Source organism: Lepus europaeus, chromosome 12 (assembly GCF_033115175.1).
Source record: "Lepus europaeus isolate LE1 chromosome 12, mLepTim1.pri, whole genome shotgun sequence".
Lineage (NCBI taxonomy): Eukaryota > Metazoa > Chordata > Mammalia > Lagomorpha > Leporidae > Lepus > Lepus europaeus.
Genome location: NC_084838.1, coordinates 38,932,887 through 39,060,928, shown reverse-complemented (window position 1 = coordinate 39,060,928; position 128,042 = coordinate 38,932,887). Strand labels below are relative to the sequence as shown.

General features: G+C 48.0%; 3 protein-coding genes, 1 long non-coding RNA gene and 2 pseudogenes across 4 annotated transcripts; 4 read left to right on the top strand and 2 right to left on the bottom strand.

Moving 5' to 3' along the window:
• Positions 1 to 10,512: 10,512 nt before the first annotated feature.
• Positions 10,513 to 122,371, bottom strand: LOC133771721 (olfactory receptor 13C7-like; annotated as a pseudogene).
• Positions 43,427 to 73,042, bottom strand: LOC133771722 (olfactory receptor 13C7-like). The gene is made up of 2 exons (XM_062207966.1): positions 72,906 to 73,042; positions 43,427 to 44,577 (listed from the first exon to the last, which is right to left on the bottom strand). Exons 1-2 carry the CDS (start codon positions 72,920 to 72,922, stop codon positions 43,599 to 43,601), a joined length of 996 nt encoding a protein of 331 aa, XP_062063950.1. The 5' UTR covers positions 72,923 to 73,042; the 3' UTR covers positions 43,427 to 43,598.
• LOC133771854 (protein SPATA31F1-like) lies at positions 50,398 to 72,509 on the top strand. The gene is made up of 4 exons (XM_062208219.1): positions 50,398 to 50,428; positions 67,006 to 67,107; positions 67,602 to 67,662; positions 68,696 to 72,509. Exons 1-4 carry the CDS (start codon positions 50,398 to 50,400, stop codon positions 72,507 to 72,509), a joined length of 4,008 nt encoding a protein of 1,335 aa, XP_062064203.1.
• On the top strand, positions 74,313 to 88,514 carry LOC133770961 (RNA-binding motif protein, X chromosome-like). The gene is made up of 3 exons (XM_062206735.1): positions 74,313 to 74,374; positions 79,763 to 80,514; positions 88,246 to 88,514. The coding sequence occupies exons 1-3, from the start codon at positions 74,313 to 74,315 to the stop codon at positions 88,512 to 88,514; spliced, it is 1,083 nt and encodes a 360-aa protein (XP_062062719.1).
• Positions 96,354 to 97,612, top strand: LOC133770960 (C-C motif chemokine 19-like; annotated as a pseudogene).
• Positions 121,929 to 123,818, top strand: LOC133771725 (uncharacterized). The gene is made up of 3 exons (XR_009867615.1): positions 121,929 to 122,019; positions 122,307 to 122,374; positions 123,600 to 123,818. It is a non-coding gene; the product is annotated as an uncharacterized LOC133771725 (long non-coding RNA).
• Positions 123,819 to 128,042: the final 4,224 nt, after the last annotated feature.

Here is a 128,042-nt window from a genome sequence, read left to right as displayed (position 1 = left end):
TTCCCATCCAGCTCTCTGCTATGGCCTGGGAAAGCAGTAGACGATGGCCCGAGTCCTTGGGCCCCTGCACCACCATGGGAGACCTGGAAGAAACTCCTGGCTCCTGGCTTCAGATCGGCCCAGCTCTGGTCATTGTGGCCATTTGGGGAGTGAACCAGTGGATGGAAGACCTCTCTTTCTCTGTGTTTCTGCCTCTCTGTAACTCTACCTTTCAAATAAATAATAATAAATACATATTTTAAAAAAATGATAAAGAAATGGAAAGATGGCAAACATTAGCTTTGGCTAAGGAATCAGATGGATGGGAGTTTGGATCCAGGTCCTGAGAACCTGCCCTTATCCTGTAAGCACAGACAACTCGGCTCTTTTCAATGCAACTCAGGTTTCTCACCTGCAAAACAACGACGGGAATCCCCGTCTCCCTCCTGGGGTTGGTGAGGAGACCGAGTAGCTACGCCAGGCAGGGGCTGACTGCAGAAGCAGTTCCATGAGAGGAATGTGAAGAGTCCACACCAGGCTCCAGGAACGATGTCCTGCCTTCCCAGTGAGGGCGCAGTTAGGAAGGAGCAAAGTTCCCCTCAGTACAGGAGGCCCTTGGGCACCCTGGCCCCCAGGAAGTGGCTCTTCCAGGGTCCACCCGACGTGTGCCCAGTCTTAACTCCTTCCTGCTTCAGAACTTGATCGCTGATAGCCGAGACCTAAATGACCACTTGATAATAATACTTTATTTTATAGTTACTGGAAATTCACAATATAGGGCTGATCTCTTTTTGTCTTTTTTTAAAAAAAATATTTACTTATTTGAAAGGCAGAGTGACAGGGAGACACAGAGGGAAAGAGATCTTCCCTGTGCTGGTTCACTCCCCAAATGCCTGCAATAGCCGGGGTCAGGCCAGGCAGAAGCCAGGAGCCTGGGACTCCTGCTGGGTCTCCCGTGTGGGTGTCAGGGACTACAGTACTGAGCCACCCATCACCCCTTTTATAAAATGGTGCGGTAGCTGCACATAACCCACGCACAGCCTCTTGTGTCCTTCAGATTATCTCCAGATCACTTCTGGCACTAAAGCATCCTAAAGAGTTGTTAGCCTGCAGGTGTGCAGTCAGAGGCACGCGTTTTCCCAGAATGTTTTCTGTCCGAGGAGGGCTGAGGTGCTGATGTGGAAGCCCCAGACAGGGAGGGTGGACGGCACGTAGAGTGGTGCCCCGGCTGTAAGTCAGACAAAGACAGGCAGGTGTGTTGTGCCGTGCCAGCGCCGCCGCCAGCACAGGGATTCCAGCTGTGTCTGACCCACAGCCAGCTGCTCAGGGAGTGAGGGCTCGGGGCTCACCGGAGCTGTCAGGCCAGGACTGTTCTGGGAAAACTGTCTCACCGCCATGCTTGCTACGTTTCCTGTGGCATTGATGGATTAATTAATCTCTTTTCTTTTTTAAGTTCAAAGATACATCACATTTAAATAGAAGTCTGAATTTGTCATTGAGGAAAGGTGTAAGAGGAGAGATCTCAAGGAATCTTAAATAAAATGTGTGCTAAGTTGTCAAGAATAAGTTTTGAATCCCCTGTATTCAGACTTCATTGCTACTTTCCATTTTTATTTGTGCTGTTCATAATCAATGCAGTAGTTTTTATTTATAAAATTAAATTGATATCGTTCCCACCACTTTTAAATGTAGAGTTCAGTGAGGTGAGACTCTCACGGCGCTGTGCAATAGTTACCTCTGCCCAGGCCAGAATGCTTTTCAGCTTCCCAAACTTAAATTGTGCTCCCAATAAACCAACCCCCAGCCTCCTGCTCTCCCAGCCCTGGCGACTCCACTCTCCTCTCTGTCTCTACAGCTCTGCCCGCTTCAAGCACCTCGTGGGAGTGGAATCATACAGAACTCAGATTTGTTCTTTTGAGACTGGCTTTTTGCACATAGCATAATGTCTCCAAGATTCATCTACATTGTAGGATCAGAATTTTTTCCGTTTTTAAGACTGAATGATACTCCATTGTGTGTGTGTGTGTATAAAATAGTTTTTTTATTCTTATTATAGCAAATTTCAAAGGTACACCCCCTCCTCCCCATAGTATACCATATAATGTGTTGTCGGGTACCCAGTATCCAGCTTTAACAAACTTGCTTCATCTACATGTCCATGCACCATACCCCTTGACTTAGGAAGCTCATCTAGAAATGTCACTTAATTTGTAAACATTTCAATATGTACCTCGTGGCCTGTGCTGTGGCATAGGCTGAGACTCTGCCCACGGCACCAGCATCCCATATGGGTGCTGGTTTGTATCTGGTTGTTCCTCTTCCATGCTTATGGCCTGGAAAGGCAGCAGAAGATGGCCCAAGTGCTTGGGCCCCTGCACTCATGTGGGAAACCCAAAGAAGCTCCTGGTCCCTGGTTTTGTATCAGTCTAACTCTGGCCATTGTGGCCATTTGGAGAGTGAACCAGCAGATGGAAGACCTCTCTCTCTGTTTCTCCCTCTCTTTGTAACTCTGCCTCTCAAATAAATAAATAAATAAATTACATATTTTTAAAAAGTATCTAACAAATAAAGGCTTTTATTAGAAAGCATCACAATACTACTACTAAACCTCCAAGTATTTGACAATGATTCTTTAGTATAATCAAGTATCAAGTCAATCTCCAGATTTCTATAACATTTTTCATGATTGATTTGATTGAATTTTCTTATGTTTATAACTGGCCATTTCATTTGACTCTAACTGGTGCCCAAATGGGATGCCAGCACTGTAGGCAGAGGCTTAACTTTCTATGCCACAGCACCAGCTCCAATAACTGGTCATTTTAAACTTCCAAAGATTTGATGGAGGTAAGGAGGGGTGGCTCTAATCTAAGGTAAATGGGATTTGAAGTCAGTGTCCCTGAAACTTCGTGACTTCAAAGCATCTTTTCCTTGCTTATCCATTCTGGAAAGTGGGCTTACACAGAAAACCAACAAATGTGGTGAAACCATTGTTCTTTTGCGGTTGACAGCTTTCAAAATGCTAAGTTTTGACTTCTTACACCCTTCCCCAGGAAAATTCAGTAGCTCCTAGTTTTGAGATGCATAAGAGATTGAGGTTTTTTTTTTTTTTTTTTTTTGACAGGCAGAGTGGACAGTGAGAGAAACAGAGAGAAAGGTCTTCCTTTGCCATTGGTTCACCCTCCAATGGCCACCGCGGCTGGCGCACTGCGGCCGGCGCACCGCGCTGATCCGAAGGCAGGAGCCAGGTGCTTCTCCTGGTCTCCCATGGGGTGCAGGGCCCAAGCACTTGGGCCATCCCCCACTGCCTTCCTGGGCCATAGCAGAGAGCTGGCCTGGAAGAGGGGCAACCGGGACAGAATCCGGCGCCCCGAACCAGGACTAGAACCTGGTGTGCTGGCGCCGCAGGTGGAGGATTAGCCTATTGAGCCACGGTGCCAGCGGAGATTGAGTCTTAAATGTAGCTGGAGGGAACTGCAACTCGAAAATGAAAAGGTTTCTGAATGAAAAAGGAAACGAATGAGAGCCACTGGAAGAGACTGTAAGGTGGAGCCAAAGTTACAGATAAAATAAAGATTAGCCAGGGAACTCCTGTGACAAAAGTCTGAGAGTCACACACGAAAGGGACGACACAAGAAGGGAATACAGGGCAGGATTTTTTTTTTTTTTTTTTTTATCAAGAATCTAAGACAAACTTTCCTCTCCTGCTTTTATTACTGTTTTGTATTTGGTTTGGGTTGCCAGATAAAACACAGTATGACCAGCGGAAGTGGAATTTCAAAGTATAAGAAGGGGCGGGCACTGTGGCCCAGTGGGTTCAGCTGTCACTTGGGATGCCCACAGGCCGTATCAGAGTGCCTGGTTCCATACCCAGCTACTCCATGCCTCCAGTCTAAATTCCCACCAATGTTCTGGGAACCAACTCATGATGCTCCCTGCCATCCACATGGGAGACTGGATGGAGCTCCTGGCTCCTGGCTTTAGCCTGGCTCAGCCCTTGCTATTGTGGACATTTTGAGAGTAAGCCAGAGGATGGAAGATCTCTCTCTCTCTCATTCTCTCTCTCTTTCTTATCTAATTTGATTGGGCAGTCTATATTCTTATTTGCTGAATTGAACAATCTCAGGGTTTTCTTTTCTTTATTCAGTGCTTCTGTCCTGTCCTGTATGTCTACCTAATGTTATACTATTATATATTAAAAATTGAGTATATAAAGTACTTAGTTTCCTCTACTCTCAGCAATGTCAGATACTACTAGTTTTTTAAGTTTTGCTAATCTGCAGAGGAAAAGGCTTGAGAACTACTCATTTGAAGCACTTCTTTTTTATTTTTATTTATTTATTTTTACTTTATTTGAAAGAAAGAGATCTTCTATCTGCTGGGTCAGATTGAAATCTGTAGCATATAATTCCATTTGGATCTCCCAGGAACTTGAGCCATCACTTGCTGTCTCCCCAGGTGTGCCTTAGCGGGGAGCTGCATTGGAAGCAGAGCCGGGACTTGAACCAGGCACTCTGATACAGGCTGCAGGCATCCCAACTGCTGACTTACTATGCTGAACACTTGCCCTTGGAGCACTTTTTTTTTGTTTTGTTTTGGTTTTTGTTTTTTGACAGGCAGAGTGGACAGTGAGAGAGAGAGACAGATAGAAAGGTCTTCCTTTGCCGTTGGTTCACCCTCCAATGGCCGCTGCGGCTGGTGCACTGCGGCCGGTGCACCGCGCTGATCCGATGGCAGGAGCCAGGTGCTTCTCCTGGTCTCCCATGGGGTGCAGGGCCCAAGCACTTGGGCCATCCTCCACTGCACTCCCTGGCCACAGAAGAGAGCTGGCCTGGAAGAGGGGCAACCGGGACAGAATCCGGAGCCCCGACTGGGACTAGAACCCGGGATGCCGGTGCCGCAAGGCGGAGGATTAGCCTATTGAGCCGCGGTGCCGGCCTGGAGCACTTTTTAAGTGAGGCAAATTTCTCTTTTGTGATGCATAGAGCCAAGGTTTTGCTGAAATAGAATTTAAAGATGTTTCTATATTGTACAAATTTGTACAATGACATGTGATGATTTATACATTAGCTGTTTTTGAATTTCAGCAGGGGATTTCCCAGTTCCCAGCTATCTCCAACAAAACTGGTCTTTTCATGTCAACATTCCAGAATTTCAACTTAGCTTTAGTAAAAGCAAATATTTATATTTAAAAAGAAAACATGTGAATTCAGAGTTCATTAAAATAAAAAAATTAACAAACTAAAGATGCCTTATGAGTTGATGATGAACTTACATTGACATAAAACAGCATTTCCAAAGGCTTTGCACGCTCACATTTGTAACCATTGCAATAATAGATTTTTTAAAAACCTAGTCTCTTTAATCTATATTTCCACAAAAAGCTGTTGAAAGAGCAAATTTCTGTTCACTTGTTTTTTCCCTTTGCTTAAAAAAAAAGTGCCAGGAATCCCACCCCACCCAGCTGCTGGGTAACAGTCAATCATTTATTATTCCTGGATCAGACACAAGCATTCATGCCCATGAAAATATTTTGCAATGAATGGGATCTTGGTCTCTACTAAAAACAAAAAATGGCTAAAAAGAGACTTCAATTTATTTTCAAATTCTATGGCTAAATTCCTATAATTCCTAACTAGTGAAAATATTGGCAAGCACCAGGTTTTACTTAGGGTTGGATTGACTTCTTTGGTGCGTGCCCAGAAGTGCTATTGAGAGTTATTTGTGGCTAACTTTTCAGGAGACCAAATGCACCTCAAGTGGAATGAATATTGACCTTGGAGCACAATGCACAAGGAAAGGCAGGAGAGAGAATTGAATACTTTAATGTTTTTTAAAACAAATAACTATAATGAATTCCTATTAAAAGTTTTAGGCTTTGGTGATTCAAAAAGTTCACTTCTTCTTCAAAATGACCAAACTTATAGCTAAAACACTTGCTATTGTATTTTGATATCACACCAGGAATTATATATCTTAGCAACATTCTTATAAAAGGAGCCAGCATTGTGACACAGTGGGTTAAGTCACTGCTTGCAATGCCAGCATTCCATATGAGTGTCAGTTCTAGTCCCAGCTGCTCCACTTCCTATCCCGCTCCCTGCTAATATACCTGTGAATGTAGTGGAAGATGGCCAGAGTGATTGCACCCATGTGGGAAACTGGATGGAGTTCCTGGTTCCTCTCAAATATGAGAGGCAGAGAGAGAGAGAGAGACAGAAAGACACACACACACACACACACACACACACAGAGAGAGAGAGAGAGAGAGATCTTCCATCTGCTGGCTCACTCCCAATATGGCAGCAACAGTTGGAGCTGGGCTAAGCCAAAGCCAGGAGCCAGGAACTCTATTTGGAGGGTCTCCCACATGGGGTCAGGGGCCCAATCACTTGGGCCATCTTCTGTTGATTTTTCAGGCACATTAGCAGGATGCTGGATCAGAAGTGAAGCCATCAGGACTTGAACCAGAACTCTGATACAGAATCTGGTATCACAGGCTGTGGCTTAACCTGCTGTGCCACAATGCCAGCCCAATAAAATAAGTCTTTGAAAAATAAAAATTCTTATAAAATCATATAATTCAATCAACCTCACCAAATACAATCACCCATGGTACACACTCAGCAGTTCTCCTTCCTTAAGCCCAATAAGCTTTAAACCAAGTTAAACCTCTAGAAACCAATATATTTTCTCCACTAAAGTAATTATTTCTCCCCAGACTGATCAAATTTCTTTCCCTCAATCACCCAATGGATTCTGGTATGTTGCAGCACACTGGGGTGTCTTTGGCTCATGCTGATGTAAAATATCCCGTTTGAGGAACTGGAAGAGTTGATGACAGGCTCAAACACAAAGATAAGGAAACAGTTGCCTGGCATGGTCTGTTGAAGCTATGTGTATGTGTTGAAAAGTTGCACTGCACCCCTTGAAAATGTGTAAGTATTACATGTTAATGGAAAAGGGAAAAAAAAAACCACCCAGGTACCACCAGTCACTATTTAGCAATTATCCATGAAACAAATGGCATAGGGGCAGAGACCACTGATCTTTCAATGTCCATTTCCATTCCCTCCTTTCATTAATAGAGACCCCTAACTATTAGCTGAGCACATGGCTTCCCAGCTAAACACGGTATTTCCCACAATTCTTTGTGTCTGGGTATGGCCACACGACTAAGCTTTGGCCAGTGGAATGTTTGTGGAAATAACGTGTTCAACTTTCAGGTCAAGCCCTTCAGAAAAAACTATCCACACCTTCTCTGTCCCCTTTTCTTTGAGCTGGAATATTTGAAATAAAGTGGTGATCCAGTTTTGATCACTTGAATGAGGGTAACACTTTAGGGGAGGGTGAACCAAAACAAAAGAACTGGGTTCCTGGATAACCTTTGGAATTATAAAATTCCATTCGTGTCAGAATGGTTAAAAACAAACACTGCAGACACGGTGTGCCAACAGTTCTGATAAAAACAGCAAAAGGATGCTGCAAATGCTGATGAAGTCCCGTGGTCATCCAGCCCAGATGCGTGTAGGCCAAGGGCTGTGGTCTTCCAGCTACACTTGTAGCACAGTGACTGCCTGTCCCACAGGATGGCTCCCCAGGTGTGGCCAGCCACAGAAGGGTTTTGGAAGGCACAGTAACTTCCAAGGCCTGTCACTTGGACATTAAGGCCAGACCCCACCACAGAAAATAGACGTTGGTTCCCAGGCATCCCCGCTACAGACCAAGGAGGTGAAGTCACCTGTAACTCCTGGTGAGAACTCTGTGTCCCCGTAGGTAAGGATTTGGGAGAAGTCAATGAGGGATTTTGGGGCTAGGAGCTTTTAAAAACTAAATCTGGCTAGGAGAGAAGCCTCTAGCCAGGTCTGTGGGCCGTAACTGTGGACTTCCAATACCTGTGGGATGAGTCAAGACTACCAATTCTCAAATGGTTGGTGTCAATTTGTATTACCATGTGTGTTCTGTGGGCTGGTGGCTGTCTAGCCCACTGTTGCAGGGTTCTGAGACTGACGGGGTAGTATTGTTCAGGTTGACTGTCACAGGTATGAAACATATGGGCTTGGCTCAGGCAGGTGAGAGTCGTGTGAGCCAAACAGAAACCACCACTTGGTTCCTCCAGCACCGTGGCTGGTTGAATTGGGTGGGATGGGGTTAATGAACGCATCAGGCTCAGCTGTGTCTTATAACCTGGGGTATTCTTCCAAAAGAGTCAGGTGAGCCATTATATGTACTTTGAGGGCTATTGGTGAGGATCATTGAACAGAAAGATGCAAGCATTTCACGACCAGGAAACTCAGTTCTGCCCTAACTAAGGGGTGCAGGGGCCAATCACTCGGCCCATCGTCCACTGCCTTCCCAGGTGCATTAGCAGTGGTTTTTAAGCCTCTACAGTAAGGCCATTGGTAGAAAGAGGAGGCTGACGTGGAGATGCGTGGTCGGGACACGGCTGAAGGTTTACTTGTGTATGCAGAGGACAAATGTTGCATTCATTGTCTCCTTGGTCAAAGCTAAAAGTCTGGAGGTAGAAAAACAACACCTGCAGAGTGTCTGTCTGTCCTCAGCTATGCTGATCAGCTCGAGGAGGCAGTTTGTCTTTGAAAGGACTGCTGGAGTCATGGTAAAGGTAAATCTTGCTTGTATGTGGATTTTTTTTTTTTTTAAAAAAAGCTTATTTGTTTATTTTGGGTATATAGGACAAGTTTCCATCCACTGATTCACTCCTTAATTGCTCAGAACAGCCAGGGTCAGGCCAGGCCAATTCTGGGAACCAGGAACTCAATGCAAGTCTCCCACGCGGGCAGCAGAGACCCGAGCACTTGAGCCTTCACTTGCTGCCCGCCAGGGTGTGCATTAGTAGGAAGCTGGAATGAGAAGTGGGGCCACAGCGTGAACTCAGACACTCCCACATGGGATGCAGGTGCCTCGGGTGACATCTGAGCCCCCGTGCCAAATGGCTGGCTCTGAAAGTCTGATGACGGCTATGCCTTGGTTTGAGAAGATCGTCCTGGCTATTGGGAGACAGGCTGGGAGACAGCTTAGGAGATGAGGACATGGCTAATTTGCTGGCTTCTCCTCTAACGTACCTGAGTAAGTTTCCACAGGCAATGGGACTTTCCATAAGTGGCAGTTCTATTAAAAACAATGCAGGGGCAGGTGTTTGTGCAGTGGTTAGGATGCCCTTGGGACACCCACATCCCATATTAGAATGCCTGGGTTTGCGTGCTGGCCCCACTTGCAGTTCCAGCTTCCTGTTAATGTGCACCCTGGAAGGCAGAAGTTAATAGCTCAAATGTCCGTGTCCCTACCCCCCATGTGGGAGACCTGTACCGAGTTCTGGGCCCCTGGCTTTGGCCTGCTCCAATCCCAGCTGTTACAGGTGGTTGGGGAGTGAACCCCAGTGGATGGAAAATCTGGCTCTCTTCCTCTGTGCCTTTCAAATAAATAAAAATAAGTTTAAAAAGTTTAAAGTACAATGCAGGGGCTGGCACTGTGGCACAGTAGGTTAAGCCTCCGCCTGCAGTGCCAGCATTCCATAGGAGTGCTGGTTCTAGTTCTGGTTGCTCCTCTTCTGATCCAGCTCTCTGCAGTGGCCTGGAATAGCAGTAGAAGATGGCCCAAGTGCTTAGACTCCTGCACCCGCATGGGAGACCTGGAGGAAGCTCCTGGCTCTTGGCTTTGGACTGGCCCAGCTACAGCCATGGCAGCCATTTGGGGAGTGAACCAGTGGGTGGAAGACCTTTCTCTTTGTCTCTCCCTCTCTCTGTTTATAACACTACCTCTCAAACAAGTAAATAAAATCTTTTTTAAAAAAGCACAATAAAGGGGTGGGTGTAAGCCTACCGGTTAAGGTATCAGTCGAGACTCCTGTATTCCATATTATAGTGTCTGGGATTTGGTAGCCAGCTCTAGATCCTGCCTCGAGCTTCCTGCTAATGTAGACCCTGGGAGGCAGCAGGTGACTGTTCAAGTGATTGGATTTCTGCCACCCATATGGGAGACCTGCACTGAATTCCCAGACTCAATTCAATGTTCAGGGCATTTGGGAGTTTGCTCTCTCCCTTCCCCAATAAATACTTTTAAATAAATAAATAATTTAAAAATTATACAATGCAGAATTAGAATTATAGTAGACTTTAGGGTAGAAATTGCTGTCTCCCAATATATGGTTTTCCCTTCTCCAACAGTCAAAGGATCCTCAATTTTTTCTTTTTTCTTTTTCTTTCTTTCTTTTTTTTTATGACAGGCAGAGTGGACAGTGAGAGAGAGAGACAGAGAGAAAGGTCTTCCTTTGCCATTGGTTCACCCTCCAATGGCCGCCATGGCTGGGGCGCTGCGACCGGCGCACCGCGCTGATCCGATGGCAGGAGCCAGGTGCTTCTCCTGGTCTCCCATGGGGTGCAGGGCCCAAGCACTTGGGCCATCCTCCACTGCACTCCCTGGCCACAGCAGAGAGCTGGCCTGGAAGAGGGGCAACCGGGATAGAATCCAGCGCCCTGACCTGGACTAGAACCCGGTGTGCCGGCGCTGCAAGGATCCTCAATTTTTAACCAGGTTACATGGTGCTATGGGAGCTTGTTTTGGTCGCGCCTAAATTCAGACAGCGAAGCCCTCAGTCCCAGTGCGACAGTCTTGGAGGTGGAATCAGGTTAAGATTAGGTCCTCATATTGGGATTAGTGCATGTGTAAGTGAAGACACAGAATACGGCCTCCTCCCTGCACTGCACACGCGCACTTGGGAAATGCCAGGCGGCACACAGTGAGACGCCGCCGCCCTCAAGCCAGGGGGGACCCTCAGAAGGAACTGAAATGGCAGAACCTTCTTCTTGGGCTTCCCGGACTCCAGGACTGTGAGAAACACACGTCTGTTATTTAGGCCACAGGGCTTTGCTGTAGACGTTCAAGCTGACAAAGGCGTCCCACAATTCAGACTGGACCTCGCAGCATCTCCTGTGGCCACATGATTAAAGTAAAGCGAATGGTTAAAGGCAGAATTATTTGGTCGCTTATAGAAACCATTCTTAAAGGACAACTGGCCTTTGTTTCTCTTCCTCTGTTTCACTCTTTCCAGTCTTCTGCTTGGAATATGATGTGAGAGCTGGAGCTCTGGCTGCTCTATTGAACTATGAGGGGTAAGGAGCACACTATAGGTACAACGACACAGTACGCTAGAAGTTTGAGTCCCTGAGGACTTTGAGTTGTGGAATAAAGCTCTGCCTTCCAGATCTTTTGTGGAGCAGGCATAACTGCGAGCTTCTGTTATTTTTCAGTTATCCTTATGTTGCCTTGACTCTTGTGGGCCTTCATCAGTCAGTCTCTTGGTCACTTCCTGTTCATGGTGAGAGGCCAAGTCTTGGTCCCCCAGACCACAAACACAACAGGTTGAGAACGCTGTCTGCATCAAGGAATAGGATGAGTCCAGTGAATCCCAAGGACATAAGTTCTCCAGCTGCCTCAGTTGGTTCCCAAAGCAGCAGCCAGGAGCCCCATAGAAACAGGGAGCACCACTAACCCATTCTTTGCTTACATGTGTCAACGTTTTCCTGCAAAACTTGCTGCCAAGGGAGAATACCAGTAGGTGAAAACATATTTCCGTTTATTTAATAGGCAGACCTTAGGATGTATTTCCTTCTGACCTACAATACCCCAGCACACAGAAAAAGAGATGAACTGCACAATGGCGAGTTTGTGTAAGAAACAATAAGAGAGTAAGCAGAGTTTGCAGGTAAATGTAACATAATGAAGTTTCCTTGCCAAAGGAGGACGAAAGTCTTCACAGTGAGAGGGCAGGAAGAAAAGGGATCCGAGGGGCTCATTCTTTGGAAGGTATAGTTTTCTCCTTAAAAATATTCATTTAATTTATCTGAAAGGCAGAGAGAGAGAGAGAGAGAGAGAGAGAGAGAATGAGAAAGCAAGCTTCCATCCGCTGGTTCAACTCCTAAAATCCCTGTAACACCCAGGGCTGGGCCAGGCCAAAGCCAGGAGCCTGGAACTCCATGCAATTCTCCCACTGGGACCCCAGTTGCCTGAGCCATTGTCTGCTAGCTCCCAGGGTGCATGCTAGCAAGAAACTGGAATCGGGAGGAGAGCCGGGGCACTCCAACAGGGGATGCAGGCGTCCCAGGCGGTGTGATAACCAAGGCTGCCAACGACCACGCGCGTGCCTGAGCAGTCTTCCTTCTCCATTATTTCTTTCAACAACTTTACAGCACGTGGCGGCATTCGGATCATCTTGCACGCAAAGCGCCCTCCAAATAATGTCCTATCACAGAAAACACTGTCAGGAAAAAATATGAACACCTGAGTGCTTCAACACGTGGACAAAATAGTGCATTAGCTCAGCTCAGCTCAGCCAAGGACCACAGAGGACATCCATCCTCTACCTCTCCAATCCCTCCGGCTTGGCAACGCCTTCTGAATTCTGTCCCATGGGGAAAACAGTTCCTGTTTGTTCCATATGATGTCCTCTGACCAGCAGCTGCCAGCCAGAAATACGGTGGTGAGTGTGTCTCTGCCTGAATTTATAAAATCAAAATATTACTTATGGTAGCGTAAGTGGCATTGGGTGCAAACGTGGCTCTGCTGACAAAAACCCAGGAACCATTGTTGGGAAAGCAGGAGAAGCTCAAAGCCACACACGGGCAGCAGCTGGTGCTGCCCCGTCGCTGGGCCAGGAAGGGGCGGCCGCGCAAGCCCTCCCTTCTGGGTTGCAGCCCGAGCACAGGGAGCTGAGTCCCTGTGCGGCGTGGGGAGAGCCGGGAAGGTGGCAGGCAAAACCTCTGGCACCCAGCCGCTCCGTGCCAGGGCCCGCAGCCCTCAAGTCTGTCCTGTGTGCTGGCAGCCAGGCCTGCGGGCCCCGCGGTGTGTGTGGCCCGGGCCATTCAGCGCTTCCGCGAAGCGGCTGCAGGAATTTCCCGAAGACGCAGCCTGGAGGGGGCCCGCCGGGGGCCCGGCCGCGAGCCTGCTCCGTGGCAGAAGCGCCGAGCCCTGTGCTCCTCGGGGAGAAAGGAGGGGCCCGGGCGCCCGCCCCTGCGGGCTCTGCCACCCTGGGCTTTTCCTACACCCTCTTGCAGGCAGGGCCGGGTCTCACTGTTCTCTGGGCCCCGCCAGAGCATAGCACGGGGCCGCGCTGTGGACGGGGACGCGGCTGCATTCAAGTCTTTCTGGGAACATCGTGAAGTCTGGAAACATCCCCGCCCCGGCAGCCCCCCACTTCTGACCTTGCCTTCCCCTGCAGTCGCGTCCTGTGCTGCCTCTCAGCCGGGCCTCGCTCCTGCGTTCACCTCCTCGCCTCGGACAGCCTCGCGGGCGCCGTGGCTGCTGTTGCTCCGCCAGCCAGGCGCGCGGGGAGACGGCTCGCTGTGGTCCGCTTGTCCGCCGGTCCTGGGGTCCCTGTGTTACCAGACTCACCCCAGGGGTCACCCAGTAATAGGCCTGGAGCAGGAGTCGCTCTGAGGAAAGCTTTATCTCCTTGGGACAGGAACAGGAGACGGCGGGCAGGAAACCGTCCCTAAAAGAGAAGCCGTTGGCCAGCGGTTTTTACGGGAAGGGTTTCGGGGCGCGTCCCCAGCGTAGCAGGTGCAGCAGAAGAGGAGCGGGCCGGCCCCTCCTGCTCGCGCACATGAGCAACATGCCCCCTTAGCCACCCTATGCTCACAAAAGGGCTGCAATCTCCGCTAGACAAAAAATTCGGTTTTATAACGAGAAAGTGCAGCTTAGGTCATGAAGAGCTGGCTAAGCCTCAGCTGGCTTCCTGCTCCCCGTTTGTGGTGGTCTGGCCCTTCTCTGAGTGCAGTGTTGCAAGCTAAGCTCTGCTGGAACATTCTCTGGAAAACCAGCCCCAGGGACTTGAGCTGCACTGCCTGAGTTTCAGTGCCTCCTGCCCTGTCGGCATCCCATACGGGTGCCAGTTCGAGTCCTGGCTGCTCCACTTCTGATCCAGCTCTCTGCTTATGCACCTGGAGAAAACAGTGGGAGATGGCCCAAGTGCTTGGACCTCTGTACCTACTGGGAGACATGGCAGAAGCTCCTGGCTTTAGCTTGGCCCAGCCCTGGCTGTTGTGGTCACTTGGGGAAGTGAACCAGAGATGGAAGATCTCTCTCTCTCTCTCTGTCTCTCTCTCTCTCTGTAACTCTGCCTTACCAATAAATAAGTCAAATTTTTTTTTGAGCTGGGGCCTGCCCTAGCTCAGAGGGTAGAGAGTACTCAGCCCCTCCCAAAGGACAGGAAAGGACCCCAACCCCAGCGCTTCCAGCAACACAACACCAACACAGAAGCCACAGCTCTGCCCTTTGTGACCCGTGGATTGTTCAACCTGATTCCTAGAGATCACAGTATTTTTTTTTCTTTTTCTTGTCCCAAGGCTCTCCTTTGGCACAGAGGAGAAAAACTCCTGCACTGGTTCTGTCTTGTACGCCCCGAGCTGAGTCAGGGCAATCCTGGGCCGTGCCCTTTGAACCTCTGCAGCTGCTGGGAATCGCTGGGTTGGGTTGGGTTGGGTCAGGAAGTATCACAGACGCAACAGAAGGAATCTCCATTTTTCTTCCTCATGCCCCCTCTCATCCAGAACCTTTAAGCTTTTATTTTATTTTATTTTGCATTTTATGTTTTGATCTTTCTGGAATTTAGCTTGGTATCTGGGGAAAAGCCCTAACAAATGAAGAAAGAAGCAGATCATTGGAGCCGGCTGGCCTAAGAAGGGATGTAGAATACTGACTGAGGTCCACTTCCGGGGCAAAGGAAGCAGGAAGGAAACCAGGCTTGGACTGGAAGCAAACCGGAAGGGGCAAGAACCTTTGGCCTCCTCCAGCGTTTGCTGCTCCCTGTAGCGCCCTCTGTGGGCAGTGCCTATGAGAAGCCAGCCAGGAAAGTGGAGAAGGTGACAGAGCCACAGCCCTGAGTGCAGCAGAGCTCTGCAACGGCCAGACCGTAGCTTAATGATTGGCACATTACCTGTGCCACAAACAAGGTAACCATACGCAGTTGGGTCTGTTCCGGGCTTTGTTCCAGTGATCAATGCGTCCGTTTCTTCCCAAGTACCACGTTTTTTGCTGCTGTACCTTTCTATACAGTTTGATATCTGGTACGAGTCGTTTTCATTTTGTATCTTTCCCGAAAGTTTCTGGTTGTTGTGAGAAATTTGCTATATAAATTATATTGTAGGTGTATAGCAGGGTTCTATTTCTATGTGAATCAGGATGAGTTTGTCAGTGAGTGGGACTGCACTGAATTTTTATATAATTTAGAGGACTTGAGAAGTTTACCCTATTGAGACTTCTTATCCGAGTTAGAGCTTTCAATTTGTTAAAATATTCTTTCGAGTTCTCTCAATGGAATATTATGGTTTTATTGATGTAAGTACTGTGGATTCATCTTTATTCTAAAGTGGTTTCTTCCCATCTCATTGTTAATATACATGAGCTCTTTTCCTCCATTATATTTTCTTCTGGTTACTGTTTGTATGAAAAACTTGATTTTTGCATATTCATTTTGTTGAAGTCTATTGTGTTTTTTATTTAATTTATTTATTTGAAAGGCAGAGTTATAGATAGGCAGAAGCAGAGAGAGAAAGAGAGAGAGAGAGAGAAGGAGGGAGGGAGGGAGAGAGGTCTTCCGTCTGCTGGTTTACTCGCCAAGTGGCCACAACATCCAGAGATCTGACAGATCTGCCAATACCCTGGGCAGATCCGACGCCAGGAGCCAGGAGCTTCTTCTGGGTCTCCCACATGGGTGCAGGGGTCCAAGCACTTGGGCCATCCTCTACTGCTTTCCCAGGTGCATTAGCAGGGAGCTGGATAGGAAGTGGAGCAGCCAAGACTCGAACTAGCACCCATATGGGATACTGGCATCACAGGTGGCAGCTTAACCTGCTACACCATAACATTGGCCCCGTCTATCTTTACTGGTTAACTGGGTCATTTATTTGTTCTTAGAATACACATTTGTTCCAAGATTGTGAAATTTATTTGAAATTAAAATATCCTTATAAAATTTTAGTGTGGAGTAAAAATATTCTTATAAAATTGGTAATGTGCTTGGCAATGGTAGTTTATATGGAATTTGATGGTTCTTGGGTACAGGAGACTCTGTGGGAGTGGAGGTGAGGGGAAGGCTGTGGTACAGGGTAGACAGAGGATGGGCTTAGTGAGGCTGGGTATGTGAATAATTGGCCAAGCCAGGTGGCCCTGGTGTGCTGCAAATGTGAACAAAGTCACCACTCTCTCTGAATAAGAAATGGGACTTTCATAGAGGGTTAAGCTGCTGCTTGGGGCACTTGTATCCTATATCAGAGTGCTTGGGTTCTAGTACTGGCTCTGCTACCAATTCCAGCTTCCTGTTAATGCACACCATAGGAGGCTGCCGGTGATGGCTCAAATGGTTGGCTCCCTGTCACCCACACAGGTGACCCAGATGGAATACTGGGTCCCTGGCTTCAGCCTGATCCAGCCCTGGCTGTTGTGGACACTAAAGGAGTACACCAGCAGATGGAAGATCTCTGTCTCTGCCTTTCAAATAAATAAAAATGGGGGGGAAAGCATCTCTATACCAGATTTCAAGTGTCCTGGGCAAATAGAGCTAACTTAGCACCATCACTATTATTCCCAAGGTATATTTAAAAATTTCACATTCTTTTCATAATTGAAAAAAAGACCAGATGATGGACATAGCTTAGTGGCAGTCAGTGGGAAAGGGGATGTTGGCACAGGTGGAAGCTCTGGGGCTGGGGAAGCCGGAAGGAACCGGAAGATGTCAGGTATGCTGCGTGTAGAGGCACAGAGCTGAATTAGGACTTAAGACAGAGCTTTAGAAAGAATTTGCTGAGGCCGGCGCTGTGGTGCAACCGGTTAATGCCCTGGCTTGAAGCTCAGGCATCCCATATGGGCGCCGGTTCAAATCCTGGATGCTCCACTTCCGATCCAGCTCTCTGCTATGGCCTGGGAAAGCAGTAGAGGATGGCCCAAGTCTTGGGGCCCCTGCACCTGCGTGGGAGACACAGAAGAAGCTCCAGGCTCTTGGCTTCGGATCGGCGCAGCTCCAGCCATTGTGGACAATTGGGAAGTGAACCAGTGGATGGAAGACCTCTCTATCTCTCTCTATCTGCCTCTCCGTTCTCTGTAACTTTGACTTTCAAATAAATAAATAAATCTTTAAAAAAAAAGAATTATCTAGAAGAGATGAATGAGATATCTAGGACGGAAGTGTCGAATTGTCCATCGCAGGAGGTGTCCGCGCAGATGCTGGGTGCCTGAAGTCAGGACGCTGGAGAACTCCGCGATAAGCAGGTTGCCCCTCTCTGTAAATGTCTGAAGTGGCTTGAACGGCCACTAGATGTCACTCTTGCGTATCTGTTGTGGCGAGATTGTTGAGCAAGTGAAAATCAGGAACAGAACAGACCCGAGACAAGAAAGTTAAAGTGCAAAATCGTCATCCTCATCTTAGGATTTCCTCCTTAATAAACATTGTTTATGTGGCTGCACCCTTTCCGTGTCCACAAAAGCAATCAAGCCTGAGAGAGGGCAAGTGACCCATCTGAGTCTTCTGAGCAAGTGGGTGATGGAGAACTGGAACCCAGTAGATCCAGCCCCCCAACACACACACAAAGAAGGCTTTTCCTCTGCGTTATGTTAACACCTGCAGAAACGCTGTGAATCGTCTCCTTAAGGCAAACGTGTAGAAGCTGCATTTGATCTGGGCTTTCCTAGGTCCTCGGGGGAAAGTCCCCTAGCAGAGCCGATTCTGAGAACTAGCGAAGGGTTGTGCTTCTTTAAGCCTTGATGACCCGCGGGAGGAACTTGTATGGAAGGCTTAACTCACACGGAAATGGACCAGCTAAAGGCTCAGCCACCAGGACGATGAGCTCTTCAGTCTGCTCCAGTTGAGTGTTGGTGGCCTTGGGCTGCCTATCGTGGATGTGGACTTATGGCATCGGGGAGGAAATCCTACAGCCTGGAGCTTTGTGAAGGCCACAGATGGGTTAGCTGGAGTGGCTGAACTCACACTGTGGGATGATAACTGTGGACACAAATAGTATGGAATATGTCATTAAAGTCTAGCTCATTAGAATATTGGCAAAATTCTCTTATTCCCTCATCTGAGGACGTCTTAATTACACATTTATGGAGGATGTATTCACTGGATCCAGGATGCAAGCTGGACAGCTTTTTGCTTTCAGTGGTCAGAAAGCGTTGTGCCTCTTCTTCATGGCCTTGGAGGCTTTTAGCAAAATGCAGTCTTCATTCTAGTTGTTGTTTTTTTCCCAATAGGCGAGATTTTTGCAAGATTTTTCTCTCTGTCTTTGGTGATCAGAAGTCTGACTGTCACGTGTCTTGGTATGAGTATCTTTGGGTCTGAGCTTCATTCAGCTTCTTAGATTGGCAGGTTAATGTCTTATGCCAAATTTTGGTAAGTTTTCAGCTCTATGGTATCAAGTATTTTTTTTTTTTCAATTGCTCACTTTCTTCTCCCAGTACTGAAATTCTACAGATCCTGAAGTTCTTCTCAGTTTTTGGTCAAATTTCCTCATCGACATTGTCTTCAAGTTCATCTATTCTTTTTTTCTTTTTCTTTTTAAATATATTTTAAAATTTATTTGAAAGGTAGAGTTACAGAGAGGCAGCGGCAGAGAGACAGAGAGAGAGATCTTCCATCTGCTGGCTCACTCCCCAAATGGCTGCAACAGCAGGAGCTGCGCCAATCTGAAGCCAGGAGCCTGGAGCTTCTTCCGCATCTCCCATGTGGGTGCAGGGCCCAAGGACTTGGGCCATCTTCTACTGCTTTTCCAGGCCATAGCAGAGAGCTGGATCAGAAGGGGAGCAGTCAGGACTCAAACCGGTGCCCATATGGGATGCCGGCGCTTCAGGCCAGGGCGTTAACCCACTGTGCCACAGCGCTGGCCCCATCACAGATTTTTTTTTCTGTCCCCTCTGTTCTGCTGCTGGACTCATTCATTGATTTTTAAATCATTCTATTTTCAGTTCTGCAATTTCCATTTGTTTTTCTTTCTTTCTGTTTTTTTAAAAGATGTATTTATTTACTTGAGAGGCAGAGTTACAGAGAGAGGGAAAGACATAGAGAGGGGTCTTCTATCTGCTGGTTCACTCCCCAAATGGCTGCAACGGCCAGAGCTGGGCTGATCTGAAGCCAGGAGCCAGGAGCTTCTTCCAGGTCTCCCACACAGGTGCAGGAGCCTAAGCACCTTGGGTCACCTTTCATTGCTTTTCCAGGCCATCAGCTGGGAGCTGGATCAGAAGAGGAGCAGTCGGGATTCAAACCAGTGCCCATATGAGATGCCAGCACCACAGGCAGATGTTTAACCTACTATGCCACTGCACTGGCCCCAGGACATTGAGTTTTATCAACTACTTTGACTATATTTGTTGAGGTGATCATGTGATTTTCTTCTTTAATCTGTTAATATAGTAAATTCTCTTAATTGACTCAGTGTTGCAACCTACCCATGAAATTTTGAGATACCCTCCATATGCTCACAACATACCAACCTCCAGGTTTTTTGAGACCCTTACTTTTCTGGCTTGTTAATTTAGGATCTTGGCATTAATATAAAAGGATTATACAGACCTGAAACGAGTGTATTCCTTTTATTCACAGAAGAGCCGGGATGGTTTGCAGTGTCTCCTGTGTCTGTGGGAATCCTGGATGGTGTAATATAAATGTGCACCTGCAGTGGGAGCACGTCGCGGTCAACAACAGAGGGTGCCGTGCACAGTGCTCTGTTTTCACTTTGGGCTTTGAAATTATCAGCACTTTCTGGGTTGCTTATCCAGAAATGAACTGTAATGCTCATATAACTGAGAAGTTCAAGGGTGAGGTCCCACTCAGTGCTGACTCTGTCCCTTCCTCTCTTTCTTGTCTGTGCGTTCCTGGCTTCCTTTGAAGCCCTGGAGGACAGGCTGGGGAAGAGAGCTGTCAGTGGCCTAATTCATTTCTTCTATTGATGCTTCTAGATGGGCACTGGACGCTGGCCACGTCTTGGTTGCTGCACTGCAGAGGACTCGCTTAAACTCCTGACTCATAGAGATTGCCGGGTAAGAGCTGTGTGTTGGTGTAAGCTGCTAAGCTGGGGCTGACTTGCTGCCCCTCGTAGAAAGGTAACAGAGGATCCTTGCCTTCTTGCTACAATTAGAAAAATCGGGATGAATGGCTCTAATTGGTTTGCCTGAGGCCACAGACCTTCCATTCCGCCAACTACCGTGGCCAGGGGTTGGGGTACCAAGTTTGGTGGCCCCCCTGGAATCACATGACAAGCGTGAGGGAAGAGTTGGCCCACAACCAGCAGCTCCACCGAATGGGATGTAGCTGTGACCTCTGTGATGTCTTGGGAGCTGCAGCAGCACTCTGACCTACGTGCACCTGCGTAAGTCGAGGTTGCAAATTGACAATCCACAGCCGAATGGGCAGACACACATCTTCTTTGGTCCTCATAGGACCTGTCTTTATATCCTTAAGGAATTCTGGGGGACACTCAGCTCAACTTGGGAGCCACGGGGGGTAAACCCGGAACAGCTGCTCCCTGCACTGCTGCCCTGCAGCTGGGGAGGGCGTTGAGCCAGGGCTGCCTGCCCGCTCTGCTTCCCCACCTGGAGCTAGCTTGCCAGCAGTTCACCTGACTCTGAGCTGCCCCCCCCCCCCCCCGACTGTGCTCTCCACGTGCTGTCCGTGCTGATCCGTGATACTGGCCATGTTTTGTGATCACCTCCATTAGAGTCTCTAATCTCTGAAGGAATTTAGAGGTTGCCCTACATCGAGATAACGGCCATTGGCAGGAGTCAGGTGAGAAGTTAATCAGCCCGTGCTCAGAGACTGGAAGACCCCGACAGCGCTCTCGTCTGACTCCAGAGATCTCCACAAACAAGGGCTGGGCTGAAGTCTGATTTTCTTTGCTTCTGAGAGCATTTGATCAGCAAAGCTCTGTGTTTGCCTCCAAGCCTTGGGCTGGGACCTTTGTTCCCAACACACAGCACGGTCCTAACGTAGGGATTAGGGGGTGGATGCAGCGTGGGTCGTCCCAGTCTGGCAGTCAATTTTACCAAATGGTTCCTCAACATTTGTTGATGTGATGGCCTTTCTGCTTTGTTAATAACATCGATTATGATAATAAATTCGCTGATGTTCGGAGTGTTAGAAACAGTGAAGGGGCCGGCGCTGTGGCATAGTAGGCTAAGCCTCCACCTGCAGCACTGGCATCTCATGTGGGTGCTGGTTCAAGTCCTGGAAGCTCCACTTCCGATCCAGCTCCCTGCTGATGGCCTGGAAAAGCAGTAGAAGATGGCCCAAGTGCTTGGGGCCCCTGCACCCACATGGGAGAAGAAGCTCCTGGCTCCTGGCTTTGGAACAGCTCAACTCTGGCTGTTGGGCAGCCAATTGGGGAGGAAACCAGTGGATGGAAGACTTCTCTTTCTGTCTATGCCTCTCGTTGTAATTCTGCCTCTCAAGTAAATAAATCTTTTTTTTTTTTTTAAGAAAGTGAAATTTCTTTAAAAAAAATACTCCTGGGTAATGCCTGTCCTTTATTTGTATCATTTGTTTGGTATATACTGATGTTAATCTGCTCAGCTGACTTTTTTTATCTGATTGGTTTTCCTTGATCTTCTAGAATCGTCTAATTCTTTGAAAAGTCTTCATCCTAATACTCGTCTTTTGGTATTTGCCCTTGAACTTAAAAGCAGCACATGAAGACTTTTGCTGCATTCGAGTATCAATGTCATGAATTACAAGGACTCCCTCCCCCCACAGCCTTCCTAAGAGTTGGCCACAGTGGGTTGTAATTTTACATCTCTTTCCCTACCTCCCAGCTTGGCGAAGCCATCTGGAACTGCAGCTGGAATCACAGCACTGTTTTCCGGTCCTTGCTGCCTTCTCTGTGTGTCTCCGGAGTGATGGGGAGACACTGGCTGATTGCTCTCTAGGCCTGGAACCCCAGTTTCTCACCAAGCTGCTAAACTGCTGTTGCCACCAGAATTGTTTAAAGCCCCCTTCAAGAGGGGGTGTTGTTTCCTGTGTGCCCAGCGTTGCTCTTTGCTACAAGAGACCTAGGAAGGAGGACTGCTGTCTTAAGATCTACAAGTAATTAAAAACCCATAAGGTTTCACATTGTGCTTGAAGCTGTACCCCTGACGGCAAGGTCACCCTGAAAGGATCCATACAGGTAGATCCACAGCTGGCAGTCGGTAGTCTTCTGCTTGACCTTCTGGTGGCTTCTAGGGACAGCTAAGCAGCTAGAGAAACTCAGAGCTGCCTTCAGAGCAAGGTGACTGCAGCTTTGACATCGAGAAGGAATTAGATTTGCTTGGTCTTTTTGCTTCTTGCATTTCACAGTTCTTCATGCTTCTTGTCTACCACGCCTATCACGTGCTTTCAATTATTTACTTTTTAATGTTTGTGCAGGAGCTCCCTTTTTTCAGAATAGTGGAGGGGTGTATGTTTTCTGACAATGGTGGATGTCTCTCTGATCCTCAGAGTTGTGCAATGGTCAGCTGTGGGTGGAACCTTGGACTCACACCTCGCTTACCTGCAAACTGCACCCACCGTTCCAGGGACTCTTACAGTTGGGACCACAGAGCAGAAGGCCAGTGGCCGTTGCATACTTGCTCCTTGTTAGGAGCCTTCCCTCTGTGGAAAGGTATTTAAGATATTTTGGTGTCCATGCAAATCAAAGCTTATCTTTGTATCTTTTACCACCATTCTTAGCTGGCAATGTGCACTCTTTGTCCAAAGATCTAAAAGTATTGCTGTCCCAGGGAAGTTTTGTTTTTCTATTTGGTTAATGTTTGTCTTCCATGGACTTCGTTCTTCCTTTGTTAAAATTCCAGGATGGATCTATTAGGGAATCCCTCAATCTATCTTTCATGCCTCCTATGTTTTTGCAAATAATTTTAATCTCTGTATTTTTCCCTCTGAAGTCTAGGCAGACAACTTAAGGTGCCCTCAGGTGAAAAGAAATTCTTTTTTGTGTTGTCTGTCTTCTCTGTCTTTCTATGGCTTGCTGTCGACTCTGCTTTGATAATTGGTGTTTTCTCTTTACTTCCAGTGAGATGTTCTTGTCTTCTGGCCATCGTTTCTGCTAGACTCTCTTCCACGCTGCTCTTGAGTCTCAGCGTCCCGATTCCACTGAACATTCTGCGGAGAACTTGAACACAGCGTTCTCTCCGCCGGTGCGCATTCTCTCTTTCCACCAGGACCACGGCTCTGATTGTTCTCTTCTGGTTGTGGCACTGATTTTCTTTTCAGTTCATTTTTTCAGCCAGGCCTCTGGATTAATCACCGTGGCGAGCAGTGTGGACTCCCTCTCCGGGGATCCTTAGCTGTCCCCTGGGGGGGCACCCCTACAACGTCCCCTGACTACCGTGTGGCTTTAGAGATTCTTGGATCAAGTGATGCTGTGACTCAGTTGCGTGCTTAGTCCAACCATTCACTACCCCTCGACACATCTGTTCCACGTTATTCCAACGACCTCTGGGAGGCCACTGCGGTGAAGGGATGAGGAACATCTTCAAACAAGGAAAAGAAAAAAGACTGTGGAGTCTTCGATCCTGGCATCATTTTTTCAACTCCTTCCTCAAACCCCCCATCTGCATCCAGGGTAAGAAGGACTTTCTGGTGAGGACCTTGATTGGGGACAAGAGAAAGAGCTTAATTATGCAGACATAGGGAAAGAATAATTCAGAAAACATTTCTTTTCTTTTTTTAAAAAAGATTTTATTTATTTATTTGAGAGGTAGAGTTACAGTGAGAGGAAGAGACAGAGAGAGAGGTCTTCCTTCTGTTGTTTCACTCCCCAAATGACTGCAACGGCTGGAGCTGTGCCGATTCAAAGCCAGGAGCCAGGAGCTTCTTCCATGTCTCCCATGTGGGTGCAGGGGCCCAAGGACTTGGGTCATCTTCCACTGCTTTCCCAGGCCATAGCAGAGAGCTGGATTGGAAGAGGAGCAGCCGAGACTAGAACCGGTGCCCATATGGGAGGCCGGTACTACAGGCAGAGGATTAACCTACTGCGCCACAGCACCGACCCCCACAAAACATTTCTGAATCATGCATTTTATAATGAATAGATAAGGAGAAAGATAAATATCACCAGCTACTATTTTATATGGTATTTATTCTCAAGGCACAGTATAATATGGAATATAAAGATGCATAAGAGTCAGGCCCAGTCCAGGGCTGTGGCGTGGCAGGTTAAGCCTCTACCTGCAGCCCAGGCATCCCAAATGGGTGCCAGTTTGAGTCCTGGCTGCTCCACTTCCAATCCAGCTCTCTGCTATGGCCTGGGAAAGCAGTGGAGGATGGCCCATTGTGGCCATTTGGGGAGTGAACCAGTGGGTAGAAAACCTCTCTGTCTGTAACTCTCTTAAATAAATAAATAAATCTTCTATTTATTTAAGATTTATTTATTTATTTGAGAGGCAGAAGCAGAGGCAGAGGCAGGGAGACAGAGAGGTCTTCTATCTGTTCACTCCCCAGGTGGCTGCAATGACCGGAGCTGTGCCAATCCAAAGCCAGAAGACAAGAGCTTCTCCTGGTTCTCCCATGCAGGTGCAAGGACCCAAGGACTTGAGTCATTTTCTCTTGTTTCTCCAGGCTATAGCAGAGAGCTGGATCAGAAATGGAGCAGCCAGGTCAGAAACTAGCACCCATATGGGATGCCGGCACTGTAGGTGGTGGCTTTACCTGCTATACCACAGTGCCAGCCCCAAATAAGTCTTTTAAAAAAAAAGAGTAAGGACATGCTCAAATATGTTCAAAGAAAGAAGTTAAAGGGGGCCAGCACTGTGGCACAGCAGGATAAAGCCCTGGCCAGGAGCGCTGGCTTCCCATATGGGCACCAGTTCTAATACTGGCAGCTCCTCTTCCAATCCAGCTCTCTGCTATGGCCTGGAAAGCAGTAGAAGATGGCCCAAGTCCTTGGGCCCTGCACCTGTGTGGGAGACCCGGAAGAAGCTCCTGGCTTTGGATTGGCTCAGCTCCGGCCATTGTGGCCATCTGGGGAGTGAACCAGTGGATAGAAAACCTCTCTATCTCTACCTCTCTCTGTAACTCTGTCTTTCAAATAAATAAAATAAATAAAAAAGAAAGAAGTTAAAGATCATTTGCACAAAAGATTTAAATACTAGAGATTCTTACTCACCAAACGATAAAAATGTGATGGTGTCTTTGACCTCAGTGTGGTGGGTACCCATGAGAACGAGTGAGAACTAGGAGGCCAAATGACTACGCATTTGTGGAACGGCTCACAGAATGAAGCAGGGAAAGTTCCAGGAAAGGCTGCCTATTCACACAGAGCCCTTCTGTGCAGTGGCATTTAGAGAGCTAAGCTTGGACGAAGGTAGCCCGCATCTGATGGCTCCGTCCCTCCTGTGGGAGCAGTTAGGGAGCACAGAACCACTGGGACACCTCCACCATTGCTGGGCGACACTCTGCTCACTCACCAGGGTCCCCGCTGTGGCCTTCACGTCCTTGTTCCTGAGGCTGTAGATGACGGGGTTGAGCATGGGGGTCAGAAGTCCGTAGAAGAGGGAGATGAGTTTGTCTGCAAGGTCCTGCTTGTCTGCCCTCAGGGGACCTTGGACTTGGGCTTCCCATCCATGAAGAGGATGGTCCCATAGAAGACCACCACGACTGTGAGGTGGGCAGAGCAGGTGGAGAAGGCCTTTTTCCTTCCCTCAGATGATGGGATCCTCAGGATGTTGGTGAGGATGAACACGTAGGAGATGGAAATGAACAGGACTGGGACAGCAAGGAAGATCACGTTGGCTACAACCATGCTGACCACGTTGATGTAGATGTCAGCACAGGCCAACTTCAGCACAGCCAGGATCCCACAGGTGAAGTGGTTGATGACGTTGTCCCCACAGAAGGGTAATTGTACTACAAGAGAGACCTGGACCAAGGAGTTGGCTCCACCAGCCACCCAGGAGCCAGCAGCCATGGGCACGTAGGCAGCCTCGCTCATGACCATGGGGTACCTAAAGGGGTGGCAGATGGCCACGTAGCGATCAAATGCCATCATGCCCAGGAGCACACACTCTGTGGCTCCCATGGCAAAGGAGAGGAACATCTGGACGGCACAGCCTGAGAAGGAGATGGTCTTCCTGGGGGTCAGGAAGCTGTCGAGAATGAGGGGGACGGAGGAGGTGGTTGTGTAGCACCCGTCCAGGAGGGAATGGGCCCAGGAAGAAATACATGGGCGTGTGCAGGCGGGCGTCCAGGGTGGTCACCAGGAGGAGGACCCGTTGCCCAGCAGGATCCCCAGGTACATCAGCAGGATGAGCATGACGAACGTCTTCTCCAGCATTGGGTGGGCTGAGAGTCCCAGGAGAATGAACCCCACTATGGGGGAGATCCTATTCATCTCATCCATGGTGCATCTTCTCTGACACTTCCGGGAACTCAGAAGGTCAAGCCCAGTGTTCTCTTCCTCCAAACTTCCAATACCTCTGGGATGAGTCAAAATTTTACCTTCAAGTACCCCTTGTGCTACTGGCTGTGAAGCTGGGCCCACAAGACTTGGTGTTGTCTTTTAAAAGTGCTCTCTTTGTAATAAACGTGTTGATGAAGAAATTCACTTCTCTAATGGCTGGGAATCATCCAGAAGCCAAAACAAAGAGTAGCCAATATGGTTGGAGAGCAGTAGCCATTCACCTGCAATAAGTGGAAGCTTCATTGTCTTGATCTGTGTTTGGTTAAAGCCACAAAGGCCCATCCTTTGTACTTACAAAGCCATTTAAATCCCGCTTTGCTATTGGGATTATTTTAGTCCCTGAAGTGATTTAAAGTTTAGAAATTGAAGTGACAAAGTTCAGAAACTTTTTATACATCTGGGATTATGTCCCTAAGATCCAATTATTCTGAAGTCCCTCCAGAAATACCTTCTTCCCTCCTTCCCTCTTTTCTGGCCACTCTGATGAGCTGTTGGAGAGCATGAGAGAGGAATGGTCACCCAGGCCCATTTAGAAGTCCTGGTCAATGGGAGCTCTTCTCTGAGCCCATGGTGGACATGGAGAAATGAAACCCATTGCACAGGACAAATCCTTATAGCTCAGTACGCTTGGCCATTTTCAAATTCAGGATCAGGACTAAATAGCAGCAAGCAATGTCGAAGTCCCCTCTTATTTGTATTCCACCAAATAGAATCCACCCTCAGGCCTTTAAAAAGAGCCACACTCTTTCCTAGTATTAAGAACAAACAAAAGACCTGAGTGAGTCTTCCTACCTCTTCCATAAATGAAACATACCTTCCCTGTATATTGGCTTCTAGAAACCTTAGAATCAAATGTATATCACATTCATGATTATACATCATTATCATTTGCATTGAATTTTATTTCTATGAAATACATTATACATACACAAGAGTATAAAAAGCATATATGTGCTGCTTGAGGAAAAAAAGGAAAATACACACCATGCGTTTCTTACTCAGATTAAGAATTACAGTGGCCCAGTAGCTTAGGGGACCCTCTCTTCCCTCCCCAGTTCTATTCCCTTCTTCTCTTTCTTCCAGAGGTAACCACTTTTCTGCCTTCTGTGGAATCATTCTATGCTAGGCAGACTCTTAATGATCAATTTCCATTTCTAGGTCAAACACTCTCTAGATACAGCTGTGAAGGGCTTTGTCAATGCAACTAAAGCCCCGGTCAGTTAGCCTTATGATTAGAGGACTGTCCAGGTGGGCCCGACTTGACCCAGGTGAACCCCGTAGAAGCAGAGTGGCTTCTTTGGCCTGTAGCAGCAGGAGAGTCAGATTTAAGGCATCGGAAGGATGGTGTGTGCCATCTCCGAATTCAGGCGCGAGAGATGCCAGGGAGCTGACAATGACCCTGGCTATTAGGCAGCATGGAAACTGGGAGTATGATCCAAAAAGCAGGAGAAACTGAATTCCACCAACAACCTGAGCGAGCCTGGAAGCAGTTCCCAGGTACCTGGCCTAGCTCACCAGGTTCTCACTTACAAAGCTGTTAGGTAACAATTTGGTGCTGTTTTATTTATTTATTTTGGGCCATTTGTTGTAGACAATGAATATGTGTTCTCTGAATTTCCTGCATAAGTTTACCATCTACAGATGTACAAATGTACACTGGTTTTGGAGAGGCAGAGTTAGACAGTGAGAGAGAGACAGAGAGAAAGGTCTTCCTTCCGTGGGTTCACCCCCCAAATGGCCACTACAGCCGGTACACTGTGCCAACCCGAAGCCAGGAGCCAGGAGCTTCCTCCTGGTCTCCCATGCGGGTGCAGGGCCCAAGCTCTTGGGCCATCCTCCACTGCCTTCCGGGGCCACAGCAGAGAGCTGGACTGGAAGACGAGCAACCGGGACTAGAACCCGGCGCCCATATGGGATGCTGGTGCTGCAAGGCGGAGGATTAACCAAGTGAGCCATGGCACCGGCCCGTGTTTTTTTGTTTTTGTTTTTGTTTTTTGTTTTTTGTTTTTTTAAAGAAGTGGATCAACTAGGACTGCAACTGGTGCTCATATGGGATACTGGTGTCAAGTGGTGGCTTAACCTGCTACACCACAACACTGGACCCTGGGGTGATGACTTTTTTACTCCCTGGGAAGACACAGCACCCATGCTCTGGACTGTACCTGTTGTCCCTCAGTCCAGAGAGCTACGACTTCACCCTCTCCAGAGACTAAACTTTTTGTTGGAGTGGACAATGGGTAGTTGTTTAATGTCATGGGAGGAAGAAGAGGGTGTAGGGACTCTGTTTCTTACACATTTCTCCCCACATGCTCCTTGTTTTGACAGTACCCCCTTCGCCCCTGGTCCTAGAGGAACCAGGGCAGTGAGTCCCTCTGGGCTATAAACCTAGTTAGTGACCAGCCTTCCCAGTTTCTGTCTTGGGATTTGGCTCTTTTATCAATTTGCTGTGGCAGTTTCTACTATGCATCTGCGCTCCCACTTTCAAATTGTTATACTGTGTCTCTGCCTTCTTCTGCTTAACCTTAAAAATTAATGATTTATTTTCAATTTATTTGAAAGACAGAGAATGGTGGTAGGGGGAGATAAATCTTCCATTTCCTGGTTCACTTTCACAATGCCTGCAACAGCCAGGGCTGGAGGAAGTTGATGCCAAAAGCCTGGATCTCAATCTGTGTCTCCCACGTGGGTGACAGGGACCAAGTACCTGAGCCATCACCTGTTGCCTCCTAGGATGTGCATCAGCAGGAGGCTGGAGTCCGAGCAGAGCCACGACTTGAGCCCAGGCTTGAATGCGATATGGGATGCAGGCATCCCAAGTGGCAGCCTAACTGCTATGCCAAAGGCCCACCCCTCTCCTTATTCTGCAAATTTTGTTGGAGAGAAAGAGAGCGAGAGCTAAAACCACTTCATTGGAGTTTTCAGGAAGGTTAAAATTAGATGCATGTGTTCTGTCATTCTTTGTGCCTCAGTCCCAATTCCATGAAATGTCTAACATCCTACATTGTTTAAAATTATTTTAGTCATTATTTATTGCCTGTCCCCTTCCTTCTAGAATATAAGTTTCACAGTGACAGAGGTTCTGTCTGCATTGTCCACAGATGCACCCTTAGTATAAAAGCAGCCCTGGCTCACGTTAAGCTCTTGGTTCATCACTGCTGACAGAATTAATGAAGGACTTTGTGGCCTATCCTTGTTTCTGTCCAGCTTTATCCTATGTTAGCGCTTTCAAAAAGTACGTTATTTTATCTTTATCCTATCCCTTTGAATTTCTGATTTTTTTTTTTTTTTGACAGGCAGAGTGGATAGTGAGAGAGAGAGACAGAGAGAAAGGTCTTCCTTTTGCCGTTGGTTCACCCTCCAATGGCCACTGCGGACGGCGCATCTCGCTGATCCGAAGCCAGGAGCCAGGTGCTTCTCCTGGTCTCCCATGCGGGTGCAGGGCCCAAGCACTTGGGCCATCCTCCACTGCCTTCCCGGGCCATAGCAGAGAGCTGGCCTGGAAGAGGGGCAACCGGGATAGAATCTGGCGCCCCAACCGGGACCAGAACCCGGTGTGCTGGCACCGCAAGATGGAGGATTAGCCTGTTAAGCACGGCACCGGCCAAATTTCTGATTTTTTAAGCATTGTAAATGTGCAGGCTGGGGAGAGAAGGGTCCACACCATCGCCTCGGCTCTGAGATTGGCCCTGTGCGCCCAGGCACACGGGAATGGGGCACTCACTGCAGGACAGCCTGATTCACTTCTGCCCATTACGAGAGCTGGGGCCTTCCTAGCTCTTAGCATCTTACCCCCTTTATGTAACTTTAAAGCATCTCCAGTGAGGACATACTACAAGGAAAAAGGAGTTTCAGGTGGGAAATCAATGAGGTTAGGCAAAAATTCTGCAGTTCATTTGAATTATACATATGTATGTATAAATGGTGGAATTTGAGATAATTATAAATATATTTGATCTAAGTATAAATGTATACTTACATAAACAAAAACCTTACATTTATACATTTATATTTACATTAAATATATCATATGATTAAACTATATATACATCATATATCAAATTCAAATATATACATATATATATTTTAGCTCTTTCCACAGAAAAGACCTAGAAATCATGACAGCTCAGTAGCACCCATAGCATCCAGATTATGGCTTCTAAATACCATTCATCACTGAAGGAAATGAGCTCCTTAGAGAAAAGGATGATTCCAGGCCTGCAGAGGAAGTGTTCAGGTTGAATAAGAACATCTTGCTATTCCAGAATGCAGGGGAAGCATCTTGGCCATCTTCAAGGATAAGCAGCAAATCAGTGGTGCAGTGTTCTCCCATCAGGTGCATTCATTGTCATCACAAAGAAGAGCTGGGCTGGTTGAGGACATGGAAACATTCCTTGTCGTATGGATGGAAGGCCAGATACAGGAGTGCATACAACTCAGCCTACAGACAACCAAGGCTGAGACAAGAAGTTTTTGCTATTTGCTAAAACAGAGTTCTGATTATCCCGTATATATAGGCAACTGTTTACAGCCGGCCGTTGGTGGTTCCGAGATGTCAAAAGGCACTATAATTTTCCTAAGGATAAGGTCAGTGGTAAGGCAGCAAGTGCCATCCTGAAGGTGAGGACACTGTTAAGGAAGAGCTGCCTAGGGCAGGTGTTTAATGTCAATGAAGCCTGCTGGTTCTGGAGCGTCCCATAGAGTCCAAGACACTGCCAGGATGCAAGGCACTCAAAGACAGTGCAATGCTACTTTTGGGTGGGAATGTTACATGGTCCCTTTTTTTTTTTTTTTTTAAGATCTATTTACTTGACAGCCTCGGGGGGCGGAGCCAAGATGGCGGATAGTGAGGACGTGTGCCTTAGTTTGGGAAAATAAACTTTCATAAAAGCGGAATTACTGTAGCATCAGGAAAAAACTCAAGAAAAAAACTGCAGAGGAATCGCTTCCGGATCTTGTGGAGGAAACACAGAGGACTTACAGGGAACCCACCGCGTGGAAAACCAACCGAGACAAGCCCAGCGGCAGCGGCGGGAGAGGAGGCAGAGCCACAGAATCTCGCCAGCGCGGGAACGGAGGAGGGTAAGAAAGACAAAAGACCTGAGAAGTCCGAGACATTGGGGGGAGGGGGAACAGAGGCCTCTCCCTTCACTCACCAAGCAAAACAAAGAGCACCGCGATTTTACATATGTAAAGCTCAGCCAAACTCAGTATCTTTAGCGAAACTGGAGAACACATTGAGGGCTGCATAAACTCTTTGTGTGGTCCCAGGGGTAAATCAAACGAATACTCACAGAGGCTAGATTTCAACTACCCTCAACTCCACTCCCAACTGAGTCAAAAAAAAAAAAAAAAAAAAGAGAGAGAGAGAGAGAGAGAGAGCGTCCCAGCAAGGAGCAAGTAATCTGGGAGAGTCGCTCTTTACACAGCCTTAAACCTCAAGAAACAAGCATAGCTCTCTGGCCACACCCATCACAGCCCCTAAGGCTCCAACAAAACAGACAGCTCACTTAGAGGCATAGTATAACGAGAGAAAAAAAAAACAAAAACAAAAACAAAAACACCACAAATTATCTCTAACTTGCCAAGCGGGAACGGAGGAGGGTAAGAAAGACAAAAGACCTGAGAAGTCCGAGACATTGGGGGGAGGGGGAACAGAGGCCTCTCCCTTCACTCACCAAGCAAAACAAAGAGCACCGCGATTTTACATATGTAAAGCTCAGCCAAACTCAGTATCTTTAGCGAAACTGGAGAACACATTGAGGGCTGCATAAACGCTGTGTATGGTCCCAGGGGTAGATCAAACGAATACTCACAGAGGCTAGATTTCAACTACCCTCAACCCCACTCCCAACTAAGTCAAAACAAAAAAAAAAAAAAAAAAGAGAGAGAGAGAGAGCGTCCCAGCAAGGAGCAAATAATCTGGGAGAGTAGCTCTTTACACAGCCTTAAACCTCAAGAAACAAGCATAGCCCTCTGACCACACCCATCACAGCCCCTAAGGCTCCAACAAAACAGACAGCTCACTTAGAGGCATAGTATAACGAGAGAAAAAAAAACAAAAACAAAAACACCACAAATTATCTCTAACATGCCAAGCAAGAAACATAGAAGCGGAGCTACCAAGAACAAGGAAGGCACTATGACGCCCCCAAGTGAACAAGACATGCCAATGCAAGATTATGAAGATGAAGAGATAGAGCAAATGCAAGAAGCAGATTTCAAAAAATTCACAAGAACATTAAGAAGTTCTCAAAAACAAATTCTTGAACTACAGAAATCCTTAATGGACAAGATAGAAAATCTCTCCCGTGAAAATGAAATATTAAGGAGGAATCAAAATGAAATGAAACAACTAGTGGAACAGGAAATTGCGATAGTGAAAAAAAAACCTCAATGAAATGAAGAACTCAATAGATCAAATGGCAAACACATTAGAGAGCCTTAAAAACAGAATGGATGAAGCAGAGGAGAGAATATCGGAATTAGAAGACAGAGAACAGGAAAGGAAACAGTCAAATCAAAGAAAAGAAGAAGAAATCAGAAATCTAAAAAATACTGTCAGGAATCTACAGGATACTATTAAAAAACCCAACATTCGGGTTCTAGGAGTTCCTGAAGGCATGGAAAGGGAGAAAGGATTAGAAGGCCTTTTTAGTGAGATACTAGCAGAAAATTTCCCAAGTTTGGAGAAGGACAGAGACATCCTAGTACAGGAAGCTCAGAGAACCCCTAATAAACATGATCAAAAGAGATCCTCACCACGACACGTCGTAATCAAACTCACCACAGTGAAACACAAAGAAAAGATCCTAAAATGTGCAAGAGAGAAACGACAGATTACTCTCAGAGGATCTCCAATTAGACTTACAGCTGATTTCTCATCAGAAACCCTACAAGCCAGGAGAGAATGGCGAGATATAGCCCAGGTACTAAGAGAGAAAAACTGCCAGCCCAGAATATTATATCCTGCAAAGCTCTCATTTGTGAATGAAGGTGAAATTAAGACCTTTCACAGCAAACAGATATTGAAAGAATTTGTCGCCACTCGTCCAGCCCTGCAAAAGATGCTTAAAGACGTGTTACATACAGAAACACAGAAACACGGTCACCAATATGAAAGAAGGTAAAGGAAGGAAACCTCAGAGCAAAAGATCACAGGAATCTCAAACCAGATATTAGAAAATATCTTTGGCAAATGGCAGGGCAAAGTTACTCCTTCTCAATAGTCACATTGAATGTTAATGGCTTGAATTGTCCAGTTAAAAGACACCGATTGGCTGATTGGATTAAGGAACAAAACCCATCCTTTTGCTGCTTACAAGAAACCCATCTATCCAACAATGATCCATACAAGCTGAGAGTGAAAGGCTGGAAAAAGATATACCACGCCAACAGAAATGAAAAGAGAGCGGGCGTAGCCATCTTAATATCGGACAACATAAACTTTACTACAAAAACTGTTAGGAGAGACAAAGAGGGGCACTATATAATGATTAAGGGATCCATTCAACGAGAAGATATAACGATTATCAACGTATATGCACCTAATTACAGGGCACCAGCTTATTTAAAAGACTTGTTAAGGGACTTAAAGGGAGACTTAGACCCCAATACAATAGTACTGGGGGACTTCAATACTCCACTCTCAGAGATAGACAGATCAACAGGACAGAAGATCAACAAGGAGACAGTAGATTTAAATGACACTATAGCCCAAATGGATCTAACAGACATCTACAGAACATTTCATCCTACATCTAAGGACTTTACATTCTTCTCAGCAGTACATGGAACCCTCTCTAGGATTGACCACATACTAGGCCATAAAGCAAGTCTCAGCAAATTCAAAAGAATTAGAATCATACCATGCAGCTTCTCAGACCACAAAGGAATGAAATTGGAAATTGGCAACTCAGGAATCCCTAGAGCACGTGTAAACACATGGAGATTGAACAATATGCTCCTGAATGAACAACGGGTCATAGAAGAAATTAAAAGAGAAATCAAAAATTTTCTGGAAGTAAATGAGGATAACAGCACAACATACCAAAACCTATGGGATACAACAAAAGCAGTGTTAAGAGGAAAGTTTATATCAATAGGTGCCTACATCAAGAAATTGGAAAGGCACCAAATAGATGAGCTTTCAAGTCATCTCAAGGATCTAGAAAATCTGCAGCAAACCAAACCCAAACCCAGTAGGAGAAGAGAAATAATTAAAATCAGAGAAGAAATCAACAGGATTGAATCCAAAAAAACATTACAAAAAATCAGCCAAACGAGGAGCTGGTTTTTTGAAAAAATTAACAAAATTGACACCCCATTGGCCCAACTAACTAAAAAAAGAAGAGAAAAGACCCAAATCAATAGGATCAGAGATGAAATGGGAAACGTAACAACAGACGCCACAGAAATAAAAAGAATCATCAGAAATTACTACAAGGACTTGTATGCCAGCAAACAGGGAAATCTATCAGAAATGGACAGATTCTTGGACACATACAACCTCCCTAAATTGAGCCAGGAAGACATAGAAAACCTAAACAGACCCATAACTGACACAGAAATTGAAACAGTAATAAAGGCCCTCCCAACAAAGAAAAGCCCAGGACCAGATGGATTCACTGCTGAGTTCTACCAGACATTTAGAGAAGAACTAAATCCAATTCTTCTCAAACTATTCAGAGCAATCGAAAAAGAGGGAATCCTCCCAAATTCCTTCTATGAAGCCACCATCACCTTAATTCCTAAGCCAGAAAGAGACGCAACATTGAAAGAGAATTACAGACCAATATCCCTGATGAACATAGATGCAAAAATACTCAATAAAATTCTGGCCAATAGAATGCAACAACACATCAGAAAGATCATCCACCCAGACCAAGTGGGATTCATCCCCGGTATGCAGGGATGGTTCAACATTCGCAAAACAATCAACGTAATACACTACATTAACAGACGGCAGAAGAAAAACCATATGATTCTCTCAATAGACGCAGAGAAAGCATTTGATAAAATACAACACCCTTTCATGATGAAAACTCTAAGCAAACTGGGTATGGAAGGAACATTCCTTAATACAATCAAAGCAATATATGAAAAACCCACGGCCAACATCCTATTGAATGGGGAAAAGTTGGAAGCATTTCCACTGAAATCTGGTACCAGACAGGGATGCCCTCTCTCACCACTGCTATTCAATATAGTTCTGGAAGTTTTGGCCAGAGCTATTAGGCAAGAAAAAGAAATTAAAGGGATACAAATCGGGAAGGAAGAACTCAAACTATCCCTCTTTGCAGATGATATGATTCTTTATTTAGGGGACCCAAAGAACTCTACTAAGAGACTGCTGGAACTCATCAAAGAGTTTGGCAAAGTAGCAGGATATAAAATCAATCCACAAAAATCAACAGCCTTTGTATACACAGGCAATGCCACGGCTGAGGAAGAACTTCTAAAATCAATCCCATTCACAATAGCTACAAAAACAATCAAATACCTTGGAATAAACTTAACCAAAGACGTTAAAGATCTCTACGATGAAAACTACAAAACCTTAAAGAAAGAAATAGAAGAGGATACCAAAAAATGGAGAAATCTTCCATGCTCATGGATTGGAAGAATCAATATCATCAAAATGTCTATCCTCCCAAAAGCAATTTATACATTCAATGCAATACCCATCAAGATCCCGAAGACCTTCTTCTCAGATATAGAAAAAATGATGCTGAAATTCATATGGAGACACAGAAGACCTCGAATAGCCAAAGCAATCCTGTACAACAAAAACAAAGCCAGAGGAATCACAATACCTGATTTTAGGACATACTACAGGGCAGTTGTTATCAAAACAGCATGGTACTGGTACAGAAACAGATGGATAGACCAATGGAACAGAATAGAAACACCAGAAATCAATCCAAACACCTACAGCCAACTTATATTTGACCAAAGATCCAAATCTAATCCCTGGAATAAGGACAGTCTATTCAATAAATGGTGCTGGGAAAATTGGATTTCCACATGCAGAAGCTTGAAGCAAGACCCATACCTATCACCTTACACAAAAATTCACTCAACATGGATTAAAGACTTAAATCTACGACCCGAAACCATCAAATTATTAGAGAGCATTGGAGAAACCCTGCAAGATATAGGCACAGGCAAAGACTTCCTGGAAAATACTCCAACAGCAAAGGCAGTCAAAACCAAAATTAACATTTGGGATTGCATCAAATTGAGAAGTTTCTGTACTTCAAAAGAAACAGTCAGGAAAGTGAAGAGGCAACCAACAGAATGGGAAAAAATATTCGCAAACTATACTACAGATAAAGGATTGATAACCAGAATCTACAAAGAAATCAAGAAAATCCACAACAACAAAACAAACAACCCACTTAAGAAATGGGCCAAGGACCTCAATAGACATTTTTCAAAAGAGGAAACCCAAATGGCCAACAGACACATGAAAAAATGTTCAAGATCACTAGCAATCAGAGAAATGCAAATCAAAACCACAATGAGGTTCCATCTCACCCCGGTGAGAATAGCTCACATTCAGAAATCTACCAACAACAGATGCTGGAGAGGATGTGGGGAAAAAGGGACACTAACCCACTGTTGGTGGGAATGCAAACTGGTTAAGCCACTATGGAAGTCTGTCTGGAGATTCCTCAGAAACCTGAACATAACCCTACCATACAACCCAGCCATCCCACTCCTTGGAATTTACCCAAAGGAATTTAATTTGACAAATAAAAAAGCCATCTGCACATTAATGTTTATTGCAGCTCAATTCACAATAGCTAAGACCTGGAACCAACCCAAATGCCCATCAACAGTAGACTGGATAAAGAAATTATGGGACATGTACTCCATAGAATACTATACAGCAGTAAGAAACAACGAAACCCAGTCATTTGCAACAAGATGGAGCAATCTGGAAAACATCATGCTGAGTGAATTAAGCCAGTCCCAAAGAGAAAAATATCATTTGTTTTCCCTGATCGATGACAACTGAGCACCAAAGAGGAAACCTGTTAAGTGAAATGGACACTATAAGCAACAATGAACTGATCAGCTCCTGTCCTGACTTTAGATGTACAATGTAATACTTTATCCTTTTTAGTATTTGTTGTTGTTGTTGTTGTTCTAGTACTATTGGTTGAACTCAGTAATTAACACACAATTATTCTCAGGTGTTTAAATTTTAACTGAAAAGTGATCCCTGTTAAATCTAAGAGTGGAAAAAGAGAGGGAGGAGATGAACAATTTGGAACATGCTCAATCGGACTGGCCGCAAATGGTGGAGTTAGAAATGTGCAGGGGATTCCAACACAATTCCATCAAGATGGCATGTACCAATGCCATCGCACTAGTCCAAGTGATCAATTTCAGCTCACAATTGATAGCTCTGATAGGTCTAAGAGTCAAAGAGATCACACAAACAAGACAAGTATCTGCTAATACTAACTGATAGAATCAAAAAGGGAGAGAAAGATCCAACATGGGAAGTGGGATACACAGCAGACTCATAGGATGGCAGATGTCCTAAACAACACTCCGGCCTCAGAATCAGCCCTCAAGGCATTCAGATCTGGCTGAAGAGCCCATGAGAGTATAGCAGGCATGGAAAGCCAAGATATCATGGGAAAAAAAAAAAAAGACCTAAATGAATGATCTCTGTGAGTGAGATCCCAGTGGAAAGAACGGGGCCATCAAAGAAGGAGATACCCTTCTCCGAAGGGAGGAGAGAACCTCCACTTTGACTATGACCCTATCGGAATAAGACCAAAGTCAGCGAACTCTAAAGGCTTCCATAGCCCTGGCAACTCATGACTAGAGCCTAGGGAGATTACTGACGCCATGAACAGGAGTGTCAAATTGTTAAGTCAGCAACAGGAGTCACTGTGTACTTACACCCCATGCGGGATCTGTCCCTAATGTGTCGTCTAAAGCCAAGTGATGCTATGACTGGTACTGAAACAGTATTTTTATACTTTGCGTTTCTGTGTGGGCGCAGACTGATGAGGTCTTTGCTAATTATATACTGAAGTGATCTTCTGTATATAAAGAGAATTGGAAATGAAAAAAAAAAAAACAACCTGGTGTTAAAATGGAAATGGCATAGAAAATTAATTATTTTGAAAAAAAAATTATGTAGGATCTCTGTCTTTAATGTGCTGTACATTGCTATTTAATGCTATAATTAGTAATCCAATGGTAGTTTTTTCACTCGATGTTGCTATATGGGCAAAATGTTGAAACCTTTACCTAATATATACTAAATTGATCTTCTGTATACAAAGAGAATTGAAAATGAATCTTTACATGAATGGAAGGGGAAAGGGAGTGGGAGGGGGGAGGGTTGCGGGCGGGAGGGAAGTTATGGGAGGGGGGAAGCCATTGTAACCCACAAGCTATACTTTGGAAATTTATATTCATTAAATAAAAGTTTAATAAAAAAAAAAAGATCTATTTACTTATTTGAAAGACAGAGTTACAGAGAGGCAGAGGTAGAGGTAGAGGTAGAGGTAGAGAGAAAGAGAGAAAGAGAGAAAGAGAGAGAGAGAGAGAGAGAGAGAGAGAAATCATCCATCCACTGGTTCACTCCCCACATGGTCGCAATGGCTGGAGATTGGCCGATCTGAGCCAGAAGCTTCTTCATGGTCTCCCAAGTGGGTGCAGGGGCCCAAGGACTTGGGCCACCTATTACTGCTTTCCCAGGCCATAGAAGAGAGCTGGATTGGAAGTGGAGCAGCCAGGACTTGAACCAGCGCTTATATGGGATGCTGGCACTGCAGGCAGCAGCCTTACCCACTATGCCACAGTGCCAGGCCCCAGAGTTCTAATGAAAGCTTTTCATAATCTGCCACTCAGAGAACCACTCGGAGCATTCAAGAATGTGAATAAGCCTATACGTCTAGTTTATTGTTGCTGCAACAAGGAAGTCTGGATGACATCAGCAGGGTGGAAGGCTGGTCTTTGAAATGGTTTATTCTGCAGGCTATTATGAGAGACTATTATAGGACACAATGACCTCCCACCCAAAATTCTCCTGATCTTGGACTGCTCCAGGCCATGCACAGCATATCAGGAGCACACATCCTGGTGCAAAGTTTGTGTATATGACACTAAGCACAGTGGCGCTCATTCAGCTAATGGATCAGATACAACAACTGTGTTCAGAACAAAGTATTTTCATTTTTATTTATTTAATAGGCAGAGAAACACACACACATGGAGAGATGGGGCATGGGGAGAAACACTCTTGTCTATTGGGTCACTCCCTAAATTCCCACAGTAGCTATGGCTGGGCTGGGTTGGGCTGAAGCCAGGAACTGGAAACTCAATCCAGGTCTCCCATGAGGGGTTGGAACGCAGTCACTCGACTCACTGCTCCCGGGGACTGCATTAGCAGGAAGCTGGAGTCAGGAACCAGAACTGGGTATCAAACACAAACATTCTAATGAGGGAGACAGGCATCTTCACTGCCAGCCAAACACACCCCCAAATCAAACTATGAAAAGCAAATATTTGTGCAAGCTGTAGAAGTGACTGAATGTGGCCGAATGCTCTGAGAACTTTGGAAAGGTTTTAACATTTCAAACGCTATCCAGAAGGTAGCGCTCGCACGGAAAGGAGGCACACAGAAATGCATGAGCAGTGTTTCGAAGAAAGTTTTGAAGACCTGTGTGAGCACATTCAAAGATCCTGCTATTGACGAGTGAGTGTTAGCAAGGGACTAGTGCTGGGGAAACAGCCAGAGTCAGACACTGGTGGAGAGAAAATGCTGGAGTTTGTTGGCATTGAGCTGAGGAGCTTCCCGCTGAGGAGCTGGTTGCACTGGAGAAGAAAGCAGTAGAGAAGTTGAGGCAGAGGACGAAGAAGTTAAACTGGAGGCTCCAAGAAAGAGTAATAAAGAGTACAGCACAGAACCTGTCAGAGGCATTTGCTACAATCAGCAGTGACATACAGATGTTGGAGGCAGGCAATGTCAGTTATTCTCTTGCTCACTACAGAGAAATACACAATGAAAACGGAAAGCTTATCTTCCTGAAGAACACTACACCTGCTAAACGTCAACAAGTGTCGGTGACCCAGTGCCTCCTTCCAGTTACTCCCGAGCTGCATCAGAAGAGAGAAACTAATGACCCTGTCACCGTAGCATCCCCATCACCCCGCAATTCACTGCAGTTCAAAGCGTCAAACGTTCTTCAGGCTCTGTGTGCTTTTGGCTATGCGTGTTAATAGTGAGTAACCCTTCTGTTTTTCACTTTGTGTACAATAGCCAATAAACGACATTGGACTTTTAGAACTTTATTCTAGAACAGACTTAAGGAGGCAAGTGTTTGGCCTGGTGGTTAAGACTCCACCTGGGATGCCTGCATCCCACATGGCAGTGCACAGGCTCGAGTCCCAGCTCCACTCCACATTCCAGCTTTCAGCTCATGTGCGTCCTGGGAGGCAGTAGGTGATGGCTCAAGAACTTAGGTCCCTGCCACACCCAAGATCTAGATGGAGTTCTCAGCTCCTGGCTTCTGCCGGGCTCAGCCAGAGTTGTTGCAGGCATTAGAGAGTGAACCAGTGGATAGAAGATCTCTCTATCTCTCTCTCTCTCTGTTTCTTTCACATAAATAAAATAAATAAATTTTAAAAGCAGACTTTGTGTTAGATGACTTTGCCCGACTGTAGGCACTGTAGTGTTTGGAGCACATTTGAGGTAGGCTGGGTGAAGCCGTGATGCTCTGTGGGTTAGGTGTATTAGATGCATTTTCAGCTTGGGTTTATTGGGACATAACACCATCCTCAGTTGAGGAGAATCTGTACTGAGATATACAAAGATGGAGTGCCATGATCATCTAGGATTTGTTTCAAAATAATCCTGGAGGAGAAATAATCCACAGGGTTATAGATGAACAAGATTGGCCATAAGCAGATCAGATCTGAGAGATGATTATCTAAGGATTAGCCTCTCAACTTTTCTGTAGGCTTAAAATTTCCCATAAAATAACAGAAAAAAAGACTTCCTGAGGACTTAGTCTTGTATTGAAGCCTCTATTCCTCTCATCTCATGGGACCAGTTTCCTTTGTGCACCTGCTTTGCCATCTCTCTCTGCAGACTGTCTTTCATCTGTCTCTTCCTTGGTAGATACATGGGCACATCAGCTGTGGCTCGACATGGTCTCTCAATTCAAGAACTCTCTGCCCACCACGAGGTGTGTCTATATCCAGATTCCCAATTCCCTGGAGAGAAAATATGATCATCCCGTTTGGACCAAGTGCCAGTTATCCATGGCTAGGGAAGTGGCAAGACCATCCTCTCAGCAGGTGCTAAGGAAGGAGCCATTCTGCCTTGTGCAGGACTTTCTAGCCGGTGTATACACAGGCTACAGATGTGCCAAGCTCAATGTTTCCCTGGGGTTGCTAAGCAGGACTTAGAGTAAGTAGGGGAGCAGGAATCTAACCCAGGTCAATTCCCAAGATTCTGACGCTAACACAACACCATCCTGCCTCACCTAACTAGTTGTGTGGCATCTTTTAAAGATTGCCAGCATCCACAGATTCTGCAAAGAGAACAAAGGTTTGACTTGAGCATTGGCTTTTGCACACTGCCACAGGTTGAATCCCCCAGGATGCAGACTCTGTGACAGAGATTGGGTGCAAGGCGTTTATTAGGAAGTGATCTTGGGAATGACCTTGTGGGGAGCAGGGAAAGGGAGAGGAGGGCAGCAGGACTGGGCAGAGTGAGAAATGGGCTGGGATGCAGTCTCAGAGACCTCAGTCAACCTCCTGGGGCACTGGGGCTCCCCTGCTAGCACCACTTGCTACAGCGGGGGAATCCGTCCCTCAGGCCCCACAAGGAGCTGGGAGGAGAACGCAGCGCCACTGTCCAAGTCAAAATCTCTAAAGTGAAGTCCGTGGAGAAGAAATTTCACTCTACAAGGACATTGCATTTTAAAGTCAATTCTTGGTTTAAGAGAGTGACTGTACCAGGGTTGGTGATCCTCTCTCTGTTGTGAGCTACATAAGAGTGTGTGTGGGTTCTGTGCTCCAAGGGGAAGGGCAAGTTCACACCAGGGTGGGACAGATGGCACTGAGGCGGACATGGTTCAACAGGGACAGGCCCCTGGGAGTCAGTGTCAGGGTCACGCTCGGGGTCCACGTTCTGCCTACCTTGGACAGGAGACCTCTGTGGGGCTGAAGAGAGTGGCGGGCCACATCCCAGAGCTTGGGCACATCCCAGGCAAGGGGAGCCTGGGGCCCCTGAGCGAGACAGGCTGGCAGCAGAGGTTTCCTGTTTTCTTGAGAAAGTGTTTTGGTGTCAGGGGGAAAACAAAAGACAGGTGGCCATCTGGCTCCAGACCACAGCTTGGCTCGGCTGCTGGTCCCGGTCCACCACCCAGGCTCAGCTTCCCACCCGCTGCTGCAGTTGGTGCTCAGCTCTTCCTCTGTCGCTCCATCCCCTCACCTCCCAGACTACAGGGCCAGGCTGTGGACTTAAGCAAGACTGAATGAGGGCGGAACAACCGAACTTAAAATGGGATAGCAGCTGTGAGTCCCACAGGCACTACAGGGCTGGACTGCCTTGCCCACAAAGGACATGTCCTACACGGAGTCTCCAAGGGCCTCAACACCCCAGAGTCCCAGAGAAAGGAAGATAGAAAACCTCATTCTCATCTTCTCTCAGCCTCTGTGTTCATAAAAAATAAAGCTTGAAAATGTCCAGTTACATCTACAATAAAGACAATTTTTACACTGTGTTGTGAGCATAGTATATGACCAAAAACTTCCTCGTGACAGTCTATGCCCACTGTCCTCCGTGCCTGTCTTCAGGAGGAGGATCTTGGCTTTCCTTTGTTCTAACACAGAGGTCCATTTAGTCCCTCCCCCCTAATAGTCTGCTCACCTAGGTGAATTCAGACTTGCACGGTGGAGAGTCAGGGAAACCGTGAGATGTGTTTTCAGTAACACTCCACTTCCATCCCATCAATACACACTCCCACCAGGTTTTAGATCTCAAAATTTTATTCTGTTCAATCACGGCTACAGCTCTCCATGACATGTGCAATTCATTTTCCCGTAATCACTCTGCACATTCTCTTCTTTGGGGGTCACATTATTCTGAGAATGGCTGGAAGCAAAGAGAGGCAGGGACATGAGGCGGGGACATCTGTCCTCCAAACATTACCAGGCGAAATGTTTCTGAGCCACCAGGGTCCTCGCCGCGGCCTTCACGTCCTTGTTCCTGAGGCTGTAGATGATGGGGTTCAGCATGGGGGTCACCACCCCGTAGAAGAGGGAGATGAGTTTGTCTGTAAGGTCCTGCTTGTCTGTCCCCAGGGGGTCCTTGGACTTGGGCTTCCCGTACATGAAGAGGATGGTCCCGTAGAAGATGATCACCACAGTGAGGTGGGCAGAGCAGGTGGAGAAGGCCTTTTTCCTGCCCTCAGCTGATGGGATCCTCAGGATGGTGGTGAGGATGAACACATAGGAGATGGAAATGAACAGGACTGGGACAGCAAGGAAGATCACGTTGGCTACAACCATGCTGACCACGTTGATGGAGATGTCAGCACAGGCCAACTTCAGCACAGCCAGGATCTCACAGGTGACGTGGTTGATGACATTGTCCCCACAGAAGGGCAGCCACATTGCCTGGGATGTCTGTACTACAGAGTTAGTGATGCCAGCTGCCCAGGAGCCGGCAGCCATGGGCACATAGGTAGACTTGCACATGACCACGGGGTACCTAAGGGGGTGGCAGATGGCCACGTAGCGATCAAATGCCATCATGCCCAGGAGCACACACTCTGTGGCTCCCATGGCAAAGGAGAGGAACATCTGGACGGCACAGCCTGAGAAGGAGATGGTCTTCCTTGGGGTCAGGAAGCTGTCGAGAATGAGGGGGACGGAGGAGGTGGTGTAGCACACGTCCAGGAGGGAGAGGTGGCCCAGGAAGAAGTACATGGGCATGTGCAGGCGGGCGTCCAGGGTGGTCACCAGGAGGAGGACCCCGTTGCCCAGCAGGATCCCCAGGTACATCAGCAGGATAAGCACGAATAATTTTTTCTCCAGTGTTGGGTGGGCTGAGAGTCCCAGGAGTACAAACTCTGTCACAGAGGCTGTCTGGTTGTCACTGTCCATGGTGTGTGTCCCCTGTCCACTGAATACACAGAGATCCAAACTCAACGTTCTTGCATAGCGCCAGGACACCTAGTGTGGTTCCCAGTTTGGCAGAGTGACTAGAAAATGCTTCTGAAAGCCTACACTATCTATTTTTTTTTCCAAGAAAAAGAAGTGACAGATCAGTAATTATTTCATTGCCATAGGATACCATTTGTGAGGTATAATATAATAACAATTCCATGCATTTCATAAGTGACTCTTTAAGACTAATACATTCATTGTAGTGGTATAGCATCCTATATGGCAGTCCATCTTCTTAAACTTTGATCAGAAAAGTGAATTTAAGTTTGTCCCATATTATCCCCCTTTGTGCCAAATACTAGTGAATGGTTAATTCTGAATCATCATCTTGTAACTATTTCTGCTTTCTAGATCATTCTCACAGAAAAAATGCTCCTGTTGTTCCTAAGACCTTTTTTCTATGGAATAGCTTCAGTGCATCCATCCATCCTGCCTGCCTGCCTGCCTGTGTGAACATCCATTCACCAAAATACCTGTTGATTAATCAATATGTAAGTCCCACAATTTTTTAAGAATCGGGGGTCCCAATGACCCAGGCTTAAATGAGCTTACAATCTGGCAAGAAGGGAAAGCAGAGGGCTCAGAGCATCCAGAGGGCTCTCTGGGTACCAGTGGGAAGAGGTATCAAAGAAAACCCCTTGGTGATCTAGAACCTAGTTAGGTCTCCAAGGATGAGAGGAGACTGGACATGGAGAGATGCAAGGGAAAGGAAAGAGGTTTTCTTTCTTTTCTTTTTCTTTCTTTCTTTCTTTTTGGACAGGCAGAGTGGTCAGTGAGAGAGAGACAGAGAGAGACAGAGAGAAAGGTCTTCCTTACGTTGGTTCACCCTCCAATGGCTGCTGCGGTAGGCGCGCTGCGGCTGGCGCACCGCGCTGATCCAAAGCCAGGAGCCAGGTGCTTCTCCTGGTCTCCCATGGGGTGCAGGGCCCAAGCACTTGGGCCATCCTTCACTGCACTCCCGGGCCACAGCAGAGAGCTGGCCTGGAAGAGGGGCAACCAGGACAGAATCCGGCACCCCGACCGGGACTAGAACCTGGTATACCAGCACCTCAGGCGGAGGATTAGCCTATTGAACTGTGGCGCCGGCCAGGAAAGAGGTTTTCAAGGTAACTTCATGCTCTGGAAATTCTGGGATGTCCCTAATAGTTCAGATCTGATATTCTATGAGGATCCGAGGCTGGCCCCAGAAACTCACAAGTGGCTCATGACTTTTGGAAATCCAGTTCTCTTGGGTAACTGAGGCAGTGTCCTTTTATCACCTTCTTATAGTTGTACTGGATCCCCTCCCTGAGGCAGAGTAGCCACACAGGGGTCAGGGACATCAGAGCCCTTGAGCCTTGTGGCTCAGCTGCTCCTATGTGCCCCAGCCATGGACTCTCTCCCCGAGTCACCTAGCCCGACTCCTTCTCCCTTTCTAGATCCTCTTCCACACAACCCTGACGCATGGCTGTTCAGGTTCAGCTCCTCTCTTCCAGGGACGAAGAGCTCATTGCTTTCCCCATTGCCCGCTCCCCACTTGCTGAGCTCTGCAGTGTTAGAGAGTTCTGAGCCGAGCCAGCAGCTTTCTGAGTCCCTCTCACTCATGTGACGGGAGTGCAGCCTGCTACCTGTGGAAAGTCATCAGCCGAGACTCTGAAGCCATCCTGTAGTGGAATGAGAAGGCCATGCCAAGGTGGCCACTGGCAAGCGAGCGTCAGTTAGTCAGGAATGGCTTTGAAACTGCCTAGCAACAGGCTGTGATTGGATGGCTCTGGAAACTGCCTGGCGACAGGCTGTGATTGGATGGCTCTGGAAACTGCCTGGCAACAGGCTGTGATTGGTTGGGGTATGGACCGCCCCTTGACCAGATTGGCTGGTCTTGGCTATATAAGTGTTGTATCAACTGTAATAAACGAGTCTGCAGGCTGCTCGCCTCAAGCCTGCTCTCACCGGACTCCCGGGGTCTGTGTGTTGACTCCGCGCCTCTTGCCCCCACCACGCTGCTCTTCTCAGAAATGAACCCACTGCAACATTGTTGAGACAACGGCAACATCTGGCGCGCTAACGTGACTGGGAAAGAGACAGTGTGTCGGACTCGGCGAGGTCCCCCCTGGATTTCGGCAAGTAGGCCCCTCGGTGTTTTCTGTGCTGTTCGGTTCTGTGAGGGTGAGCACAGAACCCCCTCCTACGCCCCTTTCCTTGTCCTTGTCCTCGGTCTAAGTGACCCCAGGTTAGCACACACCGCCCTGAAGCGTACGTCGCTTCTCGGCTCCTCCTTTTACTTTCGGTTCACCCGGCGGATTCACATAAGGGACTGATCATCCCAGAATTTGGAACCAAGTCATCTTCCCTCACTCGAGAGAGGTGACGCTCCGGAGACACCGTGTGGGCATACGGCCTTGACCTAACGAATCAAGGAAGTCCCCCACTAAGCACAGGACATACGTACGATCTGATACACCACTATCTGTTTGTCTAGCATAGGGAAACCTCCCACAAAATGCCATCCACAGTTGAGGTGCTAGGAATTTGCTTTGTTACGGTAGCAGTGCTATACGTGTCTTTCCTCTGGCTAGAGTTGGCGTACCGTGCCGCTCTTAAGCGCTCAGATATGGGAAAGATACCCCCCTCTCAGAATCCTGTGCAGATTACCAAAGATAGTGAATCTGTGAGTGATAGGAGCCTGACACTCCAGGTCCCTGTCTCACAGACAACGGTTGCTGACTTAGGGAGAGGGAACTCCGACAGTGAAAAAAACAACGTAGCAAACAAGGTAGCAATGCCTAGTCAGCTACCCCCCACATACCCGTGGGATGAACTAAGAGGACCTCTACACAATAACTCATGCGAGGTAATCCCATCCACACCCAGTGAGGATCCCCACATTTGTGGCAGTCCTCGGGCACCCCAATATCTCAGGGCAGCCGCTAGATCCCATGGCATCAGCATGTTTGCTGTTAACGTCGAAGTGTACGCAAAATTCAGGCCCTGGATTCCAACGCCTATAAAAAGGCTTCTATTAACCAAGGGTCGAGGATATGCTTGTGTCTTTCCAGAGAATGCGGAACAGCCCATTTGGGTACCAGCCAGAAACATCAAGCCTGCAACTGACAGCCAACCAGAACCAGCTGAACAAGACCAAGACTCCGCCTTGTTAGCAGACGCTCCTGCCCTATCATCCTACCCTGAGAAACTGCCCAAAGCCATATCTGTTACCGTTGTGTACCCCACTAGCTCTGGTCAGCCACTCCAATGGCCCACAGCCTGTGTGTGGTCATGCCATTCCTGATAACCGTTATTCCTCATTCCTACCCCTATCTGAGCAAGCAATCCTGTGGTCTCTCGATTTGAGCACTGGTTAGTCAATGACGGGTAAGATCCCCTGGGGGACAACCTAAGACAGGCACAGCTGCGTACGGAGACCACATGGAAACGGGGTCAACAACGGTATGGCCAAGAATCATGCCTCCCGTTGCTCAAAAATAAACGAAAAGGGGGAAATGTAGTGGAATGAGAAGGCCATGCCAAGGTGGCCACTGGCAAGCGAGCGTCAGTTAGTCAGGAATGGCTTTGAAACTGCCTAGCAACAGGCTGTGATTGGATGGCTCTGGAAACTGCCTGGCGACAGGCTGTGATTGGATGGCTCTGGAAACTGCCTGGCAACAGGCTGTGATTGGTTGGGGTATGGACCGCCCCTTGACCAGATTGGCTGGTCTTGGCTATATAAGTGTTGTATCAACTGTAATAAACGAGTCTGCAGGCTGCTCGCCTCAAGCCTGCTCTCACCGGACTCCCGGGGTCTGTGTGTTGACTCCGCGCCTCTTGCCCCCACCACGCTGCTCTTCTCAGAAACGAACCCACTGCAATATTGTAGAGAATTCAACGGCAACACCATCCCACTTCTGCGCGAGCCTCTGAGGCTGAGTCCATGATCTAAGACCGAAGCTTCCAGACTTCCTGCCTTCTAGATTTTTCTGACCCAAGAAGGAGTTCTGTCTGCCTCTCAGGTTTGCTGATGCCACATTTTAGGCATCATTTCTTCCCTTTCAAGCCTTAACCCCTTTGGAAAATTAAGTCAGAAATAGAAATGTTATTTTGCTAACGACAGGTTGAGCATGACTTTTGTAAGAACCCCCACTTACCTTAATAAAAAAATCTACTGGGATAGGGTCCCTGTGGCTTAGGAGCAGAGCGTGGACCAGAAATAGCAACACTGGTTTGGAGAGCTCAGGCCGGGATGAACTCCTCTGATCTGGAGGAAGGCGCAAAAGCTCATTCTGCCCTGGTTCTCGGCTTTGGGCAAAATCTCCAAAAGAACAACTGTGGATGTGGAAGGCGATTTGAAATCAGCACCGCAGCGGGGACTAGTGTACTCCCTGAAGTGATTAAAAGTTTGGAAACAGATGGCAGGCCTTGAACGAAGAGCAGTGGTGAGGGGGTTGTGCAAGCCCCTCCTCACTGGGCTGACAGCAAGACAGCCTTTTCCTCGGAAGCAGGTGTTCAAAACCTCAGCGCTCTGTGTCACCAGAGTGAGAGGGATGAGGACAGTTTTCAGGATCAGCTGCATGGCTGGCAGTGTGCCCATGCTGCCTGGGGAAAATCACCCACCCATCCGTGCGCCCATGCATCCCTCCACGCAGCTTTCTCTCCATCCACCCACTCATTCCCCATCCATCCATCCATCCATCCATCCATGAAGCCACCACCAAGCCAGCCAACCCTGGCCACCCAGCTGTGGACCCTGGGCCAGGGCCCCAGCAGGCAGGGCACAGACACACATGTGGCGGGGAGGGCACTTAGTCTCAAATCCTTCTAGTTCCCAGTAAAACCAAGGAAGCAAGCCCACAGCCTCCCTCTGGGCCCTCAGGGGAATACTCAGACAGAGCAGAGCGGGTAGAACTAGCAGGACCGAGGCCCCTGGACACCAGCCCTATGACACAGCCACAGAGAGGTCCAAGAGCAAGTCCTGAACTCAGGGCCCGGGCCTGAGGCTCACCATCCTGTCTCCGCCCCCATCACCATGTGATTCGGAGCAAGTTCCTTCCCCATTCCCCAGCCAGAGGCCTCGGCTGCCCCATCTGTCAGACGGCAGGAAGGGACTGGATTTTGCAGGGTCCATCCAGACAAAAACGTGGCTCCTGAATCTTTGAAGTCTCTTGATAAACCTCTGGCATTTGCACAGCCTCCTTCAACGCGAAGCAAACCCAGAGCTTTCCCACTGCCTGGGGCTCTTGGAGCCACCTCTGAGAACAAAGGGGAACGTGAGGCTCAGGAAGAGAAAAATCCAGGAGCTACTGAACAGGAAGCTCTCTGCCTGGCCCTGGACGCCTGGGGAAAGGAGGATTCGGAGGAAGGGTAAAGGGTGGGCACTGCCGCCTCTGAAGGAGCCGGCCTGTCACCCTCCAGTCCTCTCTCCTGCCAGCACCCTCCACTCTAGCTTTCCCCCTTCATCTTTTTCACCACCCCACCCCAGACATACCAAACACCTGTTGGGCACTGGACTTCTTCCCCTTCTCTGCCTGCCAGGAGCCCAGGGATTGGAGGCTTGTCCCACCTGCTCACGTTTTCAGCACTGTGACGCCTTCTAATCAACTTTCTGGTTCACTGTGATTCCCTGACAAGTGTTGTGTCTTCATTTACGTCTTCATTTCCTGTTCAGGAAGCCGCCTGTCCACCTCTGACAATGTGGAGGCTGCCAGCTCTCTGAGGGGTGGCTTGGACTCCTAGCTCCCTGATTTTTTCAGGGTTATGAGAGCCTTGTTGCCTGCCCTTAGATGCGCACTTTCCTCTCTAGGACATGTGGTGCTGCCAGAAGTTCAAGGCTTCAGGTGAGTGGCACCTCCCTGCCCTCCTGCTGCTGTGATCCCAGCAGCCAGTGTCTCCCGGAAAGTTCCTGATATTTGTGCTGAGAGAGCGCCCAGCCGGTTCTGGACAAAAAGCTCCCAGCCCCAACAGCCTGTGTGAGAGCTGCAGGGAAAGGGATTGAGTCTTGCCCACTTCCAGCGCCAGCATTGCTCTGCACAGAAGGGGCATAAAATAAACTCCAACACGTATTTGATTAATGAAAGATGGAATTGAACATGGCCCTTTCATGCTGTGCACCCCACAACCTGGAGCACATCCAGTTCTCAAGACAGTTGAGGCTGTCCCTGTTTTGCGGTTGAGTTTTGGTCAGAGCCCGCTCCATAAGGTTTTGATCATATTTCAATCATCTCATGTTCAACTCCTCGGCAAGTCCCCCCACCATGTCACCCCCTTCTCGCCTCCGGGAAACTCAGAAAAAGCAAAAAAAAAAAAAAAAAAAACCTTAGCAACAACAGTCTAATGAAGGATGGGGACTCTCAGTTGGGGAGTTTCCCCCAAGAGCCTCTCTGTAGAAATAAGAAGCCTCTTCCCAAGGCAGACAATATCCCACATGGCCCCTGAGACTTTGTCCACAGGGGAAGACAGGGCATATAGCACAAACTAGTTCATCACTAGTTTTTTTTTTTTTTTTTTTGACAGGTAGAGTTATAGACAGTGAGAGAAAGAGACAAAGAGAAAGGTCTTCCTTCCATTGGTTCACTCCCCAAATGGCCGCTACGGCCAGCGCTGTGCCAATCCAAAGCCAGGAACCAGGTGCTTCTTCCTGATCTCACATGCAAGTGCAGGGGCCCAAGCACTTGGGCCATCCTCCACTGCCTTCCCAGGCCACAGCAGAGAGTTGGATTGGAAGAGGAGCAACCGGGACTAGAACCTGGTGCCCATATGGGATGCTGGTGCCGCAGGCGCAGGATTAACCAAGTGAGCCACGGCGCCAGCCCCCATCACTAGTTCTTACTAGGTGCTGGGTATTTCATTAAGAATTGTTGCCAATCCTATGAGAAGATGAGAAAACCAAAGTACAGAGCTTAGGTGTCTTGCCCAGACTGGTTAGCTAGCAAAACAGTAGAGCTGGGGTTTCTACCTGAGCAGTTTGGCTCCAGAATCAGTATGCTAAGGGACCGGCGCTGTGGCCTAGTGGGTTTAGCCTCTGCCTGAGGTGCTGACATCCCATATGGGTGCCAGCTCTGATCCAGCTCTTTGCTATAGCCTGGGAAAGCAGTAGAAAATGACCCAAGTGCTTGAGCCCCTGCACCTGCATGGGAGACCTGGAAGAAGCTCCTGATCCTGGCTTTGGATTGGCTCAGCTCTGTGCATTGCAGCCATTTGGGGAGTGAACCAGTGGATGGAAGACCTCTCTGTCTCTCCCTGTCTGTACCTTTACTTCTCAAATAAACAAATTATATATAAGAATCAGAATGCTGAACCACTCCTCATACCACCTCTCTGAGCTGACCCATGTCCTGAGTACAAATGGAAAACAGTACAGCAGCCAGGTCTGAAAAGATCATCCATAGGGAACAGGGAAACGGGGTGCTGACCACGTGCCAGCCTCCAAATGAGTCCCTTCCTTACACTGCATTCCCAAGCCACCCTGTGAGCTGGTATCATTAATCCCATTTTAGGTTTAAGTAAATTGAGGCAAGGAGAGGTAGACTGACCTCCTAAATCCACTCAACTAGTGAGTGGCAAAGGTAAGACCACAGTCCCAATCCACCCGATGGGTTACTCTTGGACTGAGGGCTATCTAGTTTGGGTAGAAAGACTTGGCTTCCTAGAAAGAGTTGAGAAAAAATTAGGGGAGCTGGAGGCCTCTAGTGTGACCTTAGCACTTGAACCTTGACACAGAGTTGCCTCTGCAGGACCTCCAGCCTCCTGGGCCTATCCAGCAGAAGGGAAGTCAACTTCCCCAGAGCCTCAGAAGGAAGCTTACTCAGGCCTCAGTGGAGCAGTGGAGAAGTGGATCCGGATAGAGTGCATGCATCTCCATCCCCAGGAGATCATCTCAGGCCTAGAGGGCAGGTGTTGTGACAGCGGGTTAAGCCACAGCGTGCCACACTGGCACCCCATAGCTGAGCGCCGGCTTGAGGCCTAGCTGTTCTGCTACAGATCCAGCTCCCTACTAATGCACCTGGAAAAGCAGGCAATGACGGCCCAAGGACTTGGGTCCCTGCCACCAATGTGGGAGACCTGGTAGAGTTCCAGGCTCCTGGTTTCAGTCTGGCCCAGTCCCAGTCCCTGCAGCCATTTGGGGAGTGAACCAATGTATAAAAGATCTCTATCTGTCTCTCTTTCTCTCTCTGTCACTCAACCTTTTTAACAAATAGATAAATAAATCTAAAAATAAAGAAGAAAGGGGGAAAAAAGCTTCATGGCTGCCATCACATAGGATCCCAGCCCTGGCAAAATCCCTTGTGATTGAAATGACACCTCGTCAAAGTCTGTGACCCAGAATATTCATACAGGCCAGGTACTGCTCCAAGTGCGGGTGGTAGCACAGTGAACCAGGAAAATCTGGTCTGACGCTTGCTTCATGGAGCTATTTTCAGCAGCCCCCCCAAAGGGGGAGAAAGCTAAAGAAAAACTATATCAATCAGAATTTTTACTTGCATACCATTGAAATTCACTGGCTGATTTAGAGAGAGAAGAGAGCTTATAAAAAGATCCTGGGAAGATGCAGAAAAAGGGCAAGAATAAGGAAGCCGAGGCAGCCAAGCCCATTCCCAAAGCACGCAGAGAGCCCCCCAGGAGAGCAACCAGAAGGCAGGCCGAACGCCAGCACTGCCCCTGTGTCCAGACAAGTGGGGGCCCCGCTCCTGGCTCCTGGCTTCAGATTGGCGCAGCTCCAGCCATTGCAGTCAATTGGGGGAATGAACCAGCAGATGGAAGACCTCTCCCTCTCTCTGACTCTCCTATCTCTGTGTAACTCTGACTTTCAAATAAATAAATAAATCTAAAACAAACAAACAAAAAATATCATGAAGGAAAACAAACAAAAACCAAAAACTGTTCCATGACTGTTAAGACAGGGGCCGTCCAAGTCATCCCTTCTCGAAGTGTCAGTTTCACTTCTACTGATATCATTTTAGGTGCTTTATTAGTTCTCACAGATCAGGGAGAACATACAGTATTTACTCCTTTGGGACTGTCTTATTTCACTAAGTATGACGTTTTCCAGATTCATCCATTTTGTTGCAAATGTCCAGATTTCATTTTTTACGGCTGTGTAGTATTCCATAGTGTACATATCCCATAATTTCTTTATCCAGTCTTCAGTTGATGGGCATTTAGATTGATTCCATGTATTAGCTATTGTGAATTGAGCTGCATTCATTTGTTTTTTAAGTTTATTTATTTGAAAAGCAAAGTTAACAGGGTCAGGGTCAGGGGAAGATTGATAGAGATAGAAATAGAGAGAGAGAGAGAGAGAGAGAGATAAAGAGAGAGAGACAGAGACAGAGAGAGATGTCTTCCATCCACAGGCTCATTTCCCCAAATGACCACAATGGCTAGGGCTGGGCCAGGCCAAAGCCAGGAGCTAGTAACTCCATCCAAGTCTCCCACATGGGTGGCAGGGGCCCAAGTACTTGGGCCATCTTCTGCTGCTTTCCAAGGTGCATTAGCATGGAGCTGGATCAGAAGTAGAGCAGCCAGAACTGGAACTGGCATTCATATGGCATGCCGGTGTTGCAGGCAGCAGCTTAACCTGCTGTGCTATAACACGGAATTCATTTAACCATATTTACTTCCTGAAGACCCTGTACCCATATAAAGTCACCCTGGAGGTTCGTGCTTCAATGCATGAGTTTTGGGAAGATGCATTTCAGTCCATAGCAACACCCAATTCTAAATCCAAGACCTCAAGGTGACACACATTCTTCCTCCAGCCTTGATATAATCTTGTCTCTATTCTGCAACACCTGGCAAGCACCACCAGTGCACCCTGATTGGTCAGGATAACAAATAACACCCAGATCTGAGAAGCTTCATGCAACAAAATTCTATTCTGCATGTATGCCAAGCCTGCTGTGGGTCTAGAGGAGTCTAGCACAGCTGTATTCCATGTGGCGGTTCAACATTCCAAGCTGCTTTGATCTTTGGCATGCTCCTTCATCTCCACCCATGCTTCCATGATCACTTCAGTCAGGGAAGACAGCAACAAGAGTTCTTGCTTAAATGTTGTCTGCAAGTAACACATGTCATGGATCTAAAGTGAGACAGAGTCTCCAATACAATAGTAATGGGGGACTTCAATACCCAACTTTGAGCAGTGGATAGATCAATCAGACAGAAAATCAGTAAGGAAACAGTAGATTAATCGACACTATAGACCAAATGGACCTAACAGATATCTACATAACTTTTCATCCTACATTCTGCTTACCACTGCATGCAACTTTCTCTAGGATTGGCCACATACTAGGCCAAAAAACAACCTCAGCAAATTAAAAAAAAAAATGAAATCATGCCATGTATCTTCTCTGACCACAATGGAGTGAAGCCAGAAATTGGAACTGTGGAAGCTCTAGAACAAATGTAAACACATGGGGACTCTACACCATGCTCCTGAATGAACAGTGTGTCATAGAAGAAATCAAAAAATTTCTGTAAACAAATGAAGACAACAATGCAACATATCAAAATTTATGGGATACAGTAAAATCAGTGTTAAGAGGAAAGTTTAGGGACTGGTGCTGTGGCATAGTAGATAAAGCTGCCGCTTGCAGTGCTGGTATCCCATATGGGCACTGGTTCGAGTCCTGGCTGTTCCACTTCTAACCCAGCTCTCTGCTACAGTCTGAGAAAGCAGTGGAAGATGGCCCAAGTCTTTGAGCCCCTGCACCCTCGTGGAAGACCCAGAAGAAGCTCCTGGCTCTGGATAGGCGCAGCTCCAGCCATTGTGGCCATTTGGGAAGTGAACCAGTAGATGGAAGACTTTCTCTCTCTCTGTCTCTGCCTTTCTGTAACTCTGCCTTTCAAATAAATAAATAAATCTTTAAAAAAAGGAAAGTTTAGGCCTGCACCGCAGCTCAATAGGCTAATCCTCCACCTGTGGTGCCAGCACACCAGTTTCTAGTCCTGGTCGGGGTGCTGGTTCTGTCCCGGTTGCTCCTCTTCCAGGTCAGCTCTCTACTGTGGCCCAGGAGTGCAGTGGAGGATGGCCCAAGTCCTTGGGCCCTGCACCCCATGGGAGACCAGGAGAAGCACCTGGCTCCTGGCTTTGGATCAGCGCGGTGTGCTGGCCGCAGTGTACCGGCTGCAGTGGCCATTGCAGGGTGAACCAATGAAAAAGAGAGCCCTTTGTCTCTCTCTCACTGTCCATTCTGCCTGTCAAAAAAAAAAAAAAAAAAGGAAAGTTTATAGCAATTGGTGCCTACATCAGGAAATTGGAAAAGTACTAAATAAATGAGCATCTCAAGGATCTAGAAAAACAACAGCAAATCAAATCCAAAACTACTAGGAGAAAATAAAAAATTAAAATTAGAGAAGAAATCAACAAAATGAATCTAAAAATGATACAAAAGATCAGCAAAATGAAAAGCTGTTTTTTTGAAAAAATAAACAAAATAGACACACCATTGGCCCAACTAACCAAAAAAAGGAAAAAGACCCAAATCAATAAAATTAGAGATGAAAAAGTAAATGTAACAACAGACACCACAAAGTAAAAAGAATCATCAGAAATTACTACAAAAAGCTGTATGCCAACAAACTGGAAAACCTAGAAGAAATGGATAGATTCCTGGACACATACAACCTACCTAAATTGAGCCATGAAGACATAGAAAACCTAAACAGACACATAATGAAGACAGAAATTGAATCAGTAATAAAGGCCCTCCCCATAAAGAAAAGCCCAGGACCGATGGCTTCACTGCTGAATTCTTTTTTATTTATTTATTTATTTATTTTTATTTTTGACAGGCAGAGTGGACAGTGAGAGAGAGAGAGAGACAGAGAGAAAGGTCTTCCTTTTGCCGTTGGTTCACCCTCCAATGGCCGCCGCGGTAGCACGCTGTGGCCGGCGCACCGCGCTGATCCGATGGCAGGAACCAGGTGCTTCTCCTGGTCTCCCATGGGGTGCAGGGCCCAAGGACTTGGGCCATCCTCCACTGCACTCCCTGGCCACAGCAGAGAGCTGGCCTGGAAGAGGGGCAACCGGGACAGGATCGGTGCCCCGACCGGGACTAGAACCCGGTGTGCCGGCGCCGCAAGGCGGAGGATTAGCCTACTGAGCTGCGGCGCCGGCCTTCACTGCTGAATTCTATCAGACATCTAAAGAAGAACTAACTTCAATTCTTCTCAAGTTATTCAAAACAATTGAAAGGAAGGGAATCCTCCCAAATTCTTTCTATGAAGCCAGCATCACCTTAATTCCTAAACCTGAAAAAGTTGCAACAGAGAAAGAGAATTATACACCAATTTCCCTGATGAACACAGACACAAAAATTATCAACAAAATTCTAGCCAATCAAATCTAGCAATACATCAGAAAGATCATCTACCCAGACCAAGTGGGATTTATCCCTGGTATGCAGGGATAGTTCAACATTCACAAATCAATCAATGTGAAACATCACATTGACAAACTGCAAGACAAAAACTATATGGTTATCTTAATAGATGCAGAGAAAGCATTTGATAAAATACAACACCCTTTCATGATGAAAACTAAGCAAATTTGGTATAGAAGGAACATTCTTCAACACAATCAAGGCAATTTATGACAAACCCACAGCCAGCATCATACTGAATGGGGAAAAGTTGGAAGCATTCCCACTGAAATCCAGTACTAGACAAGGATGCCCACTATTATCACTGCTATTCAATATACTCTGGAAGTTTTAGCCAGAGTCATTAGGCAAGAAAAAGAAATCAAAGATATACAAATTGGAAAGGAAGAAGTCAAACTATCCCTACTTGTGGATGACATGATTCTATAAATAGGAGATCCAAAAGACTCCACTAAGAGACTATCAGAATTCATAGAAGAGTTTGGTAAAGTAGCAGGATATAAAGTCAATACACAAAAATCAATAGCATTTGTATACACAGACAACGCCATGGCTAAGAAAGATCTTCTAAGATCAATCCCATTCACAATAGCTACCAAAAAATCAAATATCTTGGAATAAATTAACCAAGGATGTCAAAGATCTCTATGGTGAGAATTACAAAACATTAAAGAAATAAATAGAAGAAGACTCAAAAAATGGAAAAGTCTTCCATGTTCATGGATTGGAAGAATCCATATCATCAGAATGTCCATTCTTCTGAAAGCAATTTACAGATTCAATATGATACCAATCGAAATACCAAAGACATTCTTCTCAGATCTAGAAAACAATGATGCTGAAATTCATATAGAGGCATAGGAAACCTCGAATAGCTAAAGCAATCTTACACAACAAAAACAAAGCCAGAGGCATCACAATACCAGATTTCAAGACATACTACAAGGCAGTTGTAATAAAAACAGCCTGGTATTGGTACAAAAATAGATGGATAGACCAATGGAACAGAATAGAAACACCAGAAATCAATCCAAATATCTACGACCAACTTATATTTGACCAAGGAGCTAAAACTAATCCCTGGAGGAAGGACAGTCGTTTCAACAAATGGTGCGGGGAAAACTCGATTTCCACATGCAGAAGTATGAAGCAAGATCCTTGCTTTACATCTTACACAAAAATCCACTCAACATGGATTAAAAATCTAAACCTATGACCTGACACCATCAAATTATTAGAGAACATTGAGGAAACCCTGCAAGACATTGGCACAGGCAATGAGTTCTTGGAAAAGACTCCAGAGGCACATGCAGTCAAAGCCAAATTTAACAAATGGGATTACATCAAATTCACAAGTTTCTGTATGATGAAAGAAACACTCAGAAAAGTGAAGAGGCAACTGACAGAATGGGAGAAATTATTTGCAAACTATGCAACTGATGAAGGATTAATACCAGAATATATAAAGAAATCAAGAAGCTCCACAACAAAACAAACAACCCAGTTAAAAGATGGGCAAAGGACTTAAACAGACATTTTTCAAAAGAGGAATTCAAATGGCCAACAGGCACAAGGAAAAATGTTCACGATCACTATCTGTCAGGGCAATGCAAATCAAAATTACAATGAGGTTTCATCTCATCCCAGTTAGAATGGCTTTCATACAGAAATCAACAAACAACAAATGCTAGCAAGGATGTGGGGGAAAAGGTATCCTAATCCACTGTTGGTGGGAATGTAAACTGGTAAAGCCACCATGGAAGACAGTGTGGAGATACTTCAAAAATCTGAATATAGATTTATCATATGACCCAGCAATCCCACTCTTGGGAATTTTCCCAAAGACTGGATAAAGAAATTATGGGATATGTACACTATGGAATACTACACAGTGGAAAAAAATTTGAAATCTGGTCATTTGCAACAAGATGGATGAATCTGGAAAACATCATACTTAGTGAAATCAGCCAGTTCCAAGGGGACAAATACCATATGTTCTCCCTGATCTGTGAGAACTAATTGAGCACCTAAAATGAAATCAGTAGAAGTGAAATTGACACTTCAAGAAGGAATGACTTGAGCTGCCTGTGTCTTGACTATCAAGGAACAGGGTTTTTTAAAATTTTTTTTTCTTTATACTATTTGTTGAATTCTATACTTAACATGGAGTTAATTGTATGTGTATAAAGTCAACTGAAAATATATCTCAGTAATAAATAAAGGGAATAAGAGAGGGAGGAAGAAGTTTGTAAAGCCATATACTTCTGTATACATTCCTATGGACTTACTTCTAAGAGTACAGTTTAAAAACTTGTCATGGGACTCCAAATCTCATTAAGCTTGATGGTAAGAATGCCATCTTAATTGGTAAAATGATCATATTAAGTGTTAAAGTGAACACATAGACAGTATTAAGTGTTAAATTGATCATATAAATATGAAGAAGTGTCTGGTAATGATAATGGATAGAATTAAAAAGGAGAGAATGTAACAACATGGGAAGCAGTCCACACAGCAGACTCATAGAATGACAATTGCTTTAAGTAACACTTCGACCTCAGAATCAGCCCTCAAGGCACCCTGGTCTGGCTGAAAAGCCTGTGAGAGTATTTCAGGTGTAGAAAGCCAAGACACTATGACAAAAAAAATATTCTACATGAAGGATCTCTGTGAGTGAGACCCCAGAGATAATAAGTGGCCATCAACGAAGGATGTACTCTTCTCTAAATAAGGAAAGAACTTCCACTTTGCTTGTGGCCTTGTCCAAATAGTGACAGTTTGTGGACTCAAAAGTCTTCTACAGCCTAGGCAACTCACGTCAAGAGCCTCGGGTGGTCACTGATGTCATACATAAGAGTGTTAATTGTTAAATTAACAACAGGAATCACTGTGCACTAACTCTCCATGTAGGACCTCTGTCCTTAATGAGTTGTATTATGAGAGTTAGCTCTAAAATTAGTTCTCAGTTTGTGTGTGTGTGTGTGTGCAAATTGTTGAAATCTTTACTTAGTATAGAGTTGGTCTTCTGTGTACAAAGGTAATTGAAAATGAATCTTAATGGAGAATGGGACTGGCAAGGAGAAAGTGAGGAGGAGCAGGAGTGTGAGTGTGAGTGGGAGGGCTGGTATGGTGGGAAGAATAACTATATTCCTAAAGTTGTACTTTTGAAATTTGTATTCCTTAAAAAATAAATAAAAGAGTATAGTTGGTGTGAAAATAACTTTTGAGAAGGCTATGTTGCTTTGTAGTCAGTTATACCCAAGTATGTATGTATGGCTCATATGTGTGTATGTAAATTGATATTAAATTGGAAGAGATTTTAAGAAAAGAAAATGAATCTTAATGGAGAATGGGATTGGGAAGGGGAGAAGGAGAAGGAAGAGAGGTGGGAGTGTGGGTATGGTGTGAAGAATAACGATATTCCTAAAGTTGTACTTATGACATTTGTATTCCTTAAAAATAAATTTAGAAAAATTTTAAAAATGAAAGATCTGAGACTATGAATTTGCTGGAAGAAAATATGGAGGAAACACTCCAAGACATTGGTGTAGGGGATGTCTTCTTGGACAAGACCTCCAAAACCCAGCCAACAAAACCAAAACTAAACAAATGTGATTATACCAAACTCAGAGGCTTCTGTTCAGTAAAGGAAATGATCAGTAGAGTGAAGAGACATCCAACAGAATGGGAAAAAATATTTGCAAGCCACTTATCTGACAAAGGATTAATATTCAGAATATGTCATCAACTTAAAAAACTCAGCAACAAAAAAACAACCAATCCTGTTAAGAAATGGGCAAAGGATCTCAATAGATAGTTCTCATATGAAATACAAATAATCAATATCACTAGCTATTAGGGAAATTCAAATCAAGACCACAATGAAATATCACCACACCCCTGTCAGAATGGCTAAAATCCAAAAGACAGAGAGTAAGAAATGCTGGTGAGGACATAAAGTGGAACAATATACACTGTTGGTGGGAATGTAAATTAGTGCAGCCACTGAGGAAAACAGTATGGAGATTTCTTTAAAAATTTGAAATAGACTTACCATATGATCCAGTAATCCCACTATTGGGTATTCACCCAAGAGAAAAGAACATGTTGTACAAAAGAGATACCTACCTATACCACCATATTTATTGCAGCACTGTTCACAATAGCCAAAATATGGAATAAAACAAAGTGTCCATTATGAAATGAGTAGATGTAGAAAATGTGGTGTATATACATGGTGGAATATTACTCAGCTAAAAAGAATGAAATTCCACCATTTACATCAAAATGGATGCAACTGGAGGACTTCATGTTGAGTGAAATAAGCTGGACACAGAAAGACAAATACTGGATGTTCTCCCTTATATGTGGGAGCTAAAATTAAAACAAATAAACAAAAAAGAAAAAAAAATGTCTGTATGTATCAGTATTGCAACAGATATAGTTTTGTAAAACTTTATTTTATACCTTTGTCAAACCAATGGTTACACTACTATAGCTTTAATGATTTGTGATTACTTTAAAATTACTGTGTATGGGTGAAATGATCATTTTCCCACTCAATTATTATGTATTCGCCCTTGCCAATATTCCTGCTATACTAGAGTCTTTTTGCTTTTTACTTGTTAAGCTCCTTATTTGGTGGTAAAAAAGAAAACTGTCATACTTTCATTTGTGAAATAAGCCAATTTTTTTTGCTTATTCTAGACTAGTTTGGAAAGATACACAAGAATTTTATAGGAGTTACAGACTCAAGGAAAGAAAAATGGGAGATGTGAGACAAGGATGAGGAGACATACTTTATTAAATCTTCATCTACCTTTTGAATAGTTGTATCAGGCATATGTATGCCTGTTTTTAAAAATCAATTATTCTTAATGATTGAAATAAAACAAATGCAAAGGCCCTCCATCAAAAGACCCCACCCCTATTGTACCTCTGCTAGAGGCAGACTACATTCATTACTGCCAAATAAACTCTGTGGTCCATTCCTCAGTGTTCTTCATATCTTAGTAATTTTTCTCTTCCACTGGAAAAAATTCTTTTGCCAAAACTTGAAATTTTAGATGAAACTCCAGTGTTACTCTTCCCAGGAACACTCTCTGACCACATGAAGCCCCTATCAGCATTCTCTCCTATGAAAGGTTATTTTTTAGATCTCAACCTCAAAAGTGAGTACATAAAATTATTTGCTATTTATTTATTTACATAAAGGGAATAGGTTTTATGTATATGTATTTCATATATACAGTTTTAAGAACATAATTATACTTCCCATCCTACCTCCCTCACTCCCACTCTCCCTTTCTTATTTTTCTTTTAATTTTTTTTTTTTATTTTTGACAGGCAGAGTTAAGACAGTGAGAAAGAGACAGAGAAAGGTCTTCCTTTTTGCCGTTGGTTCACCCTCCAACGGCCGCCACGGTAGGTGCGCTGTGGCCAGCGCACCGCGCTGATCTGATGGCAGGAACCAGGTGCTTATCCTGGTCTCCCATGGGGTGCAGGGCCCAAGGACTTGGGCCATCCTCCACTGCACTCCCTGGCCACAGCAGAGAGCTGGCCTGGAAGAGGGGCAACCGGGACAGGATCGGTGCCCCGACCAGGACTAGAACCCGGTGTGTGCCGGCGCCGCTAGGCGGAGGATTAGCCTAGTGAGCCGCGGCGTCAGCCTTCTTTTAATTTTTGTGATGACTAATTTTCAATTTACTTTCTAATCATAACTTTAACCCTCCACTAAATAAAGAACTCAGCCAGTAATAAGTAGAAAAATCACTGTTCCTTAGGATTATAGATAAGGGGTATAAACAATAGTCAACTGGTTCATGTATATTGTTTTTATATTTGATACTAGATTTTTCAATGTCTTGAGAGCAGGAAGGCAACATAATTCAAAAGCCTTTGTACCCTTGACACTAACAAAATCAGGGATGAGCACAATGAATTCCTACCACACCAGTGGGGTGGAAGACTGAGCAAATAGACTCTTGGATTTTGAGCACAGAAAAAAAATTTTTGGCAATGATGTAACTGAACCAAATACCTTTTCTTTTCATTTTAATATTCTGATGACTACTGAGCCTTGACTAACTAGGGTGGCTGCTTAAACAGATAAATAATGCTTGCTTGTGAATTCTAGAAACTGGCCTTGAGAAAGCCAGCTGAAATTACAAAGTAATCTGACCCTCCTTGGACAGCATGATGGATAGTTTGAATTTATTGTAATAGAATGAAAAGGAGAATGAATAAATAAGGACACAGTAAATATGGGCTTTGGGCAGAGTGGGCTCCATCCTGACTAATCAAACACTGAAATCTCTTAACACAATCTCTGCCTCCTTCAAATTTCAGCAAATCATGTTTTGTGGCTGCTTGGTTTTGCAAAGCATCCTTCTGTTGCTTCCTCATGGCCAGCAAGCAAGATTCCCAAGGAACTGCTCTGAGATATCCTGTTATCAGATGACCCAGGTTGGCTCAGCAGCCCAACTTCCCTTGTAACTTCTTTTTTTAAAGATTTTATTTTATCTGAGAGGTAAAGTTACAGACACTGAGAGGGAGAGACTGAGAGAAAGGCCTTGCATCCACTGGTTCACTCCCCAAATGGCCTCAGTGGCCAGAGCTAAGCTGATCCGAAGCCAGGAGCCAGGAGTCTCCTGTGGGTCTCCCACAAGGGTGCAGGAGCCCAAGCACTTGGGCCATTTCCACTGCTTTCTCAGCCCATAGCAGAGAGCTGGACTGGAAGAAGAGCAGCCAGGACCACAACTGGCACCCATATGGGATACCGGCACTGCAGGAGGATTAACCTACTGTGCCACAGCACTGGCCCCCACATGTAGCTTCTTAAAAAACCCCACACTGTCCTCATAAAGCCAGATAGTAGTTCTTGAGACTCAAAAGTCTGTTATCTCCACATCTATTGATAGAGGAAACTTTCTCTTTCTTTACCCTCAAACCTGTTCTTCATTATTTTGATTCAGCACCAGGGCCAGAGACTGAGCTTTTGGTAACATTGAGACCACTGTCACCAGGGCTAGACCTTCTTAAGGATATTCAGAAATCCTGATTGTTAGAGAAATTTCCACATACCCATGAAAGTGAAGCAGATAATATAACTGTAACTTCATGGGCAGAGTATAAGTGTATAAGAGCATACTGTGGCTCACTTGGAAAACATCTTTTGAAGGTTCCCAAATCTAGGTCTAACATATTTCAAAGATTCCCAAAATTCAGATCAAACAAATATCCAATAGGTAAACAGCATACCCACAGAGATCAAGAGATCCAACCAGAAATAGCAAGTAGTTTGTGACCTGTACTGAGAAGTATAATCCATCTCTGCAGGCATTAATCTCCCCAAGCAGACAGAATGCTATAACCTGGGCATAAAAAGCTGTGGAAAACCAAGCCTAGGGTAGAGTATCGGAAGTGGACCACATGAATATTCCTCCCTGAAAGGCAGTATTTACAGTCTCTTCCTACCCATAAGGCTACATAGACGGGATAAATACAGTGGCCTTGGTTTTTCCCTGCCACATCAGCCATGTCCCTTCTTCTTGATTGAATGATTTATGATCACTCATTGCCAGAAAACAAAACAAAAAAAAACCTTTCTATATGCAAATCACTACCAGGCCCTGCCTTCCCCAACTCCTGTGTGCTATTCTCATAAAAGTGTGTGGTGTGTCTAAGCACTGCTTTCTGAGGACAGGTGACCAGACAATTGCTATAAAGGAGAGAAGCCTGATGAGGCTGTTGTAGGGGGTGCAGGGTGAAGAGAAGGTGGGAAACAGGCACTGCTTATGGCTGTGGCAGACAACCAGACACCCTCAACTACAGACTGAATCACCACATGAGCTTCCCTATGACACAGCCTTACAAGACAGGAGGGCTTTGTGATGCAGTCTGGGAGCCTGGTTCCGTCCTCTGTGAGGCGGACATGACAAGGCCTGGCATTGGAAGCCATTAAACACTAGAACTCTGAACGCCTAGATAGAGGGATGGCTGGTCTCCTCATGCTTATGAGGTTTAGACCATGTTGAGCTCTACTTTTGTTCTGGAGGACATTGGATATTGCTTATATACCTATGGATCCATCTTATTTATTTTCCTAATTCTCTGGCAACTGAGAAGGAGTTACTGTGGATTGAAGTTGGAACCTAAAAGGAGTTGCTGCCGGGTAGGGAAACACAATTGAAATTATTTAAGCCCCAAGGTCTCTCCATAGAATCTCACTATCACTCCCTTCCAACTTTTATACTATGCCTCCAGTTACTTTTATATAATCTTTGTTCTTAGAGGCTAGGAAGTAATTCATTACAGGCTTTCCCTATAGTACATTCAAATAGAGAAGTCAAGAACATCTCTGTTTGGCTTGAATAGACACCTAGATATGAGATCTAGCTCACTGGATATCAGGAGACCTCCAAATATGGGAGATTTCTCTGATTGGTGGCTATTTAAGGCATTTATTAAACAAAGTTCTTCGACTATTAGAACCATATATCCATGAATGTTTTCTACTAATTCCCTTGTTTAACACTTAGTCTCTATCAGAACTTATCCTGGGAATTGGATGGGAGGTATAGAATTTTGAAGAGACTCAGGTGAATAATAAATAAATAGATAATAAATGAAAGATCCTGGTGAACAAGACCCCAGCAGAAGGAACAGGCCATAACGGAGAGAGGCACCTTTCTCTGAAGGGAAGAAGGAACCTCCACTGTGATACGGCCTTGACTAAACAAATTCAGAGTCGGTGAACTCAAGGGGCTTCCATAGCCTAGACAGCTCATAGCAAGAGTCTGGGGTGATTGCTGACATCATAATTAAGAGTGCCAATTGTTAAATCAACAACGGGAGTCACTGGGTACATGCTCCCCACGTAGGATCTCTGTCCTTAATGTGTTTTACTATGAAACTACTAGTTGAACAATACCCTATACCTTGTGTGGTTGTGTGAGTGCAGTCTGTTGAAATCCTTGCTTAGTATATACTAAGTTGATCTTCAGTATATGAAGGTAATTGAAAATGAAACTCAATGAAGGGTGGGATGGGAGAGGGAGTAGGAGAGGGGAGGGCCACGGGAGGGAGGGAGGTTGGGGGGGGAAGCCACAACAATACAAAAGTTGCACTTTGTAAATTCACATTTATTAAATAAAAAAAATAACTACATTACAAACAAAAAAAGGAAAAAAAGAACTTAATACTTTACCCTTTTAGTATTTTTATGTTCTACTTAAAACTATTGGTTGAACTCTGTAATTAATACACAATTATTCTTAGGTATTTAATTAATGCTATAACTAGTACTCAAATAGTATTTTACACTTTGTGTTTCTGTGTGGGTGCAAACTGTTGAAATCTTTGCTTAATATATGCTAAATTGATCTTCTTTATATAAAGATAATTGAAAATTAATCTTGATGTGAATGGAAGAGGAGAGGGGGTGGGAGAGGGGAGTGTTGTGGGTGGGAGGGAAGTTATTGGGGGGAAGCTATTGTAATCCATAAGCTGTACTTTGGAAATTTATGTTCATTAAATAAAATTTAAAAAATAAATAGATAGATAAGGGAAAAGTCAGGGTAAAGAAGGTGGAGTGTAAGTAAAGGAAACGTAGGACAAGATCTAAAATGCAGATAGAGTGGCCGGCATTGTGGTGTAGGGGGTAAAGCCACTGCCTACAATGCTGGTATCCCTTATGCGTGCTGGTTTGTGTCATGGCTGCTCCACTTCTGATCCAGCTTCTTGCTAATGTGCCTGGGAAAAGCAGCAGAAGATGGCCAAGTATGTAGGCCCCTGCTACCCACATAGGAGACTGGAAAGAGGCTCCTGGCCCCTGGCTTTGGCCTTGCTCAGCCCTGACCATCGCAGCCATCTAGGGAGTGAACCAGAGGATAGAAGATCAATCTTTCTCTTTGCATCTGTCTCTCTCTCGGTAACTCTTTCAAATAAATAAATAAATATTTTTAAAAATACAGAGAGAGATATAGAAAGGGAGTGGGAAGTGATTATAGGACTGTTGTCTCATCTAGGACATGAAAACAGAAATGGTTCCCCAGCTTCACATTCTAATGCTTTTGTCTTTAAGCGTCACCGAAAAGTCAGGCAGAGGGCCAGAGATGCAGCATCAAGAGGTAAAGTCTTGCTCTCTCCTCTGACTCCCTTCCACTGTGGGTGAAGTAGCCACAGTTCCTGTCCCTTCATGACACCTGGTGCCAGGAGTCAGTGCTCTAACCACTGAAGGCTCCCACTTACCAGACTGACAACTTCCACAGAGGACTTCCATGGGTTGGAAATAACAACGTGGGAATGTTCCCCAATTCTCTGTTTTTCCCCTGGGAACCAGATGCCCTTAACTGTTTGATTTGCTAGTTTTACAATCTTGTAGAAGTCACACCATCTCTCAGTCTTGTTCTCCATAAAATGGGCACAATACCAATGATCTCACCTCATTCACAGGGCAAAGGCCCACGAGAACAAGCCGTGATTAGACTGTATGTAGACACACCTGAGATCATTGATAGTTGGGTATTTCAGTCTGCTCTGGTTGAGTCATAGGTCTCCAGCTTCCTCTGGGATAACCCTGACACTCTCCCATGGTCCATAAAACTCTTTCCTGGTTCCTCAGCTAGGAGACTTTCCCAGGAAGAAGCTGAGAAGCCGTGGGAGCTGATCTCAGTCATGAAAAGGTGATCTCCTGCTCTTTTTGTCTCCCAACTTGGAGTCTGGCCTGTGACGGTATCTTGGCTTGGCCTGGGGAAGAGATGAGGAGAGGGATAATGGCTGGGTGGGAGACACACACAGTGCATGCTGGTTCACTAGCTGAGAAGGTTGCCTGGGCAGAGTAGAGTTGACATATCTCAGGAGGGAAGGGTCACCCAATTGCACTCAGTGCTATGGCAAACGCAGTTCTGGAACTCAGGTTTTGTCTAGTGCATAATTCATAAAGGATGCTACAGGGGGCTGCACTCAGACATGAGACAAGTCATTCAGTCCAGAGAATGGGTTTTGCATATTAAGAAATCATCATTGCCATATTCTCTTTATAACCATACCCTTCCAAAGGAAGACTCCTGAGTCTGGCTGGATGTAGGTTGGCTGTTACCTGTTATGGTTCTGTCTTCAGGGAGCCAGTTCCTAGGACAGACTTCAGACAGGAGTCTATCATCTTATCTAGTCCTTAAGATCCATAGAGAACAGGATTGGTTCCCAAGAGATGCTGGGTCTAGCAGCAAGAACACCAAATACTCCCAGAATGCAGAATTCCCACAAGGCCCTCATTTCCCAGTTTAGATGTACCAAACAGTTGGCTCTGACTTTCTTGACGTAAAATTATACTAATCCAGGTTCTACCTGGTGATGTTCCTGGTTATGGCCCATCAGCAAATCACTGTATATTCTCTCTGCCTGATTCATTTTTCCTAGTTTAGTTTCTCAAGAAGGTCAGTAGAAAAGTGAGTCCACCTACCAGTATCCTCTGAGGACCTTGGCCTCCCATGGCTTCTCTGAGACCTTGCCCAGCAAGCCTTAGACTCTCAGTCTAGCCTACCATACTTTGCCTAGTAACAGTTCCTTAAGAAAAGAAGAAAAGGGTAGACATATGAGGGTATAGGGTTCGGGTCGTGCTGGACTAGTAGAGAACAATACCAATCCACAGGCTACACTCTTCCAAAAAGGCAGAGTTCACTCCATCATTAACAATTGCTGTGTTCCCTTTCCTAGCCAGGGCTGGCTTCCTGGGGATCGAAGTGTGAGGCGGCTCCTGTGTGAAGACCCCTGTTGCCAAACCTGCAATGCCCTGGCTCTGGAAATTCACCAGTTACTGGCTGGGGAGAGTAACCAGGTTTCTGCCACTCTATCAGGGACATCGCAGGGTTCTTCTTGTTTGGAGATTTTGTCCATATCTAGTGTATCTTTTGAGCAGAGTCTGGAGATTCATTCTGATCACTCTGAAGAGCTCTCACCACCAGCATTGGTAGCCCCCAAACTGGCACAAGCAACAGAGGCCAAATACTTAACCCAGTCAGCTGTCCAATCAACCAGTGCAGCCAGCATCCAAGAATACTGGGCTGATTACCTCCAGCTAGAGCAGGAATTTCAAGTGCCAGAGATGATCTTGGGCCCAGAGACTATGGCTTCTTCAGTGCTGGAGGAAACTAGAGTTCCAGAGAACCAGCAGGAGATGGTGGAGATTATTTCCACCCAAGTCCATGATTGTCAAACTCTGCAGCCTTTGAATTCCCAGGTCTCTTTAATGACCCTAAATCCAGAGATCACCACTCTGATACATCCCATGGCCTTGCAAATGGTACCCCATGCCTACCTGCCATTCCTTAGTCCTGAAGCCCTAAGGCTTCTTGAGATACATGTGAAAAAGTGGATGCATTTTCAGAGATGGGGGCTCCCTAGACGTGTGGAGGAGTCTCTTCGGCAACTTATGCCAAATCCACCAGTCAATTACCAGCCTGAAAATAATCAACCGGTTTCTTTCATCTTGAATAATGCATCTCAGGTCTCTGTTAATGGCTTTGGAACCATTTGCCACGAGGCCTGGTGTTCATGTACCGCTGGCCAGCCTACCCAGACATTCTGGGTTTCTGAATGGTCCATAATGGACCCAGAACAAAGGCAACACTGCCACCAATTTCCACACCCTATGGCCTTAGCATTAGCCTCTCCAGCAACTAAAGATCCAAGTGGCTTCCATCCATTCCTTGGTGAACAGGATAATGATTCAGGAGTCCACCTGAAACAGAAATACAGCCAACTATTCTGTGGCCTCCCTTCCCTGCATAGTGAGTCTCTGGCTGCCACTTTCTTGGGTTCTCAAGGCCTCTCTGAGAATGAAAACATGTCTAAGCCCTCCTTGAAGGATCCTTTTCTCATCAAGGAGTATTCTCTCCTCCCTCTGATGCCAAAAACTACACCCCAGTCATGTGCACCCTCTTCCCCACCTTCCCCAAATTGGGTGGCTCCATCTGACCATCAACAAGCTCAGTTCAACGTCCCATTTCTGACTCTGGCTGAGTATGAAACCTTGGAATGGCACCTGCTGCAGAGGCAGCTCCAGCTTCAATGGGGCTTGCCGGCTGCCTTCCGGAAATCTCAGCATGCCCAGAGCCCCAAGCAGTATGAGTCCTATGGCAAAGCCCACTCTCCAGAGCCTCTGAAAACTTGCTGGTCGGCAAAGCCTGTCTCAGTCCTCACCAGGGAACTGCTCTTCTTCCCGGAAAATGCCCGGAGGATGTTGGAATTCCATCTCCAGAAGCAGCTGATTCACCACCGCTGGGGTCTGCCCCAGAAGATCCAGCAGTCCATCCAATTGCTCCTTTCCTCCACTGACCAGCAGGCGCTGGCCTGGAGCAGCGAAGATCTACCCGATGAGAGTGCACCCCGGACCATAGCCCTAGACACCAACAGGGCCGGTGACCTGCTCTCACCCATTGTGACCCCAGTATTGATCCCCATGCCATACTTGTTCACCCAGGCCAAGGCAATGTTGCACAGCCACATCAACTCTAAGTGTGCACAGATCCAACAGGGCAAGGTTCCTGCGCGTGTCTATAGCTCCTGGAACTGCAGAATTCCTGGGGGCCTGGCAGTGGTTCCCTTTTCCTGCATTCCAGAAGTCCAGCCCCTGGAGCTGCAGGAAGCAACTGACCCTGACCCACATCACGAAGTCATACCCTGGATGCCAATAGAGCTTGAGCCACAGCAACAGGCCCTACCACGTCCTGTCCCCAGACGCCGTAAGCTGCCCCAAGCCCTGTCTGAGGAAGTCATTGAGAAACTGGAGACGACTTTACGGCACAAGTACCTGGCCTTCCTGTCGGGGCTGCCTGCTCTTTATTATGTGGATCTCTCCAGGGCCACATCCCCAGCCATCACTAGCCAATCTATAATCACAGAGGTGGTATCTGGGCCTATCGAAATCCCAGCAGAGCCTCCGACTCAGATGATTTCATTTCAACAACTAGGTTTGGATTTTGGGCCGTGCTTTCCAGATGACAACAAGACTTGTATAAACACTGCAGAGGAGCTCCACATTGAACAGCAAGAAGAAGAAATGATGGAGATGGTGCTTCTAGAAAACCAGCCACAACCTGCTAACCCCTACTCAATCAAGACGCATATCTTGACCAAACTAAACTTCCACCTGAGAAAAAAGATCTTAGAGATACAGTTGGGAATTCCTGCCAGGGCAAGGGAGTCCAGGGAAGAAACTGCCACAAATCCAGAGAACATGTACCTCCAAGAGTCTCTTGGGAATCTCAACAACCAAGAAAACGCGTTGCTCCAGGAACCACCCATCCCACCAGACACGCTTCCCGTCCTAGAACCAGAATGGGTCCTCTTTAAGGAGCAGCTGGCCACTGAGTTGAAGGCAATGCAGCAGAACCCAAAGCAACCTACTTGCAAAGAAGTGCCCCACGGTTCTGCCCCCTGGGCCTCCAGGATCTCACAGCCCAGTGGGGACACGACGGAGACCCAGGTGCTTTGTGTTCAGGTGGAGGCCAGTGAGAACAACCCCAGCCTAGAGGAATCCTGGAGCCCTGAGCCCCAAAGCCTGGGCAAGAGCAAGGACTCAGCCCCACTCCGCATGATGCCTAAGAAGAGAGAGGACTCAGGGACGCTCAAAGGAGCAGGAGACCATGGGGAAGGAGATGCAGGGCTTGGGCCCTCCTTACCCAGAGAAGAAAGACATTCTGTTGAAGAGCAGAGGGCAGCAGGGATGCCTCTGAACAGGACACCTCGAGGCTCCTGGCGACAGAGCCATAGCTTTCATTTTGCTGATCCCTGTCAACACAGACCCCAGAATCACCCTCAGCTTAAGGCCCCAGAGCTGCCTCCAGGAGTCTCTGCGGCAAAAGCATCAGAGAATGACCTGCAAGCTAGTCACACCAAGCTTAATGTTATTCTCCAACCAGCAAGGATTCTTGAGAATGCCCAGCCTGTGCTGGCCCAGGCTCCCCATAGCCAGCCTCTCCGAGGCCAACTGATTCAGGGGAAAGCTTTGCAGGGCCACACGTGGCAAAGTCTGCTTTTTGAGGGGCAGGTGAAGCCAGCCCACCCGCACAAGAGGCCCAGCCCTCCAGAGGCCAGCTTGTTAAATAAGATGAAATCCTTTCTGTATTCTTTTAACTCCAAGACGAAAGGCAAAGGGTGTTTGGAATCCACATTTTCTGCAGCTGAGAAAGTGGCCAAAAGCAGAAAAGAGAATGCTGAGAAGAGCCTGGCTCCAGCCAGAAGCCCCAAGAGGAGAACTAAGATGGACAAGCCAGCAGGGCACCCCAAGGGCCAATCATGCCCCACGGAGAAGCTGGGGGGCTCGGCTTTCCTGAGGGTTTCCCATTCCCCAGACACTAAGCTCCGGCTGCGCTCCCAACACCAGGGCTCTGCCTCAGTCCCAGCCCTTCCCCCCCATTGCCCTCGGCACTGTCCTCGAATGGCCCGTGCCACCCAACCAGGGAACACTTTTAGCTCCCAGTCCTATCTCAGACCGAAACACTGGTCTGCCCACGTGGATGAGAAGTAAGAACCTATAGGTGCCCCCAATCCCCACATCCGTTGAGGAGGACTGCTATTGTCATTTCCATTAAGGCACAGGTGGGCAGAACCCCACCCAAAATATATTCTATGTGTCTAAGCCAAGGGTTGTCTGTCTCCTCCTTGTCTCCATCATACTTTGTTAAAGGGATGCACGAGAAAGGCTGTAAAAGCCTTCCTATCTAGGGAGGGAGATTTAACCCATAATTCTGACAGCTTCCACCACCCTAGACCTAATATGGACAAAAAGACTTGAGCAGGGAAAGAATGACCTTTTTTAAGGTTTCTTGAAAATAAAAGTCAAGCTTGAATCCTGAACACTCACCACCCAACCCTACCAAATTCTTTCCCCAGGATAAGGTTGCTAGCTTATGCATGGAAATACCTTAATATTAGCTGCATCCGCGTGGTGCGCCGGCCGCAGCGCGCCTACCGCGGCAGCCATTGGAGGGTGAACCAACGGCAAAAGGAAGACCTTTCTCTCTGTCTCTCTCTCACTGTCCACTCTGCCTGTCAAAAAAAAGAAAAAAAATATTAGCTGCATCCAAAGTCTGGGCTGGGGAGACTGACAAAGCATCATGTCAGTGTGATGAGTACTACGAGGTGTGAGGTCTGATGAGGAAGATGACCCCATGAGAGTCATAATGGAAATAGTAGGAAATTGTATTCAACAATCCAGCTGAGTCCTTACGATGTGTCAGATACTATACCAGACATAGCAGTGAGCAAAACACAGGTCTTGCCTCAGTGGAGCTCCTGGTCTCATAAGTGAACAGTCTCATATGCCCAAAGTGTCTAGACACATACACAGGAAGTCCAATACTGACCTCAAACTACACAAAAATGAACTGATTCTCTGCTGCCACCAACATGCAATCACAGGTAGCAAAGGCGCTCCAACAGATGAATTCCATCTGTCCAGTTATTCAGGGCAGAATCATGGACATCATTACTGTTTTCTCTAACAGCCCACATCCACTCCATCAGTAAGTCCTGCTGTCTCTACCTTCAAAAATGCACCCAAAATATAACCAGTTCTCACCCCCTCTACTTATACCATTACTGCAGTAGCATAACTTGAGACCATGCCTCCAACAGTGTATCTTCAGCGAGGGTCATGGCTGCAGACAATACTAGATATAAACAGATAGATACATAGGTAGGTAGGTAGGCAGGGAGGCCGCCAGACAGCCATGTAAATAAATAAGATTACTACAGGAATGAGTATAAATGAAAGAAAGATCTAAAAACTGGGCTCAGGCCAGCGCCGTGGCTCAACAGGCTAATCCTCCGCCTTGCGGCGCCGGCACACCAGGTTCTAGTCCTGGTCGGGGCGCCGGATTCTGTCCCGGTTGCCCCTCTTCCAGGCCAGCTCTCTGCTATGGCCCGGGAAGGCAGTGGAGGATGGCCCAAGTGCTTGGGCCCTGCACCCCAGGGGAGACCAGGAGAAGCTCCTGGCTCCTGGCTTCGGATCAGCGCGGTGCGCCGGCCACGGCGGCCATTGGAGGGTGAACCAACGGCAAAGGAAGACCTTTCTCTCTGTCTCTCTTTCTCACTGTCCACTCTGCCTGTCCAAAATAAAAAAAAATTTTTTTTAATTAAAAAAAAATAAAAACTGGGCTCTGGGAGAACCCCACATTAAGAAACAGAAAAGTGAAGGAAGACCTAGCATGCCGAGGAGCTGAAAAGCAGCAGCCAGTGAAGCAGGAGGAAAGCTAGAAGCCTGTGATGTACCAGAAGTGTTTTCAAGATGAAAGTGAACAACTGCATGAAAAGTTGTCCGTCAGTCGAGATGAGGCTCATCAGCCTTGGCAGCATCAAGGTCATTCACGACATTCAGAAGTACACATTCAGGTGAGCAATGTGGGTGAAGACAGGACTAAAGTGGACTCAAGAGACAGTGGGAGGAGAACAATTGGTCATAGCAAGTGAAATCAACTCCTCCAGGGATTTTTGTTTAAAAACACATTTTTAATAGCACAAGAGGGGTTCATTTAAGTACTGAACACAAAAGTGTTAAAAGTTAGTGGAAAAGATTCTGTTGAGAGGAATAAGTGATGCAGGAGAGCAAGGGCAGAACTTCTGGAACAAGTGATGGCAGAGAAGAAAGAAGCGGGAGCTGGTCCACAGGGGGGGATCTAGGCTTTGGCTAAATGCAGACCCTTTTCTGTCGGTACAGAATACAGCATTGGTGAGCAAGGACTTTGTGCATCAGGAGGAAAGTTTTCTCCAGCAACTACACTACGGGCAACGACCCCGTGGGGTTTATGAAAATCTGGGAAGGGACAAGGACTCTAAGAGGCAAGGGCTATATGGCAACCAAAACCAAAAAAATGGAGGTAAATAGGAATTCTGGGAGTTACTGTGGAAACATCCTATTAGGGTCTAACAAGTTGGTGGTAGACTGAATGCCAGGTGAGCATGAAAAAGTTGAGATTGCCAATCATGTGCATGAAGCAAGAGCTCTTGGATATTGGAGCAGCAGGAAAGATCACAGAGAAAACTCTGTGTGGAACCTGAGCAAGACTGTGGGGCCGGAGTCATAGAAACGGGGTAGAGAGGAATCCTATGATCAATGAGGGACCAAGGAGACTTAGGGATGGGAAGAGAGAAATGGGAAGCAGAAGCAGGAAGACAGAGAGGATGCCCAGGGAACGTGGCATGGGCTTCTGTTTTGGCCACGTAACATCTCAGAAAGAAGCCCCTCTGTATCCTCACTCCAAGAGCTGGAGAAAAGGCAAGGCATGTGATGGCTTCTTTGTGAGGTGTTATCATGGACATGTGAACATTTGGTTCCTAAGAAAGTTCAAGATCACTCACCATCTCATCAACCCAGGCAGTAGTGGCAGACCTGCTTCCCCAGCTAGGACCCTGCATTTAGTAGAGCGTGTCCACTGCTAGGATACAAAGAGCCAGGGATGTGTCCCTTCTCTGAATGGGGGCTCCGTGCCTAACTGGCCCCTACCTGGGCCCCAAGGGCAGGCAGGCACAAGGTCCAGCCTTGCTGAGCCAAGACTCTCCAGGTGTTTTCCTAAAGCAAGCCAAAGATCAAAGGAGGTCTTGTGACAGGCACATCCTCTGCGTGGTGGAAGCTTGGCAGAAAGCCACAGGGCTAGGGGGCTACAGGGAGGTCCAGGATGAAGGGAATGGACTCAGATGTGTCACAGTGGCATCAGATGGAATCCACGGTTAGCGTGCACACATCCTGATTAGGGTGGAGTAGGTCCTTCCACGGTCTCCCACAGGCTCCTACTTCCCATAGGCCAGCATGGGCTCAGACTGTAGACCAAACTCCCACAACAGAGGGCTGTGGGCAGACAGATGAACTGAAATGAAGGCCACCAGGAATTTAAGTTCTCAGCAAAGTCAAGAGTAGGAGAAGGCAGGATCAGAGCCTATGATTCACATAGGAAGCACATGGAGGAAGCCTCACGCATGCCATCTCAAACCCTAGCAAAACCCCTTCACCTCCCCCAAGTTTCAAGAGAGGCCAAAATCAGAGGAAGCAAAGCCTAATGAAAGGCACAAGTCCAGAGGTGGACACATCGCTGCTAGCTTGGGCACTACATCATGCCTTGGTCAATAGGCCTGATATTTTCTAGAGCCCTTCCCTTGCTCTCCTCAAAACATGTCAGAATTGTCGGGTTGGATTTCATTCCACTGACTGCCAACAGTGGGAGGTGAGTGGCTTCTCCACAACTGTCCTGTCAAACATTGGGTCAGAGAGGACAGGGGCCACTTTACATATGTGCCTGCCCCCTGCAGCCCAGACAGAGAGGGCAAAGAACAGAGGATGAGCACAGGAATGAGCCGCATGGAGATGCTGCTTCCTGCAAAGAGTGGGAGGTGGCTGGGCTGCTGCTGCTTCACCAGCCGACCAAGGCCCAGTACTCCACTGAGACACTGGAGCCCAAGCCAGGCCAGGCCTGTCACAGAAGGAAGGATAAGATTGGTTCTCATGCCCACTGCAGGGAAAGAAAAGGAAGGAGGAGCACCTTGAGTTCAGGTGAAGATATAAGAAACAGGCACGGAGCTGGCATTACGAGGCACTTGTTAAGCCACTGCTTGAGACACCAGCACCCCATATGAGCACTGGTTTGAGTCCCAGCTGTGCCAGTTCTAATCCAGCTCCAGGCTAATAGTCCTGGGAAAGCAGCAGAGGATGGCCCAAGTGCTTGGGCCTCTAGCACCCACATGGGAGACCCAGAGTGCCAGGCTCCTGGCTGCAGCCTGGCCAAGCCCCAGCCGTTGTAGCCATTTGGGGAGTGAACCAGCAGATGGAAGATTGACATCTTTCTCTCTTTCTCTCTCTCTCTTTCTCCCTCCCTCTCTCTCTCTCTCTCTCTGCTTTTCAAATAACAAAACAAATCTTTGGGAAAAAAATTAAGCAGAATAAAAGCATTTAAGATGCCGGGGCACATGGGGGACATGGAGGACCTACCCTACCTGGTCAAAGTGGAAAGATAGAGAATCAACCAATCCCATCCCTAGAGAGGGCAAGGCGAGGACAGTGAATACTTGGGCTTGACGAGAGTATTGAAACAGGAAAGTCTGTGAACCAGCCAGAGAGAGATGTCTTGTTTCCAGGAGGAGGGGTGGGTGCTGCCAACTAGCCCCCTTTCCCGCCTCATCTCTCTCCTCAACCATAACTCCTCTCCATCCAAGGCCAGGCAAGTAGCATTCTAGGGGATTTCCAGAGAGAAATACTCTCAAGGTCAGGTCAGTTACAAAGGCCACAGGGCAGGGTCCTGGGCAGGCAGCCTGACCATGGGAACCCAAACAGTGGGAAGGGAAGCCACTGCTTGCGGTAAATAGTGCCGGCAGCTGGAATGTGTCAGGGAATGGGAGGAGCAAAAAGGGAGAGGCCTGAGCAGAACCACACACAGACACATGAACACAAGTGCTTGGCCACACAGGTGGTACAGAAAAAGACGCAAAGCCAACCATGCCACTCAGACACAAATTCAGAGTGTGCACAAACAGGTCTAAGTAACACAGCTACACAGACTCATGAACACTCTGAGGGAGAGAATCAAGCAGAGACAGGCACAAACACATGCACACGCTGACTGGCACACACATCTCACAGACCCAGTCACAATCGCACCCAAATCCATCCATCCTGCCCAGCCCCTTGCCTCCATATAGCCCCTAGGCCACCTCAGGTCAGGGCAGTCTTTCTCATCTCCAAACTCTGGCTTGTCATTTCTGACCCATGGCTTGTCCTTTAACAGCACAGTCTTAGATTCCTCTACAGATTCCTCCTTGGTCTCCAGAACTTGCCTGTGTGCCCTTAAAGAATTGTCAGGGTCAGGAAGTGAGTCCACCGTGCTCTTCAGCAACCCTGTCCCTCACCTACACACCCATCACCAGCAGAGCCCCAGATCACTGCTGCTCCAATCATGCAGGGTCCTGACCTCTAGACTGTGACACAGAAGACCAAGAGGAGGACAAGACAGACACACGTGGTCCAAGTTACCCTCAGGGACCATGAAGAACCAGGTCGTCTGTCCCTGGGAAGGAGCACCTGACATGGGGCATGACCTCATGTGAGGCTGTGAACCTCAACCCCACCCTGACCAACTCACCCCAAAACCCAGTTCCAGCCCCATTTCCGAAGATAAGTCTAAGTCCCAGTTCCTTCAAATGGGACTGGAACAACTCCACCTCAGAAAGGAAATGCTGGGCTGGCACTGTGGCACAGTAGGTTAAGCTGCCGCCTATGATGCTGGCATCCCCTATGAGCATAGGTTCAGGCCCCAGTCAGAGGGCACTACCTCTGACCCAGCTCTGCATATGCACCTGGGAAGGCAGCGGACCATGGCCCACGTTCTCGGGCCCTGCCACCTACAAGGGAGACTCAGATGGAGTTCAAAGCTCCTGACTTCAGCCTGGCTTACCCCTAGCCATTATGGCAATTTGGGTCGAATGGACCAATGGGTGACAGATCTCTCACTGTCTCTCCCTCTCTGTAGCTCTGTCCTTCAAATAAACCTTTTTTAAAGAAAATCCTAGGCCGGCGCCGTGACTTAATCCTCCGCCTTGTGGCACCGGCACACCAGGTTCTAGTCCCGGTTGGGGCGCCGGATTCTATCCCGGTTGCCCCTCTTCCAGGCCAGCTCTCTGCTATGGCCCGGGAGTGCAGTGGAGGATGGCCCAAGTCCTTGGGCCCTGCACCCGCATGGGAGACCAGGAGAAGCTCCTGGCTCCTGGCTTCAGATCGGCGCGATGCGCTGGCCGCAGCGGCCATTGGAGGGTGAACCAACAGCAAAAAGGAAGACCTTTTTCTCTCTCTCTCCCTATCCACTCTGCCTGTCAAAAAAAAAAAAAGAAAGAAAGAAAAGAAAGAAAAATCCTAGAGACTTTTTTTTTTAAAATGTATTACTATAAAGAGAGCAGGGGCTGGTGTTGTGGCGTAGCAGAGCAGGTAAAGCTGCTGCTGCTGCTGCCGTGCCGCATCCCAAATGGGTGCCGGTTTGAGCCCCGGCTGCTCCACTTCTGATCCAGCTCTCTGCTTTGGCCTGGGAAAGCAGCGGAGGATGACCCAAGTACTCCAGCCCCTGAACTCACAGGAGAGAACCAGAAGAAGCTCCTGGCTCCTGGCTTTGGCCCAGCCCAGCACCAGTCGTTGCAGCCATCTGGGGAGTAAACCAGCGGAAGGAGGATCTCTCTGTCTCTCCCCCTTTCCCTGTAACTCTCTTTCAAATAAATACATCTTTTGTAAACTATATAAAAAGAACAGATTTCATTCATTTCATAGGTACAATTCTAAGAAGATAACCAGATTTCTCTCCTTCCCTCAATGTTCCTTCCTTTTATTTTGGTAGTATTTTTATTTTTGCTAAAACATAATTTCAATCTACTCTACCAAGAATGCATTAATACAGTGGTTCACAACTGTGTATACTGTTTAAAAAAAAAAAAAAAGAAATATTGGTGGGTATTAACCAAAAATGTTTACATGGCCAAAAAAGTTTGATATAGAACACTGTGATGTTAGGCTCTCCACGGCCTAGCGGTCTACCTTCCTTAGTTGAAACATAACTACAAGAGTCACTCAAAGCCCACAAGCATGGGTGGTTAGTAGGAGGACGGCCAATAACCTCTCATCTACACCAGATAAATACCCGCATTATGCCCAAGCCTAAATCCTTCTATGTGTATCTTAGATGCTTAAAATTCCCCTCCAAAACAAGTTTAACTCCATGGCCAATCTTAATCCCGGTTCTAAATAAAAAAAAGGCGCTCACGTGGAGGGCACATGGACGATGGTGGCTATTCCATGAATTTTAACATGAGTTCTTCCAGGGGACCTCTTCCAGTAAAAAGAGGACCACCACCACGAAGTGGGGGTCCTCCTCCTAAAAGATCAGCCCCTTCAGGACCAGTTCGCAGCAGCAGTGGAATGGGAGGAAGAGCCCCTGTATCACGTGGAAGAGACAGTTACGGAGGCCCACCTCGGAGGGAACCCCTGCCCTCTCGCAGAGATGTTTATTTGTCCCCAAGAGATGATGGATACTCAACTAAAGACAGCTATTCAAGCAGAGATTACCCGAGTTCTCGTGATACAAGAGATTATGCACCACCACCAAGAGACTATACCTACCGTGATTATGGTCATTCCAGTTCACGTGATGACTATCCATCAAGAGGCTATAGTGATAGAGATGGATATGGTCGTGATCGGGACTATTCAGATCATCCAAGTGGAGGTTCCTACCGAGATTCCTATGAGAGTTATGGTAACTCACGTAGTGCTCCACCTACACGAGGGCCCCCGCCATCTTATGGTGGAAGCAGTCGCTATGATGATTACAGCAGCTCACGTGACGGATATGGTGGAAGTCGAGACAGTTACTCAAGCAGCCGAAGTGATCTCTACTCAAGTGGTCGCGATCGGGTTGGCAGACAAGAAAGAGGGCTTCCTCCTTCTATGGAAAGGGGGTACCCTCCTCCACGTGATTCCTACAGCAGTTCAAGCCGCGGAGCAAGGGGCAAGAAGTGGACTTGGAAAGAGATTGAACTCAGGGGCCCCAGAGCAGCCACGCTGTGCAGGCTTTGCCACACCCCTTCTCCTGCTTCAACCATCCCGTCTGCCTTCCCAGCTCAGCCCAGGCCAGGCCAGGCCCAGAGAGACAGGAGAGAGAGAGAGTCTCCTAGGGAATGCAAGAGGAGGCAGCAGGACTGCCCCAGTGAGAGGTCACCCTGGCCCTGGCCCTGACCCTGCTGTGCCCCCTTCTTCCTTGTAAATATGATTTATACCTAACTGAATAAAAAGCTGTTCTGGCCTCCCACCCAAGTACCTGGTCCTGTGTGTTTGCATCTGTGGGAAAGTTACGGTCGCTACAGGGTGGGATCACACCCAGCCAAAGGCATAGGCTGGCAAATTCTACACTTCAACTTATGCCAAGGGTTCCCTTCCTTCTCAGGGCCCACACACCTGGGAAGTGGAAGGGAGGCTGGTGGCCCTGCGGGATCCAGTCCTGCAGGGGACAGCAGACCCAGAGAGATCCTGCCGAGATCCCTGCCCTGGATCTGCACAGCACTCCCCTACTCCAGGGGTGAGCTCCAGATCTTTGCCCAGATCTATCAGGGGACTGCAGGAGAACCTCCAAGGACCTCCGAAAAGGTCCCCAAGGGTGAGGCTAGGGTCTGGGCCCACCTGGAACACAGGCAAACACAAGTCCCACCCCACCCTGGACACATTTCCAGCCCCAGGGATCCCCTCCCTACGAGCTAAGAGGACCCCCTTCCGCCCTGTTCCACGAGGCTTGGTCCCCCAGCCTCCCCTCTTTGTTTGATGGGGCCATGGTGCCCTTCTGCTCCCGGTCTGGGCCCCTGGGCTCCCTCAGCTGTCCACCAGTTGGAATAGCCTTCTCCCTTTCCTTTCTGTTTTCTTCTTCCTCCCCTGGCAGGGACCCAGGGTCCCGGGGACCCTTTAACCTCTTGAAGCCAAGAAATAAGTTTCGCGGGGTGGATTTTTAGAGTCCCAGGATTCTGCTCTCCAAGAAGACCCCAGCCGGGCTTCCACACCCGCCCCCCACCTCCCAAGCAGGCAGAGGGGAGGCCAGCGGATGAGGTCAGGCAATGTGGGAAAGAAGACAGATCCTGGAGGGGGTGGGGAAGGCGGGCAAGGAAGGCAGGGACTCGAAAAGCCAGACCTCGCCACCCCACCACCTCTTCCTTCCATAGGAGCCTGAGTGCCACAGCATTTATTGCTTATCATAAAATCATTAAAGTATGTGCTTGTTCGCTCCTCCAGAGGCTGAGGAAGACAGGGACTCCTCCCTACCTACCCCTGTGCAATAGGTGTGATCTTAGCCTATACATTCAGATGTGCAAGAAATAACATTTTGCAATGTTCTTTAAATGAACTTGATTCCTATTCCAAGCCCTTGCATCTGCCAAGAGCCATGCAGAGGTCATAGAAGGCTGGGGGGGGGGGGTCCTGCCTGTCCTGCACGCCATCATGCTCTGACCGCTACGGTCAGATCTATCTCTGCAGGGCCTCAACTTTCAAGCTCTCATCTCTGTGCCACATTTGAGACATGGGAATTCAGACATGAGACCCTCTGGGCTTGGACCCGGTCTCCCAAGACATCCCTATGTCCTGTCACCTGTTCCCTTATGGCCAGGGATCGGAGCCCAATGTCCATGCTGGCTGGACCTACACAGCAATCCCTCCATGGTCTTAAAGAATTCTCCCCTCCTCCGTAGTCTCTCCCTCTCCCCAGCCCCTCCCGGACACAATCCCTTCCCATGCTTAGACTTTTACAAAAGGCAGAAGGGCCTTTGACATCAGGATGCCTGTCCCTTCAGCCCTGCCAATGTGGATGGAACTGGAGGACAGCATGTCAAGTGAAATAAGCCAGGCACAGAAAAACAAATCTCAAATGTCCTCGCTCCCACGTGGAAGCTGGAAGAACAGGTCTCATAGAAGTAGAGGCTGGGAAGGGGCGAGGGAGCGGGGTAGAGAGGGTGGGTAACAGGCACGGGTTCCGTGCTCTGTAGCACATTAGAGTGAGCACAATTTACAACAACTTATTACACATTTCAAAACAATTAGAAGAGAGTTGCTGGAAGTTTCCCGGACATAAAGAAACAATAGAGGTTTGAGGAGCTGGAAATGCTAATTACCCTGATTTGACTGTGACACATTGTATATATGTATGGGATCATCACATAAATATGGACATGTCAATTAAAAGTGTTTTCATTTTTAAAATAAAGAAATATAACCTCAAAGCAAAATAAACCTGACCAAAAACTTTTGCTTGTGCTAAAGTAAAAGGAAAAACAAGCAGAACAGACAAAAGCTCCTGTTTCACGAGGTTTTCCTGCCGCAGCTGCGTGCCCGGTATTTGCCTCAAGCCCTGCCCTGAGTAGACCTGCAACGTGTTATTTCCATCAGAGAACAAATGGCCACTCTCACTGTAGCTTTCACCCTCAGCAATGTTCTCCTGTTCTTTCTTCTTTCTGCAAGATGCATAATTCAAACAGAAAAAACAAATAATACATATTTGTAGTTTTTTAGAGTTTCAAAAAGTACACAAAGGCTTATTCTGAACAATACCATTTCCAACAACTTTTACTTCTGAAACTATTTCTTCTAGGAGGTAGTGTCAAACACCTAAATACTTGTTTTAAGTCTCAGTTTCTTTCTGTATCTATTTTAAACATTGGCAACTCACTTCCTGCTACACAAAGAAGATTCATCTTTCTTACCAAACCTCTTCTCGTGCCACTCCATCCTCCAGACACAGGCTCACCACTAAGATCATGATCACTTATGGCTACGACTCTGCGAATGTTCATTGCAGAGCACAGCAGTGTACCATCCTTGCTTTCCCTTTGTCATTCTGCTTGTTCTTTTTCTTAAAGATTCCAGGGGCAGGCATTTAGCCCAGTGGTTTAAGACACTCAGGTCCGCCATCAGAGTACCTAGGCTCAATACCTGCGTTTCATACCTGGCTCTGTTCCTGATTCCAGCTTCTTGCTGATGCAAACCCTGGGAGGCAGTGGTGATGGCTCAAGTAATTGGGTTCCTGCCGCCCATGTGGAAGACCTGGATTGAGTTCCAGGCACAGCTTGGTCTAGCTCTGGCTATAAATGAGCTCTTTCTCTCTCTCCCTCTCTCTCACTTTATCCCTTCCTCCCTCCCTCTCCATCTCTCAAATAGCAAATAAATTTTTTAAAAAATTCTTTAAGGGATGGCCAGCATTGTGGCACATCAGTTTAAGCCACCACTTGAGATGCTGGCATCCCATATAAGAGTGCCATTTTGGGGGCCGGTGTTGTGTTGTAATGGGTAAAGCCACCACCTGCAGTGCCGGCATCCCACATGGCTGCCGGTTCAAGTTCCAGCTGCTCCACTTCCAATCCAGCTCCCTGCTAATGTGTTCAGAAAAGCAGTGGAAGATGGCCCAAGTCCTTGGGCCCCTGCACCCATGTGGGAGACCTGGAAGAAGCTCCTGGATCCTGGCTTCAGATTGGCCCAGTTCCAGTCCTTGTGGCCATTTGGTGAGAAAACTAATGACAAAAGATCTCTCTCTCTCTCTCTCTCTCTCTCTCTCTCTTTCTCGCTTTGCCTCTCTGTAATTCTGCCTTTCAAATAAATAAATCTTTAAAAAAAAAAAAAAAGAAAAAATACAGAAAAAAGAGTGCTGCTTCGAGTCCCAGCTACTTCACTTCTAATCCAGCTTCCTGCTAATGCATCTAGGAAGGCAGAAGAGGAAGGACCAATGCTTGGGTCCCTGTCATCCATGTGGGAGACCAGATAGAGTTCCTGGCTCTGGCTTCAGCCTGGCCCAGCCCTGGCTGTTGCTGGCATTAAGAAAGTGAACAAGCAGATGGAAGCTCTTTCCTCTCTCTCTCTCTCTCTCTTTCCTTCTCTCTCTCTCTCTTTCCTTCTCTCTCTCTCTCTCTCATTTTCACCCCATCTTTCAAATAAATAAATATATAAACCTTTGTTAAAATTCTTTAAGGTTCTAATTGTTCTTCTGTTTTTAAAAACACTTCTATCTTGACATTATCACAGCCCCTCAAATGTTTCAACATAGAAGGCTGGTTAAAGACTGAATGTTTAAAATGCATGATATAGCAGAAAAATAGGTGAATGTATTCATAATCTTATGGCAGAAAAGAATTTCTTAGGTAAGGCATAAAACCATAAAAGAGGGGCTGGCACTGTGGCACAGAAGGTTAAGCCACCGCCTGCAGTGCCAGCATCCCGCGTGGGCACCAGATGGAGTCCTGGCTGCTCCACTTCCCATCCAAGCCCCTGCTAACGTGCCTGAGAAAGCAACGGATGACAGCTCAAGTGCCTGGGCCCCTGAACCCACATGGGAGACCCAGAAGAAGCTCCTGGCTCCGGCCTGGCCTAGCCCTGGTCATTGCAGTCATCTGGGGAATGAACCAGAGAATGGAAGATCTCTTTCTCTCTCTCCTCTCTCTCTGTATCTCTGCCTTTCAAATAAATAAATAAATCTTAAAAAGAGAGAGAGAGGAGAGAAAGAGAATTAAAAAAAAAACCATAAAAGAGAAGTCATAAGGGGAAAAAATCAACACCATTAAACTCAATGACATGGGGAAGTCCAGAATAAAGGCTGCAAATTACCACAGGCTCTTCTCACTGCTCCGAGTCCAGCTGAAAGTGCAGAAGGGTAATGTCTGTGGAAGGCATATGCCCACACGGACCCAAACGGGAGAAGGGATACAGGTAACTTTCCCAAAGACTGCTCCTGAGGCAGGTAAATATTTCAGATAAAACGGATGCAAAGCCAAAAACAAAATTGTAAATGTGAAGCGTTTCCAACATCATGTTCATACATAAAGATACATATTTTTTCTGAATATTCTTAGTATACTGCTGTTCAACAGGAAACAATTAATGGCTTCTACTAGAAATTTTTAAAAAAGCAGAAATGCAAAAAAAAAAACAAAACAGTTATTTACAAATTTTACAAACTCATCATGCCCCAAACACACTCACTTCAGTCCTTGGAATCGTGGGTTTTCCTTTAAGATTGGAGAAGCAAATCACTTCATTACTTCATTGCTGTAGAACTGAGTTACCATTATCTTTTTTTTTTTTTTTTTAAGATTTGTTTATTTACTTGAAAGTCAGAGCTACACAAGGAGAGAAGAAAAGGCAGAGAGAGAGAGAGAGAGAGGCCTTCCATCCGCTGATTCACTCCCCAGATGGCCGCAACGGCTGGAGCTGCCCCAATCCGAAGCCAGGAGCCAGGAGCTTCTTCCAGGTCTCCCACACGGATGCAGGGGCCCAAGGACTTGGGTCATCTTCTACTGCTTTCCCAGGCCATAGCAGAGAGCTGGATCGGAAGTGGAGCAGCTGGGACTTGAACTGGTGCCCATAAGGAATGCCGGCACTGCATGCAGCAGCTTTACCCGCTATGCCACAGCACCAGCCCCTTACCATTATCTTCAAAAACAAATCATCCCCAGTGCCATCGAGGAAATGACTGACATGGTGTCTTTAAATTTCACCACCATCTGTTCCATAAAATGGTAACAGACACACACAGACTAATGAAATTGCAGGGCAGCTACTTCTTACTGTCAGTGTTACCTCCGAATCTGGTGCCTCCTGCTTGCCCAGGTTCATTCCTCCCTTGTTTTATTGTCTCTGACAGATGGGGCCAGCGCTGTGGCGTAACGGATAAAGCTGCCGCCTGCAGTGCCGGCATCCCATATAGGTGTCAGTTCGAGTCTCGGCTGCTCCACTTCCAATCCAGCTCTCTGCTATGGCCTGGGAAAGCAGTGGAAGATGGCCCAAATCCTTGGGCCCCTCCACCCACATGAGAGACCTGGAAGAAGCTCCTGGCTTCTGGCTTCAGATCAGAGCAGCTCCAGCCGTTGTGGCCAATTGGGGAGTGAACCAGCGGATGGAAGACCTCTCCTTCTCTCTTTGTATAACTCTTTTAAATAAATAAATAAATCTTAAAAAAAAAATTAGAGTCTGACAGTATAGGAAAGGATGGACAGGGCCAGTCAGTCCTCCTGGAACTGTAGCTAATAGAAAGGTCCTAACAACCTGAGTCACATGAACTTGAAACCAACTGCAAAGGAAGCAACCAGGTTTCTCAACGCCACCGCCCCTCCCACGGTGACAGGTAGGCCCTGCTGTGACCAGCCCCCGTTACATCCTTGAGTTATCAACTCCAGTCCTTAGGTGGACGCAATCACCAGTGACAGCCGGCTCCTTTAGATATTTTTATTTTTAAAAAAGTTTTCTGTGTGGTAGCACGGAGCTACAAGCCGGACACACTGACACGCTCGGCACGCTCAGCGTCTCCCACGATGCTGTGTGGTCCAGAGAAGTGACAGGGATGGAGTCTATAATTTGTTTTCCGTGAAAGCTCAAATTTCATTGGCTTCCTAGTTTTCATCATTTACCTGCGAAACACTTCTTCAGCTTCGGCTGGCCTCCTTTGTGAAGGCCTTCTTCTTTCCCACATCCAGGTGTCATTTCTCCTTGTGTTCAGGGGCAAAGCGATACCGTGTTTGTTAAAATTGCCAACACTCCCATCCTGTACCACTCGTCTTGACCCGTGAGTTGCCATTTTGGTGGATGCTGAAATTGCCACACCTCTGTTTCTAGCACCCACATTTGTAATTCTTCAAGTGGTACAAGCTCTGCAACTCCCCTACACAGAATGTCGGTTATGTTAAGAAGCTCAAAACCTCATTGTCGTCAGCACATCCCTTTCTCGGTTAGCAGCAAATTAAAACACCCCAGAAAGAGAAACGCTGCTTTCATATTCTTTAGGACTGTTGCTTTAGAACATGAGTTGGGATAATAACGGGTTTCAGCACAACATACAGAGTGTCACTGCAAGGTGGACAACTGGCAGCGTGATTAAAACCCCCACATCTCATTGCCTACATAGCTAAGTTCAAGTCTCGGCTCTGCTCTTGACTCTAGCTCTCTGCTCATGCAGACTCTGGAAGGCAGAAGATGAAGGCTCAAGTACTCGAGTCCCTGCCACCCAAGTGGGATACCCGGATTGAGTTCAGGGCTCCTGGCGTTAGCCTGGCCCAGCCCTGGCTGTTGCCGGCATTTGGGGAGGAAACAGATGCACGATCTCTATCTCTGTCCCTTTGTGTCTGTATTTAAAATTAAATGGAAAATAATTTTTATTGTTTAAAAAAAAAAAAAAAAAAACTAGTGTAACCAAAACGCACCTGTGAACCCCCAGCAGCCTGCACCACTACTCTCTCAAAACACTCTGCCTGCAATCCCGGAGCCGGGGCGTGAGGGCCGCACTGCCCAGCTCCGCTGCCAGGGGGCAGCAGCCGCACCGCGGGCCCCTGTTGTCCAAGGCAAACGGCAGGCCGGGAGTTGAATTTTCTGTTCCCATTAACTTGTTGTTCTCGTTTTTATTATTTGTCCTCAAATGTGCCAGTTACCACAGGGCGAACGCCCTTTCCGCCCGTGGCAGGTTAAAGTCCTTCATCCCCTGGGCATCGCGCCCCGCGCAAGGCCAGGCTCTCAACCCCCTTGGGAAATGGAACCCTTTTCCCGGGGATGACCCCGTAATCTGGCTTCGGGAATCGGCTGGGGGCGAGTTATTTACGCTGTGAGCCAAGGGGCTATGCACTGCCTCAGGCTCTGAGCCCTTCCCCGTCTCCTGGCTCCGCACCCAAAGTAAACGCAATGGCCGGGGAGGGGGTGGGGGCGCTAAATGCCTCGTGTTCTCGGACAGCCCGCCGGTCTCGGCCGCACCCGCTGACTGCCCACGGGGCTCAGGGGTCTGAATGGCGGGGATCTGGCGGGAGGCCGCTGTCCCAAGCCCGGCGTAACGGCTGCGCCAGGTCATCGGGAGCCCACGTTGGCCCGATCCTCGGAGGCGCGGGCACCACCCGCAGGGCCAGCGGGAACGCGCAAGCCTGCGGTCCGGCGGGAGCAGGGAGCCGGGAGAGCGCCAAAGGCTGGGCGAGGGCCGGGGACTTGGGACGCCAAGGCAGCTTCTGAGGCAGGCGTCCGCCCTCCCACCCCGCCTCCGCCGGAGCCTCGCTTGGCTCGGGGCGCCCCCTCCAGGCCTGGGCGAGCGCGCGTCAGGAGCACACGCGCGCCTCCTGCACAGTCCCGCAGACCCAGCTCTGGACACGCATTCGCCCGTTCAACACACGCTAAGCATCCAGGGTGCGTCCTCTCCCTAGTCATTCCCCCGCACTCTCCCACTGCCCCCACAGACTGGGGAGGCTTCCCAGGCCTAGCCCCAGGGGGTGAGGCGCCCTCTGTTCTAGATCTCCTACCTCTGGGCCCAGGATTTGGCAGACCAGAGAGCCAGAAGACTGGGCAGGCTCCCTCCCTGGAGGAGCCTGGGGCCACTCTGGGCTGTCCTGAGCTGAGCTGCCCTGAGCTGAGACAAGACTTTCCCCCGGGGCTCACGCTGAACCAAGAGCCCCGGGGGAAAGTGGCTTAGCTGGGAAGAGGGTGAAGTCGTGAGCCCATAGCAGTGACGTGTGTGTGGCCAGAAAGTGTTCCAAACCTGCCTCCAGACCCCTACCCTCCCAATCACTCCATCCCCACTCCCTGTGGATTGTCTAAGCCGATGGCTTTGGGGGCGGGGGGGAGGGGGACTCAAACTCCACCTCGAGCCTGTGTCCCTTTCCTCTTTGCCATGTGAGTGACACCCTCACTGTCCCCCTCTTTCCCCGAGTCCTCTTCACCTCCCCAATCTGTTCAGCTTAGTGTGGAACTTGGGCCTCTTCTACCTACACTCAATCTCTTGGTAATCTTGTTTTATGGCTTTAAATATGAGTACCATCCATACAGTCCCAGATTTATATCTTCAGCTAGAATCTCTCCCCTAAACTCCAGACCCATGCTAACTACCCCAACATTTACATGTCCAACATGCAGCTTCAACTTAACAACTCAACAACTCAAAACCAGTCTCCCGATGTGCCCACAAACTCTTCCCTCTGCCAATATCCACTTGTGGGTAAATTCCATCCATCAAGTTGTTCAAGCCAAAATCCTTGCCTCTTCTGTCTCTGTTCTATCTCATGCTGACCCCTTAACAAAGCCTGCTTGCTCCACTTTGTCTCCAGAGTCTGACTTCTTCTTTTATTTATTTAATTTATTTATTTCAAAAGCAGAGTTACAGAGAAGCAGAGGCACAGAGAGAGAGAGAGGTCTTCCATCTGTTGGTTCACTCTCCAAAATGGTCACAACGGCTGGAGCTGCGCCGATCTGAAGCCAGGAGCCAGGAGCTTCTTCTGGGTCTTCCACATGGGTGCAGGGGCCCAAGCACTCGGGCCATCTTCTACTGCTATTCTAGGCCATAGCAGAGAGCTGGATCCTAAGTGGAGCAGCTGGGTCGCAAACCAGCACCCCAATGGGAGGCCGGCACTGCAAGCAGCAATTTTACTCGCTACGCCACAGCGCCAGCCCCTAGAGTGCGACTTCTTACCAACTCCAAGCACCATTATGTCCTCCCTGGACTTGGGCATAGCTTCCAGCCTGATTGTCCTTCTTCCAAAAAAAAAAAAAAAAAAAAAAAAAAAAGGTACCACTTTGATCTACTCTTCATTCAACAGCTAGAGGGAGCCTTCTAAAATATGTCCAATCTCACCACACCTCTTCAAAATCCTCCCATGGCTCCCCCATCTCACCAAGTAGAAACCGGGCAATGGTTTACACAGTCCTGCACTATCCGGCCCGGAAGGGATGCGGCGTGTCTCCTGCCACTCTGCCCTCTGGTCTTCAAGCCATTCCTCAAGCACAGCCTTGCCTCCAGACCTTTGTGCTTCCTGTTTCCCCTGCTACAACGCCTCCCCAGGCCTCAGCGTGCCTCACGCCCTCACCTGCATCTCAGCAGCCTCTGCTCAAGTGTCTGGTTCCTTCGTTAGAATAAAAACTCCGCAAGAGCAGGCACGTGTATCTGCCTGGCTGACTGCTGTGTCCCAGCTCGGCACACAGGGTGCCCTCTGTAGATGTGTATGGGGTCCTAAGCCTTGTTCTTTCATTGTTTCACTCTTTCCTGCTGATTCTTCAGATCTCTGCCAACAGGAACGCCAGGTAGAGGGCACTGAAACTGAAGTGGAATGGAAACCTCTCTGCCAGCTTGGCACTTTCTGGGTGTGTCATTGAGGATCTTAGCAGGAAACCAAAGGCATGCTCAAAAACGTCTAATGGCAAAGAATTTAGTGAGGGGAGCATTCACAGAGGTGAGGGCAGGGTTGTTGGGGGCTGCTGCTGCCACACAGATAATTAGACATGAGCCACTGAGGAGGGCCACAAGACCCTCCTCTAGGGGCGAATCCAAGGACCCACCCAAGTGGCCCCCTTTGCAATTTCAGTTATGATCAAAGTGTCTTTGGATAAAATGGGATCTCAGGGGCTGGCACCGTGGCTTCCGCCTGTGGTGCCTGTATCCCATATGGGCACTGGTTTGAGTCCCAGCTGTTCCACTTCTGATCCAGCTCTCTTCTATGGCCTGGGAAAAACAGCAGGAAATGGTCCAAGTGCTTGGGCCCCTGAACTCATGTGGGAGATCCAGATTAAGCTCCTGGCTCCACCCTGGTCCAGCCCCAGTTACGGCCATCTGGGGAGTGAAGCAGTGGATGGAAGACTCTCTCTCCCTCTCTCTCTCTCTCTCTCTCTCTCTCTCTGGCTCTTCCTCTCTCTGTAACTCTGCTTTTCACATAAATCTTTTTTTAAAAAACAAACTTGACCTTATATTTTTAATGTAATTTGGTTAGCACAATCAGGAACAGGCAACCTACCTAATAATATGTGTATCACCATTTGCAGTCACAGCAATTAAGTGCCTCTGGTACTTTATCTCGGATTTCCTTGTCTTCCAGCATTGCATCCTGTGCCTCGCTGGTGAGAGTCTAGGAGACTGCGATGCTTCTACATACTCCAGGTTACTTGTGTCCTCTCTCCACATGCAAAGCCATTATCAATGCATGCACCAAGTATTTGAACAACGAGGCCGGCGCTGTGGCATAGTAGGCTAAGCTTCCACCTGTGAAGCCAGCAGCCTATATGGGCACCGGCTCAATTCTCATTTGCTCCACTTCCAATCCAGCTCTCTGCTATGGCCTGGGAAAGCAGTGGAAGATGGCCCAAGCGCTTGGGCCCCTGCACCCATGTGGGAGACTCAGAAGAAGCTCCTGGCTCCTGGCTTTGGTTAGGCCCAGCTCCAGCTGTTGTGGCCATTTGAGGAGTGAACCAGCAGATGGAAGACCTCTCTGTCTGTCTATAACTCTTCCTCTCAAATAAATAAATAAATATTTCTTTAAAAGAAAATAATCTGAACAACGTAATCCCAGGATTCCACTTTGGGACTCTCCTTCCCTGGCTCTCCTCTGGAACCATGTACTGTATCAGTGAGGATCCTGGCAGGAAACAGGTGGCACACCGTAAGGATACAGGAGAAACCTATCATTTCTACCCACCAATCAGCACTTGTGTGTGTAGGGATTTCTCTGGCAGATGCTAGCTGAGTCCTCTTACTCAGTTCAGTTCTGACGTCACCAACCTGGAGGCAGCATCAGACCGTACAGGTTGAGGGCTCAGTCCCACCAGAATGTGCCCCCCGATTCAGATGCTGGCCTGCGCTCCCATCTATAAATAGGGTAGTTCCCGCTACCTCAGGCTCCATTAATTTGCCAGCGTGGCTCACAGAACTCAGGGAAATGTTTTACTTACATTCGCGAAGGAGCCAGATGGGAGCACTGCATTTGACCAGACATGGGAGAAGGAGCACAGAGCTCCCAGCCCTTTCCGGGCAGCCTCCAGGAACCTCCACAGGGTCAGCTATCCGGGAGCCACCGAGCTCAGTCCTTTGGGGTTTTTATGGAAGCTTCATCACATCGCCGTGATTGATGACATCACTGGCCATTGGGATGTCAGCTGAACCACCAGCCTCTCTCCTCTCCCTGGTGGCAGGATGAGGGCAGGGAGACTAAAAGTTTCAACCCCAGGTTGGGTCCCAAGGCTCTCTAGGTGCCCCCAACCACTGGGCATCTCTTTAATTTACAAAAGCCGCCCTTGTCACCCTGGAGATTCCAAGGATTTTAGAAGCTATGTCAGGAAATGAGCACAAAGGAAAAAATATATACATTTCACAATACCACATCCACTCAAAAGATTTAGCCAAGAATATTTTAATAAAAGGGCAGTGTAAGAGGCAGGGTCAGGATTAAGGAACTGTCACTGAATGATAAGGCCCCCGGATTCAGCAGGAAGGGGAAAACCAGAACCATAGCAAGGCCTTAAGGGGCAAGAGAAGCTTAGTTAGAGAGAGGCCCATGGAGAGGAGGCGGCCCCAGAGGGTCTGTAAACGGCATCGGTGAGTCCCCAACTCTAGCATCGTCAGTCACCTGGAAAGTGTGAGAAAACAGTTTGCTGCCCCCACCCCAGGGTCTGGCTCTAGTAGGGCCGGAGAACGTGCATTTCTAACAAGCTCCCAGTGAAGCTGAGGCCATTGTCCAAAGACTGCTCTTTGAGAACAGCTGCCATAGGGTTTTATTCACTACAGACTGCAGCAAGACCAAAGATTCAGGCGATGAGCACCCCCAGCCCCTCTCCTTCCACTCATGGATCCCCCGCTGCTACCTCCCATGGGCAAGGAATCCTGGGTAATGCAATCTGCAGAGGTCAGTCTTCCAGCCTGCCAGGGCACAGGAAAGTGGACAATAAATAATGGGTGAGCTTGGGGCAAACAGAGAACAACTACAACCAGCACAGGCTGAATATATCAACAGAAAGATGATTGGGTAGACGAATTAATGGACAGATACAGGAATGAGAGGATTAAATAATAATGGTTCATTTAAAAATTTTATTTATAGGGGCCGGCTCCCAGCTTTGGGTCAGCACAGCTCCAGCCATTGCGGCTGTCTGGGGAGTGAACCAGCAAATGGAAGACCTCTTTCTCCCTCTGTCTCTGTCTCTGTCTCTGTCTCTATCTCTCTCTCTTTCTGCCTCTGCCTCTCTGTAACTCTGCCTTTCAAATAAAATAAATAAATCTTTAAAACAAAAAGAATAGGGGCCAGCACTGTGGCTCAGAAGGGTAAAGCCCTGGCCTGAAGTGCTGGCAGCCCATAAGGGCTCCAGTTCTAGTCCCGGCTGCTCCTCTTCTGATCCAGCTCTCTGCTATGGCCTGGGAAAGCAGTAAAAGATGGCTCAAAGCTTTGGGCCCCTGAACCCACGTGGGAGACCTGGAAGAAGCTCCTGGCTCCTGGCTTTGGATCAGTGCAGCTCCAGCCGTTGCAGCCACCTGGGGAGTGAACCAGAGGATGGAAGACCTCTCTCTCTGTCTCTACCTCTCTCTGTAACTCTGTCTTTCAAATAAATAAAATAAATAAAAAAAAAAAGAGAAAGAATAAGGGGGCTCCTTCATGATGCTAGGAAACTGGAACTCAATCCAGGTCTCCCACGAGAGAGGCAGCCCTCACCACTCACTCTCAGAGTCTGAATTAGCAAGAAGCTAGCGTCAGGTGCCAGAGCTAGGAATTGAACCCAGGCACTCCAATGTAGGACCGAGGTGTTTTAATGGGCATCGTAATCCCTAGGCCAAACGCCCACTCTTGGTTAATTATTAAGGAGTGCTTATTATGTGCAAGCCTCTAAGGTAACTGCTCTACTCAGAGAATCTTAGATTCACAAGACATAGATCTACTACCATTCCCAGTTTACAGAGAAGATCACTAGCATTCGCCTGATCACACAGCTAGTGAGTGGTGCACCCTGAGCCCCAACTGAGACACTATCCGTACAGTCTCCTCCTCTGGGCTGTGTGTTACACACTCAGTGCTGCGATCAGCAGACAGGCAGTGTGGACTAGTATGGAAGAGTGCAAATCTCAGAGAGCAAATCTGGCTTCAGATCACGCTCCAGCACTGCTGAGCTGTGCGACCTGTGCTTACGTGTAAAGCAGAGACAATATGATGAAAACAACTTGGACAACTACTTCGTAGCCTTGTTGGCAAAGTGAAGCAAGGTAACACTGGTTTGGCCCTTGACACAGAGCCTAGCACAGAGTAACCAATCATCATTATTAGCAACAGATGGAAAGAAAGAGAAGTCAGAAACCCATGAGAGTGAAAACACACCCCTCCCACCAAGGAGAGCCCAGCGTGGGGATGGTTACATGGGTGTCCCATCTATTAATTTCTCGTTTGAGGTCTTCTCTTCCGCTCTTTCTCATAAGGATGGGAAATCGCTATTCCCCTCCTCCATCTGTCAATTCCTTGAAATTTGGGGATTTGTCTGAATATGAGCTGGCCAGCCCCTCTCCTTAGAAATCCCCTCTTGGTTCCCAGGATTAGGAGATGGGGAAAGATGAAATGGGCTATTCCAGGGCAGACTCTCCTGCCCCCTGTTCCTGTGACCCAGGTGTGGGACAGAGGAAAGTAATGAATAGGGGGCCAGCACTGTGGCATAACGGGTAAAGCCACCACCTGGAGTGCCGGCATCCCATATGGGTGCCGGTTCGAGTCCTGGCTGCTCCACTTCCAATCCAGCTCTCTGCTATGGACTAGGAAAGCAGTGGAAGATGGCCCAAGCCCTTAGGCCCCTGCACCCATGTGGGAGACCCAGAGGAAGCTCCTGGCTCCTGGCTTCAGATTGGCCCAGCTCCAGCTGTTGCGGCCATCTGGGGAGTAAACCAGTGGATGGAAGACTTCTCTCTCTCTCTCTCTCTCTCTCTCTCTCTGCCTCTGCCTCTCTGTAACTGTCTTTCAAATAAATAAATATTTTTTTTTTGACAGGCAGAGTGGACAGTGAGAGACAGAGACAGAGAGAAAGGTCTTCCTTTTTGCCGTTGGTTCACCCTCCAATGGCCGCCGCGGTAGCGCGCTGCGGCCGGCGCACCACGCTGATCCGATGGCAGGAGCCAGGTGCTTTATCCTGGTCTCCCATGGGGTGCAGGGCCCAAGGGCTTGGGCCATCCTCCACTGCACTCCCTGGCCACAGCAGAGAGCTGGCCTGGAAGAGGGGCAACCGGGACAGGATCGGTGCCCCGACCGGGACTAGAACCCGGTGTGCCGGGGCCGCTAGGCGGAGGATTAGCCTATTGAGCTGTGGCGCTGGCCTAAATAAATATTTTAAAAAATTAAAAATAATGAATAAAGGAGGGGGAAGTTCTTGCTGAGCTCAACTTTAATCCCAGGGCCTGGGATGTGGGAAGGAAGATCTTGGCTCCCTCCCAAGGAACGTTGCCTTTAGGCTGTTTGTCCCAGTGGAGGGACTGGTTCCCAGATAGCGGATGGGTAGGAGTGTGACAATCCAGGAAGGTCACCCCAGCTCTCGTGGTTGTCCCTAGGGCACCCAGGAAATGTCTTCATCACAAGCCTCGAAGGAAGAGAACACCAATTAGGAGGACACTAGGAGAACCTAGGGAAAGGGGCGCAACACTGCTCTGACCCCCCAACCCTGACCATCACTTCTGGTGGATGAAGCTATTGCCAGCAGTGGGATTACAGTACCACAACTCAGTCCTCTTTTTCTTGGCCAGACGGCAAGCTGCTTAGGCTCTCAGAACTGAAGCCAAGGAAAGCAGAAGAGGGGAGAAGAGGGTGGGCGGGGCAGGGTTCTGCCAAAAAGAGGGGGCAAAAGGGGAATCCATGGAATGGGACATGGAGGGGAATTTCTAGACGGAGAAAGCGAAAGCTCTGGGCCATAAATAGGAGGCAGCCGCAGCCTTGCACAAGCACTCACACTGCTAGGTCCTCTCACGCCTGTGCACTCCCCAGTGCTCGCCTGCTCCTGCTCCCCGCTGCACACCCATCCCAAACCTGCGCCTCCCAGCCTCCCGCAGACACGCACCTGCTCTGCCTCTGCTCACCCTCCATGGCCGCTGGTGCAGCCCGGCTCCTGGCCCTCAGCCTGCTGGTTCTCTGGACCTCCCTGGGTAAGATGGGGGTGGGGGGCGCTGACAGTGCCGGTGTCAGACTGCTTTGCCCTGGGTGTGAGGCAGCTACTTAGGTCTGGGGTCTCCCTGTGCCCTGTGTGTGTGTGTGCCTGTGAGTGTGGGTTACCTACACTGGATTCCAAATTGAGTCCGTCTCTTGGTGTATCCCAGGGCCTGTGGCTGTCCCCCTCTCTGCACGCTCTGTTGCCTACTGCCTCAGTTTCTCAGGCAGAAGGAGAGAACAGTACAATCTCTGTTGAATGTAGAGAGAATGGGAGACACTGCAGCTGGGCTGGTAGTCAAAATATCAGGTCTCTAAAACAGCTCTCCACCCAGCACTGTGACCAGCATTAACTCGTCATTTGCTGGACTGTGGGGATACCGAGAGGGCTTGGGAGGGAGGATGGAGTGATTGGGGCAGGAGGAAGGCACTGTGGGACTCAGGGCCATGGCTGTTGATCAAACAGTTTAGAAGGCTCACGTCTATTTGTCAACCACTAGGGTGACATCAGTGCATAATGGACTGAATATCAAGCCAACCACCTGCCTACCCCCCACCCCCAAGAGTTGTCTTCAATCTCAAGTAGAGCCCTGCTCGCCACCCCCCGACCCCACCCCGTGGTCCCTATGGCCTGACGCCTTCTCTCTCCTGTCCCAGCACCAGCTCTGGGGGGTGCTAACGATGCTGAAGACTGCTGACTGTCTGTGACCCAGCGCCCCATCCCCGGGAACATCGTGAGAGCCTTTCGCTACCTGCTCGTCACCGATGGCTGCCGAGTACCTGCTGTAGTGTGAGTTGTTGGGGGGGGGGGGCGGTTTCCAGCCTCATCTCCCCCAGTCAGCCCCTGGTGATACCCCCACTTTCTTATCCCTCTTCTCCCTGTCAAGACCAAGTCCCTGAAATACCTGCCCAGACGTGGTCCCCAGCCTCTGCCCCTCCTACTACAGCCCTCCAGGAAGCTGGGCTCCAGGACTCCCTTCTCTCTGCCTCCAGGTTCACCACGCTGAGGGGTCTCCAGCTCTGTGCACCCCCAGAACAGCCCTGGGTGGGCCGCATCATTCGGAGACTGAAGCGAATCTCTGCCAAGGCAAGCCTGGCCCTCCCCAGCCCTGCCTCCTGCCTCCAAGCCCCTGGCCCCAGCTTCCTCCCCTGACCCTGCCTCTCCTTCCTCCCCAGGGCAAGCACCAGAGCAGCTAGCCCAGGACAACACCACAGGGGGCGCTGTGTCTCAGTGAGGATGTGAACCACCCCGGCCTGGGGTTGGAGGACTAGGAGGGAGGAGCAGGCTCCCAGCTCCCCTGCACCAAGCCAGAGCCAGCCAGGGCAGAGCCTGCAGTGTCGACGTGAGTGTGAACTCGAGCGAGAGGGCCCGCGTGAGTGAGGGCACAGCTTCTCCTGACCCAGACTGCAATGCTTCCAATAAAGCCACCTGGCACTCCCGCGTCTATCTGTCCACTGTCTGTTTGCTGTCTGTCTAGGAGGACAGGAGTAGCAACGGGGGAGGTGGAATGGCTGGACCTGTTTTCCACCCTGCAGCCCAAGCAACCTCCTCCCCAGCCTCCACCTAACACCTCTCATGCTCTCCAGACCAGGCCCCCTCATATCTGTTCACAGCCATCACACTGCGCGGTTCAGCAACACTAACCTAGGGGCACTTCTCCGACACCAGAGGCCATCCCGCCACCCCAGGGCAGGTGTTCAGGGATGGCTGTCACTGGGGGAGGGAAGCTGTCAGCAACCAGCTCTTATGGCTGGGGGGGAGGGCAAAGAACCTCAACCGGGAGGTGAGGGGGGAGGTGGAAACCAAACCGTAAGAGGCCCATGAAATAAGCTGATCTGGCCTGGTCGATAAACGACAGGCAAGACTTGAAATTTAACAAATCTGCAGCAGACTAATTTTTAAGTTGATAATTGTGTATGGCCCGCAAATGATGCTACAAATACCCAAATGGCCCTTGGCAGAAAAACAGCTCCCCACCCCTGCCCAGAGCCTGGGAGGGAAGAGCCCATCCACACATGCCATCCCCTGTCTGGTACCCTCCTCTCGATTCTCCCCACCCCATTTCCCATGGGGTCTAAATGCTTCTTCTTCCAGGAAGCCTTCTCTGACCCCAGGCTACATTAGGTAGCTTCCCCCCTTTCTGAGTTCCCTGGGCCCCCTGCCCCTCCTCCCTCACAGCACTCATCACGCTGACTGAGGTCTGCCAGTTTGTCCATCTTCCTGGAGAGAGATCGTGTCTATTTTGGGTTCTGTCTCCCTGATGCCTAGCACTCTGCCTGACACAAAGCAGTCTCTCAACAACTCGTTGTTTAGGGGATGAAGTACATAAGGAAAGGCTTAGCAGCCAAGGGTGAGGACTCATGTGTCCACTCTGTCCATAATCTGATGCCTTCCTCAGTCTGAGCAAGGTCCGGCCCGCCCATGTCATGATGAGGCCACGCCTCCCAGGGACACCAACACACCTGAGATCAGAGAGGGGAGAGAGGCCCACTGTGTGGGAAGGAGGAGCAAGCCGGGAAAGCTGGGAAGAACCTCCCCCCACCACCACCACCACTACGGGGCACAAGGGACTCAGGCAAACTGAGACCAGTGGACTCTCGGGAAGAAGGCCCTGCTCTGGAGGACGGGAGCCCGTGCCTCTCGGAACATGCCACACAGCTATTTTGCGAGGTGTGAGCGCCTCGTGCTTGGGAAGTCCCCTGAGGCAGCTGGCTGGCCTCCAGACCCTCGCCTCTGAGGGCCTGCCTGCTGGGAGCGGCAAGGCTGTGGTGCTGACATCAGATGGTGGCTGGCAGGCAGGACTGGGTATGCTTGGCCAGGAAGAGAGAACGTCACTACCCCAGACGCACGTCAGCCAAACTAGCTCCACACAGGCCCAGGCAGGCCTTGAAAGGAGAGCAGTGGTGAGGGGGTTGTGCAAGCCCCTCCTCACTGGGCTGACAGCAAGACAGCCTTTTCCTCGGAAGCAGGTGTTCAAAACCTCAGCGCTCTGTGTCACCAGGAGTGAGAGGGATGAGGACAGTTTTCAGGATCAGCTGCATGGCTGGCAGTGTGCCCATGCTGCCTGGGGAAAATCACCCACCCATCCGTGCGCCCATGCATCCCTCCACGCAGCTTTCTCTCCATCCACCCACTCATTCCCTACCCATCCATCCATGAAGCCACCACCAAGCCAGCCAACCCTGGCCACCCAGCTGTGGACCCTGGGCCAGGGTTCCGGCAGACAGGGTACAGACACACATGTGGTGGGGAGGGCACTTAGTCTCAATCCTTCTAGTTCCCAGTAAAACCAAGGAAGCAAGCCCACAGCCTCCCTCTGGGCCCTCAGGGGAATACTCAGAGCAGAGCAGGTAGAACTAGCAGGACCGAGGCCCCTGGACACCAGCCCTATGACACAGCCACAGAGAGGTCCAAGAGCAAGTCCTGAACTCAGGGCCCGGGCCTGAGGCTCACCATCCTGTCTCCGCCCCCATCACCATGTGATTCGGAGCAAGTTCCTTCCCCATTCCCTAGCCAGAGGCCTCGGCTGCCCCATCTGTCAGACGGCAGGAAGGGACTGGATTTTGCAGGGTCCATCCAGACAAAAACGTGGCTCCTGAATCTTTGAAGTCTCTTGATAAACCTCTGGCATTTGCACAGCCTCCTTCAACGCGAAGCAAACCCAGAGCTTTCCCACTGCCTGGGGCTCTTGGAGCCACCTCTGAGAACAAAGGGGAACGTGAGGCTCAGGAAGAGAAAAATCCAGGAGCTACTGAACAGGAAGCTCTCTGCCTGGCCCTGGACGCCTGGGGAAAGGAGGATTCGGAGGAAGGGTAAAGGGTGGGCACTGCCGCCCCTGAAGGAGCTGGCCTGTCACCCTCCAGTCCTCTCTCCTGCCAGCACCCTCCACTCTAGCTTTCCCCCTTCATCTTTTTCACCACCCCACCCCAGACATACCAAACACCCGTTGGGCACTGGACTTCTTCCCCTTCTCTGCCTGCCAGGAGCCCAGGGATTGGAGGCTTGTCCCACCTGCTCACGTTTTCAGCACTGTGACGCCTTCTAATCAACTTTCTGGTTCACTGTGATTCCCTGACAAGTGTTGTGTCTTCATTTACGTCTTCATTTCCTGTTCAGGAAGCCGCCTGTCCACCTCTGACAATGTGGAGGCTGCCAGCTCTCTGAGGGGTGGCTTGGACTCCTAGCTCCCCGATTTTTTCAGGGTTATGAGAGCCTTGTTGCCTGCCCTTAGATGCGCACTTTCCTCTCTAGGACATGTGGTGCTGCCAGAAGTTCAAGGCTTCAGGTGAGTGGCACCTCCCTGCCCTCCTGCTGCTGTGATCCCAGCAGCCAGTGTCTCCCGGAAAGTTCCTGATATTTGTGCTGAGAGAGCGCCCAGCCGGTTCTGGACAAAAAGCTCCCAGCCCCAACAGCCTGTGTGAGAGCTGCAGGGAAAGGGATTGAGTCTTGCCCACTTCCAGCGCCAGCATTGCTCTGCACAGAAGGGGCATAAAATAAACTCCAACACGTATTTGATTAATGAAAGATGGAATTGAACATGGCCCTTTCATGCTGTGCACCCCACAACCTGGAGCACATCCAGTTCTCAAGACAGTTGAGGCTGTCCCTGTTTTGCGGTTGAGTTTTGGTCAGAGCCCGCTCCATAAGGTTTTGATCATATTTCAATCATCTCATGTTCAACTTCTCGGCAAGTCCCCCCACCATGTCACCCCCTTCTCGCCTCCGGGAAACTCAGAAAAAGCAAAAAAAAAAAAAAAAAAAAAACCTTAGCAACAACAGTCTAATGAAGGATGGGGACTCTCAGTTGGGGAGTTTCCCCCAAGAGCCTCTCTGTAGAAATAAGAAGCCTCTTCCCAAGGCAGACAATATCCCACATGGCCCCTGAGACTTTGTCCACAGGGGAAGACAGGGCATATAGCACAAACTAGTTCATCACTAGTTTTTTTTTTTTTTTTGACAGGTAGAGTTATAGACAGTGAGAGAAAGAAACAAAGAGAAAGGTCTTCCTTCCATTGGTTCACTCCCCAAATGGCCGCTACGGCCAGCACTGTGCCAATCCAAAGCCAGGAACCAGGTGCTTCTTCCTGATCTCACATGCAAGTGCAGGGGCCCAAGCACTTGGGCCATCCTCCACTGCCTTCCCAGGCCACAGCAGAGAGTTGGATTGGAAGAGGAGCAACCGGGACTAGAACCCGGTGCCCATATGGGATGCTGGTGCCGTAGGCGCAGGATTAACCAAGTGAGCCACAGCGCCAGCCCCCATCACTAGTTCTTACTAGGTGCTGGGTATTTCATTAAGAATTGTTGCCAATCCTATGAGAAGATGAGAAAACCAAAGTACAGAGCTTAGGTGTCTTGCCCAGACTGGTTAGCTAGCAAAACAGTAGAGCTGGGGTTTCTACCTGAGCAGTTTGGCTCCAGAATCAGTATGCTAAGGGAACGGCGCTGTGGCCTAGTGGGTTTAGCCTCTGCCTGAGGTGCTGACATCCCATATGGGTGCCAGCTCTGATCCAGCTCTTTGCTATAGTCTGGGAAAGCAGTAGAAAATGACCTAAGTGCTTGAGCCCCTGCACCTGCATGGGAGACCTGGAAGAAGCTCCTGATCCTGGCTTTGGATCGGCTCAGCTCTGTGCATTGCAGCCATTTGGGGAGTGAACCAGTGGATGGAAGACCTCTCTGTCTCTCCCTGTCTGTACCTTTACTTCTCAAATAAACAAATTATATATAAGAATCAGAATGCTGAACCACTCCTCATACCACCTCTCTGAGCTGACCCATGTCCTGAGTACAAATGGAAAACAGTACAGCAGCCAGGTCTGAAAAGATCATCCATAGGGAACAGGGAAACGGGGTGCTGACCACGTGCCAGCCTCCAAATGAGTCCCTTCCTTACACTGCATTCCCAAGCCACCCTGTGAGCTGGTATCATTAATCCCATTTTAGGTTTAAGTAAATTGAGGCAAGGAGAGGTAGACTGACCTCCTAAATCTACTCAACTAGTGAGTGGCAAAGGTAGGACCACAGTCCCAATCCACCCGATGGGTTACTCTTGGACTGAGGGCTATCTAGTTTGGGTAGAAAGACTTGGCTTCCTAGAAAGAGTTGAGAAAAAAATAGGGGAGCTGGAGGCCTCTAGTGTGACCTTAGCACTTGAACCTTGACACAGAGTTGCCTCTGCAGGACCTCCAGCCTCCTGGGCCTATCCAGCAGAAGGGAAGTCAACTTCCCCAGAGCCTCAGAAGGAAGCTTACTCAGGCCTCAGTGGAGCAGTGGAGAAGTGGATCCAGATAGAGTGCACACATCTCCATCCCCAGGAGATCATCTCAGGCCTAGGGGGCGGGTGTTGTGACAGCGGGTTAAGCCACAGCGTGCCACACTGGCACCCCATAGCTGAGCGCCGGCTTGAGGCCTAGCTGTTCTGCTACAGATCCAGCTCCCTACTAATGCACCTGGAAAAGCAGGCAATGACGGCCCAAGGACTTGGGTCCTTGCCACCAATGTGGGAGACCTGGTAGAGTTCCAGGCTCCTGGTTTCAGTCTGGCCCAGTCCCAGTCCCTGCAGCCATTTGGGGAGTGAACCAATGTATAAAAGATCTCTATCTGTCTCTCTTTCTCTCTCTGTCACTCAACCTTTTTAACAAATAGATAAATAAATCTAAAAATAAAGAAGAAAGGGGGAAAAAAGCTTCATGGCTGCCATCACATAGGATCCCAGCCCTGGCAAAATCCCTTGTGATTGAAATGACACCTCGTCAAAGTCTGTGACCCAGAATATTCATACAGGCCAGGTACTGCTCCAAGTGCGGGTGGTAGCACAGTGAACCAGGAAAATCTGGTCTGACGCTTGCTTCATGGAGCTATTTTCAGCAGCCCCCCCAAAGGGGGAGAAAGCTAAAGAAAAACTATATCAATCAGAATTTTTACTTGCATACCATTGAAATTCACTGGCTGATTTAGAGAGAGAAGAGAGCTTATAAAAAGATCCTGGGAAGATGCAGAAAAAGGGCAAGAATAAGGAAGCCGAGGCAGCCAAGCCCATTCCCAAAGCACGCAGAGAGCCCCCCAGGAGAGCAACCAGAAGGCAGGCCGAACGCCAGCACTGCCCCTGTGTCCAGACAAGTGGGGGCCCCGCTCCTGGCTCCTGGCTTCAGATTGGCGCAGCTCCAGCCATTGCAGTCAATTGGGGGAATGAACCAGCAGATGGAAGACCTCTCCCTCTCTCTGACTCTCCTATCTCTGTGTAACTCTGACTTTCAAATAAATAAATAAATCTAAAACAAACAAACAAAAAATATCATGAAGGAAAACAAACAAAAACCAAAAACTGTTCCATGACTGTTAAGACAGGGGCCGTCCAAGTCATCCCTTCTCGAAGTGTCAGTTTCACTTCTACTGATATCATTTTAGGTGCTTTATTAGTTCTCACAGATCAGGGAGAACATACAGTATTTACTCCTTTGGGACTGTCTTATTTCACTAAGTATGACGTTTTCCAGATTCATCCATTTTGTTGCAAATGTCCAGATTTCATTTTTTACGGCTGTGTAGTATTCCATAGTGTACATATCCCATAATTTCTTTATCCAGTCTTCAGTTGATGGGCATTTAGATTGATTCCATGTATTAGCTATTGTGAATTGAGCTGCATTCATTTGTTTTTTAAGTTTATTTATTTGAAAAGCAAAGTTAACAGGGTCAGGGTCAGGGGAAGATTGATAGAGATAGAAATAGAGAGAGAGAGAGAGAGAGAGAGAGATAAAGAGAGAGAGACAGAGAGAGAGACAGAGACAGAGAGAGATGTCTTCCATCCACAGGCTCATTTCCCCAAATGACCACAATGGCTAGGGCTGGGCCAGGCCAAAGCCAGGAGCTAGTAACTCCATCCAAGTCTCCCACATGGGTGGCAGGGGCCCAAGTACTTGGGCCATCTTCTGCTGCTTTCCAAGGTGCATTAGCATGGAGCTGGATCAGAAGTAGAGCAGCCAGAACTGGAACTGGCATTCATATGGCATGCCGGTGTTGCAGGCAGCAGCTTAACCTGCTGTGCTATAACACGGAATTCATTTAACCATATTTACTTCCTGAAGACCCTGTACCCATATAAAGTCACCCTGGAGGTTCGTGCTTCAATGCATGAGTTTTGGGAAGATGCATTTCAGTCCATAGCAACACCCAATTCTAAATCCAAGACCTCAAGGTGACACACATTCTTCCTCCAGCCTTGATATAATCTTGTCTCTATTCTGCAACACCTGGCAAGCACCACCAGTGCACCCTGATTGGTCAGGATAACAAATAACACCCAGATCTGAGAAGCTTCATGCAACAAAATTCTATTCTGCATGTATGCCAAGCCTGCTGTGGGTCTAGAGGAGTCTAGCACAGCTGTATTCCATGTGGCGGTTCAACATTCCAAGCTGCTTTGATCTTTGGCATGCTCCTTCATCTCCACCCATGCTTCCATGATCACTTCAGTCAGGGAAGACAGCAACAAGAGTTCTTGCTTAAATGTTGTCTGCAAGTAACACATGTCACTTCCATTTATATCTCATTCACCAAAGTGGGGCACACTACCATGCCTAACTCCAAGCAGGCAACTCCCAGGAGGAGAAGGAAGCTAGAACCTTGGTAAGTGGCAGTAAGACCACCAGAGTACCCATATTCAAGAATGAAATAAAGGAGGATTTTTTTAAAGGGGGGAGGGGAGGACTCAGTTAAAGTACAAAGAAAATTAGACACATTTCAAAACAGGGAACAAGAAATGGATGAAAGTTATAGATGGTGGTTCTGAAACTGGTCCTGGGGCTTGGTTGGCACTTATTACTTTCTTCCTGTATTGGTTTTCTTTTGCTGCATAACCAGTCACCACAGACTGAGTGACTCAAAACAACCCAAATGCACTGTCTCCTAGTTTCTTGCAGGTCAGGAGTCATGGTAGCTGCTTGGTGTCTCTCCCACATCCAGGGGTCAGTCAGGGCTGCAGTCTCATCGAAGCTTGCCATGCTCTTCCAGGCTCACTGTTCTCGGCTGTTGTGGTTGCAGGAGCTCTGGGCCTTTTCTTCCCTGCCACAGCATGGTAGTTCTGGCCACCACAAAGGCATGTGCTTCTTATTTCTTGCCTCAAGACTCTTTTTTTTTTCTTTTTTTAAGATTTATTTATTTGTTTGAAAGAGTTACAGAAGGGGGACAGAGAGATATTCCATCCACTGGATCACTCCCCAGATGTTCACAACAAAGCCAGTAGTTTCTTCCACGTCTTCCATGCAGGTGCAGGGGCCCAAGCACTTGGGCCATCTTCCACTGCTTTCCCAGGTGCATTAGCAGGGAGCTGGATCAGAAATGGAGCAGCCAGGATTTGAACTAGCACTTATACAGGATGCCAGCGTTGCAGGCGGAGGCTTAACCTTCTGTACCACATCACCAGTCCCTTTATTTTCCTTTGATTGTCAGGATTAACTATTCCTGCCACTGTGAAAACTCCCCATTGAGCCTGTGGCATGAGAAGCCCAAGCCAGATGGTGGTCTCACTTCTCAGTTCAAGGAACCACTTCCTTCCCAGGAAAAAATATGATGTTCTGCCCAGTGGAAAAACTTTTTTCTCCACTGTCCTTCAAGATCACCCTGAATGGAGCTTTAATGCTTATAGTGACCTGGCCCGAGCTAGTGCCAGTAAATTGTGCAGAATCATACAAACCTGGCTCAAAAGCTGACCTAATAGATCAATGGCATAGGTGTGGACTAAGGGAAAGATGACCCTGACCTAGGCACAGGCATGTTAGGAATTTAAGCATCCCCTGACTATGGGCTTCATTAAGCACACAACAGACTACAGATATCTCAAACACCACGGGGTCTGCCGAGGCAAAGGGCCAAGTGGCAGGCAGTGGTACCAGTTCTACTGCTACCACAAAAATGCATCCCCCATGGTCCCCAGTCGTTTGCATCACCAGCTCCCATTCACAGTCCTAACATTCAGATTAGCGGAACCTCCCCAGACAGCGGGGAGGCTTCGAAAGCGAGTACCTGGCCTATTGGGCTTCTATCTAGGAAAGAGGGTCAAATGCTGGCTGGTCAAAAATAACAAGTGTTCCATCGGTAGCGGGAGGAGAACAGACCCCAGAGACCCCTGAGCAGCCCCACCACCACCACCGCCGGCCTAGTTACCATTACACCCCGGGAGGAGCCGCAGCTGCCGCAGCCAGCCCCAGTCACCATCACCGCAACTGTGAGCAGCGAGGCCGAGGCCAAGGCCAAGGCCGAGAACCCGCGGCACCACAGGCAGTGGGGCAGGGAGCAGTGGCCCCGGGCTGCCTCACATCGGCGGCGCCTACTGAACAAGGACAGTGCAACGAAGGTTTTGGGAACAGTAAAATGGTTCGGTGTAAGAAATGAATATGGTTCCATCCCCAGAAATGACACCAAGGAAGACGGATTTGTGCACCAGACTGCCGTAAAGAAGAACTGCAGCATAGGAGACGGGGAGATTATGGAGTCTGATGCTGCTGAAGGAGAAACCGGTGCCGAGGCAGCCAATGCCGCAGGCCCTGGTGGAGCTCCAGGGCAACGCAGCGAATACGCAGCAGACGCGACCATTACAGACGCCGTCCACGTCCGTAGGGGTCCTCCACGCAATGGCCGGCCGCATTCTCAGACTAGTGAGAGTGCGGGAAAGAGTGCCCGGAGAGTGCCCTTGAAGGCCAGGCCCAACAAGGCCGGCCCCACCTTCCTCATGAGGAGACCCAGTGTGCCCACCCCCGTGCGGGGAGACGTGAGGGAAGGTGCTGCCAATCAGGATGCAGAACTAGGTAGACCAGTGAGACGGAATGTGTGTGGGGTTATAGACCACGCTTCCGCAGGGGTCCTCCTCGCCGAAGACAGCCTAGAGAGGACGGCAATGAAGAGGAGTGGGGAAATCAAGGAGCTGAGACCCAGGTCAGCAGCCACCTCAGCGTGGGTGCCCCGCAACTTCAGTTACCTGCGCAGACACCCAGGTAACCCTAAACCCCAGGATGGCAAAGAGACAAAGCAGCCGATCCACCAGCTGAGAATCATCCAGAGGCTGCGCAGGGCGGGGCTGAGCAAATGCCGGCTTCACAGCTCTGCCATCACCCGGGTTAGCCTTCCAACAAGAAGCAATGAATATGAAATTCCAGCAATAAGAAATGAACAAAAGATAGGAGCAGAAGGCCTTAAGTCCTTGCATTTTGCCCATTGACCAGATTACTAGAACTGTCCGTATTATCTAAGCAGCATTTTTACCTAAAGATGTCTCTTTTTTTGGTAATGACAAACGAGTTAAAAAAAAAAAACAAAAACAAAAAACTGGTTTTGGCCGGCACCGCGGCTCACTAGGCTAATCCTCTGCCTTGCGACGCCGGCACACCGGGTTCTAGTCCCAGTCGGGGCGCCGGATTCTATCCCGGTTGCCCCTCTTCCAGTCCAGCTCTCTGCTGTGGCCCGGGAGTGCAGTGGAGGATGGCCCAAGTGCTTGGGCCCTGCACCCACATGGGAGACCAGGAGAAGCACCTGGCTCCCGGCTTTGGATCAGCGTGGTGCGCCGGCCACAGTGCGCCCGCGGCAGCAGCCATTGGAGGGTGAATCAACAGTAAAGGAAGACCTTTCTCTCTGGCTCTCTCTCACTGTCCACTCTGCCTGTCAAAAAAAAAAAAAAAAAAAAACCTGGTTTTTCTCAATACACCTTTAAAGGTTTTAAAATTGTTCCATATCTGGTCAAGCTGAAATTTTTAAGACCTTCATTTTTTAAAATGATTTATTTATTTATTTATTTGAAAGGCAGAGTTACACAGAGGCAGAGGTAGAGAGAGAAGTCTTCCATCCACTGATTCACTCCCCAAATGGCCACAATGGCTGGAGCTGGGCTGATCTGAAGCCAGGAGCCAGGAGCTTCTTCCAGGTGTCCCATGTGGGTGCAGGAGCCCAATCACTTGGGCCATTTTCTACTGCTTTCCAAGGCACATCAGCAGAGAGCTGGATTGGAAGTGGAGCAGCTAAGACTCGAACCGGCATCCACATAGAATGCTGACACTGCAGGCCATGGCATTACCTACTACACCACAGCGCCGGCCCTAACAACTTCATTTTTAATTTATAATAAAACTTTACAACTTGATTTTTTAAAAACAGTCAAAAAGCTACAAGCACCTGTTAATAAAGGTCTTAAATAACCTAAAATAATAATAATAACAACAACAGAAGTCTGCTACAATACAGAAACAAAGCCATTTCAGGGACAGGTGTTGTGGTGCAGCAGGTTAAGCCATGGCTTGCAACACGAGCATCCTGCATTGGAGAGCAGATTTGGGTCCTGGCTGCTCTGCCTGTGACTCAGCTCCATGCTAATGCACCTAGTGAGGAAGCAGCTGATGGCCCAAGTCCTTGGCTGCTGCCACCCACATGGAAGACCTGGATGGAGTTCCAGGCTCCTGACCTTGGTCTGGCCCAGCCATCTGGGGAGTAAACCAGTGGATGGAAGATCTCTCTCTCTCTGTCTCTGTCTCTGTCTCTATCTCTCCCTCTCTCTAACTCTGCCTTTCAAATAAATAAATAAATCTTTTAAAAAATCAATTTCCAACAGGGTGTGTTGTGAAAGATAAAGACAGAAGGTGGCACTGCCAGCCCGGCGCCGTGGCTCAATGGGCTAATCCTCCGCTTGCGGCACTGGCACCCTGGGTTCTAGTCCTGGTCGAGGCACCAGATTCTGTCCCAGTCGCTCCTCTTCCAGTCCAGCTCTCTGCTGTGACCAGGGAGTGCAGTGGAGGATGGCCCAAGTGCTTGGGCCCTGCACCCCATGGGAGACCAGGAGAAGCACCTGGCTCCCGGCTTCGGATCAGCGTGGTGCGCCAGCCCCAGCGGCCACTGGGGGGTGAACCAACAGAAAAAGAAGACTTTTCTCTCTGTCTCTCTCTCTCTCACTGTCCACTCTGCCTGTTAAAAAAGAAAAAGAAGAAGAAGGTGGCACTGCCATGCTTTCCGTAGGGTGCCTAGCAACAGTCTCTGTGAGGAGAGGATAGTGAAGCTGACACCAAAAAGAGAAGAAGGCGTCCATTCAAGGAGAAGAGACCAGTGCGGCTGGAGCACAGGCGACAAGGAGCAGAGGGTGGAAACTGAGACAGGACAGGGAACCCAGCGTCACATGACCCACGTCTTTGCCAACCACAGGAAGAAGTGAAGACTTTATTCTAAGTGCTATGCAAGATTTAAGCAGAGAGGTAACATGATCTCATTGGCAGTGTTAAAAAAGACCCTCTGAGGGCCGGTGCCGTGGCTTAACAGGCTAATCCTCCGCCTTGCGGCGCTGGCACACCGGGTTCTAGTCCCGGTCGGGGCGCCGGATTCTGTCCCAGTTGCCCCTCTTCCAGGCCAGCTCTCTGCTATGGCCTGGGAAGGCAGTGGAGGATGGCCCAAGTGCTTGGGCCCTGCACCCACATGGGAGACCAGGAGAAGCACCTGGCTCCTGGCTTCAGATCAGTGCGATGCGCCGGCCGCAGCGGCCATTGGAGGGTGAACCAACGGCAAAAAGGAAGACCTTTCTCTCTCTCTCTCTCTCTCACTATCCACTCTGCTTGTCAAAAAAAAAAAAAAAAAAAAAAAGACCCTCTGAGCAGGCTGGAAAACGGATTGGAGAGGAAAGAAGTCAGAGGGCTCCTCCTATAGTGTAGGAAAGAGACAGAGACGACGCTGGCCTGGCCCAGGTGCTGGCCGTTGGGGTACAGAAGAATGGGGATTCCAGACTAGCGGGCCGAGCTGACAGATTACATTTGAGGAGCAAGGGAAACAGGAAAACCAGGGACAATGCCAGGCTTCGGGCCTGAGCAACCGGGGTGGGGTAGGGGGATGACAGTCCCTGAGCGAGCTGGGTGACCGGGGGAGGAGACAGGCTGGGAGGGAAGTGCTAGGAATCCAGAGTTTGGTTTGGTGATAACGTGTCTGAGAAAGCCAAGAGGAAATCCAAAAAAAGCAGCTGGCACCACAGCCTGGAACCTAAAAGTAGCTCTGTACATCACCCCTCGCTCTCCCATCCGCTCCTTCCCCTCACCCCTGCTGTCTCCCTCTTCAGTGTCTGCTGTCTGTGCCACTCCTTCAGCCCCACTGCTGCAGCCCCGCACCGACTTCAGCCTCCCTCCTCAGGGCAGCTGCAGCCCCTGGGCTGGCCATCCCCACAGCTCCATCCTTGGGAACCTCTCTAGAGGTAGATCAGGCCAGAGATGACCGCCCCGCCCCACCTCCCACATATGCATGGCCTTCTTTCATCACTAGCCCTGTCCCTGAGTCCCATACCTTGGGATTAATCACAAACACCTGTGGCTGGCATCATGGCATGGAAGGTTAAGCCACTGCTTACAATGCCAACATCCTATATCAAAGTGCTGGTTCGAGTCCAGCTGCTCCACTTCCAGTCCAGCTTCCAGCACTGCTAGTGAGAGTCCCAGTATTCCAATCCAGCTAGTGTGCCTGGGAAGGCAGTGGAAAATGACCAAAGTGTTTGGGTCTTTGCTACTCATGTAGGACACCAGGATGAAGCTCCTGGCATCAGCCTGACCCAGGCCTGGATGTGGTTGCCATTTGGAGGAAGATCTCTCTCTGTCTCTCTGGCTGTTCCTTATTCTGTCACTTTGCCTTTGAAATAAATAAATATATCTTTTTTAAAAATCACAAATCACTGTATTTCTCCTGAGCCTCTCTGTTTGCTGTTCATTCTCCCTTCTTTCCCTACTCATCCTCAATCATCTGCAAAACACTCTTCGTGCAACCTCTCCTGCCTCCCTCTGGCTGCCCAGGACTCCCCATCTCCAGCCACATGTGTCCCCTTTAGCTTTGTTTCCTGAGCTTCTCCCAAGCAAGCTTAGCCCAGGCCCCGGAATCCTGGGCCCCAACTACAGGAAATGAAGGAGAGAAATATTCAGGAAACCCGGGATTTACTTTGAGCTCCAGAAGGTGGGAGGCAGGGAAGGGGGGGAACACTATTGCTCAAGATATTGCTCCATCCTGAAGTCGCATCACCTCCGGGAGCTCTGTGCAATGTTCCACCCACACTCTGAAACTGCAGAGCCAAGCTCTGCCCCTCTGCCTGGGACGGGACCCTCTGGACACAGAGTTTAGGGAAGGATAGGGAGTGAAACAGACCCCTTCCCAGGATCAGGGAATTTTAGAGGCTGAGTCATTTGGTCCTTGCTCATTTCCAGCCCATTTCTGGAACAAGTCATTCCAGTCTCTCATGCCAGAGCCCCCCTTCCACAGGCCAGCCCCCCCCCTTTTTTTTTGCCTGCATACTAGATGCCCTCTGCAGGCCCTAGAAAGTTGACAACCTGGACCAAGAGCCCTCGTCCTTTCCAGTGTGCACTGGACGCCCCCTGCAGGTCCTGTGAGGTTGAGAGCCACAAAGGGATGGCTTGAAAACAGCTGCCGGAAAACAAAGCCACACACTAGTTCCAACACCCGCACCCATCTACACGTGTCCCAGTCCATACACACATACATATCATCAATCACACAGTCCATCACTCACATACAGCAGGGACACAAGTATAAATCATAATATAGAGGGGCCAGCACTGTGGCGCAGTGGATTAATGCCCTGGCCTGAAGCACCGGCATCCCTTATGGGCACCGTTTCTAGTCCTGGCTGCTCCTCTTCCGATCCAGCTCTCTGCTGTGGCCTGAGATAGCAGTAGAAGATGGCTCGAGTCTTTGGGCCCCTGCACCCACGTGGGAGATCTGGAAGAAGCTCCTGGTTCCGGGCTTCGGATCAGCGCAGCTCCGGCCGTTGCAGCCATCTGGGGAGTGAGCCAGCAGATGGAAGACCTCTCTCTCTCTCTCTCTCTCTCTGCCTCTCCTCTTTTTGTGTAACTCTGACTTTCAAATAAATAAAATAAATCTTTAAAAAAATCACAATATAGACATATCTAACATGATTACATATAGTCACGGACATAGAAACATGCCAAGGACAAATCTCTTCTCCTAGAGAGGAGTTTTTAGAAAAAATAAGTTAAGAAGGCCGGCGCCGTGGCTCACTAGGCTAATCCTCTGCCTGCGGCGCCAGCACCCCAGGTTCTAGTCCTGGTTGGGGTGCCAGATTCTGTCCTGGTTACTCCTCTTTCAGTCCAGCTCTCTGCTGTGGCCTGGGAAGGCAGTGGAGGATGGCCCAGGTGCTTGAGCCCTGCACCCGCATGGGAGACCAGGAGGAAGCACCTGGCTCCTGGCTTCGGATCGGCACAGCGCGCTGGCTGTGGTGGCCATTTGGGGGGTGAACCAACGGAAGGAAGACATTTCTCTCTGTCTCTCTCTCACTGTCTAACTCTGCCTGTCAAAAAAAAAAAATAAAAATAAGTTAAGAAGCCACAATGTGGATCAGGGTATACACTGAGTGGTAGACTTAATAAAACAGGGTGACTGGGGGAGGGTATTTGGCCTACGGGTTAAAATGCTGGTTTAGAGGCCCACGTACAGAGCTGGCATTGTGGCACAGCAGGTTAGGCTACTGCCTGTGATGCTAGCACCCCATATAAGCACTGGTTTGAGTCTCTTCTGCTCCCCTTCCAATCCAGCTCTCAGTTAATGCATCTGGGAAAGCAGCAGCAGATGATCCAAGTGTGTGGACCCCTGCCACCCATGTGGGAGAACTGGAGTTCCATGCTCTTGGCTTCTGCCTGGCCCAGAACCAGCTGTTGCTGCCATTTGGGGAGTAAACCAGCAGAAGGAAGATTTCTCTCTCTCTCTCTCTCTCTCTCTCTCTTCCATTGAAATAAAAGAAATAAGTCTTTTTTAAAAAGTTAAATTTGTCATGCCTGACACTGTGGCATAGTAGGTTAAGCTTCCGCCTGCAGTGTCGGCATCCCATATGGGTGCTGGTTCAAGTTCCAGCTGTTCCACTTCCAATCCAGCTCCCTGATAATGGCCTGGGAAAGCAGTGGAAGGTGGTCCAAGTGCTTGAGCCCCTGAAACCATGTGGGAGACCTGGAAGAAGCTCATGGCTCCTGACTTCAGCCTTGTCCAACCCTGACCACTGTGGTCACCTCAGGAGTGAAACAGCAGATAGAACAGCTCCCTCACTTTCTGTCTCTCCCTCTCTATCTCTGTAACTCTGCCTTTCAAATAAATAAATATTTATTTATTTGTATGAAAGGCAGATATACATACACAGAGAGAAGGAGTGAGAGAGATCTTCCATTCACTGGTTCACTCCCCAAATGGCCACAATAGCTAGAGCAGCCAGGACTCAAACTGGTGCCCATATAGGATGCCAATACTGCAGGCAGAGGCTTAACCTTCTATGCCACAATGCTGGTCTTTTTTTTTTTTTTTTTAGATAATAAATCTTGAAGAAGGAGGAGGAAGAGGAGGAGGAGTTGGAGGAGGAGAAAGAAGGAGGAGGAAGAAGAAAGAAAGAGAGAGAGAAAGGAAGGAAAGAAGAAGAAGGAAGGAAGGAAGGAAGGAAGGAAGGAAGGAAGGAAGGAAGAAGGAAGGAAGGAAGGAAGGAAGGAAGGAAGGAAGGAAGGAAGGAAGAAGGGAGGGAGGGAGGGAGGGAGGGAGACAGAAAGACACTGTGGCCTAGCTGATAAAGCCACCACTTGTGGAGCTCCAGTTTGAGTTCTGGCTGCTCCACTTCTGATCCAGTTCCCTGTTAATGCACCTGAGAAAGCAGAAAATGGCCCAAGCCCTTTGACCCCTGTATCCACTTGGGAGACTTGGAAGAAGCTCCTGGCTCCTAGCTTCCGATTGGTCCAACTCTGGCTCTTGCAGGCATTTGGGGAATGAACCAGCAGATGGAAGATTTCTCTCTCTCTCTCCCTGTAACTCTGCCTTTCAAATAAATAAATAATTTTAAAAATTATTTGCATGAACAAAAGCCATCCACAGGGGTTGGCACTGTGAAGTAGTGGGTTAAGCTGCTACTTGCAATGCTGGCATCCCATATTGGAGTGCCAGTTCCAGTTGTGGATACTATGCTTCATGTTCAGCTTCCTGTTAATGCACCTGGGAAGGCAGCAGATGGTCCAAGTGCTTGAGTGCCTGCCACCATGTGGGAGACCAGGTTGGAGACTTTGGCTCTTGACGTTAGCCTGCCCCAGATCTGGCTATTATTGAGGAATAAACCAGCAAATGGAAAGTCTCTTTATCTGTTTCTTCTTCTCTCTCTGTCACTCTTTCTAATAAATAAATAAATCTTTAAAAAAAATAAAATAAAAGGATAGGGGCCAGTGTTGTGGCACAGTGGGTTAAGTCACCACCTGCAATGCCGGCATCCCATATGAGCACCAGTTCAAGTCCCACTTCCAGTCTAGCTCCCTACTAACGCATCTGGGAAAGCAGAGGAAGTTGGCCTAAGTGTTTAGGCCCCTGTCACCCACATGGGAGACTCAGATGGAGTTCACGGCTACTGGCTTCTGCCTGGTTCAGACCGACTGTTGCAACCATTTGGGGAGTGAACTAGCAGATGGATGATTCTCTTTCTCTCTCTCTTTCTCCTCCCCCCGCCCCCCACAACACTACTTTTCACATACATAAACTAAATCTTTTGTTAAAAAGAAAATAATGGATAATGGCTGAACATACCGATGAGTAAGTGGAGATGAAGATGTGAAAAGATAGAGGAAAGATGGAAGAAGGGAAAATGCGCTGAGGAAGAGAGAAAGATGGGTGGACACCACATGCTACTTCAGGCTTTGATGTGGAGCTTCTAAAACTGGAATGACAGGAATGGCCTCCTCCCTTGGCTCCCTGTTCTTAGATCTGCTGTGGAGAGCGTCTGGTGCTCCAGACCCATGCATGGGAATCCATCTGGAACACTGCCGGTGATTCCACTGCAAACTCTGTACAAACATCTGCCAGACTGTGTTCTGTCACTCACAGCCCCATTTCCTCTTTCCCTCCTTATATGTGTGTCCCCCTAAATGATACTCCATGCTCAAGTGACTTATTTTATTCTCATTTTGGGGTGAAGATTCTGTTTCAGTCTTGGATCTAGGGTTCCAGTTAGGACGTGGTCAGGTATCAACAGCACAAGTGATGGGTTACCTCTAGAGCAGGAGTTAGTGTTGGAGGGATAAGGTGGAAAAAAAAAGATGATGAATGGGTATTTAGACACATGAATGGATCTATAGATGTAAACATGGGTAGGTGGATGGATGGATGGACGGACAGATGGATAGATGAAGAAAAATACAGGTCTACAAATCATATACTCTAGGGCTGGGAGTAGAAAACAGAATACCATCCCAATATAGTCTCTCCTGAAAGATCTTCTTTTCTGGTCTCATAGGTCAAGTCTTGCATGGAAATTCCATGTATAGTCTTTGACCAACCTAGTACTCTCCCTTTCTCACTTTAGTTCTCAAAAATAACTGTAGAGGCCGGCGCCGTGGCTTAACAGGCTAATCCTCAGCCTTGCGGCGCCAGCACACCGGGTTCTAGTCCCGGTCGGGGCGGCAGATTCTATCCCGGTTGCCCCTCTTCCAGGCCAGCTCTCTGCTATGGCCCGGGAAAGCAATGGAGGATGGCCCAAGTGTAGTGGAATGAGAAGGCCATGCCAAGGTGGCCACTGGCAAGCGAGCGTCAGTTAGTCAGGAACCTGAAATCTTGGAACATACAGTCTGCTACAGGTATCCCATACAACCCACAGGGACAGGCAATTATTGAAAGAACTCATAGGACGATTAAAGATCTCTTACAAAGGCAAAAAAATAATCATATACCCTCAGACCCACAGCTTGCTTTGACTGAGGTCCTTTTCACTATCAATTTTCTTACTTTTGATTCCCAAGGGATCAGCCCAGCTTATAAACACTGGGGATCCTTTCCATCCCAGACCCCAGCCCCTATGGTTAGATGGAAAGACCCCCTGACAGGAGAATGGAAAGGACCACACCCCCTGCTAACCAAAGGTCGAGGATATGCTTGTGTCTTTCCAGAGAATGCAGAACAGCCCATTTGGGTACCAGCCAGAAACATCAAGCCTGCAACTGACAGCCAACCAGAACCAGCTGAACAAGACCAAGACTCCACCTTGTTAGCAGACGCTCCTGCCCTATCATCCTACCCTGAGAAACTGCCCAAAGCCATATCTGTTACTGTTGTGTACCCCACTAGCTCTGGTCAGCCACTCCAATGGCCCACAGCCTGTGTGCGGTCATGCCATTCCTGATAACCGTTATTCCTCATTCCTACCCCTATCTGAGCAAGCAATCCTGTGGTCTCTCGATTTGAGCACTGGTTAGTCAATGACGGGTAAGATCCCCTGGGGGACAACCTAAGACAGGCACAGCTGCGTACGGAGACCACATGGAAACGGGGTCAACAATGGTATGGCCAAGAATCATGCCTCCCATTGCTCAAAAATAAACGAAAAGGGGGAAATGTAGTGGAATGAGAAGGCCATGCCAAGGTGGCCACTGGCAAGCGAGCGTCAGTTAGTCAGGAATGGCTTTGAAACTGCCTGGCGACAGGCTGTGATTGGATGGATTTGAAACTGCCTGGTGACAGGCTGTGATTGGATGGCTCTGGAAACTGCCTGGCAACAGGCTGTGATTGGTTGGGGTATAGACCGCCCCTTGACCAGATTGGCTGGTCTTGGCTATATAAGCTTTGTATCAACTGTAATAAACGAGTCTGCAGGCTGCTCGCCTCAAGCCTGCTCTCACCGGACTCCCGGGGTCTGTGTGTTGACTCCGCGCCTCTTGCCCCCACCACGCTGCTCTTCTCAGAAACGAACCCACTGCTACATTGTAGAGAATTCAACGGCTACACCCAAGTCCTTGGGCCCTGTACCTGCATGGGAGACCAGGAGAAGCAGCTGGCTCCTGGCTTCAGATCAGCGTGGTGCGCCGGCCGCAGCGGCCATTGGAGGGTGAACCAACGGCAAAAAGGAAGACCTTTCTCTCTGTCTCTCTCTCTCACTATCCACTCTGCCTGTCAAAACAAAAACAAAAACAAAACTGTAGAATGTGTTGAGAATGGGACATCTTGAGTTAAGGGGGAACTGGCTGGAGAGTCCAGGCTAGAAACAGGATGTCAATGAAATCACATTCCCCTGGGGTGCAAAAGCCCCTCAGCTACTGTGCAAATAGAGATAGACAAGATTTTATCTGCCTATGGGTATGGGGCCATGTCTCACAATGAATCTCAACTGGCTGTTACTTGAGATTTGGATAATATTCTAGAATGAATGACTCACAGAACTCAGGAAGGTGCTATGCTTACTTTTTAAAAAATATTTATTATTCCCAGTCGGGGCACCGGATTCTGTCCCGGTTGCCCCTCTTCCAGGCCAGCTCTCTGCTGTGGCCAGGGAGTGCAGTGGAGGATGGCCCAAGTACTTGGGTCCTGCACCCCATGGGAGACCAGGATAAGCACGTGGCTCCTGCCATCGGATCAGCGCGGTGCGCCGGCCGCAGCACACCAGCCACGGCGGCCATTGAAGGGTGAACCAACGGCAAAAGGAAGACCTTTCTCTCTGTCTCTCTCTCTCACTGTCCACTCTGCCTGTCAAAAAATAAATAAAAAAATTAAAAAAAGAAAACAAGAAAAAATATTTATTATTTACTTTTTTGTTTATTTATTAGGCAGAGTTAGAGATAGAGGAAAAGAAATCTCCATCTACTGGTTCACTCCCCAGATGGCCTCAACAGTTGGGCTAGGCTAAAGCCAGAAGCCTGGAACTCCATCTGGGTCTCCCATATTGGTGGCAGGGGCCCAAGTACTTGGGCCATCTTCTTCTGCCTTCCTAGGTTCATTAGTGGGGAGCTAGATTGAAGTGGAGCAGCCTGGACTCAAACTGGTGTGCATATGTGATACTGGTGTTGCAGGTGGTGGCTTAACCCGCTGGGCAATGCTGGCCCCACTTACAATTTTTTATAAAGGATATATATCAGGAACAGCCAAATGAAGAGACACGTAGGATGAAGTCTGGAAGAGTCTCAAATGCAGATGTTTGTGCTGTCTCTCCCTCTCTGGGGAGACAGAGTGTGCCACCCTCCCAATACATCAATGTGTTCACAAACCAGGAGGTTCTATGAGCTTTGGTGTTCAGATTTTTTATTGTGATTTCATTATGTAGCCATGACTAAACTGTTGGTCACAGGTGAATGCAATCCCCAATCCTTCTCCACTCCCTAGAGGTTGTCATGCTGGCTCAACATCCCCACCTCCTAGACACATAGTTGGTCTTTCTGGTAACCAGCCTCCTTCTGGAGTCATCTGATCTCTCAGGCTGAACTCTGATGTGATCCAAGGGCCTAGGAAAGACACTCCCATTAGTGATGCTCCTTAATCTATGATGGGATTATATCTGGATGAATCCATTATAAATTGAAAATACACTTAATATAGTTAACCTACCAAACATCATAACTTAGCTGCCAGTACACTGTAGGGTATCAATTGTTCATCCTCATAAGACTACAACATTGCTGGCTGGGGAAAATTCAACTTAAAATACGGTTTCTACTGAAACTGTATTACTTTCTTCTCTCTCTTTTTTTAAGATGGATTGATTGATGGATTTGAGAGAGGCAGAGTTACAGGGAGGGAGGGAGAGAGAGAGACAAAGAGAGAGAGAATCTTCCATGTGCTGGTTCACTCCCCAGATGGCCACAATAGCCAGGGCTGGACTAGGCCAATGCCAGGAGCCTAGAACACCACCTAGGTCTCCCATTTGAGCCATCTACCATCACTTTCCCAGGTGCATCAACAGGGAGCTCTATTAGAAAAAGAGCAGCCAGGGCTCAAATACGGGATGCCAGTAAAGCAGGGGATGGCTTAACCCACTGTATCAGAACGTCAGTCCCATGTGTATGGTTTTCACATCATCAAAAGTCAAAAAACTGTGAGTCATTGTTAAGTTGGACCCTTCAAAAGCCAGGGGCCACCTGTACTTGGGAAATTCCAAATGTTTACAAAGTTTTCTCACAAACCAGCAACAAAAACCAGTCAAATTCTTTATTATACACCAGAAGAGAAGAAAAAGACCCAGATCTTTATTATATATCAGAAGGGAGGAAATTGCTAGACACAGATAATAAGGGAGCCATAAGTGGGAGATAACCACAAACTCATACACGTACATTCACAGGACCCCTCCCCACCCCTGCCCAGCATGCAGGGGCTTGCTCCCCAACAGGATAACTCCGGCTCAATCTCCCCCATCCCACCTTACACACAGTCTCACACACGTGGGTCTCCTGTACCCCCGCACACACCTGCTGCTCCCAGGGATTCTGCCCACTTATCCATCTCCATCCATCCCGTGGCCTCCTGTGTGGCAGTTCTCATCTTCTTACTGGACTGATTCGCTTGCCAGGAGGGGGTAAACTGGAGTAGGAGGAGAGGGGCCTAGAGGGACCAGCACATAGTTTCTAGGGAAGTCAGTGAAAAAACTGAGTCAACACTCAAGTCTGAGAATGAACCTGAGGCTGTACATGCAGCAAACGGCTGTGCCCCTCTGGTGACTAAGTTCCTGTGTGACGTTAGTGTACCTGCAGATTGTGGGTAACCCTAGGCAGTCTGCATGTGTCTGCCTGTGTGCTGTGGGCATGCCTGTGGCCTGAGCGAGTACCCAGGGTATGTAGATGAGCCTGTGCTCCAGGTGTTTCTCTATGATCCATGCCTGGCTGGTCTGGAAGCCTGTGGCTGCTCTTCTCTCTGTAAGCTCCGCCTCAACTGGTCTGGGTTTCCGGGGAAGAGGACAGTGCATGTGGGTGAAGGAGAGAGCAACACCAAAGCTAAGGCACTGGCCACAGAGGGCCTGAATCCCAGTCAGGGCTGTGGCCTTTCCACCCTTGAGTTAAGCTGGAACACTAACCCCCACCCCTCCCCAGCTCTGAGAGAGGCCAACAATTCTGAGAATTCTTGCTTCTTGATAAACTAACACCCAATTCCTGGGACATGTTTGGTGCCTTTTGCTATCTCTTCCTCCAAGACAGCTGCAGAGTTCTTTATCCCATAGGGGGGCGGTGGAGAGTGTCTAGGTTCTTCCCTCCCGATCACTTCCTCCATCATTCAGGCCACCACGCACCATCTTACCTCCCTTACCTTTGCCCAGTCCCTCCCACAAAAGAGCCCCTAGAACAGGTTCCCAGACATGGTCCACAGCTTCTGACCCTCACACAGGGCCCCCCAGGAAGCTGGGCTCCAGGACTCCCTTCTCTCTGCCTCCAGGTTCACCACACTGAGGGGTCTCCAGCTCTGTGCACCCCCAGAACAGCCCTGGGTGGGCCGCATCATTCGGAGACTGAAGCGAATCTCTGCCAAGGCAAGCCTGGCCCTCCCCAGCCCTGCCTCCTGCCTCCAAGCCCCTGGCCCCAGCTTCCTCCCCTGACCCTGCCTCTCCTTCCTCCCCAGGGCAAGCACCAGAGCAGCTAGCCCAGGACAACACCACAGGGGGCGCTGTGTCTCAGTGAGGATGTGAACCACCCCGGCCTGGGGTTGGAGGACTAGGAGGGAGGAGCAGGCTCCCAGCTCCCCTGCACCAAGCCAGAGCCAGCCAGGGCAGAGCCTGCAGTGTCAACGAGAGTGTGAACTCAAGCGACAAGGTGGTGTGTGAGGGCACAGCTTCTCCTCACCCAGACTGCAATGCTTCTAACAACGCCACTTGGCACTTAGGGATCTGTCTGCTGCCTGTACATGGCTCAAGCAGGGGAGGATGGACAGGAGAGGGAGAAACAGAGTGGAATGGGGGTCGGGGTGGGGAGGGCTAGCCATCCTTCAGCGTTCACCATGAGCAAACCTTCACCTCATTCATTTCTGGCCCCTCCCATAGTCAATCCACAAGGCTTTTTTCTCCCCTCCCCAGACCAAGTCTGGCTCTGCACCGAGCCTTGGCTGGGACATCAGAGGACTGGGCCAGCTATTTCCTGCTTCCTACCCCGAGTTCACTGCCCTTTATTGGCATTCCCGCAGCACCTTCCTCTTCCCCAAGCTACATTTAATGATGCGATTGTTCTCTTTTGACAACCTCCTGGGGTGGAAATCGTGCCTGGCTTCTTCACCGCTGCCTCTCCAAGTCCAGCTCAGTGACTGGCGCCTGGCACACACTCAGTAAACATTTGTGGACTGAATGATTGTAAAAAAAAAAAAAAAAAAAAAATCACAGGAAATGGAGCTCAGCCATGACCCTCTGGCCGCTCAGTGACTTGGCCAAGGTCACTCGGCCAACAGTTATTTCCATAGTCTGGCAATAAGTAGACTCCTACACAGGGTTCTCTCTGGGGGCCTATTCCTCCTCAGTCCAGGGTCACTCAAGCGGAGGGAGGCAGGCAAGCAAGGGCAACTGGCAGGGCAGAGACAGGGAGGAGTAGACGAGGATGGAGACGCGGAACGGGGAAACCAGTCCTGACCAAAGCCCTTTCTTGCTGCCTAGTCCACACAGTCCGACATCCCACTCTTCATAAAGCCCGCCTCTGCCCCGGTCGCCCTGGGCTCCACCTCCTAGCGGGAGCCCTTGACTCCGCCCCTTCCGGTGATAAGCAAACCCCACCCCCGGCGCGCGCCGGGGTCCCGGTGACGCACTGGTAACGGTCCGTTTCGGCGGTTGAGCCAGGGAGGGCGGGAGTTTAGGCTGCACCGACCCCCCTCAGCCCCCCTCCAGGTGACCCCAGCCCCTGAAACTCCTCACCCAGGGCCCCAAATCTCCCAGTCCCACGACTGCCAAACCACTCGCCCTAAATGCCTCAGGCCCCGGAGATGACCGACCTCCTAACCCATTAATCTCTGGTGCCCCCAAATCTTCTCATCCAGTCCCGACGTGGCTACTGAGGCTTCCCGGGGGGCACCTGCCTCAGATTACCTGAGAGCTAGTCAGACTCGTCCTGAAAAGGCCGGAGAAGGGGCCCTGGGGCTGGGGGGGCTCCTTGACCCAACCATGCCGCTCCCCAGGAGACGCTCGGAGCCCAGGACATGCCGGGATTGAGGAGATACGAGGTGGCGCTGGAGGCGGAGGAGGAGTGGGTGGAGGCGGGGTTCTGCGGAGGAGGAACCAGGAGGCTCCGGGTGGGGGAGGGTGCGAGCCGTCCGGGGGCGGGCGGGGCGGGGCCTTGAGGGGGCGTGGGCTACGAGGGAGCCGCCCTCGCCAGGCGGGGCGGAGCCTTGCCCGAGGGGCGGGGTCTGTGGGGGTCAGCCCCGCCCGCCCGGCCCTGCTCGGCCTTCTCTCTGCAGGATCTACTGGGGCTGTTTCTACTTTTTCCCCTGGCTGCGAATGTGGCGGAGAGAACGAAATGAGGGGGCTGCGGCGCTGCGGCCCCTCCTGAGTCCCAAAGGTCTGCCCATTCTCAAGGAGAGAGGAAACAGATGCCATCGCCGAATGATGAAATGACAAGTTTCAGGAAGATCATGTCAAGCTATTGTGGCCAATTTTTTGGAAAATATAATAAGCCTTGATTGTCTTTCCTCAATCATGGTTCATCCTGAGGAACTGGGCATGTTACATCCCTGAATTAAAGTTAGGATTCATCATATATTGCTGGTCAGAATGGGAAATGGTACAGTTACAGTGGAAAACTGTTGGTTCCTCAAAAAGTTAAACATGGCATTACCATTTGACCCAGCAATTACACTCTTATGTATATTCCCAAGAGCACTGAAAACAGGAGTTCAAGCAAAACTTTGTACATGAATATTCATTTAAACATCATTCATAATAGCTTAAAAGTAGAAATAATTCAAATTGCTATCAACTCATGAGTGGATTAAAGAAATGTAGTTTATCCATACGCTATTTATGTATGGTTTTCATGGAAGAATATCATTTGGCCATAAAAAGAAACATATACAGTAGGTTCCACAGCATGGATGAAACTTGAATACATTAAGCTACAGGAAAGAAGCCAGATGCAAAAGGCCATAAGTTATATGATTCTGTCTATGTGAAGTGTTCAGAATAGGACAGTTCATAGGAACAGAAAACAGTTACTGGTTCCCAGGGACTGGAAGGAAAATAGAATGGGAATCGAATGCCTAGTGACTGCAGTGTCATCCTTGTGGGGGTGAGATATAAAAATATTCTGGAATTATTGGTGATGGCTGCCCAGTGATATGAACATACTAAAACCCACTGATTTGCATACTATAAAATGGTTCAATGGTAGATCTTTCCTCAGCTTTTTAAAAAAGGTTTCAGTTGGCTAGGAAGCAGTGAGAGAGTGACAATTGGAAGCCAAATTTCTGTTTTAGGAAGAAGAGGAACCCCGTTGGCCTGAAAGAGTCTTTATTTCCCTTTACCTGCAAGGAGAACAGGAAGCAGCACCTGGCTCCTGGCTTCAGATCGGCGTAGCTCCGGGCGTTGCGGCCATTTGGGGACTGAACCAACGAAAGGAAGACCTTTCTCTCTGTCTCTCTCTCTGTCTGTAACTTTACCTGTCAAATAAATAAATAAAATCTTTATTTCCCTTTCATCGTTGCAATGTATCTTACTCTTGGTGTAAAATGTCAGGCTGACTTGTTTTTTCTTCCCACGTTTTAAAGATGTTACCCCAGTGTCCACCTGCTCACAAAGGTTTCAGTGAGACGTCTGCTGCAAACCTTCTCTTTGTTCCTCTTTATGTATGTTACCTTTTGTTCTCAAGCTGCCTGCAGGATCTTCTCTTTGCCTTTGGTTCTGAGCATTTCAAATATGAAAAGTCTAGATGTCTTTTTAGCTGTTCACATTGCTCAGTATTCCCTGAGCTTCCTGTCTTGGTTTGGGAGCTGTCATTAATTTTGAAATTCGGCCATTTTTTTCTTCCAATATTTCTATTGTCCACTCTCTTTGTCTCCTGGATGTCAATTGCATATATATTATACTGTTTAATATTATGTTATAGCTCCTTTAAACTTCCTGTATTATAAATAGTTCATATATATATACATATACATGTATCACATCTGAGTCTGATTCTGTTCATTGCTTACTAGCGTGTTTTTTCTTGCTCTTTACATGCCTTGTAATATATTTTATTGAAAGATAAGACAGGCACCACTATTAGGTTAGTAAATACAGAGTTAAATATTCTAATGCCTAGAAATGACACCCCTTTCCTTTGTTAGGCCTTTAGCATGGCAGACTGAATCAATCTAGTTAGGAAGGGCAGGTGTTGGGCACAGCAGTTAAGACACCCACTTGGGACGCCAGCTCCTGACAGAAGAGTGCCTGGGTTTGCGTTCCCCACAACTCCATTTCGGTTTCCAGCTTCCTGTCAACGTTTATCCTGGGAAGGCAACACAATGATGGCTCAAGTTCTTAGGTCCCTGCCACCAACACAGGAGACCTGGACTGAGATTTGGATGCCTGGTACAGCCCTAGTGTTGCAGGCATCTGGAGAGTGCGAAGTGGAAGGAAGATCTGTCTGTGTCTCTACCTTTCAAATAAATTAAAAACAAAAACAAAAAACCTGATGCTGAATCAGAAAAACTGAGAACACCCCTCACACACACTCCCAACAACAACAACAGCTAGCATTGCGTAACAGCAGCAGTCCATTGCTGAAGTAGCATCAAGAGCATGGAGGAAGGCACAGGCACCAGGGGAACGTGCTGAGGGTGGAGCAGGCACTGAGAAAACCTCTGGAAACCACTCTCCACCACAGGCACAATGGTTGTGCTACAGAAACTCGCTAGCTGCTGCACACTGACAGCAACCTGGCAAGAATAAAACTCGTTTATTTTCTTAACAATTTGACACTCTTGTTTATGGCGTCAGTAATCTCCCTAGGCTCTAGTCATGAGTTGCCAAGGCTATGGAAGCCTTTTGAGTTTGCCGACTTCGATCTTATTTAGACAAGGTCGTAGTCAAAGTGGAAGTTCTCTCCTCCCTTCAGAGAAAGGTACCTCCTTCTTTGATGGCCTGTTCTTTCTACTGGGATCTCATGCACAGAGATCTTTCATTTAGGTCCTCTTTTTTTTTTTTTTTGCCAGAGTGTCTTGGCTTTCCGTGCCTAAAATACTCTCATGGGCTCTTCAGCCAGATCCAATTGCCTTATTTTCATTTTATTTGAAAGGCAGAGACAGACAGAAATATTCCGTCCACTGAGTACCTGAAGAATTGGGACATTTTTTATACCTTCTTTTTTTAAAGATTTATTTATTTTTTTGAAAGTCAGAGTTACATAGAGAGTGGAGAAGCAAAGAGAGAGAGAGAGAGAGAGAGAGAGAGAGAGAGAGAGAGAGAGGTGTCTTCCAACCTCTGGTTCACTCCCCAATTGGCCGCAATGGCCAGAGCTGTGGCGATCTGAAGGAAGGAGCCAGGAGCCTCCTCTGGGTCTCCCACACAGGTGCAGGGTCCCAAGGACTTGGGCCATCTTCCACTGCTTTCTCAGGCCATAGCAGAGAGGTGGATTGGAAATGGAGCAGCCAGGTCTTGAACCGGCGCCCATATGGGATGCCGGCACTTCAGGCCAGGGTATTAACCCGCTATGCCACAGCACTGGCCCCCATTTTTTTATAACTTCTGAGAGGGGAAATAAACCATTGTAAGTGTGATTTAAAGCACAAAAGCAATAAAAAACTAACAAATTCAACTATACAAAATGCAAAAATTTTTGCGTGACAAAAACTCATCACAAACATCAACTGACAACAGAAAACTATTTGCAATCATATAAAAATAACTCATTTTTCTTAATATTGAAAAGTACTTGTAAAGCAATAAGTGAGTTTTTCCCAATAATTGATTCTTTGTACAATAATCTGTGAGCAAGGGAGAGGTACAGATACTACAGAAAAGCAAATAAACAGAACAAAAGATGACTAGCCTACCTTAAGACAAACTTATAAATATAATGTAATTTTTCATTTATCAAATTGACAAAGATCATAAATTTCATAATACAAGTTGACAAATATAAGATGAGAGGCACTTTAACTTTTTTTTAAAAATTCACTTTATTTATTTGAAAGATAGAGTTACAGAGAGAGGTAGAGACATAGAGAGAAAGATCTTCCACCCACTGGTTCACTCCCCAAATGGCTGCAATGGCCGGAGTTGAGCCCATCCGAAGCCGGGAGCCAGGAGCTTCTTCCAGGTCTCTCACGAGGGTGCAGGGGAGACTTGGGCCATCCTCCGCTGCTTTCCCAGGGGCATTTAGCAGGGATCTGGCTCCGAAGTGGAGCATCCGGGACTCGAACCTTCGCCCATATCAGATGCCAGTGCTGCAGGCCAGGGCTTTAACATGCTGTGCCACAGTGCTAGCCCCTCATAGTTTTGATAAGAGTGTAAATATGCACAATTGATGGGCAACTGAGCAACATCAAGATGTAAAATACACACATACTTTGATCCATCATTTCAGCGCTTGGGACTTTCTCCTCCATGTGTCCTCCTGCCTGTGTACAAGGACCTAGACATGTGAGATTCATGCCAGCATTACCAGGTAATGGAAGACTCTACAGTGAATATCCATGAATGTGAAATGAAGATAAATTACATTATGGTTCTACCAAAATAAAAGACTGTAAAGATACAGAATACATGTTCCCATTACTAAATGAAAGAGAAAAGGGGAAAATCATGTAGTTCATGTTTCCATTTGTGAATAAAATACATCAATTTATCTCTACTTTCTAGACTAAATTAATTCTGAAAGACATAAAAGGAAGAAAATTAAGAGGTGGCAAGACAAGGGTGGGAAAGAGATAAACTATCTACCTTCTTCTGATTTTTGAATTTGTACCATATGTATGCCTACTTTAAAAATAATTATCAGTGTTTGAAATAAAATAAGTATAGAGGCCTTCATCAAATGGTCTCATTCCTGCTCTCCAGCATTCCCCCACAGTTCCTCTGCAGTCCATCCACCTGAACCTCTAGAAGAGATAGCCTGGATTTCTTATTGCCAAATGAAGCCTATGCCCAATCCTTGGTTTCTCTATTTATCACTAAGTTTATCTCTTACCAGGACCAGTCCTTTCCCCAACAGTCTGCTCTTTTAGACCCAGTTCCAACTACCTACAAACCCTCTCTGATGAACTTGACCCTCTGAAAGGGGATTTTTGTAACCAGAGCCTCACAAAAGAATATGTAATTCAATTTCTCTTAAATTGTTGGCTCTTGTTTTAGATGAATTAGTCATATTTTGAAACTAATTTTTTAAAGATTTATTTATTTATTTACTTATTTATTTGATAGGCAGAGTGACAGAGGGGGAGAGGAAGAAGGGAAGGAGAGAGAAAGGGAGAGAAATACATCTTCCATTTACTGGTTCACTCCCCAAATGGCCACAACAGCTGGGGCTGGACAAGGCCAAAGCTAGGAACCAGGAACTCCATCTGGATCTCCCACATAAATGGCAGTGATTCAAGTACTTGAACCATCATCAAATATTTCCCAGGCCCATTAGCCAGGAGATGGATTAGAAGTGGAGTAGCCAGGTACTTGAACTGGCACTCCCATATGGTGGCCACAACACCCACCTCAAAACTAGATTTTGAAGTGTCCTTCTTAAGGTATTTTTTTTTTGTTCCATTTGTTTTCCCTTTCAAGACTTTTATTTATCTATTTTCATCCTATCCACTGGTCCACTTCCCAAATGCCTGCAACAGCGAGAGCTGGGCCAGGCTGAAGTCAGGAGCCCGAAACTCAATCTGGGTATCCCAAATAGGTGGCAGGGACCCAAGTACTTGAGCCATGACCTGCAGACTCCC

Excerpts from the sequence above, each read along its gene's own strand:
- LOC133771854 (XM_062208219.1), top strand. The coding sequence starts at position 50,398 with ATGTGGTGCTGCCAGAAGTTCAAGGCTTCAG. Across the intron at positions 50,429-67,005 it reads CCAGAAGTTCAAGGCTTCAG|GACATGAAAACAGAAATGGT; the intron begins GTGAGTGGCACC and ends TGTCTCATCTAG. Across the intron at positions 67,108-67,601 it reads CAGAGATGCAGCATCAAGAG|CTAGGAGACTTTCCCAGGAA; the intron begins GTAAAGTCTTGC and ends CTGGTTCCTCAG.
- LOC133770961 (XM_062206735.1), top strand. The coding sequence starts at position 74,313 with ATGAGGCTCATCAGCCTTGGCAGCATCAAGGTCATTCACGACATTCAG. Across the intron at positions 74,375-79,762 it reads ATTCAGAAGTACACATTCAG|GCGCTCACGTGGAGGGCACA; the intron begins GTGAGCAATGTG and ends AATAAAAAAAAG. Across the intron at positions 80,515-88,245 it reads TTCAAGCCGCGGAGCAAGGG|CCCGCCGGTCTCGGCCGCAC; the intron begins GCAAGAAGTGGA and ends GTTCTCGGACAG.